At 43.9% G+C, this 144,179-nt stretch overlaps 1 protein-coding gene across 1 annotated transcript; it reads right to left on the reverse strand.

The window, feature by feature from the left end:
- Positions 1-21,850: 21,850 nt before the first annotated feature.
- Positions 21,851-105,555, reverse strand: LOC147440368 (ARM repeat superfamily protein). The gene is made up of 30 exons (XM_086530126.1): positions 105,400-105,555; positions 104,896-105,018; positions 104,667-104,824; positions 104,457-104,501; positions 104,279-104,357; positions 84,607-84,680; positions 84,387-84,493; positions 84,025-84,207; positions 83,592-83,948; positions 83,142-83,409; positions 82,975-83,049; positions 82,599-82,903; positions 82,273-82,471; positions 81,523-81,739; positions 81,116-81,449; positions 80,846-81,029; positions 80,577-80,717; positions 80,220-80,481; positions 79,289-80,142; positions 61,781-61,923; positions 61,501-61,685; positions 61,014-61,430; positions 60,721-60,846; positions 60,547-60,612; positions 58,300-60,077; positions 57,353-57,632; positions 23,774-24,007; positions 22,902-23,447; positions 22,594-22,726; positions 21,851-22,481 (listed from the first exon to the last, which is right to left on the reverse strand). The coding sequence occupies exons 1-30, from the start codon at positions 105,466-105,468 to the stop codon at positions 22,228-22,230; spliced, it is 8,196 nt and encodes a 2,731-aa protein (XP_086386252.1). The 5' UTR covers positions 105,469-105,555; the 3' UTR covers positions 21,851-22,227.
- Positions 105,556-144,179: the final 38,624 nt, after the last annotated feature.

Consider the following 144,179-nt stretch of genomic DNA (forward strand, 5'->3'; position numbering starts at 1 on the left):
TCACACATCTAAGATCCCAGGAAGAGCCCTACAACCACCTCCTCCGGTTGAGATTCAAGAACGTGACGAATATGAGGTCGAGAAAGTCCTAGAATCTCGAGTTTCGCGTGGCAAGTTACAGTACTTGGTGCATTGGAAAGGCTATGATGTTAGTGAACAAACGAGCTGGGAACCAGCACACAATCTACATCATGAATCTCTCAAAGTCCAAGAGTTCCATCAACAACATCCATGGAAGCCCAACTCAAGGAACATCACTGCTCCTCGTGGAACTCGTCACTAGAGGAGGGGGTAATGTCATGGATGATTGACAGTCAGTCACTGCCTACATCATCGCCTATGTCATCGCCTATGTCATCGCCTACATCATCGCTAGAAGGCTCTAGAAGGATTTAGAAGATTCTAGAAGTTTTAAAAGTATCAAGGAGATACTAGAAGTTTCTAGAAGCATGGAGAAGATTTCGGAAGAATCTAGAAGTTTTTGGAAAGCTCTAGAAAGTTGGAGAAGGATCTAGAAGGTTCTAGAAGAGCTAGAAGGATCAAGAAGTTTCTAGAAGCTTGGAGAAGATTTCGGAAGAATCTAGAAGTTTCTGGAAATCTCTAGAAAGTTGAAGAAGGATCCTAAGGTTCTAGAAGAACTAGAAGGATCAAGAAGGTTCTAGAAGATTCTAACCTCCTCAAGAAGAACCTAGAAAGTCCTAACCTCCTCAAGTAACCTCCTCAAGCACTAGTATAAATAGGGGTCTTGGGTCACAAGCTCCTCAGTCTTGCCAACACCAGTTGTGAGCCTCCTATGAGGAAATCCCTCTTCTAGTTCTTATGTTCAAGCCTTGTCTTGTACTCAAGTCATGTAATCCAAGTCTTGCAGTATCTAGCTCTCTTAATAAAGTATTAAGTCTTGTAATCATTATTAAGCTTATCATCAAATTCAAGTTCTTGTACATTGTGAGCACCTCCTCTTGCTCTCTTCTAGCTCTATACACGCTCATAACACATATTAGAGTTGGTCACCTTTTTTGGGTTTTATAAAGAGAAGCACCTAAAGGAGTAGATGATGATCTATTAGATGCTTACCTATTCTCTGTAGAAATGGTACCAAGCTAGCTCGAGGATATTGTGACTCTAATGACCATAGCACAATCGTTTGATTGAACCGAAGAATCATTCAGCAATTGGCAATGTACAAGTTACTTGCAAGGAGACTATATTGAAAGAGTCCCAATGAAATTATGGATTTATGTCTAAAACCTTGAGAACCAAATTTCTATTTGAGCCACACTCACAAGACAATAGTGGGTTTGCAAAATGGATGCTGATACATAATTCAATAATTGCAGACACTACCTGGAGGTATCTTCTGTTAAGTATGGAGCCTGATTTACATATTGTAATTTTTTGTGATAAAAGCGCACATTTGTAAGGCCCCCATTATGAGGAGAAGGCATCGTGCGTGAAGGAAAATCATTCGCCGGAAATAAAAATTTTCACGGCCAAGAATATTCCTTTTCGTTGGAATATTATGGCCGGACGACGACCGAAAAGTGGTCGGAAAACAACCGGTCGGTTGGCCGGTGGCCGGTAGTCAATAGCCGGTGGCCGGTGGTCGGAAGTCAATGGCCGGTGGCCGGTGGCTGAATTCAAAAGCGGACTTGTCTTCTCAAGGGCGGCCACACATGGGCAGATGGAGGGTCCAATTTGGACTTATCTACACAAGGGCGGCTACACATGGCTGCCTCTCATGAGAGAGGGCATCCCTTTTGGCCTATAAAAGGAGGCCATTTCTACACACATTTCATAGTATGAAGTTGATGCAACAAGGTGGGTGTGAGGTGGTGAGAGTGAAGCAAGGTGAGAGCTCTATTAAGGGTATAATCCCTTTGTAAACTACTTCTTGTTTTGAAGTACTAAAGCCATTGAGTGGCTGCTTTCCCGTGGACGTAGCCCACATTGGGCGAACCACATATATTGTGTGTACTCTCTCTCTCTCTCTCTCTCTCTCTCTCTACTCTATAATCTCTTGTGTGTGAAATCTATCTCTCTCCATTAAGTAATCTACTCAAGTATCTATTTAGCTACATCTTATTTCCTAACACCTTCAACCATGCTATTGCAGATAATGGTTGTATCAAAATTGGGGTAGTATTTGGTCAAGTACCTTTTGAGCAAAACCTTTCATGAAACCATGAGTAAAAGGAGACGAATGGCTATTGAGATTGAGACTCAAGGTTATGCTCTTATTGAAGAACAATTGTATTGGTGAAGTAAGGATTAAAAACTTTACTTATGTGTGTGTCAAATGAATACATTCCTTTAAAAAGCAGCAAGCAATGCATGATTAGTAGGACAAAAATTTTCAAGTGAAAATCACAGCTACATCTATTATGATGGCTAGAATTTGGTGGCCTATACTATTTTTCATTACCAGATGTGAGGAAGAGCTTTTGGCCAAATGGGGCATATATTTTGTAGGACCCATTCAGCCACCGACGTACAAGAGCAAGGCTTGATATATCATTGTAGGCATGGTTTATTTGGCAAAGTGGACTTAAAAAATGCCACTAGGAAAAATATTGCAAGAAAGATTGCTTTATTCTTGTATGAGTATGATATGCCTTGCCGATAGAGATATTCACTGAAAAAGGTACTCACTTCTTGAATAAAGTGATTGAACACTTGCTATTTGAGTTTATATCATTCATAACAAATCTCTATCCTATCATCCACAAGTCAATAAACAAGTAGAGCATACAAACAAGATATTAAGCTCAACCTCACAAAAATAGTCACCCTCTTGAAGGACATACTGATAAATGTGATTAATTTCTACATTATGGGCATATAGAGCTGCCTATAAGATTGCTTTCAACACTACTCCAATCATCTTAGTCTATGAACTAGATGCCATGCTGCCAATGGAATTCGTATTACCTACTTTAATAATGGCAAATGAGCTAGATTAGATAGTCCATGAATCATTAGAATGGCTAGAAGAATTTGATAAGATGGAGGAGCAAAGGTAATGGGATCCACAACACGCTACATCGAGTATTGGTGGATACTAGAGCTCGTGCAAATGCTACAAACTATTTTGTCTTTATCAAAATGACAATATTTTTCTATGTTCATTTGTAGATGCTTCTGGCATGGTGATGGGAGACATTCTGGCACACCCTAATGGGAAAAGGATTATCCAGTATACTTTGACAATCAAAGATTTAGTACGACATAGTAGGGTATTCCAGTACAAAAAGAGAGGCATTGGGAATGGTTTTAAGTGCAACAAAATTATGGCATTGTTTGTAGGGAAAATTGTCTCATTTTTATGCGGACCATCACATGCTACTCTTTCTTATTAACAAAGTGGTTATTTGAGGAAGATTAATCAAATAAATGATGTTTCTATTGGAATTTGAATTCAAGATTTTTCACAAACCAGAAAAGACTCACTAGGGTGTTGATTTCCTATCCAAAAGCATCAAAGTTATTTCATCAACATCATTAATAGATAAACTGGCCGACACTGAACTATTTTAAACAATGGAAGGGTGAGATCTAGAATGGCAAGATGTATATGACTTTCCACAGTATGGAGGTCTTCTAGAAGATTGGTATAATTAGAAGTATAAAATTCACTATTACAGTTAGATCTTTGTACAGATTAGGTATTGATGGGGTCTTGAGAAGGTGTGTACCAATGCAAGGAAGGATGCAAGAGATCATTGAAGCTCACAATGGCACTTCAAGGGGACACATTTTCTACTAAAATTACTTATAAGAAGATCTTGCAAGTAGGGTTATGGTGGCAGAGCATGATGTCAGATGTCAAAGCCTTTTGTAAAACATGTGATATTTGCAAAATAATGGGCAAACCCACTGCAACAAGCATGACACCTTTGACCACAATATAGCCATTAGGAATATTCATGAAATGGGGTTTGGGTTTCATGAGACCATTCAAGAAGGCGACTTCCACAAAGAATAAGTATATAGTCTTGGCTATATGTCATGTCAACAAATGGGTGGAAGTTAAAGCATTACCCAATAGCATAACCAAGTCCAAAACCTGGTTTTTATATGCACATTGTGTGTCAATATGGTTGTCAGATTAAGATAGTTGCAGACCAAGGGACCCACTTCATTAACAAAACTATTTAGATTCTAGCTGAAATTTTCTTCATCAAGCATCAAAAGTCTACATTGTACTATCCCTGGTGCAATGGATAGGCTAAAAGTAGCAACAAGACTATTAAGGCCATTATAACTGAGTTCAAAAGGAATCTCACACTTGGGATGACAAGCTTTAGACAACACTCATGCATCCTAGACATCATACAAAATTACCAATCAGAATGGTGCATGGAACTAAAGCAGTGGTCCCCATGGAATTTGTTTCTCCAATCTTAGATTGGCTATAGAACAATGGTATGGATTACAACTCAATGTTGAAGAAGAGAGTGGATGAGCTTACTCGACTTGGATGAAATCAGACAAAGAGCAATGGTGGAATAAGAAGTGGCACAACAACAAATGAAATATTGGCATGATAGTACGCTAAAAGTAAGGAGTTTAGAAAAGGAGACTTGGTTTTGTTATATCAATCAAACTTAGGCCCAAAGAAACCCAATTTGAAGATACCATGGTCAAAACCATGCGAAGTAGATTGGGTTCTCTCCAATGGCATATTTAGACTAAACAACTTGTCTAGACTGATGCTTCTTGAGGTATATAATGTAGCAAAGATTAACACATACTATTTCTTACCAACAAAATTTCCAACACTAGATCCTTAGGGCACTAACACATATGGCTCGGAAAGCCCTCCACTTGAGCTATTTTTTATCAGACTAGAAGGGGTCAGAGTAGATAATGATAGTCATCTAGTCTCAGCTACCAGCTAATAAAAAAAGATCTAAAGTCTATAATGGTCACTAGTGGTGCATTAAAACACGTATCCTTTTGGGTATCCCATAGGTAATGATTATAAGACAAAGCTAATGCATTAATGCCACATCAATAATGACTACTACAATCTTGAGGCATGCAAAGAGTGGAGCATTCATGTATTGAATTAGAATAACTATGAGGAGGGTGCGTGACCCTGTGACCATTCCTTCACCACCTACGGAGCCCTCTGCTACAGAGCCCCCTACGTCAACATCTTCTCCTACAATGGTTACACACAACCCCTGTGCATGCTTGGTTCCCATCATCCACTTCTTCTAGCGAGTTCTCCTTCTCCACTCAACCACTCACAGATCTCGAAGATGGGGAAGTGTGGTACTGTGTCTTTACATGCCATATAGGTGGTTCTCGATGAGCAACAACAGGCTATAGAAGACTTCAAGTAGGGATTAGCACTAGAGCAACCTTAGTTGATAGTCTCTTATCGACCTATGTGCAAGTACATTTTCAAGGATAGAGAAAGGGAGTTATTGTAGAACTAGGGAATGATGGTCTTTCTGGAAGCTACAAAATTACCCATTGATTCCACCATCATTGAGCAAGTGGTGCACACCTTTGATACTGATACAGGTATATTAGCGGTTAATGGTTGCAACATTTAGATAACCATTGCTACTATATCACATATATTCAAATTGCCATTTGACTAGCATGCACAACCATGGAGTGCTAACACCATTAGATGTTTTCTAAATGAAACACCTCAATCAAGGAAAAAGAGGAAGATGGGAGGGCAAGGCATTCCAGTGTCTACAGTGGAGCACAAGGTAGAATACAAATTTGCTATAATGGAGGCCATTAGCTTCAAAAAAAATCCAACATATGTTTCATAAAAACTTTTTAGCATGCTGCTGGCAAGAGCTATAAACAACAAATATCTATAAAGCTCAGTAAAATTCTATTTAAAAGTGTTGTGACTCAGAGAGCTAGAGTTAAGACACAAAATCTATCTAAAGCATGGTATGTGTGGTAGTACTTGTATTGGAAAATTAATATTTTTGAATATGTGAATGTCAAGAATGTGTTACTCAGTTTTAGTGCTAAGATATGAGATAGAAAGAACAGATGATGACACTATAAGTGATGGTTGTGTTGCCACCATCCAGACTGGTTAGAACACAATCATCAACACTCTAGGACAAATGATGGAAGCCCAGAGCCCCATCAAACAATCTGATGACTACGGTAGAGCAAAAACTGGAGCAAGAGATTGTCAAACCAAAAGCTTACAGAAAGGAAGTGCTCCAAGTTCAATATTATCTCATTGGAGAGGAATGTTAGAGGGAGTGAAAGAAAAAACCATCAAAGAGGTCCAACAACAGGCAGAGCAACAGAAAGTTCAAAAGTCAAGTTTAAATGTTGAAAAAAGGGAGCTCACAAAGGAGATGGCTACACAATAGGTCTTATTAGATCAAAAGACAAGTAGCTTTAAGCAGTCTTAAAGAAGTCCATGGTGTACTCAAACAATCAATTCTTGAAAAATACATTTATCAATCATTTGTGGGACATAACTGATTTTGATGGCAACAATAAAGGATGATTTGGAGGCCAAAAGCTCCACCTACACCAGTACTTTGGCAAATTATGAGCTCATGGAGCACTTGACCAGAAATGTACATGATGACAATGATGAATATGAAGAGGAAGATAAAGACAAAGAATAGGATGCAAAGGATGGGGGACCATCAAATACGAAGGATGATGATGATGACAATGAGCTCTCTAATGCTCTTGGATCTACTAAAAAATCAAACTAGCCAGAACCTTGATAGTTCTCAAGGTCCATCGGACCAGACACTTTACAGACCAATTGATCAAGCCAAAGTAGGGCAAGAACATGGAGCTCCAGATCAACAACCCAAAACCTAGTAGTAGAAGACATTTACAAGTAAAGACAAAAAAAAAAATTGTGCTAACAGAGCCAAACTCAAACCGTGGCTCTGAATTCTCTAATCAATGCTTGAGTTTGAGCAAGAGCCTTGGCTAGAAAGGCACTTCAAATCCAAACATTCCTATAGGATGATGATGTCTATTTGGATCTAGAGAGATACCATATGTTGTATGTTGGGGCCAAAAGAATGATCAAGAAATGGAAAGTTATCAGCTACCATGAGTGTTCTACTAGCTCATCTGAATGCCATTCAAGTTTTGAGTATAATACAAGAATTTGTTTTTAACAAAGGTGATTAACTAGTGAATACCCAAAGCAAGTAGCTCACTTCAATTTTTATCCAGAGGAATCCCTCCAGGATGAGGAGCTACCTAGGTTCTATCCAACCCTTTATCCTATCTACAACGAACCCGCTGATCAGATGGGATACATCAAAATAGCGGATCAGATTTGGAAATGGTATGAGCATAGCAAGGCACTGTGGGTGCCTTGGAAGTTTGTGCTAAATGATAAAAAACAAAAAAGCATAATATCATATTTAAAAGTTTGGTCAATTTTAGGGGCATGATGAATCAATGGTGGGGCCAAATCAATTTTCTCATCAAGTACACAAATGAATTGGTGCAGTTATTAGTAGAAGCCTCCAAAGAAAATGGATTGACAAAGGTGTAGGTGACTTGCTGCCATAGCACGATCATCAAGCTCCTCCCATTAATCATCAATGTAAACACTCTCTTTGCGCACTTACAATGGCATTGAAAGGCCCTTATTGATCAAGACATCAAGCATACATTACTTCCATATTGTGAAGTTTGTGCCATCAAACTTCTTGATATAATATTCTTCTTTCTTAGAAGATCCAACCATAATTGATTAGAGCAAATGCAAGAGAGTGAGACTAAGTGTTTATGGAAAAATTTGTGCAAACATTTTGGCAAAGTCTCTCTATACAGAGATAAAAATCTCAACCAAAAATTAGCAAAAACAATGTGTAAATCATAAAAGAATGCTAGCAGGGCATTAAATCACATATACTGCTCAAAAACACTATCAAAAGACTGACAACTTGGCATCAAAGCATCTATACCCCTCTATACATATCCTACGGTGAGGCCATGAGTAGGGTTCTCTAGAAACCTAATCCACATTACAGATAACCTGGCCCCTAGTGTTCGGCTTCAAAAAAACCTCATTCACAACCTCACAAAAGGCTATTCAAACACAACGACTTGCCACAATCTCAAAAAGGGCTCTTTTGGATTGATTCTCAAAAGTAAGTCACTGCAAGATGTAGGATACATGCATAAATAAGTGCCAACAAGTGTGCAAGCAAAGATCACGAATAACTAAACTCGACTACTTGTGGGGATTCAATTCTCTCAAGAGAGCACAAGCACTCTCAAAGTGCTAATCACGCATAAAACTATATGCATACAACTCCCAGTTGAATCGAAATTATTGGTATAATTCCTATAAACAATAGATTTGTAACATGTCAAGACCTATGATAGCCAACTAGGATAGAGAAAAGATCAAACCACAATTGCCATAGATCATAGCCAAAGACACATATGGCTAAGCAAATCTGCTCTCAAAACGCATGGAGAGCCCAAAACACTTGTGTGCATGAAATGTGCTACTGGCAAGTAAGACTCCACTTGTGAATGCATGAAAGCTATTGCTAATGGCAGGTAAGACTCCACCCATAGTGTCGGCGGTGAATCTCCAACTTTGAGCAGTGTGTTGGGGAATATCATCTGTTGATAGACCGCTACCGTAGAGAGTGTGCACTCCCTAGCTCCCACTAATAACAAAGTTTCTATCTCTCTTTGCGTGGCAAAATTGGAGTTGATATTGCCATCGTCGAATGGCCAAATTGAGGATGTTGAAGGTAAGTCGTGCAAGGCCATCGATGGCAAGGTTGCGGTGGGATGCTGATGTCGAATGGAAGTACTCCTCAATGCCGAATGTCAAAGTCAAGATAGGTTAGTGTCAAAGCCAAGAAGTGTGTGTGTATCAAGGAACACACCTCCATTAATGTCTCTTGGCCAAGCCATCAACACTCTCAATTTGTGTGTGTGTGTGTGTGTGTGTTCGCGCGGATGCGCACGCGTGTGTGTATAGCGTATACACTCTCTTGCCGATGTGTGAGCCAATGTGTGTGTGTGTGTGTGTGTGTATGCCCACACAACTGTACCATTTTTTTGTTTAATGCTACCTCATTGCCTCATTGCTACTATAAGGCTTGCCTTGTGCTTTTAATTTTCTAAACTCTTGCAGTACACCTTGCCAATTTGAAGGTTTTCTTGTGATGCTTTGTTTTCCAAAACAAAACAAACACTATCTGAAGGGGTTAGTACCCATGTTACTCCATTTGCTCACATATAAAGCCTTCAAAACTCCACTCTGCACTGAGAACTTAGCCAAGCTCAAATTTGCAACCTTAATATGTGTGCACCTACTTCAACCTTAGCCAAAACTATGAGAGCTATATCCTCGTCAAATATGGGGAGACTATCACTTGTGGAGTGTGCGTGTGTAGATGTGTGCGTGCGTGCAATGCTGTGAAGATAGAGAGGGAGAGCATTATATGGTGGAGCTACAACAAGGACAATCCCCTCACCCACTCCCTTATTCTATTGACCATAAGAAAATAAGGTTACTTATAGATGGGCTAGTAATGGGCGTCCGACCAGTTGGCCTAAACCCCAACATCCAAGTGTTCTAAAATTCACTTATTAGAAGCTCTTAACTCTTAGGTAGTTGATTTTAAAGACTTTATGTGCAAGTATTCCTCTCGTTAACTTATTTTTCACATAAGCTTTTATTGTCCATATCTTAACAAGGTACTCCATGCTCCATAAGCTGGTGCATACACCTCATGTTCAATGCTATCTGGATCAAACTCAAACCATGCTCATGGCCCTTTTAATCATGAGGCCTCTTTCTCTACGTGATCTTTTGGACTTCAGCCGAAATCAAAGTTTTGATGTTGGACCTCCTTGGAGATTACTTTCATGTGACACATAATGACCAAGAACGAGAGACCGCTTGTACCTTTCTCAAGATTCTCTACATGGGGAACAAAGTCTTTGGCAAAAGGAGCTCTCAAACGGAACTATAGCACAGGCACCCTCGAACAAGTCTTGAGTCTTTGCTATGAGAATTGCTCTTTGATACATGTTAGAGATGATGGAAATTTTCAAAAAATGTAGAATACTGCCAAAAGCGTGCAAAAATGTAGAGCAAGAGTTTAGGAGAGGAAATGTCGATGATCATGAGTGCCTAGAATGTAGTCCGATATATACACGAGGAGATATAATGTTTGATTATGCTGGCTTTCTGATATCTTCCCAACGCTTTCAACACAACATTGTTTCACTGAATCAAAATAAATTCAACAAAATAATTACAACATATAAAGAGAACAATATTAAGAAGAATCAAAACACAAGATACCATTACCAACCATTCCCCTTAATCACTGTGATTGAGTATTTGTCTTTTTCCTCTTTATTCATCTCATGGAGCATGAATTACAACAAGATAAATATATAAAAGATAAGAGAGCATAAGCTACATAATCAAGAGAATGTATGCCGTAACTTGTGGCAACATGTGGGAATGCCCTCTAGCCACCTAGGAAGAGATAAATGATGAGATGGTCCAATAGCAAGAGGATGCAACCTCTCTAACCAATGATTGTAAAGCACCAAGCCTATATTAGAGGCTATTTTCTAATGAAGAAATTGCACTTTTAAGTTTACTTCATTGTGTTTCTATTCTACCCTAATGCTTTTTCTATTGGCATAGCCTAACCTTAATCCTAACCACTCTAACCCTAACCCTTACACCATGGTTAAGCTTAGGCTACATTCACCGTAGCTTGACGCTAAACCATTGGCGCTCAGGGAGGAACGTGCTTCCCAACAAGTGGTACCAGAGCTGACGGTTCATACCTAGGCCCATTAATCTCTTCATTTGATCATCATTAGTAGCTTAATTAGTTGACTTAGCCTCTTGCATAAATAATCAAATTCACTCCCTAATCATCGCTTTGGATATGAGCATTCTCCACTATCGATGATGATTAGGTGAGAGGAAGTTATTTCCATATGTCTTTTGCACAAATTTCAATTATTCTTTGTATTATTGTATCATTTGTGTGTGTGGGAGAAGGCCTCATCGAGAGCAATCCATTGACTCCTCACTTGCTCTAATTGGGTTCCATATGAGCACCTAATTACTCGACTAAATTTACAAGGTTAACGGTTATTTTTTATGGAATCCCTGCAGATTAAGGTTCACAAAGCCAATGTATGTTGTGTGTGTGTGTGTGTGGGGGGGGGGGGGGGGGGGAGCATTTAAGGTTCCCTTGTTGAGCATGTGAGAATCCCTTTATTTAAGGAGATCTTACCCTTGTGAATGTAGGCCACACACACAATATACTCACATCTATTGCTCATCTACTGGAAGCTTGTAGGTTTTATTACCTCAAAATCTACACAAATTCCCTCATTACAATCTTCCCTTCTAAGGCAAAGTAAAACCACAAGGGAAGAGCAAGGTTCAAACAACTGCAGTGTGCGTAAATTACTTTTCCCCCATGCTCTTCCAACTTGTAGCAGAGGAATTTGTGCAACACTAAGCTCAGTTTTTTCTTTTAGAAAAATAAAAATTTCCTCCCGTTGGAGCACGTCAATATGGGACACATGTTCCTCCCATTGGCAGCAAGTCAAGTACGACACACCCTTCTCCAATACCCACATGTAATGATGCTCAAGCACACCCACTCTTCGCTCGCACGAGTCGTCTGCACAAAGTGTTTTGTTTTTCATCCCAAAGTGGAGGATCTAATAGATTAATTTTCCAAAATTGTTACCACCTACTAAAAAAAGGGGGGGGGGGGGGGGCGCTCGTTGGCATCATCAATTTATCTGCACTGTGCGCCCATGACTTTGGCATTTCTTGCATACGTCTTCATTTTTGGTTGCCTATGTCTTCATCGAATTAACCCCGAATCAACCTAAGAGCCCTCACGTGTAGCACAAGAGGCCTTGCCGTTGCTCACTTTTGTGCTGCTCTGACCGACTTAAGAGCCCTCACATGTAGCACAAGAGGCCTTGCCAATTATGCTTCGATTTGCTGCACTGGACCCACTTTGCGATTGAACCATTCCATCATTGTATCTTGTTGCTACATCATCAATGCTTGGAGCCATCAAAAGTCACAATCAATGAATCAATTTGTTTTCTACTACTGCGTCTATATCATAGTACATACCCTACATGTCCGCAGTAACATTGGTCTCGATGTTCATCACCAAAGCCCTCGCTACTGCATATGTAGAAGTTCAAAACCATTTCCCTTGCTACTGCCAGTTGCTGACGGCCATGAGCAGACTCCCAAATTTTTCGGATTCACAACACTTTTTTGTGTTGTAATTACTCTTTTCTTAAAGAGGCCATTCACACAAACCCCTGCTCTTTGGCCTTGGATTTTTTTAATTAAGAGCCTTTCCCACAACAGCCACTAAGGGCCTTATTCCCGTGGGCTTGCTCTTGGCAACACACAAAGGTCTCCGTTTTTTACCAGAGCTAGAAGACCGTGTAAAGAACTATGGTGGATGCAAGAGCTCAAGGAGGCTTGAAGGAGAAGACAACCATAGCTACACAATTAGAGAGAGAGAGAGAGAGAGAGAGAGAGAGAGAGAGAGAGAGAGAGAGAGAGAGAGAGAAGTAGACTCAATATACAAATCATAGATAATACCTTTTTTGTGGCATACTATATGTACAACATAGTCTTTATTTATAAGGCTTGAAACAGATATCTGGTTGGGGGTCTTTGACTTACACATAGCCATACAAAGAAAAAGACATGTATAAGATAATATCTAGGATATTATGCCACACAAGCGCTTATCTTCTACATAGACTAGGAGATGTTACACACCAACAATCTAGACCAGGCATAGACATTTCCACCCAACAATCCTCCACTTGGACATCGACTATACTAGAGTAATTTGGATCAAGTCTCAATGCTAGATAGGCTAGTAGTCACACAGACTAGGGTAGTCACATAGATTGTAGTCTCAACTGATATGGTGTCACACAAACCAAAGAAGGTAGAATACTATACATATCTATAGTACATCATTATACTTGCATTAGTAATGTGGGGTGGTACAAACATGGAGACAATTTTCCTCCTCTTGATCTTCATCCTCGCCTTCGTCCTCTACATGGTTAATTTTTCCTTTGCCTTTGTCTTTGCTATCGCTGTTGATATTGAGGCATTTTCTCGGTGGATGACCTTTCATGCCGCATTTGGTACAAAATCTATTCTTGTAGCAATCTTTAAAAAAATTATCCTAATATGTTGCACTCAGAGACTTTTTGTTATTTGTCCTAGTTGATGAAGATGCGGTCCTAGATGATGCAATGAAAACCCCTCCATCGGTTGAGGTCTTCTTTGCTTGATTTTCCTCCTCTTCAATTAATGTATTGGTCAAATGTTGCAAAGTGGGTGTGGGATCCTTTTGTTCTAGCACTATGACAATATTGTCAATTTTTTTGGGAACAACACTTAAGAGCACAACAACCTTATCTTCCTAACACTTGTAGGTTACTTGAATAATGATACTCATTAACCTATTTACGAGGCTCAAAGTATCCTTCCCTTGAGTCCATTGTCAGTTTGTAGAGGTTCTTTTTAACACTTATCTTGTTCATTTTCTGCTTGGCACTAAAATATTTTTCTAAAATGGTCCATGATTGGATGGTTCTTGTGCAATTATCAAAGAAGTGCACATGATTATTGTTCAATGAAGTGATAGTTATGCCAAGAGTCTGTTTATCTTTAGATTGAATTCGTGCAATCTGGGCTCTGGTGACTGTGCTTTCACTTGCGGATGGTTCAATTGCCTGTGGTTTGACAACAAACCACAATTTTTTGCACATGAGTTTACCTCGCAGCTTGTTCTGCTAGGTGTGGAAACCATCATCATTGAAATTTCAAATCCCCTTTTTACTCATTGTGCTTATAGAGGGGTCTTAACACTTGACGGGGTGCCAAGGTCAGTGTCTACCTCTTTACAAAGAAAGAGTGTATATGAAAGTGCAAGAGAGTGAGAACAAGGTAAAAAGGAACCAAATGTGAACTAATCTTCACAAATAACTTGTGAAGTACCTCTTCAAAAAAGGCAATTTTAAAACATTTAAATTTGCCTTAAATCATTTGGAGGTCATCCGCAATTTGAAGCTCTACTTAAGAACTTTCATTTGTGACAAGCCTTGGAAGCTATTAAAATTAAAAAAATTGAAATCTTTAGGTCGTCTGCTCAATGAACGGCTTGAGGATGGTCATCAACTTAAGCGAGTGTTAAGATGTAAAGATGAAGAGCCCGCCCACTTGGCCATCGCTTGATTAAATTTGTTTATATTTGTAAAGAATACTTGGAAGCTTGGGAGCAGAGCTCGGCCTTTTCAAAATCAAGGTCGACCAAATAAGTAGCTTGATGATGTTGATTCGGCCGCCTAGGCTATGGTTGTGTGAAATTTCCCTTATCTAAGGGAGATACACCAAAATCTTTGGCCGACCGCTTTTAAAACATTGCCACTTATAGTTTGAAATAGGTAACACAAAGAAACTATCAAAAAAATAGAGAAATGACACAAATCATTGAGTGAAGCAGACGTCGTCCAAATGAAGGAAATGTCGATTTGCAGCTCTATTGCAATCTGAGGGTGCAGATGGGATTTTTGTGGCCTGCATTATCATTCGTGAAGCTTGATTGTCAATACCAGCTACCAAAATCAAAGATTGCGAAAGTTGTCAAATGCCAAAAGTAAGTGTGTGTGTGTGTGTGTGGGGAAGATCAACACAAAAAATGACGTCGCTAGTATTGGTTGCCAATGGAATTCTCTACCAACTTCCCCACACACTCTCAAGTGTTTTGCTTGTTGCTCAATAGTTGTTTGGTGGCCCCTAGAATTTAGATTACTTGAGCTAAGGCTTCTCTGATCTTTTACAAGCTTCTGATGATCTTCAGGCTTTGATTTTAAAATAGACCTTGCATTAGCTATATAGTGGGTAGGCTTATGTTGAGTTTTCGTTGTCTTCGAAGCTCGATTAAGATTTGCCCCAAAGCTCAAAGTTGTTGCACAAAAAATAAAAAACAAACTTGGATTTCCTTCTTAGGCACTAAGGTTCTCCTACCTTATCTTCTTTAGAGTTTCATGCAAGCCCTTGTTGCTCTGATACCAATTGTAAAGAACTCTAGTGGATGCAAGAGCTCAAGGAGGTTTGAAGGAGAAGACAACCATAGCTACACAGCTAGAGAGAGAGAGAGAGAGAGAGAGAGAGAGAGAGAGAGAGGGGCAGAAGTAAATTGTTTCAATAAAGTAGACTCAATATTCAAAGTGCAGGAAACACAAATTTTTTTGGCATAGGATATGTACAACATAGTCTTTATCTATAAGGCTTGGAATAGATATCTGGTTGGGGGTCTTTGACTTACACATAACCATACAAATAAAAAGACATATTTAGGTAATATCTAGGATATTATGCCACACAAGCACTTATCTTCCACATAGGCTTCTACAGCTAGGAGATGTTACACACCAACAATTTAGACCACGCATAGGACGTGCCTACCTAGTAAGCTTCCTATGTGGTCACACGTAGAGAGTGAGCATAGACCTCTAGCCATGCATATCTCGTGAGATGTCACACATCGGCAGTTTTCAACATCCCACACATTGGCTATCAAATTTTTGACCTTCGGCCTCAGACATCGGTTAGTGTGCTTGCATACACACACACATACAAGTACTACGACTTTTGGCTTTGAGCATCGGCATTTTTGATACTTCTATCCGGTGGTGAAAGTCAACACCGGATTCTAGTCTATACTCAATATACATGCTTACTCACAGTAAGCTTACATGGGGGCTTTTGAGATGGCATACGTCTATTTTCTTTGTGGCCTGGCACACATTGATAGGCTTTCATGCGCATGCATCTATCTCTAGGTTTTAAACACATACAAGTACAACACCTTTACATGCATTTTTGGCAATGATTTTGGTAGTAGTTTCATTGTGGGTGAGGTTTTATTGAGCTGGGGTATTCTCAAATGTTGAGATACTTTTGGTAATACAAGTTGCTAGAGGTCCCCATTTTGGTATCCTCACCATAGGCTATGTATTTGATGGGATATTTTTCTTGATGCAAAATATGGCAATCATTTGTTAATAACTAATGATAGTTTATGCCTAGATTTACTCTCTTGAGTTGATTTTATGTATTTTATGCATCATTTGGGTCGAGTTTTCACTCCCCATACAAAGGAGACTCTACCAAAAAAAAATTGCGAGTCTATCTATGTGTTTTATGATGATTTGAGCACTGTTTTGGCTTGAGAAAGAGTGGTTCAAAACGCACTACAAACTTTTGAATCTCAAGAAGAAATCATAACTTTAGGTAAACCATGATGTGGAAAAAACAACTTCCAAATACAAGGGTGCAACTTGATCAAAGCTTGATATGCAATCACAGTTTAGATACAAAGTTAGATATGCTTGTTTACTGAAATGATCAATCACATCCAAATCATATCATGCTTATGTGTCGTAAGATGAAAACCAATACTTGTCAAGAGGTTACGCAACATCTTCATATACAAACACAACAAGTTGTCCATGTGCCACAAGGTAAGAACAGTGTCCATAGGGATGCTCCTAGTAGCCCTGCCCATGCAGAAATTAGTGGTGGTACATTGAGTAGTAATGAGATGAAAACCAATACATGTCAAGATGTTACGCAACATCTTCATATACTAGCACAACAAGTTGTTCATGTGCCACGAGGTAAGAAAAGTATGCATATGGATGCTCCTAGTAGCCCAAACCATGCAAAGATTAGTGGTAGTACATTGAGTAGTAGTGAAATGATAGTGGGACCACATATTCCTCCTGCAAAGCCTGCTACATTGAGAAGGTCAACGAGAGTTTCTAGGATGCCTAAGAGATTTGTGCCAAGCTTGGATGAAATATTGTTGACAAATTGTGGAGAGTCCTCGTGCTATGATGAGGCTATATCACAAGATGGTAAGTGGAAGAGTGCTATGAAATAAGATGTGGAAGAATCTGCCTTGGGGACTGAGTATCTTTGCCAAAAGGAAGAATGATTTGCTGTGTAAATGGGTATACAAGTTGGTCACTCCCAATGATAGGAAGCCAATGTACATGGCTAGATTTATTACCAAAGGTTTCAAGCAGCATCAAAGCTAGACTTCGATAAGGTTTTTTCTCCAATTTTCAAAATGATTACCTTGTGGACAGTACTTTCTTTGGTTGCCAAAGTGGACATGGATTTGGTCCAAGTGGATGTTAAGAACGTGTTACATGATGATATTCATGAGGACATTTATGCTCAAGAGCCATATGGGTTAAATTGATAACAACAAAGAAGTTGGTGTGTAAGCTTTAGATAAGCCTTTATGGTGTGAAACAGGCACCATGGGAATAGGCAAAGAAAAATCAATCATTGTCTCTACAAGAAGAAAGTTGTAGATGGTGGTGTTTTGATTTTGATCATGTAGTTGGATGATATGCTCATTGCTAAGAGGTCGATGCATGGAAGTCAACGTTGCATAAGAACTTTGACATGAAGGATTTGGTGAAAGTAAACCATATTCTTGGCATGCGCTTTATGCAAAACTGATCAAAGAGGATTTTTTACTTGTCACGAAAAGAGTACATTTGGCATGTACACAAGCGTTTCAATATGGAAGGGTGGAAGCCCTTATCTAATCCATTGCCTCCATATGTGAAACTAAGCTCAGAGGGTTGTCCGCAAATTTTGTGAGGAAAGGTTGAGATGGCCAAGATTCCTTATGCATCTACAGTTGGTTCTTTGATGGATGCCATGATTGAGACTCATCCAAACATTGTATTTGGAGTGGAATTTTTGAGCAAATTTTTGGAAAATCTTGGCAAGCAAGCAATGAGAGGCAGAAATGAAGAGTGTGATGAGATATTTGAATGGTTAAAAAAGAGCTGAGCATTTGCTTTGGAGGTAAAGACACATGTTTAGATGGATACACGGATGCAAATTATGCAGGGAATGTGGAAAATAAGTGGTTTACAACAAGTTATGTCTTTGCATTCATTAGTGATCAAATCTTATGGCGACCTTGTCTGCAAGTGTCTTAGTCTACTTTGGAAGAAGAGTATGCTGCAGAGTCAAATGCTAGCAAAGAAGCAAATGGCTCACTCATCGAGTGGGAGATTTGGACATCAATGTAGAGGTTCTAGTTTTGCATTGCGATTGTTGGTGGAGTGTAGTTTAGCTAGCACAAAATCCAGTGTTTCATGCAAAGACAAAAAAACATTGATATAAGGTATCATTTCATTCATGAGATGCTTAAGGACAAGTGCATAGAGTTTGTCAAGATTCACACAAGTGATAGTGTTGATCTACTACCAAAAGGTCTACCCTTTGAGAACTTTGCACAATGTTAAGTACTTATGGGCATTGGATAGAGATCCATTACATACCTTGTACATATTCCATAGCTTTCTTAAAGGAGGATTGGTTCCTCTCACTCTTCGTGCATAAGTATACACTCACCTTCAGATAGCAGGGATCCACTTATGCCTATGTGCTCTCTCTCTCTCTCTCTCTCTCTCTCTCTCTCTCTCTCTCTCTCTCTCTCTCTCTCTCTCTCACTCAAAGTGATATCATAGCCAATGATTTTCTGTATCGGCATAAGAACATATGGGAGTGGCATTGTTTGATTTGAATCTAGCAAAGAGTTGATAAACCTATGTTACAAAGCTTGAGTGTGATACACAATAGAGAGTGTTGTGAGCTCAAAATTATATGTGCACAGTAGCACTATTGTGCAAATTGAATGTCTCATTGGAAGATGTAGATGTAAGTATACTTCTAGCAGTGCTCACCCATTTGAATAAGATCTATAGCTTTGTAGAAGAAAGTATATTAGATTTTTGCATTAATTTTTAGACACAAACTATCCCATGCAAAAAATAGGTTTTCTTTTCTTTGCATTGTGTGATGTGGTGTGCTTAGGTGAAAGCAAACATAGTTCTTCATTAGAGTTACATTAAACATGTTTTAAGTATATTTTACATTAGTATAATAGTAGTTTGTATTTGCTTCTATTATTTGAGCACATTATTTGGAGACATGTTACCCTTTTTAAAATCCTTGCATATGTGTTTATATATTTATTGACCTATATGTGTGTCAATCAATATATGGCCTTGGGAGTGCAACTCACATGCACAAAAACTACAAGGCTACCCCCAAGCCAGAGCTAAAATTTCATAAAATTCTCTTTTTTATGTTTCGAGAAAAAATTACTAGCTCTTGGTGCTCAGAAGGTACGAAAAGTAGTAATTTGGTGTTTGTGTCTACCCTACATATGTTAAAAATATAAAAGGGCTTTACCTCTTTCTATTTTTTATATACATAAAATAATGTTAGATTGTGATCAAAACCATTGTGTGTCCCTACTTTTGTGTCGTGTTTAGATGTTATTAACTTGGTGTATGACCTATTGCACTGTGCTTAGATACATAGTTACGACATAGATGTTAACACTTAATTAGTGGGCCTTAGAAAAAACAAAATCAAAGATTCATAATGTAGTTCTATTTGGTTGTTTTATTTTCTTACTACCATGTAGATATAGAAGACATTGACATAAAACCTCTTGGATGTTATGAGATGACACTCTTACCTCCAAATAGGCTCAATATCAAACTTAGGGTGGTCCTAGGATCATTTAGTTGTTATCAAGCCAATGCTCTTACCTCTAAGTGAGCATAGATAGTAGATGGACTGTAGGATACACTAAGTTGCTTTTGAGCGAACGCTCTTACCTCCAAGTGATTATATGGTTTCTTTAAGGAATGCTCTTACCTCTATGTTGACATAGGAAATTGGGAGCCTCTATGGTCACTTGGTTGTGTTCAAGTCGTTGCTTTTATCTTAAAAGACATAGATAGTGGAATGATTAAAGAGCTTTCTCGGTTGGTCATGAGTAAATTCTCTTTACCTCCAAGTAACTATAAATGTCATGTTCATTTGTGATTATTTTTCACCCTTTACATTGCTCCTATAGATGACTCTTTTATTTAGTTGTCGTGACTCTCTCAGTTTTTTTGATGAAAGGCTAAAGTTATAAGTATTTATTCTTTGTAAGAAATCCATTTGTAGAACCTAGAAGTCATGGTGTGAGAAGAGTGGATGTTTTTGGACAAGCTAGAGCATGGCAAAAATGTGTCATCTCGAATGCAAGACTTGCAACCATACATTTCATGGAACTGCAACCCGCTTCAAGGAGCACTTGTTTGGTGTAGGCACCAATGAAGTGGAATACAGTACATCACCCACGAACAAATGGGTGCACAACGTGCAAATAGTTAGGTATATTCCCAAAAAGATGGAAGGGCGTGAATGAAGCAACATTGAGTTAAACTTATAAAAGCAGGGCACACAGACAAATAATGAAGGATGCAACCATAAAACTCCAACGGCTTCACTTCAACCCCGCAAGGTCTTTATTCTTTTTTGTAGCAAGTGGTTGTGGAGGAGTGAATAGGGGCCTTGGTCTATTTAACAAGGCCTACAAACTTTGCATGCAAAATTTGATGAACAAGATGTATCAAATCTATATCTAAAGTGGACACAGTTTTCATGGCCTATGGTATTCCGTTTTTTGTCCAAAACCAAAAAATAAAATTTCATGCCCAATCACAGGAAAATGCAAACTGAATATATAGATGTAATTCAAAGAAGCACGATGGCTATACTGAAGCAAAGTCCTGGCATTTGGTTGTACCATATCACTTGACAGACGGACAAGTTGCTAGAAAAACCCTCGGTCGATCATCATCATGGTAATCTACCCAAGGGTTCAATGTTCTCAAGGCTATTGATACCTCTGTCAAAGAGAAGACTTGACGAAGGTGTATAAATTGCCTTGGTGGGCCCAACAACATAAGTACTATTGTAAATAGATAACGCCTCCAACTACAAGGGTGCAAGCTCAGCTATCCTAGAAAAGTACCATTAAACAAACACATTAAACCTGCCATACTAAAGGACATTAGGAAAATGCCATTTATTAAGTGCGTGTTCCTAGATGCCAATTACCTTGTAAAGTTTATAAAAGAGCAACACAGTTTTCAGGTGCCTTGCTTCACTCCAAGACCCCCAACAAAGCACCTCAAATATTTTGTGCCACATGGTTTGCAATAGCCTATTATGTTCTGAATAATCTGGCATCTTGTCATGCTTCTTCAAGCAACCATTATACATTATACGACGCTGTTGATGGTGTTCATTAAACATGTTTCAACTACAAGCTCATGTTCTGATGCAGTTTTGAAGGAATCAGAGCTCCGGCATTGAGTCAGGCATTATAAGCACCATGTTGCAATGTTTGAGAGGCACTGTTGGGCAAGCGTGTGCAACAACAATTCTAGGGCAGGTGATCTCTTTCTTACATTGCGAGTGTTGCCAAGATGCAAGAGGACTCAAATTTAAAGTCTATAAACAAGAAGACTTGGCACGTGACGTAACTATCCTTGGAACCAATGTACTCCGTCAAGAGAGACAAAAACCTAGAATCGTATAGTTGCAAGTAGCAAAGCCAAGGGTGGGTTCAGATAAGGACAAAGGAACTCAAAATTCTCTTGTTCACATGAGACCACAGCCTTGTTAATAAAAGAATCAACAAAGTGCTTAACATCCGATCATTTGCAGCCAATAAGCGTCTCTCCACGTTTGTGGCCACGAAGATGTGCCTCTTAACATTCGAAACGGAAATGAAAGAATGAAGAAGATAGATAAATGGAGGAAGGAAAAAGCGACCTTGGTCAAAGAGTGGATGAAGGATAGAGAGGAATGCTGGTTAGCTACAGAGTTGAGGTTAAAATTAATGACACATTATGAAGCTACTCATAAGGTATTTGGTTTGGCAAGGATAAGACAGAGAATAAACATGTTAAAATCTTGTGAGCAAAACTTCCTTTGATTTACAACCAATTGAGGACACAATGCAAATGATAAAACACTTGACAAGCTATTTCTCAACTTTTATATACAGTTTCCTCATGCTGACAAAATTCTCTCTGCTTTTTGGAAACTTTTCCAATCCGAGCCGACATTGCTACAAGACCACAAGTCACACTGACTATCCTCCTACAGAGCTGGGAGATCACGTCCGCCCATGTCGAGGGATGCGTATGCTGTAAGGTTACATAGATTGAGTGTGAAGGTACGGCTCACTTACATTATACTAGTCTGCAGCTCTATAGCAATACAAAAGTCTTCTATGAACCACGCCCCTCCATTGATATTTTTCTCTTCTTCTTCTTCTGAATTTGACGTTTGGCATTAAGCTTCAGCTTTTTTCTTGCATGCCCCTCAGGGTCTACAAGCACTTGTAACTTGTTTGCACGCTTGCGCGTCTCCCTGATATTTTTTGTCATTTGCCTCGTCTCATTGTAGGCTTGCACAAACTCCTCGGTGCCAACGGTCTCTCGAATCCGGTCGAGTACGCTCTCAGCAACAGTTTTCACATCAGCTGAAGAACAACCAGATAAATTCAATTGTCTTGATCTTGACTGACGATACAGCAAGCACATGCATAACTCTGACAAACTCAAGTTTCCAAGCAGAAACATTCATCCCTTTACCTGCGACAATTTTTGCAGCCACAGACTCCGCCGTCCTGTACAAAGGAAGTAGCATGCTTGACAAATAAGGCTGAACTCCGTCTTTACCGAGTTGTGTCAAGAAAGAATCATACAGGTGGAACACCGTCTTCATCTGCTCGATCGACAAGTAATATTTCATTCCCAGCCCCAGCTTTAATTATGTGAATGTCCTTATCTAAATCTCTCTTAAAGGCCACTAAGCTCATGTGTTGTAATGAAATGCACATGCACACGGGTCAACCTTGCATTCAGCTATTTTCAAAGAACCACTCAAAACTTGCACTTACCTGCAGGTCATCTCCTTGCAACGAAACTCTCTGCAGGTACTTGAACACTGGGTAAAGCCCATAATACTTCACATCCATGGTATCGTTAACCCCCGTCTCTTTGTTTCTGCTTGTATAGCCATTAGAGCTTTGGCCTTCCTTTGACATCCAGTGCTGCACCTTCAGGATGTTCAAGGCCTCCGCAACTCTAGTTTGGATTGAAGCATCCTTCCCACTGACCACATCCAACCATGATAGCCTACCTTTCCCATCAAAGAAAGTAGAATGCAACGCCACAGATGTAAAGAGCAAATTCTTTTCGAGAAGCCCCGCCATGTCTTCATCCAGCTCTGAGCCAGCTTGTTGACAAAGAATGGCCGCAAGTTGCATAAGCCTGCTTGGTTGCAGTAGAAAAGCTTGTTTGCCATTTTTGCTAATATACACTGCTTCTGTGTTCTTATCAGCAACACAACATGCAGCAAAGTACATATATAAAAGGCGGGACGATGTTTTCCGCACCCAGACATGCTGGTGTACAAGGAAACAAATAATGATCTCCCACAGTCCCTGAAATAGCACAGACACAATAATCACCGTTAAATCAACCAAAAACACGATAATTAACCAACCCTCTTTCCTTAAATTCAACCAGTGATAAAACAAAGAAGCCCTTTCCAGGAGACACTTTGATGAAAACAATTGCTTTATTGTTTGCCATCGTTTGCTTCCTGCCCTTCCAAATTTTCAGCATTTTCTGAACTTGCAAAATCAGCTTCTATCTTCAAAAGCCAGGTGTGTGTGCGTGCGCGCGCAAGCGCATGCACAAAAGCATTTCATGCAGCTAAGACACCAATTTGGAACTGACGTAGTAGTGTGCTAGTGAAAATAAATACCTCACTGCTCCTTTGAAGGGAAAGGTCAGGAAACTGTTTTATTAGCTTCTCCAGCATGACCAAAATGTAATATGCCTCTTGCCAAAGAATAGCCCCTACAGTGGTAGAAAATGCTCTCTTATCGACCCCATTGACTTCCAGAACATGATTCAATACCCTTAAACTCAGATCAAGAGAATCTTCCAGATGCACATGAAATTTAACTTCCATAACCTCCACTGCTAATCCTAATACCTGCATAAAATAAGCCATTGGATTATTGTTGATCTGTAGCATGGAAAAAAGGTAGAGAAAGACTATACATTCAGAATGCCGCACATAATAGGTATTTTGACTACAGAAAATGTTATGAACTCCGTGCAGAGAGAACTGGTCCCAGCAATGTGGGCAGGATGAAGAAAAACAGTGACTAGGGGTGGGCAATGGTCAGCACCTTATGCAGGCATTTGAAGGGCTGATTGCAATCCACCTTCAAACACATGCCTGCAGGTGTAGTGGTAAAGGCCCATCTCCTGAGCGTGCAGGTGCCCGGTTCAAATCTCTTGGCATGTTGATTGGCAGTTGAAGGCGACTGGGAACCTGTTGGGGCTGCTCGCAATCATGGCAAGCAGCCCGATATTTAACCAAAATGGCCAGGGGTGTCATCACAAGCTCAAACAATAGACAAGAATCACGGAAAGAAGGTAAAGAAAGGCCACATTTTCAGAATGCTGCACTTAAATAGGTATATAAAGCTACAGAAAATAACACTTCTGACTGATCCCAGCAATGTCAGTCTCTGATATCTGTATAGCCGACTCAAATGCTCATCGTGTGAGTCTGTCAATCGGGAGCTCTCGCATTCTCTGGATGAAGCAGACCGCTGAAAGAGTGCCTCCACTACGGGGGGGGAGGGGGGGGGGGCAAGCTCTGCCCTGATGATGGCCGGCGGCACTATATGATTGCCTCGAAACACGTGCGAATTAATAGAGATCTGTGGTCTCTCAATCCGTGCCCATTGGCTATCTGTCAATCTGGGTGCCCACACTGCAGCTGCATATATCAGGGCTGGAGTGACTAATGTGTCGAATAGCCACCCCTTTGTGCGGGGCTCCTGAAAGTGTGCCTGATGGCATCTTCGTTCTAGCATGGCCAATGCTGCATATCCTCTGGTGAGTCTATCAGTGGCGGCCTGTGCCATGGAGAAGGGCCCTTGTCTGCTGGTGAATGTGACTCCCAGGTAGATGTAGGAGCTGACAACCTCTACTGCTCCTCCTGCTGCTGTAAATGTGACTGCTCGTCAAACTGCTTTGGAGGTGTGGTTTTCCCAAGATTCACTTTGAGTCCCCTGTCTGTACAAAACACATCCAAAGCTCTCAGATAGGCCCTCTGGTGACTCTGAAATCAATAAAATGTCATGAGCATACATAGCATAATGTGGATTGTGGTACCGACTAGGTCCGCTCCTGCCCCTCCTACTCGTAGGATGTAGTCAGAGATCTCATTGATGTAGAGTCCGAAGAGGGCTAGGGAGAGGGGGCATCCTTGCTCAACACCAATGGTGCTAGCAATAGACTCTGACATACCACCTGGGCAGCGAACTCTCCCAGTCACTCTCTCATAGAGAGCGTAGATGGCCCATATCATCTCCGAAGGTATCCCCAAACTCTGGAGTCGTCGAAAGAGCCTCTCCCGTGGGACGGTGTCAAACGCTTTGCGGAAATCCACAAAGCAGCAATAAAGCCTCTTCTTCCCCACCTTTGTCCCATCAATGACGCGACGCAGAACGAAGATGTGATCGATAGTAGAGAAGGTCCGCCTGAACCCTGCCTTGCCAAGAGCCCGTAGGCCTCAGCCTTCCCATATAGCTTGGCCATTATATGGCCGATCATGACAGTCCTGTAATTCCATGGGTCCAAAGTGTCTCCAGTCTTGTGGATCGGCACAATGGTGTGCCTGGTCCACTCCTCTGGGAAGCCCTCCCCTATAGCCCAGTTGAATGCATGCGCAATCAATGGGGCTATCACGGTGGCTGCATAAATGAGGTGCTCACTCTGTAAACCTGTATGGTCTGATGATTGGCAGTGCTATAGTCCGTGAATGGCCTTCTTGACCATCTCCGCTGTGAAGGAGGAGCTCGTGGGTCGAGGGCCGGGAGGTTGTGGAATCGGAGGCTGGTTCGCACCTCATAGAGTTTCTCTGCGTAGTCGTGCCATACCTGTGGATCCTCAATGGGGGTAGTCAGTCGTGGCTCCTAGAGGGTGCGCCATGCTGTGGCACTATCCATGCTCATGAACATGTAATATAGCTTGTAATATAGCTTGTAATATAGCTCTAGCTCCTATGCCTCCTCAAAAGCTCGCCGCTTTCGGCGTGTGAGTGTCTTCATTTGGCGTCTAGCCTCTTGATCAGTGGTCTCTCCAAGAGTCCGTAGTGCATGCAGCCGGCGGTAGAGGCTTTGCACTCATCATCGTACCAATGGTTTAGTGGCATGGTCCCAGGGTGGGTGGGCTGCATGGGTGGTGTGTGGGAAAGAGCTGATGGCTGATGTCTGAAGAACAAATGTGATGTTAGAGGCAAGCATAGGTAGTGGTGTAGAGGGGTGGAGCAGGAGGAGTCCCTTCTCGACCTCTGCCGAGTATAAGGGGGCTAGCTCATGTGTGAAATGGATCGTGGTGTGTGGGGTGCGCGTCATGGGTGTGTGGGGTGTGGCGTCGCTTGTGAAGGAGAGTACAAGATAGGTGTGGTCGGCTCCAATCAGTATGGGTGGGATGGTGAAAGAGCTAAGTAGGTGGGTGGCCTCTCTGGGTCCCATGATGTAATCCACGGTGCTTCCCCCTTCGGCTACAACTCCATGTGGTATGCATGTTAGTCCTCCTGAAGTAGGCCATTGTGCCATCCCGTTATAAACGAGGCAGTGCTGGGAGCCTAATCTGAGCAAATGATGGCCGTACTCTGTGGTGTGAGCTGTGTCTGCCGACTCTCATGGTGGCCTCCTCCTGTATGGCAAATAATGCCATCGGGTCCTCTGTGTCGTATGTCTCACACTGATTCCTACCTGTCTTGGCGTTGAATTCTCCCATAAGGAAGACTTCCCCTACTTAGAGTACTCCATAATCTCATCTGACAAGCATGTGTATGGGGATGGTCTCTCCTCCCTCTCCCCTGTTGTCTTTGTGGTAGCAAATCTGGAGCCTAAGGGGGCGAAGTAGCAGAGGGCGAGGTAGATAGTCCTAGCATGTGATAGCTCAAAACGGATCCAGAGGTAACAGGCTTGTGGGTCTCGTGCAACAATCTGAATCCTCCTCCGAAGTCCCTGTTTGAAGAGTATAGCCACCCCTCCTGACCCTCGTGTGGTGTGCTGATGTGAGGACTCCCACTGAAAGCCCTGAATCTTTGGTAGACTCCGCTCTAGACTCTCATGTGTCTCTGTCAAAAGAATGATGCCCCGTCCTCTCATCACCTCCTCAAGTCTCTCTGGGTGTGTCTATAGATCCCCATTGCAGTTCCAAACCGCGAGGTGGATCTCCTCATGTGTTCCATAGGCCGCGAGTCCCTATGCAATGGTCTTGCCATCATTGATGACCCTACCATCTTGGTATACCGCCTTCTTCCCTTCTTTATGAGCTTTCTTCACTCTAGGCATGCATGCTCGGTGGTGGTTCTATTGCATCTTGGTGAGGTCGTTGTCAAGGTAGATAGGGGCCCCTCGAGGATAACCGTCTTTCGGATGAAGGATGTTCGAGACTCCTCGGAGGTGAATTGGAGGATGAGGGCTCTTTTTTTGTGGATCTTTGCTGGCTCTCCAAGCTTTGTGGGGGGGGGGGGGGGAGAGAGAGAGAGAGAGAGAGAATGAAATGAAATGAAATGTTATATTAAACGTCTTCAAAAGGCCAAAATGACATTGAGACCAAACTGATACAATCCTTGTGGATCTAATCCAGTGTCTGGGTACAAAAATAGAATGAAGTAAAGTGAAAGACTAAACTAAAAGACTAAAATCATCATCATCATCGTCAATGCCAGGCATTGGGCGTTGTCCGAGAAAGTATTGCATCGGTTGTTGAAGAGCTTCGTCAATGTCTGCCCCTGTAAATAGCCGTATTGGGCGTCTCCCATATCGTGCTAGAATAGTCCCGATCCTCTGGTGAAGCCTCCGTCGATGTCGTGGTCGCCCTCGTAGACGAGGGTGCCTAACTCTCGCGAGTTCAGTGGCTTTGTCCACTAATATACCTTTGGTATAAGTGGGCTCTGAAGTCTGCTGTGAGGCAAGTTCATCTGGCTGCTGAGTCCCTGCTCTAATGAAGTCAATGATCTCCCTCTGTAAATGTCTCACACTACCTGGTCCCCTCAAGAGACTCTCCCTGTGTCTGCGCAACTCTAGCAAAAACAACCCGAGGCATCTCTAATCGTGATATCTCATGACTCTAGCCAACGGTCCAAAGCCCTCTTTAAACAGACAGTGAAAGCGGCCTCGTATCTCATAGTATACCGGACAATGACAAATGTGATGTAACTCTGTCTCTGGCTCTATATGACACAATTGGCATATCATGGCTTCTGCTGGTACTCTCCTAAATCTGCCAATCTCAATCTCTAGCTGATCTGATGATGTGCGTATGACCAATAGCACATCATATCTCATAGGATAAATGAGTGTCCATATAGGCCAGTCTGATCACATATCCATCTTCTGTTAGTTGGAGAAGATGCTCCCTATAGAAAGCCATCTTCATGCCCAACTCTTATACCAGCTGTATCCATGTGCTTCTGGTATCTAGTTGAATCAAATCCTCACGTATAAGTCTAATGATGTCTGTCCGTGTAAGAGAAAGGGAGGGTGCATCCAAGGAGTATTGGAATGGGGGAAGTCTATCCATGCTGAAGCCATGTGACTGAAACCATGATGTCATCTGCCCATACCAGCATGCTGTGTCCCCCTGTAGTGCTAGCTATCGGGATGACTCAAGGGCTAGCCGAGCATCTCTCTCTCGGGAGGTCCCATAAATGATGCATGAAGGGAACTAATCTAGTAAGGGGCTCAACTACGAGAGGGGGGCAGCTAGCTTGGCTCGAATAATCTCATGTGGCACTCAGACCTTAGCCCGAATCAGCCGAGAGATCATAGAGACTGAAGGCCTCTCCATAGATCTCCATCCATCAGTGCTAACCAGATCTTCCATGGTGGTCTACTGAGGGTCCCCAAATCTGAGCCCCATAAAGCATAGCTGAAGCCACTAGAGTGTCAAAAAGCCACAGCTTTGTTCAAGGTTCCTGAAACTAAACGTGCGAACACATCTTCTCCAGTCCTCCCAAGGCTGCATAAGCTCTCGTCAATCTAGTCTCTGCTACTCTCCTCAATGAAAAAACCGGTCCACTGAAGACTACCCCAAGATACGTGTATGCATCTGTATACTCCACCGTCTCCTGGCCAAATGTAAAAGTGGGTGCTGACCTCCTGGCCCACTGTGGTGTGATGTTAAACACCATAGCCTTGGGTTTCCCCAGGTTAATAGACAATACACTATCGTGGGCAAATGTGTACAAAACATCTAAATGACATTGCATTCCCTCCGGGGAGTCAAAAATCAACACAATATTATCAGCATATAACAATAGTGGGATCCATGTCCCTGCCAAGTGTGCTCCTCTATCACCAACCATCTCAATGTAGTTAGCAATCTCATCCACATACATGCCAAATAGTGTAGGCAATGGTGAGCAACCATGTTTCACCCCAATAGTGGAGTGAACCAAATCAGAATCCCCTCTGGAGTGCATACATGCACCACTACTGACTTGTATAGAGCATTGATCCCCCAGAGAAACTCTTTGAGTATCCCCATCTCCTGCAGTCTGCGCATCAAATCTAGCTCTGGGCATTGTATCGAAAGCTTTGCAGAAGTCCATAAAGCAACAATAGAGCCGTCTCCCACGTGACCTCCCCTCCTCAATAATGGCCTTAAGTGTCAGAATATGATCAAGAGTAGAGAAAGCTCTCCTGAAACCCGCCTGTCTTGTTGCCCATACACCCTCTCTCTCTGCCCATCTACTCAACTGCTGCTCAACGGTGGATGCGTACAACTGTGCCAATGTGTGTCCAATCATGATAGTGCGGTAATTCCCAGGCTCCATAGGGTCCCCTTACTTGAAGATAGGTACGATAGTGGACAAACTTCTCGTATCAGGTAGGCCCTCGCACATGGCGTGGTTGAACATCACTGCTAGAAGTTCTACAAGCAGATCTTTCACATGTATAAAATGCTCTACTACCAGGCCATCGTAATCATATGCTCTCCTAGTCTTCATCCTGTCTGAATGGCTTTCTTTACCATCTCGAGGGTAAAGAAATCATGTGTGTGGGCATGGCTCTGGCGGATCTAGAAGAGGTGGCTGCCTTGAAACTATGTAGAGAGATTATGCATACTGACCCCATACCTCCGTAGAAGTGATGACTGGTGGGGGAGAGTGCTCATGGAAGAGTCGCCGTGCCTCGCCTGAATCCTGGCTCAAAAACAACTGATATAAGTCCTGCTCTAGTCGAGCTAGAAACGCCCTCTTCTTCCATCGTACCAAACATCGAGAAGCACTCCGTGACTGCCTGTGAGTAATGATTCCTATAATTACCTCCCTCTAAAGTTGGGCTCTAGTCTCTCTGCACTCCTCGTCATACCAGCTATTTTGGGGTAAACTCCCATAACGTCGTCGCTGCCCAGGCTCAATGTGTGGGTATGCCTCTGTTGTTGCATCCTCTAGTGTCTCTGTCAGAATAAATGTGAGCTCCCCTAGAGGTCTCACCGGATTCTCTGTACATGAGCGTCTGTAGATGCCATCTATGTAGACAGAATCGGTCTCCGAAGTAAAAGTGTATCGGGTATGTGTAGATGTTTGTGCCAGTCGAGCTATGCTGAACCGGAATGAGACGGTAAACATGAGGAGGGCATGATCTACTGCTACCCCAATCGGCCAGGGCCCCACTGTAAAGTCCTGAATAGAGGCTATGAAACTGGGCTGAGCCAAAACATAATCCACTATGCTGGCCCCATGACTATAAGGAAAACAAGTAAACCCACTCAACGCTGGAAATCTCTATAGGCCATTCAAGATGGCCAGTCCATGTGCAGTCCCCAAATCTATCAAATATCCCCCATATCTAGTGTGCTCTTCATCCTGCAAACACCTGGCCAATCCCATATCACTGACATCCAATTCTCTCAACATTTCCTCTGAGGTATCGCAAAAAGTTGTTTGAGATTGGCCCGTACTGGCATTAAAGTTTTCTAGAAGAATGGCATATCCATCCCTAGATAACTCCCATATGTCCTTTGTCACAAAATGATGACGTGGCAATATTACCGGCCAGACAGTACGGACAGAAGTGCAGACAGATGATGTGGTAGGTTGTACGGCATGTTGATGTGGTGGCTGTACGGAGGCCCGTGAAATGCGTTGGCAAACTGTTGACATGGCAGCTTGTACGAAATCTCGCTTTTTACGATGATTGCTGACGTGGCAGCCTGTACGGATTTCTGCAATTTGCGCTGTGCTTTTTGCTGGCAGATTTTGGGAACAAAAGCTTTGGGACTCATTGCTTTTGAGTTTAACCGCTCTTGGGGCTCTGCTTTTGGCATCCCTTGTAAGAATAAAAAGGGCCCAAGGGCCTCACTCTTTAGGGCATCTATAGCAGAGTCTAAGAGCCGAGGACCCGCGGGGGTTGTACTCTGCTCAGTCATTAATATAAAAGAAATACCAAAAGGGGCGACGATCTTTGGGGCCAATCTCTCTCGGGCATGGAACAACGCCGAGCCGTGTCGACCAAAATTGAACTGTGATTTTAAAGTTTTGAAGTATTTTAAGTGATTCTCTCATGTGTCGTGTCTGATTCTCGACTTGGGGTGCCTAAGCCTGTGACATCCTCATCCAATATCATGTAGGGTGACTGCCCCTTGGACGATGCATAATGAGATGTGCTGGGGGCAAATTAGCATATTGCGATATAGAGTGGCCTCTTTGTCTCCGCTCTCACTCTGACCCACATATATCTGGCTTGCTCATCTCTTCAGGACTGCCACGCCTCCTAACCCCCGTCCTCTATGCGTTAATCTCACATCCTGCCTACAAGTAGTCTCCCAATGGTATCCGGTCACTCTAGGTAATGTGCCGCTAGGAGTCTGATTCGTTTCCGAGTAAAAAATAATATCCCTTCCCTTAAAGCTATCCTCAAATGCGCCTACATCAAGCTTCATTGATCCATTATAGTTCCATGCTGCCATTTTAAGGCTGGTCCCATAGGTCTCACACCGTCATGCAGTGCGTTTTTCCAGCACCACTTCTCTCCCTCCCCTGTAGAAAGCAATTTTCCCTTTTTCCCTCGTTGCCTTGATCTCTCTCATAAGCTCTTACATTTGTGCTACCAGTGTTAAGAGTAAGGTCATCACCCAAAAATATCCCAGTTTGCTTGAGTATCAGTCTCTTGTTTAGGAATTCCTTCCTAGATTCCAGCGTAGGGAAACGTATAATGGGTGCTCTTTCCTTGGGTCTTCCTTTCTCATCACTTCCCTTCTTGCCAACTCTCCAAGTCCCTGTGTGTGTAGGTTCAGAAATACCCATGCGCTTCAAGAGCTCTTGCACCTCTTCTTCTGCTTTTCCAGTGCCTTTGAGACCTATAGCACGTACATGAAGGGCTCTAGTCTTTCTCTTTTGCTCCTCCTCAATTGTCATTTTGAGGATAGTGGGTGTCGGTGTGGCTTCACGAATCTTATCTTTTCCTTTCTTTGCGTTCTCCATCCACTTTTCAGCTTTATCCACCTTCTCTTGTGTTTTGAAGAGGTGCTCCGCCCATGAAGAAGTTGTTTGTGCCTTTTTCTCTCTCTTCCTGTAAAGTTTTCACTTGCTCCTTAATGCTTTCGATCTCCTTTATCACTGAGGGTTGGTTTTCTCCCTCCTTTGTGAGGGTATCTTTGCAAGTTGTGAGGTCTCCCTTAAGTGCTTCGATCAATGCATCCTTTTCATTCATGCGTTATTCCATTTTTTATTTCGAGGATTCAAATGGAACACGTGCATCCTCTAATCTTTTTTGCATCATACATTCCATTACATTCACTTCTGCCCTCACAATCGTCTGCATTTCGGCCTTCAATGATGTGTACATCTTGTCACGCTTACGAAGCATCTCTTTGTTCATGTCTTTCCTCATATTTGCTTACATAGCCTTTTTGTAAGTCTTCGCATTTGCATACATCTCTTTTGCAATGTCACCCCTCAAAAGGCTTAGCTCCACCTTAATCATCATTTGTACGTTCCCAAACATTAAGTCATCCTTGACTCTAGAAAGTTTCTCTGCTCTCACAGAACGTGGAGACAATGCGATTTCTTGAATCCTCCACCTAAATGTTGCTTTCGATTCAGGCGGGGTTCATAGATATCATCTCCGAGGTTGGCTGGTTGGTCCATCCTCCGGCACCTCGTGAGAGGCTTCTGCCATGCTGCTGCTTTTGTTCCCTCACGTGGCCTGTTGGCAACACAGAGTGGTGTCGGGCTGCATCTTGCTCTCACCGAACCAGTTAGCTATCAAGTCTCCCCTCGTGGAAGGCTCTGCCTGCCCTCGTTTTGCTGCCTCAAAGCCTACCCAGTGTTATTGGTCCGTCACAACTTGCTTGTGCGCCGTGCCTTGAAACAGGTGAAACTCTGGCGATCAAGAAAGTTCTGGGTGGATATCCACTGTCCGAGAGAGAGAGAGAGAGAGAGAGAGAGAGAGAGAGAGAGACCTGGGGCTCTGTTTCCGGAATCTGCACTCAATGGTGGAAGTTTATTGTGGTGTATAAATGGTGGAATCACACAGTGTGCCAAGTAATCCTGCTAGCATTGCTCGGATCAGAGACAAGTATTTCTGCCCGATACGACAGAGCATGGTACACAGATCAGAGCATGGTTCCGAGCACACGGCGTTGACCTGGAGAATTTGCCACCTTTCCAGTACGACCACGATCCCCCCTCCCAGCTTCATTTCTCACATAGTGAGAGAAACATAGTGATCCGACAGAATCTCTGGCAGCTCTATATCACACAGACTTGGATCACATCCCCCCTCCAGCGGAAGATGTCACACTACAAAGACCATTTTCTTACCATACTGGAGTACAGGTTCATAAAGCGACCACGCTATATGGACACCTACATGCCACGGGCAGCCTACCTTCCAAGATATCATGCATTCCCAAGATCAAGACAACTGGGACGCTACTAGAGAGGAGCTTCACAGTATCGACGAAGACTACAACAGAGGATTTGTGCCATACTTTCTCGCCATCCACAGTACATATGAGGATGGATTTATCACCCATTGTATCTCTCTCTTGCATTGGGCACCCATTGTATCAGTGATCACACATACCCAACACAGTTCCAGCTAGTAGCACTTCTAGATTCATTTTAGTATCTCTTTTTTTGTACTCAACACGGTACCAAATTCTCAAGTTTGTAACGGAGTGGTCTCATAGATCATCTTGGCCATTTGAAGACGTTAATATATCATTTCATTTCTTTTCATCTCTCTCTCTCTCTCTCTCTCTCTCTCTCTCTCTCTCTCTCTCTCTCTCTGGGCATCCCTTGTAAGAATAAATAAGTACTTTGGGACCCACTACTCAGAGTATCAGCACGCAGAGTCTAAGAGTGAGTACTTGCGGACTCTCTTGTACTTTGCACACAGATTAATATAAAAAGAAATACCAAAAGGGGTGTATGGAGAGGCCTCTGGTCTCTGTGATTTCCCGGATGACTAGGGCCAAGGCTTCTACACCGCACGAGATTATTCGAGCAGAGCTTTCTGCTCCCCCACTGGTCATAGACAGATCCTTCTCTTTTATCCACACTATCTGGGATCTCCCCAAAGATAGATACTCTCACCTGGCCTTGGAGTCTTCTCGACAGCTGGCCTCACAAGGAAACATATCTTGTTGGTATGCACACATCAAATCATGGTTTCAGCTACATGGTTTTACTATGGACAGACTACCCCCTTTCCAATACTCGTGATGCACCCTCCTTGTCCCTCACACGAACCAAGATTACCCACCTCATCAGACGAGATTTGATTCAGCTAGACATAAGAGCTTGGTACGAACATGACTTTCTACAGAGAACATCTCACAGAGGATGGATATGTGACCGGACCTGTGTCACAGGAGCGGGCACCACGTGCCAACAAAAAAGAACAGATTGAACAACTTTAAGCACTTCAAATAACAATTGAACTGAAAGAGATGCACAACACGAGACGGGAGTGGCGGAGTTCCACCCCAAGAGAGCACTGGCCCCAAACGTTGGTGCCCCTTTCGGTATTACTTTATATTGCTTGAACTTAGTACAATGCCAGTACTTGCGCTCTGCACCTTCACCCCGAAGAGTGCCAGAGACTGAGCCCTCTGCACATTTAAAGGCCCTTGGCCTATGAAAAGCAGTTACATGAAAAGCTTCAAACTCAAAAGCATCGCAAAACCCAGAAATCCGTATTGCTGCCACGTAAGCATGTCAGCGCAAAATTCGGAAATTCCGTACAGGTTGCCACGTCATCAGCTTCTACCCTTTGTGTGTCTGTGTGTTTTGGTCCTGCTTTAGTTTTAATGTCTTTCCCCTCGGCCCCATCGGAAGGGGTTTCATAAGTTGGTAGGGTTTCTTCTTCTTCTGCTACTGCTTCTTCTTAGGGTTTAAGCCCCTCGGCCGGGATCTGTATGTTGGCTCCGTTCTTCAGTGGCTTGACACGTAAGAAATTTGTGACATCTCCCCTTCTTGAAAAAAAATAATCGTCCGTGATTACAGCATATTTACAAAACAACTCAAGTTAGCTCAAAAATTTTCAAGGGACACTCGGTTTTCTCAATCCAGATTGGAATTCTTGATATCTTGGATCGTTGGCTTCCCAAAAAAATCTCATTCAGTAAGGAGTCTCATTCCAAATTAGAGCTCTTGATATTTCCGGTCGTTGGTTTCTTAGAAGAATCTCATCCAATAAGAAGTACTTAGTCACAACGTGCCAACGGAAAAGAACGGATTGAACAACTTTAAGCACTTCAAATAACAGCTAAACTGAAAGAGATGCACAACACAAGACGGGAGTGGCAGAGTTCCACCCCGAGAGAGCACTCGCCCCAAACATTGGCACCCCTTTCGGTATTTCTTTCTATTGCTTGAACTCGGTACAATGCCGATACTCGCACTCTGCACCTTCACCCCGAAGAGTGCCAGTGACCGAGCCCTTTGCACATATTAAAAGACCCTTGACCTATGAAAAGCAGTTACATGAAAAGCTTCAAACTCAAAAGCATCTTGCCCAAAAGCTGCCAGCGCAAAACAGGGAATTCCGTACATTGCCGCATTAGCACTTGTCAGTGCAAAACACGGAAATCCTTATTGCTGCCTCGTCAGCATGTCAGCCCAAAATTCGGAAATTGTGCGTGTGTGTGTGTGTGTGTGTGTGTGTGTGTGTGTGTGTGTTGGTCCTGCTTTAGTTTTAATGTCTTTAGGTCCCCTGGGCCCCATCGGACGGGGTAAGTTGGTAGGACTTCTTCTTCTTCTGCTGCTGCTTCTTCTTAGGGTCTAGGCTCCTCAACCCGGATCTGCAGGTTGGCTCCGTTCTTCAGTGGCTTGACACATCAGCAGTTTGTGACAACCTACCTATATGGACACTCATTTATCCCATGGGATACGATGTGCTATTGGTCAAATGCACACATCATCGCAACAATTAAAGATTGAGACTAGCAGATTTAGGAGAGTACCAGCAGAGGCAAGGATTTGCCAATTGTGTTATATAGAGCCAGAGATAAAATTACATCACATATGTCATTGTCCGGTATATATGAGATACGAGGCCGCTTTCATTGTCTATTCAGAGAGGGCTTTGGACCACTAGCTAGAGTCATGAGATATCAGGATCAGAGATGAGTCGGGTTGTTTTTGCTAGAGCTGTGCAAAAAGAGTCTCTTGAGGAGATCAAGCAGTGGGAGACATTCACAGAGGGAGATCACTGACTTCTTCAGAGCAGTCAGATCGGCAAGCTTCACGGCTGACTTCAGAGCCCACCTATACCAGAGGTATATTAGTGGACAGAGCCATTGAGCTCAGGAGAGCTAGACGTCCACGTCTACGAGGGCCACCACACCATCGACGGAGGCTCCAGCAGAGGATCAGGACTATTCTAGCACGACATGGGAGACATCCAGTACGACTATTAACAAAGGCCACCATTGATGATGCTCTTCAAGGATCGAAGCAATACATTCTCGGACAACGCCCGATGCCATGCATCCTCGGAAGACGATGATGATGATCATCATCATCATCATTTTAGTTCTTACTTTACTTCATTTTTATTTTGTACCCAGACATTGTATTAGATCCACCAAGATTGTCTCAGTTTGGACTCATAGGTCATTTTGGCCTTTTGAAGACGTTTAATATAGCATTTCATTTCATTATAACATCTCTCTCTCTCTCTCTCTCTCTCTCTCTCTCTCTCTCTCTCTCTCTCTCTCTCTCTCTCTCTCTCTTTTTTTTCTTTTTTTTGGGGAAAAAATCAGGGTTGTATGTTACTGAGTACAATATAATCCCCAGCGGATGCCAAAAAAGCCTATCACGTGGGGTGTACAAGCTGAATGTAAGGGTGATAGCCACTATAGTGACAACTCTACTAGAACAATCTCATGGTGGTCTATATGATGAGTGGAGGATAAACCAATGAGGAGCTGCATAATGCCATGTAATCTGTCCACCTGTAAGTGTGAAGAAGAGTAGAGATCGAGCCCAACGCCGAAGGAAGTCAAATCGACGAGCCTCGGCTGCTCTAGATGTACCTGAGGAAGAATCCCACTGCCAAAGGAGGGTGTGAATGATGTCCAGCCAAATGGCAGTGAGGGTATCCGGAAGGAGCTGTGGAGCCGCACTGAGAATGTGAAGACAACGAGCTCTCCAAACATTCCATAGTGCAATGCTAGTGATAATTGAGAAGATTTCATCACGCGTCTGAGGATCCCCCTGCCAAGCAATCTGTGGTAACATAGCCAAAGTCCCTCGCCGATAACCAGTCGAGGTAAGCATAAGAGTTGGATCTGTGTCTAAGCCCTCGTAGAAAAGATGCGGTCCGGGCATCGGCATCAATCAGGAGACAGATCCCCAAGTGAGAAATCCATGCTGAACACCAGCTCTGCTAAGTAAAGAGCAAACTGCTAGCCACACTACATGAGAAGACGAGCATGACCAAAGACAGTGTGCAGGTGACTCAGGGAGTCGCAAAGGACAGCGAGTACATAACGGATCATGACCCATAGAAGCTAGCCAAGTCCCAACTGGAAGTCCTGCATGTGCAATCATCCACATGAAAAAAGAAATACGACGAGCCACATGTAAATCCCAGATGGCTGACCAAAACTGCTGTAGATAGGCATGGGAGAGACCTGAATGTAACCAGAAACGCATACGAGTGGGCTGCTCTGTGTGTTGTCTCATCAATGCGAATCTTCCAATTCTGACAGTGTACTCAAAGAATGATACATGTGCACCGGTGGGGTTAGGGTGAGGCCAATGCCACTCTCCTGGGTCCCAATAAAGCTGAGATAGGGCACGCCCCCCCCAAACCCAAAGCCTCCAAAGTGTAGCATCTGCGGAAGCGAAACGGGGGTCAACACAACGACGCTTCCCGCGAGACCCAACTACTCGTATGGCCTCCCATCGAGCGCCGCTGTAGAGAAGGTGCGGAGAGGTGGTAGCATATGTCAATCTAGCATGCATCCCCGGAGAGTAGTCAGTCTCAACTGTGAACAGCATGGTGTCAAAACGAACTAATAAGAGAGTGCTCTGAGCAAAGAGGCCTTCCCAGCCACAATGTGGAGGCATCTGAACCGTGCCTCGCATGACTGCGTCCCAGTGTGAAGGAATGGCGGAGTCAATCTCAAGCAGTCTGTCTGTTACCCCGCAACCAATGTCATAATGTTCTGCCACAAAATCTGCATCCAGCATACGTGTCTCACAAAACAACCGCATAGAGGCAGCAGGGCCAGTGTCCCAAGCAGCCCAATCAATGTGAGTCCTCTCTCCAAGCTGACGGGGTGGATTAACTGAAGAATCAAGAACTGCATCATTCAAAATGAGAGGTTTGCGTTCAATCTCTTCACGGCATGAGGGAGGTGAGCGTATGATAGCTCGCCGCATGGATACCCAAATCTGAAGGAGTGAGCGGATGAAGGGTGAGAGAGTGCTGGTGCACAAGGGGGCATCCGTAAAGAGAAAACGATACCCTGTTTTCCAAGTATGGCCATCTCTAGTGCCGAGACGTGGAGTCGTTGTGGAAAGAGCGGCCTGAAGAAGCATCTTCCAAGGTTCTTGGCCGGGAAAGAGACCCCGAACAATAAGCTTGGTAAGAAGGGCGCGGCTCTGTAATTCTGGATCAATAATGCCAAGGCCGCCTGCTGACCTAGGACGAATAATCGTGGACCAGCTAACTCGAGCACGAGTATCAATAGTCCCATCTGTGCCACTCCATAAAAAGTTCCGCACGAGTCTGCGTAGCTGAGCTATCACACCAGAATGTAGCATCCAACAGAAGGCAGTATACCATACTGTAGCCAGAATGACCTGGTTGGCGACCAATGCACGGCCAGCCAACGACAGATGACGTGAAGACCAATGACAAAGCTTCCTGCGAATAGACTGTAGTACGGGTGCAAACTGATGCTGTGAGGAAACGTCTAATCCAACCTGAAAGCCAAGATATCTGCATGTCTGACCCGGCTACAGCCATGTGAAACCATCAGTCACCCCCCAAGTAGGTATGTCATCACTGCCAACCAGTAACCCATAGGACTTATGCCAGTTAATGCGTGCACCACTGGCCATGCAAAAAACCTCCAGGGCCTGCCGCATGGCATCAAGAGCTGCTAGCAAATAGCGCAACATCAGCATAGTGTCATCAGCAAACTCCTGATCGATAAGGTCCGGAGCTGAAGGTACTGGCATAGTCAAGCCACGAAATGCAAGACTCTGCGCTCGAAGAAAGTCGGACATAGTCTCTCCTACAAACAGATACAGATATGCTGCTAGAGGACATCCCTGACGGACAGATCGAGAGAGCTCGAAACTGCGACTGACACGACCACCAATAGTAATAGCACTGCTGGCAGTCCTGAAGAGAGCGGAAATGCCTGAGATCCATGACGTAGGGAAACCCATCCTTGCTAATGATCCTTCAAGAAACTCCCACTCAACACGATCGTATGCTTTCTCGAAGTCAAGGATGAAAAAAGCGAGAGGTTTAGAAGATGATCTGGCCCACTCTACTGCCTCATAAAAAGTGAAGATATTATCCAGTATGCATCGATCCATGACAAAGCCTGTCTGAGAAGTATGAATAATATCTGGTAAGAACGGTCGCAGGCGATGGCTGATAAGTAACGCTAATATCTTATAGACCGAAGGGAGTAGGGTAATAGGTCTCCACTGACGGAGCTGTGGTGTCACCCCCTTTCGGAATAAGAGATATGAGACCTGAACAAAGATCCGGATGCATATATCCTGATGCAAAGATATCCTGACATCCACGAAGCAGTGGTATTTGCAATACATCCCAATAGGTCAAAAAGAAAGCGCGAGTGAGGCCATCCTCGCCTGGACAGGAAGAGGGGTCTAGACTCTCGATAGCAACATAAAGCTCTGCAAGTGTGAATGGAGCCAACAAGATCTCTGCCATAGTGTCTATACAACGACATCGGGTGTGATGCCATATCTGCTCACGGGCATGTGAAACCTCTCTCTCTCTCTCTCTCTCTCTCTCTCTCTCTCTCTCTCTCTCTCTCTCTCTCTCTCTCTCTCTCTCTCTCTCTCTCTCTCTCTCTCTCTTCGGTATGTATGTGGATGAGGTTTCCGACTACATTGAGAGCGATGGTGAAAGAGGTGCACAGCTGGCAGGGACATGGATTCCACTATTGTTATATGCTAATGATACTGTGCCGATCTCCGACTCTCAGGAGGGGATGCAACGTCACTTGGATGCTCTACATAGGTTTGCCCACGAAAGTGGTTTGTCTGCTGGCCTGCTACACCCATTCGAAATTCCAGATGCCAAGTGGCAAAGTATTTCCATGGACTTCATCGTTGGTTTGCCAAATAGCGTCGGGGCAATGACGCTATTTGGGTTGTGGTCGATAGACTCACAAAAATGGCGAAGTTTATACCAACGAAGTCGACAGTAAAAAGCCATGAGTTGGCGGTTTTATTTGTCGATCAGCTTTATAAGCTGTATGGTCTCCCAGAAGATATCGTCAGTGATCGAGATACTAAGTTCACTGGCCGATTTTGGCGAGATGTCTTTGCTCACCTTCAGACGAAGTTGAGTATGTCGTCTTCTGACCATCCTGAGTCCGACGGACAAACTGAGAGGATGAATCAGACGTTAGAGGACATGTTGAGAGCCTATGTCTCTCATAGGCAGTCTGATTGGGAAAGGTATCTTCCACAGTTAGAGTTTGCCTCTAATAGTAGCAAGCATTCTGCTACTGGATTTAGCCCGTTCATGCTGATGTATGGATTTGAGCTTAAATCCCCAATTGCTATTGGCTTAGAGAAAGTCAAGGAACGCCAAGCTCGTGATTTCCTGTATGACATGCAAGAAATGCTCGAATTGGCTAAGGATAGTATAAGAACGGCTCGTGATCGAGTCACTACTTATGCTAATCAAAAGAGGTCTCCAAGGACTCTAGATGTGGGACAATGGGTTTATCTGAAGATACCCAAGGATTCCAAGACTATGCGAACAGGAAAGCATTATAAGCTTTCAACTAGATATTGTGGTCCGTTCTTGATCACAAAGAAAATTGGCGAAGTTGCCTATAAACTGGCTCTTCCTTCGGATGTTAGTGTACATCCAGTGTTTCATGTCAGCCGCCTTAAAGCGAAATTGGGCGAAGCCAACGTTGTGGTGCCTATCGAGGAAAATGTGTGGCAAGATATGCAAACTGAGTATATTCCTCGAGAACCAGAAGCAGTTTTGGATCATAGTACCCGTCATTCGCGCCAAAAGGCTTATGACGAGTACTTAATTAAATGGAAGGGTCAATCTGAAAGGTTTGCTACTTGGGAACCTGTTAGAGCTTTGAAGGCTCAGTATCCCCACTTCATTGATGAGGACATCAATGGTTCTTAAGGGGGGAAGTATGTTATGTCCCGCTCACAGGAGAGGGGATCTAGCCCAGATGCCATCAGGATGGGCGTCCAGTGTCCGGGCGGACGTAGTGTGAACCCGGCCAGTGTGGCCGGCCATTATTATAAAAGGGAGGCCAAGGCCTCATTTTCAGTTATTTATCGACCCCACAGGTAGAGTGCCAGTGGTTAGCCCGCGAGGCTAGGAGTGTGGGAGGTCACCTCGAGGAGGTGAGGGCGGGTGGTATGGGACGCTCGGTCTTACAGGTGCACGCCTACGTCCTCGAACGCTGGCCTCAGCACGGGGGAGCTACCAGATGGTGACTATGGTCGGGTGGTTCGTTCGACGCGCATCTGTAGGCGGTCCATGTGGCCGGGAGATCCTTTCTCCTCGTTCGTTTCACTTACCTAGGGGCAGTCTTCACTGGGCCGAGATTTTCTTTGAGAAGAGCAACAGAGACTAGACTCACCAGAGCTTATGTGGCTTTGGGAGGACTAGAGAGGATGTGTTCGCAGGTTCAGTTTCAGGAACCTAGGACAAAGCTATGGCTCTTTGATACTTTGGTTGCATCTACTATGCTATATGGGGTGCAGGTTTGGGGACCTTCTGTAGGCCAGGATGGTTGGAGACATATGGAGAGGCCCTTGGTATCTATGGTCTCTTGGCTGATTAGAGCATATCATATCATTCGAGCGGAGTTAGCTGCCCCCCCCTATGGAGATTGAGGCGCTTACCAGACCAGTCTCCTTTGTACACGGCCTATGGGATACTACCAGAGACGGATATGCCAGGCTGGCCCGAGTCCTCCAGACAGCTAGCTCTACAGGGGGATACATCATGCTGGTATGCACAGATGACATCATGGTTTCAGACACATGGCTTCACCATGGACAGGATACCTCCTTTTCAGTACTCTCTACAAGCACCCTTGATGTCTCTGACACGGGTGGAGATTACTAGAGTCATTCGTCAGGATCTGATCCAGCTGGACACGAGGAGGACATGGATAGAGCCGGTACAAGAGTTGGGCACGAAGATGGCTTTCTATAGAGAGCATCTTCTCCACCTCACAAGGGATGGGTTTGTGATTCGACCTAGCTATATGGACACACATCTTTCTCATGGCTTGCGTTGTGCCATTGGCCAGATACGCACATCCTCACATCAGCTCGAGATGAGACTGGCAGATTCAGAGGGATACCAGCAGATAGTAGGATATGCCGCTTATGTCGTCTAGAGCTAGAGACAAAGTTACATTAGATATGTCATTGCACAGTGTACTATGAGATACGAGGCCGTTTTCATTGTCTATTCAGAGCGGGTTTTGGGCCTATGTCTAGAGTCATGAGCTATGAGGATCAAAGAATCAAGATGTCTTGGACTGTATCTACTTGAGTTACACAGGCACAGAGACACTTTACTGAGGAGAGCTGGAGAGAGACGGTCCCAGAGACAGATTACAGATTTCTTTACACTAGATATTGGACCCCCAGAGGAGCAGACACCATTGCAGAGCTCTGCCGGCACTCATACTACCACTACTTGCATTCTCATAGACCGAGCATTGGAGCTAGGGACATCTAGACACCCGTGATTGAGGAGAGGAGCTACACAACATCAACGGAGACTACAACAGAGGATTCGAGCCATACTCTCTCGACGTCCAGAGTGCAGATGAGGATGGATCTCCACCATATCTTCCCCCTTCTTTCAATGTACTACACATTGTATTTTGTTTCAGTTCTTTTTGATCCCAGACATGGTATCAGATTCACTATGTTGTAACGGCTTGGTCTCATAGGTCATTTTGGCCGTTTGAAGACGTTAATATATCATTTTCATTTTCAACTCTCTCTCTCTCTCTCTCTCTCTCTCTCTCTCTCTCTCTCTCTCTCTCTCTCTCTCTCTCTCTCTCTCTCTCTCTCTCTCTCTCTCTCTCTGTCACGAGGACGTGGCAGTTATTAACCATGTCACAGAGATGTGGCAACTGCTAACCTTGGTTGTTGGTTTCTTTCCAATGGGGTTTATTTTATTTGTTTGAGACCCTCTTTTTGAAGTAGCAAACGGTCGGACATTGTATAGCCAATGTGAACGGTAGATACACCCGCAGACGGGAAGTGGTCGGCACCAGAATTCGTATGGTAAGAGGATGTCTAGGCTCAGAGCAAGGTCATATAGGTACCCCGTCGCACTTAGCAAGTTGGTGGATATTAGGAAGTGAACTCAATAAAAGCCTAAAGTCAAGGTGGGACTACCAACTGAAAGTATCGAATACTTGGGCCACATTGCACTTTTGGATGCGGTCCCAATGAGGATAGATGGTCAGAAGACCACAGGGAGCCCAACGGAAGCATCTCCTAAAATTTAGGGAACTGCTATTTTGGGCCACGAAATGTGTTCGCGTCATTACCTTCGGTATGACTAGGGGAACACTTTACAACTCTGCCGCGAAGTCAACTGACGCACCAGTTGAGATATTTTTAGCAGGGAAAGCCTAAGCTCGGAAACTGGGCGACGTGTCATCCTGTGAGCGATTCTGCCACTCTGGGAGGCAAAAACGAGCTGCATATCAACAAAGGGGGCGCCATTTTCAGCCACAGGCGGATTGCAACAGGTACAAAAGCTATGGAATGCTTACCTTGCCCTCTATGCACAGTATGGTGACGGGAGTGATGCCCCGCACGCTACATACTGCTCTCTTTCTCCCCTACGTACAGTATGTTATGCCCCACTAGTGGGCTCTTCATTTGACCAATGTACAGTTGTGTGGGTTCATGCTTTTGTGCTGAGGCAAGAGCCTCCTTGAGCAGGAACAGGAGTAGCTAGCTGCTACTCCAAAGCAGGCACTGGTGAGGGTCATAACCTCACCATACAAGTGCAAAATCAGCGCTGTGTATGCGCTGTAATTTTTGTGTTTTTCAGCCATACGGACGCCAGGATCATTGGGAATCGTGCCCCACTGGCAAAGGACAGTTAGGGGACTGTTTGGGGCTGAAAACAGGGCAAAAACCAGTAAATACAGCGTGCTGAATTTACTGTTTTTGGACAGGTATCAGAGGGTATACGTCAGTGCAAGCGAGTTCCAGCAGGGGAATTGGTTTCGCGCAAGTTTTGGGGCTGTTATGCTGCCGAAATTTGGCCAAATCAAATGGTATCTAGGTGGATACACGTGAAGGATTCCCAGGACCTTACCTTGTAATTTACCCTCCTAAAGAATAAAGAAATACCGAAAGGGGCGCCAATTTTGGGGCCTACAGGTTGTCGGTGTCTGCTCGGAGCATTTTAGCTACCGAGCCGTGTGTGTGATCAAGTGTTAATTCCCGTCGCAGGTTCTCTTTGCAAAGTGCTCTGTGTGTGTGTTTAAAGTAAAGAATTTCGGGTGAAAGCCAACGCCTACCGCCCTATGGGCCGGTTTCATGGTTCCATTGCCGGGACATCAATCACTTTTTCCTCAAAGAGTGAGCCTGGATTGTTCAGGGTAAAGACGCACAGTGCAAGAACGCGGGGATTACACTATGGCCGACAAGGGGAAGGGAATTATGGAAGAGGGTTCCTCTCCAAAGGACAGGCAGGAGATTCCTATGGTTTTTGAGATTGGCGAGAGCTCACGGCCACGTCAGTCTGTACCTCCTATCAACGTGAATGTTCCTCCAGTAGTACAGGGCTTTATGACAGGGCAACTTGAGGATGATGCGTTTAAGACTCAGTTAGTTGCCGCGATGAATGTCTTTTCGCAGCTGGTGCAGAATCCGAGATTTATGGAATTCTTGCAAGCGCCACCAGTGCAACAGCAAAATAGGCAACCTACGCCGCGTACGGAGCTTGTTGAAGCTCAAGCCCAGGTACTTCATGAGGCGCAGGAGGAAAGGGAACACTCGCATGTTGCGGAGTCGGGGGCTCCAAAGCAGGTTCCTCCCGTGCTTGAACAGGTGGCTAGAACGCCTATTCCACAGGTTATGCCAATTCAGCCCGCCACCTTTCAGAGCCAGCATGCTGTCTTGAATGGACAAGGAGCTGGATACCAGGCTATGCACTCAGTTTTTCCACCACCCACGGTACATCCTGGGTATTTCGGGGGTGGATCAGTGTTCCAAAGTATGGCTGGTTATGCGTCTAGAAGTCAGCCGTACATGCCAGGAACAGTGTTTGGGGGTATGCAAGGCATCATGCCAAACCCCATGTATGGTACTATCGGCATGCAGCAAGGTTTACACGGCAACCAGGGCCAGTTTGGGGTGCCACAGGGTCATTTTGGCATGGCTGGTTTTTCTGGACAGCAGCCAGATATCGCACCTCTGACGCAAAATGTGAATGGCCAAGGCGTGCCGATCATGCCTAGTACAGTGCCCATGTTGCAGACCATTCCGTATGACAACTTGGGGGCACTAGAGAAGCCGAAGGCTTACAAAGAAGGTGGTGCAGCAGTAAAGTTCAGTATCTTCAGTGGTTTCGAGGATAAGACAAAGGCCCTCAGTTTCCTCCAGCAATTTGATACAGCTTATGCGGGAGGGAATTTACAGAGGCCTCGAAGGTCAGGAAAGCTGCCACTTTCTTAAAGGACAATGCGCTTACATGGTGGACGACATTGTTAATGCAAGGACAGCACCCGCCACTTGGGTTACTTCAAGCAAATGTTTGCATCTGCTTGGCTATCAAATGAATTTGAAGCCGATGTCCTGACAGATTGGCACCAGCTTACTTCAGGTTCGTGCAAGAGCTTGCTGGAGTACAATAGGAGGTTTTGTAAAGCGTTACTCTCAGTGACCTCCTACAGATTTGTGCCATTGACAGAGCAGATAGAGAAGTACTGTTGTGGGCTGCCTAAAGGGCTTCGTGATTACTGTACAAAGAACAGAGTGGCTACCCTTACTCAGCTTATGGAAGTTGCGAACACTGGTCTTGCCCTGTTGAAAGGAGAGGACAATGGATTTCCGAGCAGTGATAAAGAAGGGCAGCAAAAGAAAAATTCAGCGAAGAAGCCCTTTGTGAAAACGGCTCCTGATGCGTCACAGGGGTCAGAACAGGCCACCAAGGACAAGGATTCAGCCGGGACTTTTGGAGCGCAGGCAAAGAAACAGAAAAGGAAGCCTTTTGTGCGCAAGTCGCTCGAGGAAAAGAAGGTCCTAATGGCTGAGAACAAATGCTTTATATGCGAGCAGCCTGGTCACATTTCTATCAATTGTCCACAAAGGAAAAGGCCAGCTGACTCAGAGGATAAAGAAGACCAGAAAGGCAAGAAGCCTAAACCCACGGCAGGTTTAGTGCCAAACATGGTGGGTGACAGGCCCAGCACAGATGCCAGTGAGTTATGCAGGGCATGGGGTAAAGTTAGGGATCAGACGGCACTCATCTTCTTTGATCCAAGTGCCAAAGCCAACTTTATCTCACCAGAGTTAGCTATGAAGCTGGGCATCAGAGCTGAAGAGCTGGGGTACACCGCAGAGGCAGGGTTGGCATGTCCTGGCCACTCAGAGTGTGTTACTCCCATCATTGGAAAACTGCGTCTGCATATTCAGTTGTATGTGGACACTGAAGAGTTTTACATCATGCCGCTGGAAGGTTGTAACGCCTTGTTGGGGATCCCGTGGATGTTCCGAGTGCATGGAGTCTTGGATGCCTACAACAAAAAGATCACTGTACAGCATAGGGGCAAAACTCACATCTTGGATGTAAAGCTTAAAGGAGAGTCAGTCCCTATTGTATCTGCTTCTGCTATCACTTCTGTAATAAAGAATCATCTTTCTGTGTACTTGATTTTTGCACGTGATGTCTCAGATAGTGATCAGTCAAATTTATCTGTGTTAGATAAAGAAAGATCAGCATTTTTGCAAAAGTTTAGAGACTGTTTTTCTGATTCATTACCGTCGCAATTGCCACCAGAGAGACCTGAGGACCATCGGATAGATTTGGTGCCAGGGTGTAGCCCACCAAATAGACCTCCCTCCAGGGTTAGTGCGGCGCAGCAGAAAGAGATTATGGGCCAGGTTGAGGAGTTATTAGAGAAGGGGCTGATTCAGCCTAGTTCTTCACCCTTTTGCTCCCCAGTGCTCCTAGTGCAGAAGAAGGATGGCTCATGGCGCATGTGTATTGATTACCGTGCGTTGAATAAGAATACCATCAAGAATAGATTTCCTATTCCTCGCATTGATGATATTCTCGATCGTTTAGAGGGTGCTGCAATTTTCAGCAGGATAGACCTTAAGAGTGGGTACCATCAGATTCGTATAAGCCCAGAGGATGTGCACAAGACTGCGTTTAGAACGACATTTGGTCTTTATGAGTTTCTAGTGATGCCGTTTGGGCTAACAAATGCTCCTGCCACGTTCAACAGAATGATGGACCGGATTTTCCGCTCGCATCAACAGTTTGTTGGAACATTCTTCGATGACATGATTGTGTATTCGAAGAATGAAGAGGAGCATAGGCGTCACTTGACCATTGTGTTCGAAGAGCTGCGCAGTCACAGGTTACTTGTCAATCCTAAGAAAAGTGAATTCTTCCTCGAAGAGATCCACTTTCTGGGCCACATAGTCTCAAAGGATGGTGTTAGAATGGATCCCGCAAAGGTCGAAGCTATCAAGACATGGCCAGACTTGAAGACTGTGCACGATGTCAAAAGCTTCTTGGGATTGTGTTCCTACTATAGAAGGTTTATCAAAAATTTTGCAGAGATAGCATCGCCTCTTCACGCATTGCAAAAGAAAGAGGTCACTTTCAGATGGACCCAAAAAGAGATTTCAGCTTTTAGTCTCTTAAAGGAAAAGTTGACTTCAGATCCAGTTATTGTTTTGCCAGATCTCAGGAAGTCATTTGTGGTCCAGTGTGACGCGTATGGCAGTAGCATCGGAGCAGTGCTAATGCAAGATGGACGGGTAGTAGCCTATGAAAGCCGAATTTTGCAAGGGCAAGAGAGGACTATGCAAGTCTATGAGAAAGAGCTCTTGGCCGTGATTCATGCGCTTTCTAGCTGGAAGCACTACCTCTTAGGTGCTGATTTTGTTGTCCAAACAGATCATCAGACCTTGCGATACTTCTTGACACAGTCAAAGTTATCCGAAAAGCATATGCGATGGGCAAACATTCTTTCCATGTTCCACTTCCAGATTATGCATGTGGAAGGCAAGAAGAATGTTGTGGCTGATGCGTTATCAAGAAAGCCACAAATTTCAGCTGTGTCAATTCCTTATTATCATGAGTTAGATGACATCAAGGAACAGTATACTGCTGATGAAGATTTTGCAAGGATCTTTGAACAGTTACAAGAGGGGCAACATCACGAGCACTACCTCCTCAGAGATGGTTTTATGATGATGCATGGCAGACTTTGTGTCAATAGGCCACTGAGACATAAGGTCATGGAAGAGAGTCATGTCCCACCGTATGCAGGGCATCGTGGCATTGATGCAACAGTTAAAGCGGTAGAGACTTCTTCTATTGGCCTACCTTGAGGAGAGATGTGGATGCCTTTGTGCGAGCATGCATAGTTTGCCAAAAGGTCAAGTTTGACAGGCAAAAGGCACCAGCATTGTTACAACCACTGCCGATTCCGGATAAGCCATGGGAAAGCATTGCTATGGACTTTATCTTTGATCTTCCAAGGACACCAACAGGGAATGATGGTATATGGACCATTATCTGCAGGTTCAGCAAGCAGGCCCATTTTATCCCTGTCAGGAAGAAGATAAAATCTGATCAGATGGCACGCTTGTTCATGTACAATGTGTTTAAGTACCATGGTATGCCACAATCGATTATCAGTGATCGTGATCCTCGCATGACCAGTTTGTTCTGGAGAGGATTGTTTGAGAACATGGGTACTACGCTCAAGTTCTCGTCTTCGTTTCATCCACAAATTGATGGACAATCAGAAGAGGCCAATTCTACTGTCTTAGATCTGCTGAAATGCTATGTGTCAGATAATAAGGGCAAGTGGGAACAGTATTTTCCTATGCTTGAGTATGCGTACAATAATATGGTGCATTCGTCTACTGGCAAAGCACCTTTTGAAATTGTTGAAGGCGGCAAAAAGGTTCCTCCCATTTTACACACAAAGGACAAGATCTTTGACGCAGATCGATATGTTGAGAACATGGATGAGATGTATAAGAATATTAAAGTTGCCTTGGAGAAGACTCAGGCATGGATATTAGGAAGTGAACTCAATAAAAGCGTAAAGTCAAGGTAGGACTACCAACTGAAAGTATCGAATACTTGGGCCACATTGCACTTTTGGATGCGGTCCCAATGAGGATAGATGGTCAGAAGACCACAGGGAGCCCAACGGAAGCATCTCCTAAAATTTAGGGAACTGCTATTTTGGGCCACGAAATGTGTTCGCGTCATTACCTTCGGTATGACTAGGGGAACACTTTACAACTCTGCCGCGAAGTCAACTGACGCACCAGTTGACATATTTTTAGTAGGGAAAGCCCAAACTCGGAAACTGGGCGACGTGTCATCCTGTGAGCGATTATGCCACTCTGGGAGGCAAAAACGAGCTGCATATCAACAAAGGGGGCGCCATTTTCAGCCACAGGCGGATTGCAACAGGTACAGAAGCTATGGAATGCTTACCTTGCCCTCTATGCACAGTATGGTGATGGGAGTGATGCCCCGCACGCTACATACTGCTCTCTTTCTCCCCTACGTACAATATGTTATGCCCCACTAGTGGGCTCTTCATTTGACCAATGTACAGTTGTGTGGGTTCATGCTTTTGTGCTGAGGCAAGAGCCTCCTTGAATAGGAACAGGGGTAGCTAGCTGCTACTCCAAAGCAGGCACTGGTGAGGGTCATAACTTCACCATACAAGTGCAAAATTAGCGCTGTGTATGCGCTGTAATTTTTGTGTTTTTCAGCCATACGGACGACAGGATCATTGGGAATCGTGCCCCACTGGCAAAGGACAGTTAGGGGACTGTTTGGGGCTGAAAACAGGGCAAAAACCAGTAAATACAGCGTGCTGAATTTACTGTTTTTGGACAGGTATTAGAGGGTATACGTCAGTGCAAGCGAGTTCCAGCAGGGGAATTGGTTTCGCGCAAGTTTTGGGGCTGTTATGCTGCCGAAATTTGGCCAAATCAAATGGTATCTAGGTGGATACACGTGAAGGATTCCCAGGACCTTACCTTGTAATTTACCCTCCTAAAGAATAAAGAAATACCGAAAGGGGCGCCAATTTTGGGGCCTACAGGTTGTCGGTGTCTGCTCGGAGCATTTTAGCTACCGAGCCGTGTGTGTGATCAAGTGTTAATTCCCGTCGCAGGTTCTCTTTGCAAAGTGCTCTGTGTGTGTGTACAAAGTAAAGAATTTCGGGTGAAAGCCAACGCCTACCGCCCTACGGGCCGGTTTCACTCTCTCTCTCTACCCCAGCATATAGGATTGCATCTCTCCCCTGTTTTTTAGAACCCCACCCTTGTACCACCTCCCTCTTCCCTCAGTCCTTACACAGGATAGCTATTTTTGCTTTGTACCTTTTCATGCTTCACAGGATATCCAGAGGACACCCACCCCATGTACTTTGATTTGTCTCATAGGCCGATTTCGGCCTCCTATGGACGTTAAAAAAATCTTTCTTTCTTTCTTTCTTCTCTCTCTCTCTCTCTCTCTCTCTCTCTCTCTCTCTCTCTCTCTCTCTCTGTGTGTGTGTGTGTGTGTGTGTGTGTGTGTGTGTGTGTGTGTGTGTGCACGCGTGCGCGCAAATCTATCCTTGAGCAGTAGTTGAGCAGATAGGCAGAGTGAGGGCATACAAGTAGCAGGACATGCCGGTTTTAGGAGAGGCTTCTCCACTCTTGACCATATTTTTGACACACAGAGCTATCATTGAGGAGGGTTGGGCACATGGGAGACGGATTTATTGTAGCTTTGTGGATTTCCGCAAAGCATTTGACATGGTGCCCAGAGCCAAATTGATGCGCAGACTATAGGAGATGGGAGTGCCCATTGAGTTGATTTGGGGGATCATGGCTCTATACAGATCAATGGTGGGCCATGTACGCACTCTAGAGGGGATATCTAATTTAGTTCACTCCACTATTGGAGTGAAACAAGGCTGTCCATTGTCTCTTACTATATTTGGTATGTATATAGATGAGGTTTCTGATTACATTGACAGAGAGGGTGACAAAGGTGCCCAGTTGGGAGGAACATGGATTTTATTGTTGTTATATGTTGATGATAATGTGTTGATCTCTGACTCACCAGAGGGTATGCAGCAACACTTGGATGCATTAATAGCTTTGCGGAGGATAGCGGATTGTGTGTAAACCTTGGTAAAACCAAGGTTATGGTGTTTAACACCACACCGCAGTGGATCGGGAGATCAACACCTACATTCACTTATGGTCAAGAGACTGTGGAGTACACAGATGCATACACTTATCTTGGGCTAGAATTCACTGGGCCAAAGTTTTCTTTGAAGAGAGTTGCAGAGGCTAGACTGACCAGAGCGTATGCGGCCTTGGGAGGATTGGAGAGGATGTGTTCGCAGGTTCAATTCTAGAAACTGTCACGGGGACGTGGCAGTTGTTAACTATGTCACGAGGACGTGGCAACTGCTTACTTTAGTTGTTGGTTTCTTTCCAATGGGTTTTGTTTTATTTTTGAGACCCTCTTCTTGAAGTAGCAAACGGTCGGACATTGTATGGCCAATGTGAATGGTAGTTTCACCCGCAGATGGGAAGTGGTCGGCAATGGAATTCGTATAGTAAGAGGATGTCTAGGCTCAGAGCAAGATCATATAGGTCCCCCCGTCGCACTTAGCAAATTGGTGGATACTAGGGAGTGAACTCAATAAAGGCCTAAAGTCAAGGTGTGACTACCAACGGAAAGTATCCGACAGTTGGGCCACATTGCACTTTTGGATGCGGTCCCAATGAGGATAGATGGTCAGATGACCAGTGGGAGCCCAACGGAATCATTTCCTAAAATTTAGGGAACTACTATTTTGGGCCATGAAATGTGTTCGCATCATTACCTCTGGTATCACTAGGGGAACATTTTACAACTCTGTCGCGAAGTCAACTGAGTGACCAGTCGGGAGATTTTTAAGCGGCAGACCCGAAACAGGAAATGGTCTGTAAATGCGCCAAGTGGCACATTCCTGTGCACTTTCCTCATGCAAGAAGAAGTGGCGCTGAATTTTATGTTGGGAGAGGCCTCATTTGCAAATTGTCACAGGTTAAGAGCTATGGAGTTCTTCCTTTCCCCCTTATGTACAGTACGGTGCCAAGAGTGATGCCCTGCACGCTACACACTGCTCTCTCTCTCCCCTATGAGCAGTATGTTATGCCCCTCTAGTGGGCTTTTCATTTGACCAATGTACAGTTATGTGGGTTCATGCGCGATTGCCAAGGCAAGAGCCTCTTGCACAGGTACTGGATTAGCTAGCGGCTAATCCCCTGCAGGTACAGGTGAATTCGGAGAGGTTTCCGTGAGAAATCTCGTCCGATTCAAAGGGCAAGTAGCCCTACAGGTGCGGGAGCTCGAGGTCTTGCTACAGATGCGACCGGCACGCGAAACGGAGCCCAAAACAGGGAATTACAGCCTGCTGTGTATTTTTGCAGGTTTAAGGTTTCGGCCCTAAACGGACCCTAATACCCCCATGAGGTTCGGGGACGCGAGGGGACCGCTGTACAGGTGATCTAGCACATTTTCGGGGCAGAAAACAGAGAATTCAGCGTGCTGCAGATTCTCGCCAGGTTTTGCAAAGTGTCCGTATGCATCGGGAAAGTCATCTATTGAGTGGGGATACTGACTATGAAGCGTCCTAGTACAGTTATGCTGCCGAAATCGGGCCAGAACAGGTGTTTCTTAGCCTAGATTGCGCGGGGCAGCTCGTAGGAGATCACATGTTTTTTATTCCCTCTGTTAAAGAATAAAGAAATACCGAAAGGGGCGCCAATTTTGGGGCCTACAGGTTGTCGACGTCTGCTCAGAGCATTCTAGCTTCCCGGCCGTGTGTGTACTTAGTGTTAATCCCCGTTACAAGTTACCTTTGCAAAGTACTCTGAGTGTGTCTAGAGTAAAGAATTTCGGGTGAAAGCCAACGCCTACCGCCCCACGGGCCGGTTTCAAGAACCCCGAACAAAGCTCTAGCTTTTTGATACCTTGGTAGCTTCACTTATGCTCTATGGGGTTCAGGTTTGGGAACCCTGGGTCAGGATGGGCGGAGATGTATGGAGAGGCCCTTGGTATCTATGATCTCTCGGTTGATTAGAGCCAAGGCCCCCGTGCCACACAAGATCATTAGAGCGGAGTTAGCGGCCCCCCCTATGAAGATAGAGGCGCTTACCAGATCAGTCTCCTTTATGCACAGCTTATGGGATACTACCAAAGACAGATATGCCAAATTGGCCCTTGAGTCCTGCAAACAATTAGCTTTACAAGGGGACACATCATGCTAGTTTGCACAGATGTCACAATGATCACACATACCCCACACAGTTCAAGCTAGTAGCACCTCTAGATTCATTTTAGTATTTCTTTTTTTGTAGTCAGACACGGTACCAAATTCACAAATTTGTAACGAATTGGTCTCATAGGTCATTTTGGCCTTTTAAAGACGTGAATATCATCTCATTTTATCTCTGTCTCTCTCTCTCTCTCTCTAGGGGGTTCTATGTCTCTAAGAAAGTGAGGCATGAAGAGTAAATGGCCTACCCATATGAATCTCGGAAGAACCATAAGGTGCAATGAGATGTTCTTTGAATTTTTCAAAGTTGTACTTTGGCATGATTGGCTCAAACATAGCGCTGCTTTCAATTTGATTCCCATTAGGATTGCTAGATGAGGAGGATTTCTCAAGCGTTTCTTTGATTGGGAGTAGTGTTCTTTTTTTGCGCGGGGGGAGGGGGGGGGGGGGGGGGGGGGGGGGGGGGGGGGGGGGGGGGGGGCACAATGAGCCCATCCCAACAAGGGGAATGCCATCGGCCGAGAGCAAGTAACGCTGAGTGCAATTCATTTTCAATAAAATCCACCTCCATTGCTTGTGCATCTTGAGGCGAGAGGATTGGATGCACCGTAGATAACAAAAGTTTGCGTGCATGCTGTGTTACAGCATAAGCTGGAGGAGGAGCAGAATGTTGCATGGACTAAGTAAAATTTGCCATTATCTTGGAACGAAGGCTTGCTGAAATTATTACCCAAACAGGCACTTTGTGAGTAGTTTTCTCATTGGCGGCCTATCACTCTTACCAAATATTGGCTAAGATGATTGTACATCGCAACAAGGAGCCTCTTCTTGTGGGTATTCATCCGGCTCAGTATGGCTTCATCCCTCGTCGCCAAATCATGGTTAATTTGGCTAATGTCTTAATTGGTATGGAGTATGCCAAGTATACCCAGCAAGATGTACTCGTGATGCAAGTAGACATTGAAAAGGCCTTTGATACGATACAATAGGATTTCATTGCCGACACAATGGGGACCCTTGGATTCGGTCCTAAATTAGCCAATGTTGTATATTTCCTATATGTGCAAAGTACCTCTTCTGGCCTTCTTGATGGTGAGTAGACTGACCCCTGGTCACTTGGATGCTCCGTCAGGCAAGGTTGCCCCTCAACGCATTATTGCATGCCATTGTCACTCTTCCCTTGTTGTTGTACTTCAATGACTTGACTTCGCTTGGTCGTCTACATGGGCTGCAATCACCCTCTAGAAATGACTTTATTGCACAGACTTATGCCAATGACTCATTGTCCATGCCTCGCAATAACCAAGATGAATTTGCGAGAAATTATGCATGCATTGGGTACATTTGGGTTTGGGGCCCATCTTAAGATCAATTTCTGAAAATCCGAACTCCTGCCTCTTAATGCACGTGACTGGCATCATCTTTTGTGGCCCGGAGATATTCTTGATCTGCATGTGATTGTCACACACTTGGGGTATCCTATTGGTTGGAAGCTAACCAATTCTCAACAAGTGGATTGGGTTATGCAACGCTTGAATGTCAAATTGCAATACTAAAAACTGTCCACATGGGCCATTACATGTTCGGCTCCATATTGTCCAGAGTATCATGATGGCATATGTTCAATTCTACTTGCCGTTGTTGCATTGGCCTCGTCCTTGCCTCAAATCGCTTATGTTTTATATATTATCTCATTTGTGGCGCACCAATTCTCAAAAGAAAGGGCTGCGTTTGTTATCTTTGCACTCTAAAGCGCTTTAAGGGGCTGAATATTTAGGACCTTCGTCGCCGCGCTCTTGCGAGGAAGGCCATGTTATTACCTATCCTTGCACAACAGTCTCAACCATGGACATGTCACCACTTCCGTCTTTGGTCACCAGCAGACCTCCCTCTGGGAGATTGTGTTTGGCAAGATGGTTGGTCACATTCGGGTTCTCAATTGCCTCTAGTTTACTCATTGATTGGAAAAGCTTTTATGGCTCATCTTTCTTGGCATGGCAATAAACAATCAGATGGGAATTCGCTACGCTTGGAAAGCATTCACTGGAGTAGGGCTTTCTCTCTTACCCTAGCTGACCAGCCACCACGCCAGGCATATTTCCTTTCTTGCTGAGGCATACGCACGGTGGATGATGTGGTTGACTCGGGAAGTTGCACGATTTGGTTTGGGCATGCATTATCGTCAGATTTGGTGCGTGCTTGAGCACATACTGGCTGTTTTCCTGCCCATTCCGCCACTGGCCAATGGATGCTGTATATCCGTTTGGACTTTATGGGACATACCTTTTGTTGCCATTTCTGCCATGGTCTTTGCATAAATCAGATCATTGGTGGAGAAAGACTCTTGCTGCAATTTGAAAGGGCCATTTGCCGCTGAAGGAACGTCTGTTTCTGTGGTGCTGCTTGCTGGGGGTTCTCCCTGTTGGAACTCTTCTTAGTGCGCATCGCATCAGCTCACCTCGTTGTGTCAGACGTTCAGCTGGTGATGAGACACCTGCTTTGGGATTGTCGTTTCACAAGGGCCTTCCTTGACCGCATATCAGCATGTATGCGCCTCTGTTTTCCCTCAGCAGTTTTAAACAAACCGTTCTAGGTTTTTGGGATTCTCCCATCTTCCCTTCAACGATTTGTGGTCTCCTTCACATGGGTCAGATTTTGGTCTATAAGCTCTCTGTGGCGTCAACGCAATTTACGAATGTTCCATCGGCATGATGCCGATCCCTTTCCTTCGTTCAAGATTTCACTTAGGCAATCCTTACATTTTTCCCTTGATGTTGGGGACACATCCTCCGATATCCCACAGCTCTTCTATGTTTGCTTTCAGAGCCTTCACTTTACAATACACTTCGGTGTTTTGCCCTGTATCTGATTTTTCTGATGGTTTTTCCTCACACTGAGGTTTCCCATTTGTAAATTTATTCAAAAAAAAATTACAAAAAAATGTGTGTGTGTGTGTGTGGGTGGGCGGGGGGCGGGGGGGGGGCGGACTTCATCAACTTACTTGACCAGACGCTCGCCAAAGCTGCTGTTTATCTTCTCGCAACCATGAGAAACAGAACTGTAGCATCCTTTGCAGTGACCGCTGGCTTACTCTTCCCATCAAAACCTTCAAGACAGTCCCAACCATTGCCCTGAGCTGGTTTGACTCATCATTCACTAGCCTTGTTACCAAAGGAAGAAAAAAGGTCTCCAACTGCTCATCAATGGTTTGAGCTGGAAACTTGACAATAATGGCATGTAGCATTTCCAGGACAGCTTCTCTCCCAGTTGCATTCACATAGCTAAAACAATCAATAGTTTAAAAAATCAACTTAGTGAGCCAATGGTAAAGCTAAGCCATTAACGCACACAACTAAGGCGAGCAGAAAATCACAGAAAAACAGTAGAAAGCTTTTTACGTTTTGATATATTAAGGACACTAAGAAAAACTTCCACAATGATGATGAACCCATGTCTATCTAAAGAAAATATATTTGGCTGAGAATTGGTCTCAAAATACTCCGACTTTAGGAGAAGCATTCCAAGCAGCCAGCCAAACGCCTTATAAAGTCCAACTTTGCATCTACAAGAGGTTTAGAACTATCATTACCAAAACATGAAGAAAGAGGTAACATTTTCTTGGGCAGATTCATCTACCGGCATTGTACAAGCAAGAAGCACATGTCACACTGTTTTCTTTTTGGGAAAAGGATCCCCAGGCCCATTAATCAGAAAAGGATTCTAAGACCCAACCAACAGCAAGCAATTCTCTTACCTGCAAGACCTTTGTCACAGGTCTTCATGTAGCCTATCGTGTCACAAAATTCTCTTGGGACCCAACATGAAGCAAGCAATCGTCTTATTCCAGATTATCTATACTCTCTCGAAACTTTTTGACATCAAGGACTCAGAGGCACCTTAACTAACACAAAACTTAATGCTATAACAGATTGCTTGAAGCAATCTAACCTGAGGTTTGCAATGAGGAAGTCTAGATGTTGTTGAAGCCTCCTTGACCCAAGAGGGTAGTCCAGTAGAAACTGCAACATAATTTGGCTACTATGTTGCCTAACCACTGCAACATGACTTGTTACCATAAGTTGAGCAACCCTGTTGACAATGTCATACAGCTCTGGAACCAGCAACTTCCGACCAACAATGGCTTTGAGTATGACAAGCCCAGTGTTGGTTTCTGCCTTCTCCAAGTCTATGAAAACCGGAAACTGCAAGATTGTACGGAGATGATCCTCAGAAACGTGTGCACTCTTGGCATGTTTTAAGATAGCGACAAGGAGATTAAAGCAGGGTTGTGCAACTTGATTCTCAAACTTTCCAAAGCCTTGGGCCATTATAAGAAGTTTGGCAAGAAGGGCAGCACCTGAAAGTTCAACAGATGGCAGTGGCAACCTCACCAAGTGGCACAAACACTTTAATGCAAGTCCCAGGATTGTTCCATGCCTAGACTCGAAACAGCTTTGTAAAAGGACCACCATGGGGTCCAGCAGAGACAAAATAGATGAATCTTCCTTGTTTAATTTGGCCCGCTTTAAATGAGACTCAAAAAGCTGAAGTGCAAACTCTCTAATAAGATGATAATTGGGGATGTTCTCCTTAATAGTAAGACCACCTTGACTTTTGACATCTGGAAAAACCGCCTTAACTACCAAGTTTTCATCTGCAATTCCATCTTCCAACACTCCATAGATAAATATAAATAGCTCCTCCTGTTTTAATGATGAATTGAGCTGAATACCCACTGCAAGCTGCCTCAGGACCCTCTCAATCTTCCCCTTAGTCTTTGGGATTACAGCATCCTTTAACTTTTTTCTTACTGTCTGGAGAAGTGTAGAACCATGCACATGAAACGTCACGATTTGTGCAACCAGCTTCAAACTCTCATATGACCCACTCCTTCTGATCTCCTTCATTTTAAAGGCCATTTTCTCTACCTCTTTCTCATCAGCTACATCTTCAAAGATGTCATTCACAAGCAAGTTCAGAATTTTCTCAGCACAGTAGTCTATTTCTCCAACCTTCAATTTTGGGAAAATCCTTGAAATTAAAGCGTTCAAGGTAAAACCGCGCACATGCACTTCATACCCTCTCTTTAATGAATCACTGAGCTTTTCCACTACAAACCCAAAATATCCAGCCCCTAGAATGCCCACAACGGCAATGAGGCCTCCTCTTGCTTCATCCCTCACAATATGGTTACGATTCTTCAGAAGATTAACAATATTCTGTACAATTCGTGGCAGCTCAAGTTCCATCACATCAGATGGCATGAGCTGCAGTACCTTCACTACGGCCAGAGAAACAGAAACATTGATGATGTTTTCCTTGGATACCATCAATCTTGCAAATTCTGGAAGAATGTGAAGCTTTAATTGCTGCAAAATTTCCTCAGGAATTTCGGTACCGTCTGAACTTATCATCAGGCTCTTAGACCCTGCTTCCTCGAGGCAGGTATGTTCTATAGAACCTCCGTTCGTAATTGAAGCCTTGGTGAAGTGGAATTTGTCAAGCACAGAGCACAACAATTTGATTATAGTCTTTTCATTTTCCGGATGCGATGAAATCGTACGGAAAAGCCGCATCAGTAGGCTATAATAGGGATCCCACTGCAGTTGTGAGGCTATGCATGCTATTACTTCAACAGCTGCCTGAACAAGGTTCCCGTCCTTGTCACCCTTGGCCTCAAAAAGAGAATGTGTAAACAGGGGCTCAAAAATTCTTACAAGAATCCCCTGCATCGGAAAGTAACACAAATTACTAAAACAGACTAACAACACTAATTTAACGCTCTTTTTGTGCCAATTTACTGCATGTCTACTGTGAGTTTGTATAATCCCATCAGAGGCTTGCGTGTTAGCGTGCTCACAGTCAAACAGTTGCTTGCATTGAATGGTGCGCCAAAGTTAACAAGCACTAATAGCCACCAAATTGATGTATGTTACAATGGGGGCCTCAAAAGTTTAAAAGCTTATTGGAATATTTTTATGGACCTAGTAAATTAATCAAAATAGGGGTTACATACATGAACTATAAGATCAAACCATGCCTCTAAAAATCCACTTTTAATTGGACAGAATTATAAGGACCTTAGCAACCACTACAGTTCATGGATCCCGCGCTTCACATGATAAACAGGGCATTTAATAGCACTTTTCTCTTGGTGTGAACAATGAAAAAAACTAGACATATTACGCAAAATACCTGGGAAAAATTGCCTGCACAGCATAATTCCTTGAACCTTGACATAGCTCGTATTCTCCGATGAGTCTTTGAAAGAAGACAGAAACATTAGATTTAATGGTGATTCCAAATGTAGTGTCTAATGTATCTGTGTTTATTGTATTTGAAACAAGGACATGATTAACAGTAACCTACCTGTATGTGGGTGATATTATTAAAAAAGTCCACTTCAGCATCTGTACTGATGAGAGGGAGAAGCTCGCCCAATGGAGAGACACAAGGAAGATTCGAGACCATCTCTCTAAGCAAAGACACCACCTCCTGCACATTTTTTACCAGATATACAGGACAAGGAAGAACCTTAATTTTCTTAGAGTCAGATCCCAACCTACACATTCAACTTGCAGATACACTACCCTGCTACCAACTTAAAACACAGAAACAAAGCCGAGGGTACATATCGAGACAGTAAAAGGATAAAATATTACTCTTCGCACAGTAAGGGAATCTGAAGTCATTGTTTTTCGAATATTTGGAAGCAGAAATTTCTGTACAGCAACTCTAACAGCCTCAAGATCCCAACAAGCAGACAAGCTGCATTCTTCCATGTCCGTAGCCACGGCATCTTCATTGGCATAAGTGCCTTCTCCAATTTTGCTTGATTGGTATCTTGAAGCCAAAAAATGAATGAAATTAGTGAGACAATTTGATGCACTGTGTCTGATCGATATGTCATCAGACTTAACATCGTATAACCCTTGCGAGATAACTATAAGGGCCTGCTCATAAGTCAAATTTCCAAAGGAATCAGCAGTCAAGCGACCATAAGCTCCAATTCTGCACTCGTAATCATACTCTCCAACAGTGGATGGTGACAAAGAATTGAGGTCAGCGATGAGTCCTGCCTGGAAAAAGAAACAATCATTACGAGGGGATCAAGAAGCTTCACATTCTACAGAGCAGATCCAAACTTACCACAAAACTGAGGCCAGGCTTGGCCAAGGAAAAGGCAGACAAGGCTTGACATACAGCTAGGCGCACGTCCAAATCAGGACTAGAAGACAGACGTTGTCCCAAGAATGGTAACGTCTTTTGAAAGCTCTCTCCACTCAAACTGTGGGCAAGCTCTTTAAGAATACGTAAAACGTCCACTATTTCTTCTGCAAACCCAAATCCCTGAAGGCTTCAAAGGCATGCAACAAGAGAGTTTCATATGTAAATTGCAGAGAATGAAAAGTGCACACAAAAACTACACCTTGACTTGTTTTCTTCTGTCTGTGCAAGAAAGGGAGTAGCACATCAAGAAGCTGATCAGCATCTGTTGCATTACAAATGTGCCTGCCAATCTTAAGCAATACCTGTAAGCCACGCTTCACAGAAGTGGAGAACTTCCTGCCACTTTATGAGCATGACCACAAGAAGCAGAAATCAGCGACGACAATAGCTTGGGACCCCAATATCACAATAACAAAACAATGACTGCAAAAGACTCGATTTAGACAACGAAGGAAAGTTATAATAATGGACTGTTTGGGTTGGTTTTTTACTTTTTGTCGTTGTTTTGAGGGTGGGTTTGGGCCACCCGCCCGGGGGGGGGGTGGGGGTGGTTGTTGCTGGCTCTACAATAGTTTCCCTACCCACGTCAACAATGGCCTTCTAATCAAGCTTCTCTCGAGCAGGATCTATATCAGCTATTCTTGAGTCAGGACTCCCGTGAGGCGTGGCGGCTTTTTCATGAGCAGTCCCCCCCCTCTGCTATTTCCTCCGCAGAGACCTGGGGTCAGTACGCATCATCTTTGTACACAGTACCTGGACAGCCGCCCCTCCCCGACCCCCCCGATCCATGCCCACACGCATGTGTCTTTTTCACCGCTGAGATGGTGAAGAAAGCTATTGACAGGATGAAGACTGGGAGAGCATATGATCATGACCGCCTAGTCGCTGAGCATTTCATGCATGCCAAAGACCTACTAGCAGAGCTTCTAGCAGTTATGTTTAACCGTGCCATGTGTGAGGGCCTACCGGAAACTTGGAGCCTATCTACGATCGTACCTATCTTCAAATCAGGAGACCCCATGGAGCCTGGGAATTATCGCACTATTATGATTGGGCACACACTGGCACGGTTGTATGCATCCATTCTTGAGCAATAGTTGAGTAGATAGGCAAAGGGGGAGGGAATACGTGCAACTGGGCAGGCAGGATTCAGGAGAGGCTTCTCTACTCTTGACCATATCCTGACACTCAGGGCCATCATTGAGGAAGGCAGATCTCATGGGAGACGGATCTATTGTAGCTTTGTGGACTTCCGCAAAGCTTTCGACACAGTACCCAAAGCTAGACTGATGCGCAGACTACAGGAAATGGGAGTACCCACAGAACTCATTTGGGGGACCATGGCATTGTACAGATCAGTAGTAGGGTATGTACGCACCCCGGAGGCACTTTCTACACCGGTTCACTCCACTATTGGGGTGAAGCAGGGCTGCCCGCTCTCTCCTACTCTTTTCGGTATGTATGTGGATGAGATTTCTGACTACATTGACACCGATGGAGATAAAGGTGCTCAATTGGCAGGGACATGGATTCCACTTTTGTTATATGCTGATGACATAGTGTTGATCTCCGAATCCCTAGAGGGAATGCAACGTCAATTGGATGCTTTGCATACGTTTGCCCACGAAAGTGGTTTGTCTGTCAACCTGGGTAAAACCAAGGTTATGGTGTTTAATACCACCCCACAATGGATCAGGAGGTCAGCACCTACATTCACATACGGCCAGGAGACTGTGGAGTACACAGATGCTTACACTTACCTTGGAGTGGTTTTTAGCGGACCTACATTCTCACTCAGAAGAGCAGCTGAGACCACACTTACTAGAGCCCATGCAGCATTGGGTAGATTGGAAAGGATGTGTTCGCAGGTTCAGTTTCAGGAGCCCCGGACGAAGCTCTGGCTCTTTGACACCTTGGTGGCTTCAGCATTGCTTTATGGAACCAAGATATGGGGACCTTCACTAGATCACCATGGGAGGCCGGGTCGCACAGACGGTTGGGGGAACATGGAGAAATCTCTCGTCTCTATGATCTCGCGGCTCATTAGAGCCAAGGCATCAGTACCGCGAGCCATTATCCGAGCAGAGCTAGCGGCCCCCCCACTAGTGGTGGAGGCGCTCACCAGATCAATCTCCTTCATAAACCGCACATGGGAACTTCCTAGAAACAGATATGCTCGCATAGCACTTGAATCCTCTCGACAGTTAGCCATACAAGGAGATACAACATGCTGGTATGGGGAGATGACATCATGGTTTCAGGCACATGGGTTCAACATCGACAGGCTGCCACCATTCCATTACTCATTGGATGCACCATCTCTCACTCTTACAAAGTCAGAGATCACCAAGCTCATCCGCCAAGACCTGACCCAACTAGACACCAGGAGGACATGGATACAACCAGCACAGGAATTGGGCACGAAGATGGCTTTCTACAGAGACCACCTTCTCCAGCTTACGGAAGATGGTTTTGTGACGAGACCCAAATACATGGATACCCACTTGTCTCATGGGATACGATGTGCTATTGGCCAGTTACGCACATCCTCTCACCAGTTGCGGATTGAAATTGGGAGATACAGCGGCATACCAGCAGAAGACAGGACATGCCCCTTGTGTAACATGGAACCTGAGACAGAGCTACACTATACATGCCGCTGCCCTGTCTACTACAAGATACGAGGCCGATTCCACTGCTTGTTCAGAGAGGGTTTTGGACCACTCTCAAGAGTCATGGGATACGAAGATCAAAGATGTCTGGGTTTGTTCTTGCTCGAGCTGCGCAGACACAGAGATAGCCTGATGAATGGAGAGGCTAGCCAGTCTCAAAGACGGATCTCAAAGACGGATCACAGACTTTTTCAGAGTAGACACGGGACAGCCGCAAGAGCCACTCCCACAGCAGAGCTCCCCCTCGTCTCACACCAGAGGCACACTGATTGACCGAGCAATTGAATTGGGGAAATCCAGGCGCCCGCGATTGCGAAGAACTACACAGCATCGACGCAGGCTACGACAGAAAATTCGGAGCACGCTGGCCACGCATGCACGACGCCCGGTCAGACTACTAACCATGGAGGAAATTGATGAGATTTGCCAACGACCGATGATAGATCTCTTGTGATTCAGCTATCCCAACAAGCCGCCCATTTTTTGCTTAGTTTGTTGCTTGGCTCACATCGACCAACTTAGGACCCCATAGTATATATCTTTGTTTTTGTACTATTGTTAGGTTATTTTGTTACTCTAACTTTGTATCAGATCCACCACTTTGTAACTTTCGGGTCTCATAGGTCATTATGGCCTTTTGAAGACGTTAATATAACATTTCATTTCTTCTGATGATCCTTCTGCAGCCACCTTGAGCAAGTGGACTGAGCTGTTAGGAGACTTGCTTCTCTTCTGATGATCCTTCTGCAGCCACCTTGAGCAAGTAAGCTGAGCTGTTAGGAGACTTCCTCCTGGGAGAATTCTAGCCTTGTGGGTTTTGATCTCCCAAGTCTGTTTTCTCCTGCAAAGGACTTGGCTCTTTGTGTTTTCTTCTATCCCACCCTCATCTTCAGCTGTTCAGATTCGCTCCTCTCAAGTACCTCCATTTCAACTTCTTTATCTGTCCTCCTGACAAGGTGAGCAGTGCTCCTCTTGAGTTTTGCTTTGAGTTATCTATCAGAAGCTGCTGGCAGTCGTCTTCTCCCCTCGTCCACTAGGTTGCAAGGGCACTTTTCTTTCGGAGAGGTTGTTTCCCACGTATAAATGAGAGCGATGTGCATCCAAAGAGTTCCAAAAGGGTGGCAATCTATCCGTAGTCAAGCAACTGAAACCAAGTTGACATCATGGCTTTCCAACATCCGGAGATGATGAATCGAGGGATAATCTAGCATAACAATGACATGGAAGCTCCCACAAGCCATGTATGTAAGATAATGATCTAGTAAGTGCCTCAACCACAGCCGGTGTAGCTCCCAATTTTGTTCTAACAACCTCATGCAGCACTGCCCGCTTAAACAGGATCATTGTGAAAATCACAATGACTAGTAATCTCTTTTCAACTCTCCCTCCATCATACACTCAGCCAGACCGACTCCGATAGACAAGACTAGGTCCCAAATCTGCACCACCTACAATAAAATGGATGCCACCAAAGTATCAGAAAACACCCATAGCTTAGTGCGGGGCTCCTCAAATTGTATAAGTGAGCACACCCACTCCAACCCTACAATAACATGGATGCCACCAATGTATCAGAAAACACCCATAGCTTAGTGCGAGGTTCCTCAAATTGTATAAGTGAGCACACCCCCTCCAACCCTACAAGGGCTGCATATTTCCATATCCTCATGTCAGTCTTGAAGCTGCTTCCTCCCTCATAGAGAAAGACGGTTGTGTAAAAATAATTCCCAGATATGTGTAGGACTACGCACTCCACCACTTCCCGACCAAATGTAAATAATGTTGTTGATATCCATGTAATCTCACTCAAAACACCCAAATCCATGTAAATGATAATGTTGATATCCATGGAATCTCACTCAAAACACCCAAATCACACCCTATGCCTCAATTTCGCTCTCGATAATGTCTCAAAACCTTTACAAAAATCCACAATGCAACAATAGAGTCGACGTCCATGTGCTCGACCCTCCTCAATGATGGTTTGAAGTGTAATTATGATTAAGTGTAGAAATTCCTCTCCTGAATCCAGATTTGACACCCTCTCTCACCAGCCACAACAACAACTAAGTTATAAAAGTATAAGGTTGAGACCCCGGTGGGAATGGTAGGGACGGTTGAGCTAGCGTTGTTTATGGACTAACCACATGTTGTCCCCATGTGTCCGCAGAAGTAATGGGTGCAAATGCTTGCTGCTCCCAGAAGAGTCTCCGTGCCTCTCTTGAATCCTAAGTAAAGATTAGTTGGTGCACCATGCAACTCCTACTCAAGCCAAGATAATACACTCTCTTCTTTCAATCGCACAAGACGAAGGAAGGTAATCTGCATCTGCTGGAATGAGGTGTCCCCTACTACTACCTCTCTCTATAATCTGGCTCGTTTCTCGACACTTAGATTGCCACTGCCATGTCTCCCTATACCACAAGTGTAGGGAAAGCTGGTAGCTACAGCTACATAAATGGCATTTGTAAGCTATTGTAATGTAGCAGGGCTACAGTGTCACTGGCACAGGACAGGAAATTAGTTGCAGTTGGGCTAGAGTTCACACTGGACAGACTCTCGCTTGGATAGTGACATGTGGCAAGTGATACGGATGGTGGTCCTGGTGGACACCGTGGCCTGATCACCACCACCGTAGTTTGGAGATAGGCTTAGCTGGATTGGGATATTTGTTAGCCATTGGTGACTCTTAAGGAAATACACATGTGTGGTTGGTTCCAGTCGTGGAAGTCTATCGTCATCATCAGGATCATCTAATTTGTATGGTCAAGCGTCTTGAGTTCATGCACAGCGCGTCTGCACCATCCCTGCACATTTGAGCCTCGACACCCTCATTGTACCCCGTGAACTCTCGGCGTGGAGCTCTGTGCTGCCATGCCACAGTCTGTACTGGTTCCTTTGAGTTAGTCGAGTCCCTTGTTGTTCAGGCTCTCCTGTTGAGTCGCTGTGTTCGCTCTGTTATTCATTGTCTACAGTGTTTTCAGTGTTTCTATGTTGCTGGAGTGAGATTTCACGCACAATTGCACGAAGGAGCACCCACTGTCAAGAGCACGACACATTATCTCCGCTACAGGTGCTCTCATTTTTGGCACGCCCGGTGGGACCTCAACTAAAGTCTCACTCCGTTAAGAGTCATGTCAAGGAGATAGCTGGTTTAAGCTCTCACCTGTGCTAGTCTGCAGCTTAAAACCTGTTCTAGTCTGCTGGTCTCAACTAGTGTGGTCCAGCTTTCCCTCGACCAGCTTGTCTAGTTCCTTGTCCGGGTCTAGTAGTCTCTCGTCCTGGTCTAGTTCTCTCTCGTCCATGTCTAGCCAGGTGATCTAGTCACTCGCCCTGGTCTAGTAGAGTCTGGACCAGTGTTGAGTAAGTTGAAGAACTTCGTGCCCAAAGCTTGGGTGGGCTTCTGCTTACTGCATGACACATACAAGGCAGTCAAAAGAGCGACAAAGTCCACTATTGAGTCCTCTTAAGTGCTATCATCGGAAGCGCCTACCCTTTGTGCCCAATAGAAGTCCACCAGCCCCATCACCCCAACCTTCCTACACGGCTACTTCCACTCCCTCAACCAGTTCTTTCCCTCCCAGGTCACCTTCCCCAGTACAGTTCTCACCCACTGTGTTACAGCAACCTCTTGAGCAACAGGCTCGGGAGCAGATAGCCATGGAGGAGCTGACAAGCATTCTGGCTAAGGTGAACATCAAGTTTCCAACTTTCAAAGGTGTCTCCACAGAGGATGCAGACGACCATGCTAGGAGATTTGTATCCCTCTGCAAGGGTGTGGTCTCAACAAAGAAGACACCTACCTAGTACTCTTCCCATCAACCTTGGATGACTTAGCAGATAAATGGTATAGTCAATTTGCAGAGAACCACTTTACGAATTGGGCCACATTACAAAAGCAGTTCTATGAAGTTTTTAGACCAAAGGACTTCCAAGGGACTTCCAAGAGAAGGTTCTCGATGAGTTGGCCAACCTGATGCTGCAGCCAATAAAACATTTGCAGAACTCATGACCAAAACAAAGTCTCTAGTTGCCAAGCTCCCCGGCAACCAGGAGAATTTATCGTCAAGAAGTGGGTAGAGAAGGCTCTTCCTAAAACTTCTCAACAAAAACTCTCAGAGAGACTTCGACCCGAAGCCACTCTGGAGGAGTTTGTTGCTGCTGCTACTAGGATAGAGGGGGCAAGGAAGCTATTCATCGGCTCTCCGTAGGTAGAGACTGCCTCTGTACTCTTGGAAAGTCCATCTGACCCCTTGACTTCTTTGTGCAGGGAACTCGAAGCCCTGAAGTTGCAACGAGCTCTTCAAGAGGAGAGATTCTTCTCTCTTCGACAGGAGAAGCTTCCACATCAAGAGGCTTTGGAACAGATCAAGCGTGAGCTAGAAGAGCTTAAAGCTCACCAAGAGTTTGTGGTCTGGTGTAGCTCATGCCTCTCTCCAAGGCACCCTCCACATGAATGCCCCCTTCGGGCTTATTGCCGCTTCTGTGAAAAGTCTAGACATGAGGACAAGGATTGCTACTACCTCAAGGGATTGCGACAAATACAGCAAAGTCTTGGTCCTACTCTTCAACGTTAGCACCTGCATCCAACATGGTTTCCCTCTATGGCCATCCAAACCAAATGCCACCTTTGCTCATAGCCCCTCCTATGCAAGGTATGTAGAGCACTTTTCCCTCTCAAAGCTTCTATCATGCGAATGCTCCCTCAGCCCCTCAAAGCTTCTACGCCTCCAGCTCCACCTCCATGCACCAGGAGTAAGGACTACCTCGCCCAACAAATCGGAAGGGTGACTCGCCCATCGAATTAGCCCGTTTTGTGCTACAAATGTGGGGAATATGGACATTACCAAAGCAAATGCCCCCTGCCAGAAAGGTCCCCTCCCTGCCCAACAAGTTCCAAAATTCCACCCACTATCCCACCAGTGGATACCTCGCTTCCAGCTGTCGACAAGCCATTCCCTAGTGCAAAGCTGTCCGATATTGATGAAGCTTTCTTGGTAGCAGTAGCCGACCTACAACAAGTCAAGGTACCAGAGAAACCACTAGTAGCAAAAGAAAAGCTTACAACAGAGACAATCTTGAAGAACACCTTCCAACAAGTGTAGCTCTATGACATGAGAGTTTTCGAAGTGACACCCTTGCAATTATTCAGTCACTTTACCCCGGAGCAGGTCCTAGTGGCGGGCACCTCCCAGTGCAACCACCAGAGTCCTATATGATATCCCATCCCGCTGCTCCCCTCACTGATTATAGAATCCCTCGTCTCACCGTGTCCATCTTGGGGTGGCAATTCTTAGGAGTGATAGTGGATGGTGGATCTGGTATCAACCCAATGCCTGAGTTCACTATGTTGGCTTTAGGTCTGCAGCCTACACGACCTGCTCCCTTCACGGTGACGTTGGCGGACCAAAGGACAGTCTACCCGTTGGGCATAGTTGACAAGGTGCCTCTGCAGGTACAAGACTTCATCTTTAGCTTGGATATTGTTGTGGTTCGTCTTCCCCAGGTTGAGGAAGGATTTCCTTTGTTCGTTCGGTAGACCATGGGTACGACACACTACGCACTCATGATTGGAAAAATGACGCAATGTGGATACATACTCCTGGCTCCCCAATGCAACCCATTCGCCTTGAAGGAGGCATGGATCCCATAGTGCAGCATAGTTCTTTGTCAATGGAAACCAACCATGAATTAGAACAGCCTACTCCACCTGACGGGTCAAACAAAGATCTTTTGGAGTGCTTAGAAGCTACCAAGTCTATGCCTTGTTATGGAGTCTCTATTCAATCTCTGCCTAGGGATACATTCTCTTCCAACATTTCTACTGTAACTGAACCCAGTAAGCCACCTGACCTTAGCCAGCAGCAAGTGTGCCACCTGAGCCAGTAGCAACTTTGGAGGTCACAGAGGCTTTGGAAGCCTTTGGACTTGGTGATAAGCCACCTAAGCCAGCAGCCAATGTGGAGATCACAGAGGCTTTTTGGACGCCTTTGGACTTGGTGAGCCGATCCCTTGTCCCTCACCACCCCCTCCCTCCCCATTTGCCCCTACTCCCTCCCCTCACCCCTACCCACCCACCCTCCCCCTCTCGTCCCTCACCACCCCTCTCGACACTACCCTCACCCCTTTCCCCTATCCACCCTTCCCCCTCGCACCTACCCTCTCGTCCCTCGCGACCCCTCTCCTCACCCCCTTGCCCCTACCCACCCACCCTCCCCCTCTCGCCCCTACTCACCCGCCCCTACTCACCCGCCCCTACCCACTCTCTCCTCCCCCTCTCGTCCCTCGCCCCTACCCATCCCCTCCCTCTCTCCTCCCCCCTACCCACCCCCCCTAGCCCCTACCCACTCCCCTCGTCCCTCACCATCCCCTCTTGCCCCTATCCACCCTCTAATCCACCCCTTGCCCCTTACCACCTCCTTTCATCCCTACCCCGCAATTTACAGAACGGCTTTAGTGTATTTTCTAAGGACAAAAAGTTGAAAATTCCATGCCAATTGGAGGGTCGCCTAAAAGAAAATTGGCTAAATTTAAAGGGCCTTCTTCGATTTCTTCTCTCTCTCAGCCTATCTCACTGTGGCACATTGCCTACTTCTTCCTCATATTCTGCAAATACCTATATTTCATCATTTCTTCTCCACAGACCTCCAGTCGGATTGATTGCATTTCAGTGGTCTCTGCTAGTTTTAGTGTTTCCTTTAGTTTCGGTGTTCTCTCTCACTGAGACGGTGAGGTTCTTGTGGTGGACAACCTGTAGCAAGGCTACAGTGTCACTAGCACAGGACAGGCAGGCAGTTGCAGTTGGGCTGAAGTTCACACTAGACAGACTCTCGCCTAGGCAGTGACACGTGGCAAGTGATACAGATGGTGGTCCTAGTGGACACCGTGGCCTGATCACCACCACCGCAGTTTGGAGGTAGGCTTAGCTGGATTGGGATATTTGCTAGCCATTGGTGACTCTAGGAAATACATGTGTGGTTGGTTCCAGTCGTGGAAGTATATCGTCATCATCAGGATCATCTACTTTGTACGGTCGAGCGTCTTGAGTCTAGCATCTTGAGTTCATGCACAGCACGTCTGCACCATCCCTAGGGCCTTCACATTTGAGCCTCGACACTCCCATTGTACCCCGTGAGTTCTGGGCGTGGAGCTGTGTGTGCTACCATGCCAGAGTCTGTACTGGTTCCTTTGAGTTAGTCGAGTCCCATGCTGTTCAGGCTCTACTGTTGGTCACAGCGTTCCCTCTGTTATTCATTGTCTACAGTGCACGTCTTGTTATCTATCCATGGGTTGTGTAGTATAGCAATAGTCTAGCGTAAACAATAAGTATGCACCTTCTGCACCAACTCCAATAGGTCTTGCTGAAACAAAGAGCTCTATACGTGGGATAAGAGTAAGTGGGGAAAGTGCGTAATCCATTGTGTTGTATCATGCCGACGTGGATAACTTGTAAATAATCCCCAACAATGGCAATATAATAAGCCATGCTAACCCATGCAAAGCTTGTTACAAACTGCTGATGTGGCAACCACTGAAGACAAAGGGGGTTAGGACTTCAGAATTCTAACCCTAACCAACTCACAAAAGACGGCCAAGGGGGCCTAAAAACCCTAACTTAAGACAAAGGGGATAAGGACTAAAATCATAAACCTGACCAACTTGCAAATCTTGGCTGAGGGGCCTAAATCCTAAAAGCAGAGGACAATTTTCATAAAGGCTGATGTAATAATAACTACAGGACAGGCCGCGATTTGCGGAATACCACCGTGGCACTGTACAGATACCCGCATCTTACAAGACAGCCCTCTGGGCACCAAACTTTGGACCAGGAGCCTTTGGATGTGTTTTTCATAGCAGATGCTTCTGGGATCAAAGGGCCTTTAAAGAAGTGTAAGGGCCTCTCTCTCTCTCGCATCCCCAGTTGCAAGAAGCGGAGCATGGCACCCCTCAGTTGTACCTTGTTGAAGAAATATAAAGAAATACCACAAGGGACACCAAGGTTTGGGGCCAGTGCAATAAAACTCCGCCACTTTGTCTCTCTCTCTCTCTCTCTCTCTCTCTCTCTCTCTCTCTCTCTCTCTCTCTCTCTCTCTCTCTCTCTCTCTCTCTCTCTCTCTCTCTCTCTCTCTCTCTCTCTCTCTCTCTCATCGGTTTTGTTAAAGTCTGTTCCAATTTGTTCTTTTCAATCGGCACATGGTGCCGTCCCGTTAGTGGTATCAGAGCATCGGTCATTTGCTATTTTGACGTGCAAACTAGTCCTACATCAACCTACAAATGGAAGCTATGGAGTTGGATGAAGAAGAAACGACAAGAGGAGGAGGAGGAGATGAAGAAACAAGAGTTCCTTTTTGCCCTAAAAAGCTCTAAAAACATGCCTTCTGACGCTTTTCTGTGTTGTAGAGGCCTCTAAAAATCTCTTCAACGGTTGAGAATTCCGATATGCAACAAAAGCCAAAGTTGATTCTCTCAACAAGCCCTACGCATTGACACAAACAGATTTGATTCCAACAACTTTGGAAAATTAGGATTTCCAGTAGAAAATTAGGGTTCTGCAAAAAATTTCAGCATGTGTAAAATTAATGTTTTTAGAAGCTCTTGTTATTGTGTGCAAATAACAGGTGATAGGAGCGAGGAACGTGCATTTGAAAGCATTCGGGAGCATGGAGTTGGACATCCACTCTTTTGCAACAAGGAGGACCATCTGCTTGAAATTTTGCTTGAGAAATTGTTTATGAATATTGTGTCAAAATTGTTTGGACTTGCTTTGACTTGTTTGAATCGCTTTGAAGTTTAATGAGCCTATGAATGATACACGCTGCAATCACGGGGATCATTTAGTTGTATTTTGACCTGTGAATACCCCATGGCTTGAACATTGGTCTTGGAGGAGTATTCAAGAGAAAATTGTGATTGAAATTATCTAAATAACTCATAGCTCGGGTTTTGATCCTGAGAGGAGTATTCATGTGCATAATTGGAAACCTCTTAACGACGCATTTGCGATCTCGGGAGCGTTTAGTTGTAAATGGAAACGTCTGAGCAACGCAAGCTGCAGTCTAAGGGGCGTTGGTTGTATATGGCCTTTGAATTTCTCACGGCCTAGAGTTTGGTTCTCGGGGGAGTACTCATTGGGGATTCTATGTCTTCATGTCTTGTGATTGCATCTGTAATCATCTGTGTTGCATTGTGATGTGCCAACCATATATGTTCCAAATCAGGTGAGATTGTCTAGGTATGTGATCTTAGTGCATCGAGACACCCCTTTAAAGATCAACACGGTCTAGGTGTGACGGCTAACTTTGCTGTGCCAGAATATCAAGAGCTCCGATACAAAATGAGAATACTGAATGACCCTCGGATTTTTGGACTAACTTGATTGAGTTTTGCAAGTCTAGTCGCGATCGATTACTCTTCTTTCAACAGGGGGGTATGTCACAAACCACTAGGGTTATGAACCCAGACCAACTGCCAAATCTTGGTCAGAGGCCAAAACCCTAAAAGCAGAGGACAATTTGTGTAAGGCTGACGTGGCAACAACTGTACAGAAAGGCCCGCAATTCATGTAATGCTGACATGGCACTGTGCAGATGACCGTGTTTTACGGGACAACCCTATGGGAGCCACACTTTGGACCAGGAGCTTTTGGATGTGTTTTTCATAGCAGATGCTTTTGGGGGGCAACAGCCTTTAAATAAGTGTAAGGGTCTCTCTCTCAGTTGCACAAAGCATAGCAGAGCACCCCTCAGTTGTACCTTGTTGAAGCAATATAAAGAAATACTGAAAGGGACGCTAAGGTTTGGAGCCAGTGCACTCTGGGAGTGGAACTCCGCCACTCCATGTCTCTTTTGTTCAGTTGTTTTGAAGTGCTAAAAGTCTTTCCCAGTCTCTTCTTTTCAGTGGCACTTGGTGCCGTCCCGTTACATAGCTCCCATTACGAGGAGCTATTTACCATACTTTGTGCATCTACTTCAATCCTCAATAAATCTCCCAATGAAGATCTACATGGTCTACTTTGTGCATCTACTTGAACCCTTGGAAACTCTATACCGAGATCTCCATGATCATACTCATAAAAATTATTTGCTGATGTATCAAAAAAGGTAGCCTAACAAGAAGTCCTTGCATTAGATCCCCAACTCACATGATATCCCCCACTCTCGGAGCACTCCATAATCTCATTATCCAAATAATCACATAAGGTGACAACCCGTTGGGCTAGCATATTCAACTGACAATGACGCAAAGTAGCATATGGCAAATATAAAGAGGACAAGAATTCTCTATTAAAAATCTTATCGGCATGGCAATCCCTCCGAATCCTCTACTCATATCCGCACAAGCTTCTTTCCTAGCCATTGATTCCAATCTATATCCTGAGATTGTAGACAAGGTACTCGCCTTAGACCAATGAGTTTCCATTTAAAGAATAATATCTCATCCTATAAAAGCATCTACATCAAATCAGAGCGATCTGTTCCAAATCCATACTGCAAACATCAACACGATTCCACAAGTCGCACTTTGTTTCTTCATGACGATCAATCTGGCATCTCTACAAACAGCCCAACTTCTGTCACAAACTGATGACATGGCGGCCCTAACAACGTGGCGGCCCTGGCGGACTGATGACGTGGACAGCTGTACGGACGGTCGTAAATTGCGCTGACAGTGCTGACGTGGCAGTAGTAAGGATCTCCGTGTTTTGCGCTGAGCCACATGGCAGGCTATCAGATTTCCGCAAATCACGCTGGTTGCTTTTGGGCCAGTAGCTTTTCAGCTAGAAACTTTTCATGTAAAATTGCTTTTTGATTTTGAGACCAAGGGCCTTTAAATATAACCCAAGGCCCCCTATTTCCCTGTGTTTTGTGCTAACGAGCACCTGAGCAGAGAAGGCCCGCGGGAGTTGTAAATTTGCTCAAGCATTAATATAAAAATAAATATCGAAAGGGGCGCCAGATTTTGGGGCCAATACCTCTAGGCACGGAACTACGTCAGGCCGTGTGACTCTATTTTGAAAGTGTGATAAAGTTGTGAAGTATTTTAAGCGATAGTCATGCCCGATTTTCGACTTGGGGTGTCCAAGTCTGTAATAGTGGTATCAGAGCTCAATCCATTTTCCTTCTACCGGGAAATCCGATCCTTTTACCACGACACACATGGATTCAAGTGACGAATCCTGCAAGAATCATACGAACCCACCCAACAACTCCGAATCAGGTAAAAGTACGAAAAATTCAATTGAACAATTCGAACAAGAGTACGGTCCTCCACGGAGTACAAAGTATGAACGAATGAAGATGTAGCATCAATAGCAGGTTGATGCCAGTGCCAAGCAAATGCTCTAGTATTCGAAGGATCCCCAGTACGCGAAATTTTTGACCCGGCACCCGATTGATGAGATGCATTTCCGATGGCATACGGCCATCGGTTCACCACTAAAGTCCACATTGAAGAAACCTCCTGTCCCGCGGATGTACACTGAAGATGAACTTGATGATGTGATCGAACGATGAGTCAACCAAATATTGAAGACCACAAAGCCTCCAAAGAGATACAGCAAGGGAATAGATTACCCTAGTTATTTGGGTCGACTTTCTTTGTTTGCAAATGCACGAAAAGCGAAGAAGCGTGTACGCTTCGCGGGTGTGTCCAGTTCGTCCTCATCTCTTCTGATAGTTCCGACGGCTCTTCCTCTTCTGATTCCAGTGATGAGAACAGAAAGGGCGAGAAACGACGAAAGACCCAAAGACATGGAAAGAGCAAGAAGAAGGCCAAGAAAAGCAGATTCCGTCGAAGATTTTCTGGCAATTTCGAGGAGGATTTATCCTCTTCTGAGAGTTCGGACTTTGATGACCAGATGTTTTATTCTAAGAGGAAGCACTTTTATAGAGCCAATCATAAGAGCAAGAAGACCAAAGAATTCAAGGAGGGTGGACAAGCAATAAAATTTGATACCTTTTCACGTTTTCGAGATGCCCACAAGGCTCTCGCTTTTATTCAATAGTTTGACATAGCTTTTTCTGGAGGGCGCTATTCAGAGCACTCCAACATCCTACTTGAAAGGAAATGCACAGACATGGTGCTCCACTCTTTTGTTACAAAAAGAAGCACCGACTGAGTGGCTAAAGTTCAAAAGACTTTTTATTTCCTCGTGGCTCACTCAAGAGTACAAACGTGACGAGATTACCGCCTCAAATCATCTTAGGATGGCTAAGGCAGATACTTTGGATACTTATTGCGAGAGATTTTGGGATGTTTTTCTACCTGCCTCATCTTTTCAAAAGATCATTTTTAAGCAGCAAATCACGCGATTTTGTTGCGGACTACCCAAACAAAATCCGAGATTACTGCTTGTTGCAGAAATCTAAGTCCATACAGCAGTTGATGGGACATGCTACGCAAGGATTTGCTATGCATTCAGGTAACTTGACTTATCCAACAGATCAACCTTCAATAAGTGATAACAGAAGAAGAGGAAACAAAGATACACGTCCCCAACTGACAGAGGAACAGAAAGACGCATATCTCAAAGGGGGAAGTGTTGATTGTGGGAAACAAGGACATATATCTGCACGGTGCCCCAAAAAGGCACAAGAATGAGAACGACCGACACACAGAAATAGAACTGGGCGACAGGATACTCGCTCCAGAACAGATACTGGATAGAAAATTGAAAAAAAAAGATACTGCTGTGTTGATTTATATTCTTTTTATGACTTTATAAATGAATAATTTTAAAATGGGAAATTCCCGAAGATGACTTTAATTTATGTATGAATTAATGTTTTCTAGAAGATCCTGCTATTTGTGTACAAATAACAGGTGAAATCGAGAATGAGATGATAACGAATTCGGAGCAATGACAGCTCCAGAATGAACCCGATCACGATTCGAGATAAGAATCATGAATTTTGAAAGATAATGATGATTGATGATGAATGATTGAATGAAACTGTGGTGAGCGCATCAAGAATTCCCGAGGGATGAGATGGCTACACAGCAATAACTAGAACTGAATGATTGAAACACTCTGTTCAGTATGAACTCAGTGTCTGATGGATGAACTGGAATTTCCGAAAATGATTACTCACACATGTGATTGTGTTTGAGTGCAAGATTGAAAGATGGTATGATTACTGCAACACATGATCACAATAAGAATTAGCTAATCCGACACCAGTGAGGTCCGGTGTGGATCTAGATGCAATTGCTAAATACGTTGCCAGGAATCATGGTCCTAGATCTGGATGGATTCTATGTGATATGATTTGAATGTGAAGTGACTGTCATCTTTGTACAAGTGTTGGATTTGTGTCGTCTAGAACGTCGGTACTTAGAGTCAATGTCTATTGAACTAGTTTATGGCTTTTTAATGATTTTGCAGGTGTAATCGAGGGCGATTACAATTCTTTCAAGAGGAGGGGGGTATGTCACAAACTAATGATGTGGCAGCCCTGATGACGTGGCAGTTGGACGAACTGATGACGTGGACAACTGTACGGAGGCCGTACATTGTGTTGACAATGCTGACGTGGCAGTAGTACGGATTTCCACGTTTTGCGCTGAGCCACGGTGTAATCGAGGGCGATTACAATTCTTTCAAGAGGGGGTATGTCACAAACTAATGATGTGGCAGCCTTGACAACGTGGCAGTTGGACGAACTGATGACGTGGACAGTTGTACATTGCGTTGACAATGCTGACGTGCAGTAGTACGGATTTCTTCGTTTTGCGCTGAGCCACGTGGCAAGCTGTACCGATTTCCGTGAATCACGCTGGTTGCTTTTGGGCCAGTAGCTTTTTTGGGCTAGAAGCTTTTCATGTAACATTGCTTTTAATTTTGAGGCCAAGGGCCTTTCAATAAAACCCAAGGCCCCCTCTTTCCCTCAGTTTTGTGTTGACGAGCACCTGAGCAGAGAAGGCCCGGGGGAATTGTAAATTTGCTCAAGCATTAATATTAATATAAAAATAAATACCAAAAGGGGCACCAGATTTTGGGGCCAATACCTCTGGGCATGGAACTACGCCACGCCGTGTCGACTCTATTTTGAAAGTGTGATAAAGTTGTTAAGTGTTTTAAGTGATTCTCTCGTGTGTCATGCCCGATTTTCGACTTGGGCTGTCCAAGTCTGTAACAACTTCCCACCTTTCCAGGCTCGAGAATACATGGTTTTCTATGTGATACTTGAGCATGCGTGAGACATTCCTTCTTGCCTACAGTCTCACACACAAAATCAACCCATCCTCTCTTGAATTCTTGTCCTCTTTCCATCCAACAACTCATAAATTCAAAGCTCACATTTTCCTTCTCCTCTCTCTTTCAATGTATCATTTATGATACTAGTAGAAGAAAAGTAAGGTGCTAGCTTTTCGCTTTTTAGCCACTTCTATCCATTTAATGTTTTCCTCACGTTGATTTACCACATTGGACCATGCCCTCAATCCGTTCCCCCACATGAGACTTAAGCTCTTTTACTTCTGCTGGTGTTTGTGGATCATCCACGATATCGTTTTGAGCTATCCCTCTTGTATGAAACTTACTCTTACACCCACCAAGATCTCCCTTGAGATCTTCAATCGAAGCACTTTTTCACGTCTGCACTTTCCATTTTCAATTCCAAGGTCAACTTTTGTTCACTGCAGATTCCATTACATTCACCTCTGTCCTCAGTAATGGCCTGCATTTTTCCTTTTAATGATGTGTTCACCTAGCATTTCTCTTTGCAGCTTCTTCCTCGTGTGCATATATATTTTCTTGCATTCCCTCTTTCAATCTCCTCCTCATAATGCTCAATCCAGTATTATTATCACCGGCACTTTCTCGTATCAAAATAAAACCAAGAAAGTCTAGATTATTTTCATTTTTGTACTTGGACGACATGTTTTTTGTAGTCAGTCATTTTACATCATCATTGTATATTTACCTAGATCTTAGTGCACTTGAGGTGTTTTTAATGATACACAATTTCCTTTAGTTAAAGTTTACTTTGAGAGAAATGCGGCTAAAAAATGCTGAAATCAAAGACTGCACATACCTGATCCCTTTTTGCTGCAGCGACAGTAAGGCCCTCAAATTCGACAGCAGTAATGGCAAGTGAGGCAAAAGGTATCTTGTGGTTAGGCCAACTTCCCCTTCTTCAAGTGCAAGAATGTTTTCAACAAAAGTAAGCGCAGCACCCACAACAGATGGAGATGCATACTTATGAGATAGAAGAGGTAACAGATTTGGGACAATTTTATCTTCCTTCTGCAAAAATGAGACAAGAGCGAGACTTCTGCTCATGGCAAGGAAGCATGAAAACAAAGCACTTGGGCCCTCCCCACTTGCACCTTCCTCTGCAAACCTCACAATCATCGGCCTAACAGTTCCAAAAAAGCTGTCCCAATAGATGGGAGTGAACTCAAAATTGTCATACTTGCTGAAGACAATGGCAAGAACTTTAAGACAGAGTGTTCGAATGTCTTTTTTCCCAGAAAGTGCTACTGGCTTTGCAGATGTGGAAGTTGGAGCATTTGCACCACCACCAATCTCTCCCTGGCAGGTCCGTAAGATCCTGAAAGTAAAGGATAAACATGCATGCAAGTAGGGAACGATGTGATCCTTATCAAAAGTTTCCAATATGTCCTTCAGCATGTGAAGAAATCCAATCTTCTTCTTGTGTGAAAGCTTTGCTGTGCCTTCAATATCAACCCACCCAATAAAGTTATGCTGGAGTCCTTGCTTAACTGCCAATTCCCAGGCATGGTCTTCTTGATTGCACACCATGCCATCCTCAGTAAAGGCACTCTCCAGGGGCTTTAAGATGAGAACAAAGAACAAGGACAGCTCACGAACATCTAAAGAAGCCAAAAATGCAAGCACCACCTTTCGCTGAATGCCACTTGTTGTCTGATTCAAAAAAAGTAACTTAAGAATTTTCGACTTCACTAAGATGAGAAGATAGGTTTACTTGCTTGAAAGATTACCTTGTTATGCAAGCTTGTCTTTGTCTTCAAAATCTTCGGGAATAATACTCGCGATAAAATTCCAACCAAATTGTCCCGATGATTTGGTTGAACACCCTCGCTTTCTTTCCCAATGTTCCAAGTGGTCATCTCTTCCCTTGCCATCTTCGGTGTAATCAAATTCTTCAAGTGATCCTCATACGGTGTCAAATAGCTGTCTTTCCAGTTAAGGACACATTCTAAAACCTTCAACTGAATGTCAGGATCAGCATCCATTAAAAACCTGTGGAAGCGTGAAAGTTCATGTAAGCCAAAGAGCAAAGCTCATATTACAATGAAGTACCGAGCTAAGTCCCACCAAGCATTCAGAATGCAGACCTGTTAACCAAAACTTCTTTTAGAATTGAGCTTTTGAAGTACGACTGTGCATTCTTCATTGAGCTCAGCAGAACTAGCCATTCTTTCAAAACTAGTTTCCAATCTTTCCCTCCGTAAGAATATTTTGTTTGAATAGATGATCTGATGAGGTTAAAACAGTTAAAACGTTAACTCAAAACAATCACAACCACCATGCACGACAACTATGTAGAAGAACAGATTTTGACAGCTGTAATTACAGTAGGGGCAACTCAAGGATGTTTGATCACCTTTGAGTCTCAGAATCGTGCCCAATAAATGTTAAAAAGAGTGGAATTAGCTGTCGTGTACGGCCCTCTGCCACACTGGGAACTTTTTGAGCTGCTTTTAACAGTAAAGTAGCTATAGTCCCCACATCTGTACTCTCACCATCCTTGTGTAGATAGGATTCCATAAGGGAAACCAGAGACCTTTCTGGTAAAGATAACAAACAATGAGACAAATTTAAAAATTTAATTTAGCGGTATAAGAAACAATATACTGTCAGTCAACCAACTTACCTGTGTGATCATCAACCTCCTCCTTAGTAAGGACCACCTCTTTCCTGTAAAGAAACTGACTTTGACAGGAATCAAGATGCTGTGTAAATATCTCCCACACAGCCATCTTTCGGGTTTCTAACAATCCTGACAAACTATCTACTGCAGCATCCCAAAGAAGGCCAAACCGGTTGAACAATACCCCGACCATAGCATGTGTCAAAGAGGTCAAATAATGCTCTGGAAGGTTCCCAGTACAAGCCCTTACTTTCAACCGGGTAAAAACAAGACTGCTTTGGCGACCAGCATCCAGGCTAAATGGTGCTGCTTCAACAGATTGCAGTTGCTCAAAAATCTAAGCAATGAGTGACTGTGTCAGTAGGATAAAGTCTTACGAGAAAAGCAGAAAGAGGGGGTGTTCAACGTACATTGTCAGAAGTCACTGAGCCACTTTTACTAAAGCTACCATCCAGATTCTTTCTTCTCTTAGACGCAACCATGCAATCATCTAGATGAATTAACAATCGCAACGTGGACAATCGCAACAGTTTGTTGGGAGACCCCAAGTTCTTTTCTAGCAAAGATAGAGCCCCACCCTCCTGTAGCTCTGTTGGAACAAATTCCTTTCTTGTACCATCTAATTCACTGCAGCATGGGACAGAAAAAAGGTCAAGTTTTGACATCAAGGTGATGATTTTGTAAGAGTCTAATCAAGTCACCCAATGTCTTACACCAAAACCTGATAATTTTGGCACAAGAAACGTCTACTGATTTATGAAAAGAACCACTAGAACAACAAGATGTGACTTTTGAACAAACACTCTAAACACTGGGTAAACGTGTATAGTTCATAGATTACCAACAATGGCTGATTATTTTATTGAGATGAAATGTTAAAGACTGTTGAATTGGCTAGATTGATTGTTGAAACATAAGCCAACTGTATCTTCCAGTATATATGGTGTTAGGTAGAAATAGGAAATTTAATAGCCAAATTTTGAAGAATTGTACTTCAAATATGCGACATTAGCATGAGTACTACAGAGCAATCACAAACAGATGGTCAAAAAGTGATTTTACCAAATCTTAAAAGGTATTCTAAAAGCATGTGTATGCCTGTATTTGTGCCAACTGAATCAACTACATGTAATGACTAAAGACCATGACATGACGCACACCTGAAGCAAAGGTCAAGAAAATCAGCAACACACTTCAGCACAATGGCTGAATTCTTGTAGCAAACTGCTAGCTTCAAGAAGTCACCAGCCCGGGACGACAGGTCCATTACTGATGTTTGAGAAAGAACTTTGAGCTCTGTCGACAATGCTGTTGCTAAAAGAAATTCCCAGAGCTTTTGATTCTCATCACTGGATTCGTCTGCAGAATAAAGACAAAAAATTAGGCTCGAATTACATCCTAAAATGCTGGAGGTGGATCTACTTCTGCTCTTTTACACAGTCATGCACAAACATAATAGCCTTATGTGTGCATCAATGAACCTCACCTTGGGCTGTTGAGAGCCGCTGATCAAGAGCAAGGATGCAATTCCAAACTAAGAACTTTTCATGCTCACGTGACTCGACCAAATAAGGATAGCACTTCAACGCAGCCCAAATAGACCTTGGGTGCAGAGCCCTTGTACAGTCAAGTAACTCAACTGTAGCATCTTTGATCGTAGAGACGACAAAAGAAAAGAGTCTTTCACAGTGAGACTTTTGGCGATGCACTGCACCTTCCATCTTCTCGAACAATTTCACAGTGAGAGGTAAAATGTGCATAGACTGTGTATCAATAAGCCCATCAAACATCCTGTTTGAAAAAACTGTTAGCATTTAGAATACCAAGATTCAGGCTAATTGGGAAGCAGTAAAGGTGCCCACCTAAGAATGTCATCCATAAACAGCTGCAAGATTGAGCCACCATGCTTTAATAACTCTCGCACAAAGTAAAGCAAGCTGGAGAGACAAAACAGAAAGATTATATCTGTTTTTTACAGGGGTAAAGGTTACTGCAAATAAATCAAGGGCACTACATTCTGAAAACTTACCTGGAAAAGTCAAGGAATTTCCAAAGTTGATTCCAAAACGGAGCGTGAGACGCAATGGCACTTGGTCCACTACTTGCTCCCGTGCCTTCAGCATGACTCTTGATCAGGTTGAGTACAAATTTCCAAACTTGATGAGAAAATTGATTTACTTTGGCTTCTTCAGTAGTCAAAGACCGTGAAAGGTTTTGAGAGGGGATCGTTTGCTCTCCACATGTGAAAAGGGATGGTTGTAAAAGCCTATAAGAGAGGCTGAAAAGTGGCTGAAAATCTGGAAGTAAAACCGTTCCACAGAAAAATCAGCAAAAGTAAGAATTGCAAATCTGTGAATAGTTCAATAGATTGTGAGCATTGCAGAAATGCAAGATTTTGTCAATTTTCTCTCTTGATTACTTTATGTTATGGCGATTATTATACAATAAAGCTTCCAGAAGACAAGAAAAAATGGAGTACCATGCACTTGGCTGCCTTTTCTGAACTCAACCAAGTGATTGAGTAAAGCAAGCAGATTTGCCATTACAGACTTTTCTGCATCTTTTTCCTGCTGAAAAAAATCTCTCCTTCTTGGACTATCAATCTCCTCTAAATCCTTGCCACAACAATTATCGGAAGAGTTGATATCCATGGTTGCAAGGGGATCAATATTCCTTGGAGGATCATTGCTATTAGAAGATAAAACAGTCCATTCATCAAGAACAGAGCTGAGTTCATCCAGCACGCATGACCAGACAGGCATTAGTTTATTCCGATCAAGCTCTTCACATAGGCGACGAAGAACATGGGACAAAACCTCCACAATAACTTGGCCACCTGCACCATTCGATACATGAGCTGAAAAGTGTGTACCAAACTTGAAAAAATATATTTTTACTATAACACACTCTACCTGGATCCTTCTGTCTCATGCTTCTGAATGTCGATTTGTCTAGAAGCAACCTCAATACTGAATCAGATCGAGAATGTAGTGTCATGCCCGGACCTTTTAGTGTATACCAGAATAAGGAGCTGCAGCTGTTGATATTCTCCTTCGAAGGTTTTAAGTGTACTTCAACTAGCACTCTTCGAATGCCTAAAAAGACACATCAAATGTCATCATACAATGTGCCTATACAAGAGAAAAGGACAGCAGATAAAGCAACATATCTTGAAGAAAAAAGAAATATGTCCCAATGAAACTCATTTCTAGAGAAAAAGATCAATAATGCAGATGCATCAGCCAAAAAGAGTGCCAAAAGCAAGCGTGTGTACCCTTAATGAGCTGCTCGTTTGAAGTGTTCCTAAGCAAATAGGATACAGCTTCAGCTGCAAACTCTTGAATGTAAAGTCGCTTATAGTATCGCAATTGCCTTGTTGCCCTAGAAAAGCCAAACAGACAGCAAGCATGGCCTTAAATACAAGCCAGTTTAAATATACATAACCACAAAACTACATGAATCAAGGGAAAAAAAGAACTAAGATTTTGACTTACTTCAAGATGAACTTGATGTCCTTGCAAAGAGACTTTTGCAAGTATTTAAAAATGTAAGATACAGAGGTGAAAACCTGTCAATGAAGCAGAAAGAAACAAACAAGCACAATATGAATTCACAAAAGACGATTGGATCTTGTTCTCCATCCAGCTAGACCATAAAAATTTAATAACTCTACTCAACCACCTCCTCTAAAATAAGTCTAGGAACAAAAGTTGTGTCAACCAACCATTCAACAACAAAATTATAGATAGAAAGTAGGTGCAAAGCTCCTTAAGCTTGAAGGTGATCTTTCAACACATGTTTAAAGCAAGCATCGAGCCCTCGTGTATGAGGGGCATGATATGCACAAACTGATACACAGCCCTCATGAAGATATTGCTCATTACACCCTCTTACAGCCTGGGACTTCAAGAATCTGAATGCATGGAAACAGTTCCTCGCTCGCTTTTTTCCAGCCACCTTTTTCTGTTTTCTTCCTTTATTTAAGGTGCTCTTCCCAGCCCTAAGGTTTTTTAGCTTTTCTTTCACTGCCCTTGTTGTTTCTTTGTTTGTGACTTTACGTGCAAAAGTCACACAAGTCCTGCTCAATGATTTGGTCTTCATGTCTTAGAGGCATCGCAACTGTGAGTGCTTTTGTGTGTGTATATTTAGTCTGAGCTGTAACAGAATCCAAAAATCTCGACTTATGGCTTCTTCTTCCACCTATAATCAACTGGTATACAGCCGACACTCCTAAACTCTGCTATTGTGGAACCAAAGCATAGCCATACTCAGCAGCAAGTTCCCTGTCCTGAAAATGTGTCACAAACTACTGATGTGGCAAACTCCACTGTGCAACATAGCAGAGAGAGTCTCAAAATCTGACATGACCACCCGCAAATTGTGGCAAGATTTGTGCTGCAAATCCCAGGCCGTACAGTGATTACGTGGCAGCCATACGGACGAAAGGAGAAGCTAACTCCTTAACAAAAAGAGCAAATTGATTGTCTCTCGGAATGACCCCCGGAAATTTTTGAGCTAACTTGAGTTGTTTTGCAGATATGCTGTAATCGCGGACGATTACTCTCTTTCAAGAAAGGGAGATGTCACAAACTGCTGACGTGTCAAAGCCTAAAGAATGGAGCCAACTTGCAGATGTCGGCCGAGGGGCCTAAACCCTAAGAAGAACAAGTAACAGAAGAAGAAGTCCTACAAACTTATGGGGACCCCGTCCGATGGGGCCCCAGTCACATAAAGGGATTAAAATAAAGCAGGACTCACACACACCCACGCAAAGCTGATGACGTGGCAGGCTGTACGGATTTCAGTGATTTACACTGGCAGCTTTTTGGCTTTGCTTTTGGACTGGATGCTTTTGAGTTTGAAGGCTTTTTACTGTAAACTGCTTTTGGGGCCTAGGGCCTTTAAATATGAGGTTACGGCTCATTCTCTGGCATGCTTCTTGGAGAAGGTGCACAGTCTGGAGTACCGGCTTGTACTGTGTTGATGCAATATAAAGAAATATCGAAAGGGGTGCCAAGGTTTGGGGCCAATACTCTCTGGGGTGGAATTCCGCCACTCCGTGTCGCGTGTCGTCTCTCTTTCAGTTCAGTTGTTATTGAAGTGCTAAAAGTATGTTCAGTCTGTTCTTTTGTATTGGCACGTGGTGCCCGTCTTGTGACACTCTCTCCCAGACCTCAGTGATGCTACCCATAAAATGGGTCCCAACTTACAACAACAGCTCAACTATCTTTGGTTAGAAAAGAACTTAAATCTTCGACTGCAAAGAAAAAGCAAAGGTTGCACTAGTCAAGAAGGCCAAGATTCCTCCAAGCAAAGAAGTTGCACAAATGACTCTTGTTAAGATTATTTTTGAATTACTTTGATTTGGATTACGCCCAGTGTTTGTCTCATAGTGATGACGTGGCATGACCTCACGAACTGGAAGAGGGGGCCAACCTGGGTCTAAGCTGAGCCACACGATAAACACAGTAAAATTTGTGGCACCAATCCTTGCGCATGTTATGTTTGATGATGTGGCATTATGTATGAACTTGTTGATGTCACAAATGGGAGCGCATAACAATATAAAATATACATAAATAGAATTTATCACTTAAAACTGAAGGCAATTGATATAGAGAGAAATAGAGAGAGTGTGAGAAGATCAACACAGTCCCCATCTTCGGGTCCCAGAAGATGGGCTCGTCCCCAATAGAAAAGAACAAACTGAACAGACTTTTAGCACTTGAATAACAACTGAATTGAAAGAGAGACGACACGCGACATGGAGTGGCGGAATCCACCCTAGAGAGTATTGGGCCCAAACCTTGGTGCCCCTTTCGGTATTTCTTTATATTGCATCAACACAGTACAAGCCGGTACTCGAGACTCTGCACCTTCTCCAGGAAGCATGCCAAAGAATGAGCCCATGGCCTCATATTTAAAGGCCCTAGGCCCCAAAAGCAGTTTACAATAAAAAGCCTTGAAACTCAAAAGCATCTGGTCCAAAAGCAATGCCCAAAATCTGCCAGCGTAAATCACGGAAATCCGTACAATCCTGCCACGTCAACACTGTCAGCGTAAAGATCGGAAATCCGTACAATTCTGCCACGTCAGCACTGCTTGCGTGAAAACCGAAAATCCATACAGTTCTGCCACGTCAACAGTCAACGGAATTTTCGGAGCCTCCGTACAACTGCCACGTCATCAGTTCTTGGCACAAGCCTTTGTGTGTGTATGGGTCCTGCTTGATGTCTCTTGGGGTCCCATCAAACAGGGTCCCCATAAGTTGGTAGGACTTCCTCTTCTGTTACTTGTTCTTCTTAGGGTTTAGGCCCCTCGGCCGACATCTGCAAGTTGGCTCCATTCTTCAGGGCTTTGGTTTGTGACATCTCCCCTTCTTGGAAGAGAGTAATCGTCCACGATTACAGCATATCTGCAAAACAACTCAAGTTAGCTCAAAAACTTCCAAGGGTCATTCCGAGAGACAATCAGTTTGCTCTTTTTGTTAAGGAATTAGCTTCTCCTTTCGGCTCTTTTGATCAAGGAGTTTGCTTCTCCTTTCATACAGATCGGAACTCTTGATATTCTGGCGTAGTAAAATTAGCCATCACACCCAGACCACACTGAACTTCCACGGGTGTCTTGATGCACTAAAATTACATACCCAGGCAATCTCATCCAATTAGGAATATTCAATGGTTGGCACATCATAATGCAACACAAATGCTCACATATGCATGTTACAAGACATAGAAACATAAAGCCGTCGATGAACACTCCTCCCGCATAACCTAACAAGATTCGGGCCGGGAGATATTCAACGACTCCCTCATCACTCCTCCCGCATAACCTAAAAAGGTCCGGGCCGGGAGATATAGAGGCCTTTTACAACCAAACGCCCCCCCAGACTGCAGCCTACGTCGTTTGGAGGTGCTGAGAGTAACCAATGCTCAGACTTCTTAATACTCCTCCCGCATAACCATCCAGGTCCGGGCCGGGAGTCACAACAACAATACTCCCCCTGTAAATAACCACAAGGGTCTGGGCCATGAGTAAAAACAGCACTTTTCAAACATTCAATACTCCCCTCGCAAATAACCACAAGGGTCCGGGCCATGAGTATAAACAAGCATTCTCAAACATCATTTCTCACTACTCCACCCGGGAGTAAAATCACCAATCATTGAAACCAGTATTAACACCAAAATCCACACCAAGACAGGTTCAAAACAGACACCATCCATTTGAAACAAATTCAAAACAGGATCACCAAACAAGTTCTCAAACAGATCTCAAACTTAAAAAGCAATCTCGACATCAGCTGAGCTCGAAAAGTCGACTGACTTTCCATCCTGAAACCTATACCAAAAAAATTAGAATTAGGTTCCTTCCATAAGGTCGTAGCCGACCACAGCATGGTCCATCAACTACAAGATTTTCTACAAGCTCAGGCTGACTGTTTCTCTGAGGGCTTACTAGGCCAGTTGCCTCCTTCAAGTCTTGAATAGTACACCACCGAACTGGCCATCTTACACAATTAGCCGAGCCCATAATAAAGAAACAATGAACCAGAAAGATGGATCTTGGAGAATGAGCATTGAATATAGAGCTCTCAATAAAATCACTATCAAGAACGGAATCCCTATCCCACGATGATATACTCGACAGACTCCAGGGGTCTACTTACTTTAGCAAAATCGATCAAAAGAGTGGCTATCATCAGATTCGAATTGCTTCTAGGAGACGTCTACAAGACAGCTTTCAGGACGACTTTTGATTTGCATGAATATTTGGTGATGCCTTTTGGTCTTACAAATGCTCCGGATACATTCAATCGCTTGATGGATAGGGTTTTCAAAAATTTCTAGACACTGCGGAAGCATAAATTGGTTTTAAATGTGAAAAAGAGCAAGTTTTTCTTGCCTAAAATACATTTCTTGGGACACATCGTCTCAACAGAAGGAATAAATGTGGACCCCGTTATAATTCATACTATTTGGCCTTATTTGAAGAATGTTCATGAGGATCGAAGCTTGTCTGGGCTTCTGCTCCTATTATCGGTGGTTCATTTTGAAGTTTGCAGAGATAGCTTCACCTTTGACTTTGTTGACTCAGAAAGGAGTTCCTTTTACTAGGGACCGACAGAGATTGCATCCTTTGAGACTCTCAAAGAAACGTTGCCTATTGGACTCGTGTTGACCTTACCAGACTTGCAAATGCCATTCGAAGTTTACTACGATATTTATGGTCGCAATTTGGGAGCAGTCTTGATGCAAGAAGGCCATGTAATTGCTTCTGAGAGCACGATGTTTTTACGTCCTGAAATGGTTGCACAAATTTATGAAAAAAAAGAGCTATTAGCAATGATCCAGGCTCTTACTTTATGGCACTATTTACTCAGAGCTGATGTTACAGTCTTCATGGATCATCAGAGTTTACGCTACTTCTTCTTGCAGAAGCAGCTTTCGGAAAAGCAGATGCGATGGGCTAACATCTTGTCACAGTTTCACTTTCAAATAATCCATGTTCAGGGACAAAAAAACTTTGTCGCAAATGCATTGTCTCGGAAGCCCTTGATTCCGGCTATTTCCAAGATCAAAGCTTCGAGGATAGGGTAGATCAGTACGCCACAGATCTTGATTTTGCAGATATCTTTCACTGGATACAGAGTGGAGAGACAGTTGCAGGCTAACCCATACGGGACGGCTATTTGATGTGGAGAACGATGTGTGTTACTCAGCCTTTAAGGGAAAAGGTTTTGACAGAGTGCCATTGTCAAACCTTTTTCCGGCCACTGCAGCATAGATACCATCTTGAAGGGTGTTGACCGTTACTTTTACTGGCCGAGGCTCAAAAAGGATATGGACAAGTTTGTTGGTAGTTGCTTAGTATGCCAAAAGGTCGAGTTTGAAAGGCATAAGGCACCAAGTTTTCTACAGCCTTTACACATACCCTCCCATCCCTGGGAAAGCATTGCCATGGAATTTATTTTTTATCTTCCCAAGACTCAAAGTGGGCATGATGGCATTTGGACATTCATTAATAGATTCAGTAAACATGCCCACTTCATTCCAGTAAAGAACACAATTAAGTCCGATCATTTGGCGAAACTGTTTGTCTCACATATTTTTTGAATATATGACATGCCTGAATCCATTGCTTTGGATAGAGATCCCCAGTTTACTAGTTTGTTTTGGAGGGCAATCTAGGAGAACATTGGCACGTGGTTGCAGTTCTCGTCCTCATTCCACCCGCAGACTGATGGGCAATTTCAAATAGCCAATTCAATGGTTTTGGATTTATATTTCAGATCAGAAGACTTAATGGGAAAAGTATTTGCCCTTTTTGCCCTTGGTGGAGTTTGCCTACAACAATACACGCGGAAGGCGCCATTTGAAGCATTCAAGGGTGCTAAGATTCCTGAATTCTTAAGCACCAAAGCTAAGATTCTTTTTGAAGAAGATTTTTGACAAAGTCTAGAAGGCATGGAAGGCCATTTAGTAGTTCAAAGGAGGAGAGCTCGTCCTCTTCTGACAGTGACCAGATCAACAAGAAAACCAAGGAGTCCAAGGAAGGGAGTCGGGCCGCCAGGTTTGAGACATTTTCGCTACCAACACACCCATCCATCCCTTGAGTTTCTACAACAATTTGCTAGTGTCTTCATTTTGGAAGATTACTTTCATAGATCAGATTGAGAGGTTTTGTTGTGGTTTGCTAATTCGAGACTCTTGTCTAAACCAAAAGTCTGACTCTATTCAAAGACTTATGCAACATGCTAAGGAACGATTTGGAATGCATGCCGGCTCATTGACTTATCCTACGGACAGAATAGTATCCACCTCAACAGGGCAAGAGTCTGTCAGCAAAAAGAATAAATTAGGGGAACCGGATGACAACTCGTCGCAGGATTTTGGAGAATCAGATGGTAGCACATCCGAAGGTTCCGACAAACTAAGGGAACCACATGGAAGTTCATCAAAGGATTCCAGAGAAGGGACATCAGATGATAGTGCATCTCAGGGTTCCAATGATTGAGACTGATGAGTCAATGGACAGGGGAAGCTAGCAAAGCTACCCACAAGTCCCAGGGCACAAGGAAAGAAAGGAAAATGGAAATCAGCTCATAGATCACAGAATTCCCCAAACACACGATAAGATTTTTGAAGCGGATCAGTATAACCTAGATTTGGACACTACTTTTGCCAAGGTGCACGAGGCTCTTGTGAAGTCTCAAGCACAGCATAAGAAGGCAGCCGACAAGATTTGACGCGACTTGCAGCTGAAAAAAGATCAGGTGCTCTTATGGTTTGAGAAGGCACGCCTAAGAAAACGCAAGGGAAAGGAACAGCTTTTTCCAAAAGCTAAAAATGTGGCCCTTCAAGAAAAGATAAGTGATGTGTCCTTCAGACTGCAGCTGCCAGATACTTGGAAGATTCACAATGCTTTTCATGTGAGTCTCTTGAAACCTTTCAAGGATGAGGTGCCAATCGAGAAGGAGCCTGAGGAGCAACTTGAAGTAGAAGAGAGCGAGGAGATACTCGTTTCGGAACAGATACTCGCTCACAAGGAATGGAAAGTGAAAGGTAAAGTGAACGATGGTTCTTAGTCAAGAACTATCCGGCATTGGATGTGAAGTGGATGGAGGAGGAGGACCTAGCAGATACCATAGTTACCCAAAACTGAATATTCATACCTTACCACCAACATGTATGGTATAGGGAAGAGGATGTAAATCTAAGCACGCAAGTAGAAGTTTTAAACTTTTGAAACCTGATATGTAAGTAGATACAAGGGTAGAACTTCAATCATAGGAACCAAGAATTAGTTTATTGGACCTTTGTACGCATTTACGCACCTTCTACATAGTAACTTGTAACCTTTTGTTGTTTATAATTGGAAAATTTGATTTTGATATGATTCAAATTGTTTTAAGGTCATATTATTTGAGTTGTAACTTGTGTTCTATCAGATTCTATCTAACTTGAGTGATGGGAAGTGATGGGATGTGTGTGTAGATGACTGGCATTCTGCCTCAAGGGATATGGATGAATATACTCTCACAACTTATAGTCAAAGAGCATCTTCAGATGAGAGTGGAGGTACAATCGCTTATCACGACCACACGTGATGGAACGAATAAGAAGAGACTACTATCGACGCATTGTATTGTACAAAATACATTTCGCACATGGAATCATTACGCTGCAGGAAACCCAGAGTTCAGACCACTAGGACATGGGAACGGGGAGGAGGTGCCGGAATGGGAACAAAGCCGGAACGATTGACTAAAGTAAGGCTTGAATTACCTCTATTCCCCAAATCAACTCCTAAACAACCCCAAATTTGCCCTCAAACTGCCCCAAATATGTCCCCCAAACATTCCGAAATCTCCCCCGTTCCGAAACGGTGTTCCGTTCCCGACTTCGTTTTGGGAACGGGACTCGTCCGGAACGCCGTTTCAGTACGTTTGGGCTGTGTACCGCCTGTTCCCTATTACACTGGCAGATATTCCTCAAATTTGGAACTTTACCTTGGGATTTTCGGTCTAGCTTCGACTATTTAGAGAGATCCCGTGGATCAGCAGGGTTGAAACGGGACTGCACAAGAGGGAAGTCACTCCGCTCCCTTGTCACAGATTACCTAGATGGAATAAAGTCACTGATTTTCCTTTGGATGTCAGGGATACTGATGAGCCAACATTATTCTGCTAGATGACTTGATGAAAAAAGTACTTCGAAATGGGAATTCCCAAGAATGGAATTGATTTTTGTGCTCACTCATGTGATTGTATCTGAGTGCAAGTTTGCGAGACAGAATGGCCGCAGCATTTCGGTCTTGCAAGACTATGGACGATCACAATAAGGACTAGTTAATCCCACATCAGTGAGGTCTTATGTGGATCTAGATGCGATTGCTAAATACGTTGCAAGGAATCATGGTCTTGAGAATCTCTATAGACATGATCACAATAAAAATTAGTTAATCCAACATCAATGAGGTCCGGGATGGATCTAAATGCGATTACTGAATACATTGCTGGCAGTCATGGTCTGAGATTTGGAATGAGATTTTTTGTTGATTGATTTTATTTGAATGAGATGTGAATGTTCAGTGACCGTTGTCTTCGTGCAAGTGCTAGATTTGGGTCGTCTAGTGCGTCGGTCTTTAGAGTCAGTGTCTACTGAACTGGTCTTTATGGCCTCTGTCTGTTTTGCAAGCGTAATCGAGGGCGATTACAATTCTATCAAGAGGGGGGTATGTCACAAAATGATGACGTAGGCAGCACTGCCCGAACGCAGACAGCTCATGACGTGGCAGTTGTACGACAGACCCACGATTCAAGCTTACAACAATACGGAAATCCCAGAAAATGCGTTGACATGCTGACGTAGCAGGCAATACAGATTTCCGCATTTTGTGATGACAAGTGCTGACGTGGCATACTGTACGGGATTCCGCAAATTACGCTGACAACTTTTTGCCAGTTTTTGGGCCTAAAAGCTTTTGGGACAATTTGCTTTTGAGTTTAACTGTTTTTGGGACTCTGCTTTAAGGGCATCCCTTGTAAGAATAAGTAAGCCCTAAGGGGCCTCACTCTTCAGAGAGAGCAGAGGTCCCTCGGGAGTTGTATTTTCAATGATTAATGATAAAGAAATGTCGAAAGGGGCGCCAGACTTTGGGTCAATACCTCTTAGCACGGAACTACGTTGGACCTTCTCTCTCTCTCTCTCTCTCTCTCTCTCTCTCTCTCTCTCTCCCCTCATCGGCTAGATCTTTAAGGTCTCTTGGGATACTCTCTTCTTCTCCTCCTCCTCCTCCTCCTCCCCCCCCTCCCCTCTCTCTCTCTCTCTCTCTCTCTCTCTCTCTCTCTCTCTCTCTCTCTCTCTCTCTCTCTCTCTCTCTCTCTCTCTCTCTCTCTCAGTTCCGTGATTATGAAGTTTCTATTTGTGTGTTGCTATTGATTTCTTGCTTAGAATGTCCAAGCCTGGTACATCAACACATATTATCAGCATATAACAATAGTGGAATCCATGTCCCTGCCAGTTGTTCACCTCTATCACCATCTCTCTCAATATAGTCAGAAACCTCAACCACATACATACCAAATAAGAGTACGAGAAGCAGGCAGCCCTGCTTCACTCCAATAGTGGAGTGAACTAATGTCGAGAGCCCCACAAAAGTGCGTACATGCCCCCACTACTGACCTCTATAATGCCATGATCCCCCAAATTAGCCCTGTGGCTACTCCCATTTCCTGTAGTCTACGCATCAATCTAGCTCTGGGTGCTCTGTCAAATGCTTTGCGGAAGTCCACAAAGCTACAATAGATCCGTCTCCCATGTGATCTGCCCTCCTCAATAATGGCTCTGAGTGTCAGGATGTGGTCAAGAGTAGAAAAACCTCTCATGAACCCTGCCTGCCCAGCTGCGCGTATACCCTCCCTCTTTCCCATCTACTCAGCTGCTGCTCAAGAATGGATGCGTACAACCGTGCCAGTGTGTGTCCAATCCATAGTTACCCGGAACGGGAAAGGGGAACAAGAACGAGAGGGTCCGGAACGAGACGGGAACAAGAAGGAGCAGGGGGGAACCGGAATGGGAACGGGGCCGGAACGGTCGACTAAAGTGGCTTGAACTACCTTAGTCCCAAATCAACATCCTAAACAACTCCAAAATTGTAAGGTGCAGCGGAATGAAAGTTGTATTTTCTCAAGATTAGTGATCTTTATTGCTCAAGGTTCCTTTTAATTCTTAGGGAAGGAGAGAGCCTTCCGTCTTGTAAAGTGCTATGATCACGAACAAAGTGAGTGGATATTGTGCGTGCAAGTGAATGAGACTGAGAGGAGGAGAGAGAAGAGATACGACACCCGAGAGTTGTAAAACCCTCCTCCAAAGGCCCCACTCTCGTCGGCGAGAGTGGTCTAACTTTGATTGCACAAAGGTGTACAATGCGTATGCAATGGACTGATGCAACTTGGACTATGCCGATGACGACGACGGTGATGACGACGACTTGACGGCTGAAATCTGTGATCTTCTAATCGCTGAAATTCGGGACTGTTTTGGCTGCGTTTTCTTGGGCTAAAGATGGGGGGACTTCTGCAACCAATCTGGGTCGGTTCTGCTACGATTTATCTGCTGAAAACTTGCGTTTTTCCAAGGCTGAAATTCTGCTGCAAAAACGCTACCAAAGCTGATATCTGCTGGCGTTTTTGGCTGATATCGCTAGGGCTCTGCTGAGGTTGAAAAACGCTGGTTATGGCAGTTAGAAAACGCTAGGGCTGAATGGTCAAAATGCTATCCAATCTGGTGAGTCTCGGCGATGGCAACAATCTGCTAACGCTATGGTTCTGAGTGTGATGGAGATGGTATGCAATGAGGAAATGCTGGCTGATGCTGAGAATGGGAACTTGCCCGGCGAGGATGGGATCCAAAAACGCTGGGGGTGCTGGGGGGTACTGCTGAGAAGTTGCCTGTTGAGCGGGAAGCTCCTGCTGCCTCTTCTGCCAGAAAGTGCTAACTTGGGTCTGCTTATATATTAACTTAGCAAAATTGCCCTACCTACTTTTGTTGGAAAGTCACTTAAAAATAATAAGTGAAAATAACCAAAAATAGGAAAATAGGCTAAATGCACTGGAAAATTCCCCTGACTGATGCTAATGGATTCTGATGGGAATTCCGATGATCATGCTGTGTGCAACCGGAGGATATGCATCTATGCTAAGTGTCTGGGCATGCACGGTCTACGAATAGACTCATAAAAGTGCCAGATCACTGCTAATCTAGACTTGACTGGACTTACTGAACCTGCTGTGGTGTCGCTTGTCCACGGACACGTAGGGTTGGGATGTGTCACGTGACAAAAATTGCCCCCCAAACAGCCCCAAATCTGCCCCCAAATGCCTACTTTTGCCGTTCCGCCATTCTGCCTCACATTCCGTCCCATTTCCCCCCCATTCCGGAACACCGCTCCAGTTACACCCCGTTCCAGAACGATGTTTCGTTCCCGACTCCGTTTCGGAAAAGGGACTCGTCCGGAACGCCGTTCCAGAACGTTTGGGCTGTGTCCATTCCCTGTTACATTGGTCCAATCATGATAGTGCGATAATTCCCAAGCTCCATAGGGTCTCCTGACTTGAAGATAGGTACAATAGTAGATAAGCTCCAAGTATCATGCAAGCCCTCACACATGGCACGGTTGAACATAATTGCTAGAAGCTCTGCAAGTAGGTCCTTGACATGTATAAAATGCTCAGCCACTAAGCCATCATGATCATATGCTCTCCCAGTCCTCATCCTATCAATGGCCTTCACCATCTCAGCAGTGAAAAAAGCACGTGTGTGGGCATGGGTCAGGGGGTTCAGGAAGGGGCGACTGTCTAGGAACTGTGCACAAAGATGATGCGTACTGCCCCAGTCCTCTGTAGTGGTAATGGCAGGGGGTGGGGAGTGCTCATGAAAGAGTCGCCGTGCCTCACATGAGTCCTAACTCAAGAATAGTTGGTATAGATCCTGCTCTAGTTGAGCCAAAAATGCCCTCTATTTCCGCCGCACTAGGCGTCAGAAGTCAATCTGTGACTGTCTGTGAGTGATATCCCCCAAAAGCACCTCCCTCTGAAGTCTGGCTCTTGTCTCGCGGCATTCCTCATCACATCAGTTGTTCTAGGGCATGCTCCCAGAACGTCGTCTCTGCTCAGGCTGGGTATGTGGGTAAGCCTCTACTGCCGCATCGTGCAATGTCTGTGTTAGCATAGTAGTAAGCTCCTCCAGAGGTCACCTGGGCTCCTCAATGCAGGCGTCTGTAGATCCCATCTATGTGTACAGAGTTCGTCTCCCACGTGAAGGGTGTAGCGAGTAGGGGTTGCTACCCGTGGCCTGTGTGCTACATTAAACTGAAAAGAGATCGTCATCAACACAAGGGCATGGTCTACTGCCACACCAGCAGGTCTAGGTCCAACCGTGAGATCCTGGATACTAGATATGAAGCACGGTTGTGCCATGATATAATCCACTGGGCTGGCTCCGTGTCTATGTGGAAAGCATGTAAAACCTCTCAAAGAGCAGGAAATCTCTATAGGCCATTCAAGATGGCCAGTCCATGTGCAGTCCCCATGTCTATCAAGTGTCGTCTATACTCAGTATGCTCCACATCCAGTGATAGTCTAGGCAAGCCCGTCTCTACAACATCTAGCTCCCTCAGCATCTCCTCTGAAGTATCATAAAATATTGTATGGTGGTGGGCAATCCTAGCATTGAAGTCCCCTAAGGATGATAATGTCACCATCTCTAGAGAACTCCCATATGTCATCATCCAAAATAGAAAAGGGAGACTGTCCTCTGGGTGGTGCATATATTGATGAACTTGGTGGAAAGTAGCAAATAGCAACGTAGAGATATCTGTCTGTCTCTGCTCTCAATCTCACCACATGTACCTACCCTGCTCATCCCTGCGGGCTATATGTATCAATGGCTGCAACTCCTCCCTGTTATTGCAACTCCTCCCTAAATAACATTGCCACTCCCCCTGAGCTTCGCCCTCTCTGCTTTGATCGTGTCTCCTGTCTACAGGCTGTCTCCCATTTGTATCCACTGACATGAGGCATAGATTGCCCAGAGAACTGATGTGTCTCAGAGTAGAAGATGATGTCTATAACAGACTTGGACACTCCAAGTCAAGAATCAATCACGACAGCACCAAAATAACCACTTCAAACAATTCACAGATCACAATAGATTTGCACTGGCCCGGCGGAGTTCCGTGCCTAGAGATATTGGCCCCAAAGACTGGCACCCCTTTCGGTATTTCTTTTTGTATTAATCAATCATCAAAGTAAAAGAGAGCGGTTAGGGTTTCACTCTCAGACTCTGCGTCCAGATGCTCTGAGAGGTGAGGCCCTCACCACTAATTTAAAGGTTACAAGGGATGCCCAAAAGCAGAGCCCCAAAAGCTTCAAATCAAAAGCAATTGCTCTCTCTCTCTCACAGAGAGTCAAAACTTGAAAGCAAAAGCATTCTCTCTCTTTCTCATATTGTAGAGAAAAAGCAAAATTTGCGTCGCTCATCATTTTCCAAAAAATAAAAATAAAAAAAATTAATAGCCTCCGTCATTTTCGAAAATTAGGGTTTTTGGCAAAAATTAGGGTTTGCCGGAATTTTAGGGTTTTTGGCAGAAATTAGGGTTTTTGATGTCCGTAGCCACGTCATCACTTTGTGACATACCCCCCTCTTGAAAGCATTGTAATCGACCGCGATTACACCTGCAAAACCGACAAAAGCCATAAACCGTCTTAGCAGACACCGACTATTAGTACCTATGTACTAGGAACACACATCTAGCACATGTACAAAATCGACCGTCACATCACACGACATCATAGGACATCACCAGACATTCAACATTCATTCGGATCTTAGAGCATGATTTATCGGCAATGTAGCTAGCAATCACATCTAGGTCCAATCGGGACCTCATCGATGTCCGATTGACTAACCCCTATTGCAACCATGTCTATTCGAGATCAAGTAGACCAAAATGCTGCAGTCATTTCGTCTATCAGTTCCTGCACTCACAAGAAGTCAAGAACAAATCAGTATCATTATCACGAATTCCATTTCATAAAGTCATCCAGTAGAATACTGTCAGCTATCAGTATTCCTGAAGCTCAAGGTGGAAAGGTACGGAGTGTACGGTACGTAAGGTACGTACTTCTGTACGGATCGGCCTTTAAGGTACGTGACAAGTACGTAACATTTGTAACAACAAAAAGAATAGTGACTTTAGCCTTTTTCAGCCTATACATACTAGGAACTACATAGAGTCTAGACATAGATACTACTTCAAACATCCATTAGATACTGCTTCAATGTCCATTAGATACTGCTTCAAATGTTATCCGTACTTAACTCTTAGAAAAAGATTAGAAAAATGTTATCCGTCTTTTTGCTTCAAATGTTATCCGCAAAAAGATTTATCTGCTTCAAATGTTATCCGTACTTAACTCTACCATCAAAAAGACAGAAAAATGGGAATACACTATATGATACAATAAACTTTAGTCCATTGCCCAATGGCAAGATACCCCTAAAAAAACAAAAAAAAAATTTGTGAAAGAGGGGGGGAAAAAAAAAATCAAAAAATCAAAAAATCAAAAAAAAAACCCGCGTACACTACCTATCCGTACGTACGGAACCGTACCGTACGGCTGTACCGTACTGTACAGATCAGTACGTACGTACGGATGCAACCTTGCTAAAGCTCAAAGAGACATCAGTGACTTTAGTATCAAAATCGAGCCATCTATTGACAAGGGAGCGAAGTGACTCCCCTCTTGTGCATCCCACTGCCCCAGATCTCCGGCCAAGCTGAATTCTGGGTTCCGTTTGGAGTAGACTATGGTAAACCAAAACATCGAGGTAAAGTTTCACAATCCGAGGAGTATCTGCTAGGTCCTCCTCCTCCATCCACTTCGCATCAAATGCAGGAAAGTACTTGAACTTAACCAAGAACCGCCTTCGGACTTTACCTTTCTTCGTATCATTATGTGCCAAAATTTGTTCAGGAACAAGAATCTCCTCGTTTTCTTCCACTTCGGGTTGCTCATCAGGCTCCCCATCATCAAGCACATCACCCTTAACAGGTTTCAAGAGATTCACATGCAATGCATTGTGAATCCTCCAAGTATCTGGCAGTTTCAATCGGAAGGAGACATCATTTATCTTGTCAGTGATCTGGAAAGGTCCGTAGTATCGCATAGTAAGCTTTGGAAAAAGCCTCTCCTTTCCCTTTTTCTTTCGTAGGCGTGCCTTCTCAAAACGTAAGAGCACCCAATCATCCTCCTTCAATTTCAAGTCGCGACGATGGCGATCCGCTGCCTTTTTCTATCGTTCTTGAGACTCCTGCAAAGTCTCGCGAACCTTGGCAAAAGCCGTATCCAAATCTCGCGAATATTCATCCGCTTCAAATATCTAATCTTTCGTGCTCAGGAAGGATGGAACCTTCGTAGCACTTTCAACAATCTCACATGGCGTCTTCCCCGTCGAAGAGTGTATCGTGTTATTGTAGGCAAATTCCACCAAAGGTAAGTTCTTTTCCCATTGAGTCTTCTGATCCGAGATACAAGACTTCAATAAATCTAAAACCACTGAATTGGCAATCTCAGATTGCCCGTCAGTCTGCAAGTGGCACGATGACGAGAACTGCAACCGCGTGCCAATGTTCTCCCAAATTGCCTTCCAAAACAAACTCATAAATCTGGGGTCTCTGTCGGAGACAATCGTCTTAGACGTGACATGTAATCGGAAAATCGTCGTGATCATTCTGTGTAATCGGGAGATCAAAAATGAAATCCATTTCAATACTTTCCCAAGGGCAGGTGGGTATGGGTAAAGGGTGTAACAATCCCTGTGCCTTATGCCTGTCAAACTTAACCTTCTGGCATACAGCGCACAACTCTTCCACGTCCTTTTTGAGTCACGGCCAAAAGAAGTATCTCTCTACCCCTTTCATGGTGGTAGCAATGCCGCGGTGACCCGTAAAAGGTGGACAGTGGCATTCAGTCATAACCTTTTCCCTCAACGGCTGTGTAACGCACAACATAGTCTTTTTCATCATGTAGCCTTCCTGAAGGTAGTATCCAGCTATTGTCTCCCCATCCCGTATCCGTGTGAAAATATCTGCAAAATCTGTATTTGTGGCATACTGATCGACCATATCCTTGAAGCTCCTATGATGTATCGCGGAAATAGCCAAAACCAACGGTTTCCGAGACAAAGCATCTCCCACCACATTCTTCTGTCCCTGCACATGGACAATCTGAAAGTGGAACTGTGACAAGATGTTCGCCCACCACATCTGCTTTTCCAAAAGTTGCTTCTGTGACAAGAAGTAGCGCAAACTCTGATGGTCTGTAAAGACAATAAAATCCGCTCCGAGTAGGGAATGCCGCCACTGAGTAGGAGGATGGATAACCGCCAAAAGCTCTTTCTGATAAATCTGTGTTGTCATCTCCGGCCTAGAGAACAAATGGCTCTCGTAAGCAATGACATGGCCTTCTTGCATCAAGACCGCACCCAGACTACGACCACAAGCATCACAAAATACTTCAAATGACTTCTGCAAGTCCTGCAAAGTCAAATCTGGTCATGTAGTCAATTTCTCTTTCAATGTCTGAAAGGCAGTCACCTCTGTGGGTCCCCACGAGAAAGGTACTCCTTTCTGTGTCAAGATATGCAAAGGGGAAGCAACCTCTACAAACTTTCGTATGAACCGCCTGTAGTACGAACACAATCCCAAGAAGCTTCTAACTTCATGGACATTCCTCAAATCGGGCCAATCACGGATAGTCTCTATCTTGGCCGGGTCCATTGGCACTCCTGCTGCTGACACAACGTGTCTCAAAAAGTGTATCTCTGGTAGGAAAAATTCACTTTTCTTTGCATTAATCACTAACGTGTGATCTCGTAATTCCTGAAAGACTTGAAGCAAATGATCTCTGTGTTCTGCCTCATTCTTGGAGAAAACAATGATGTCGTCAAAGAAAGTGCCAACAAATAGCTTGTACTCTCGAAAAATCCTATCTATCATCCGGTTAAATGTCGCACGAGCATTGGTTAAGCCAAAAGGCATCACCAAAAACTCAAATAACCCAAAAGTCGTCCGAAAAGCTGTCTCGTAGACGTCTCCCGACGCTATTCTGATCTGATGATATCCACTCTTCAAGTCAATCCTGCTAAAGCACAAGGATCCCTGTAACCTGTCGAGTATATCATCGATCCTAGGAATCGGAAATCTGTTCTTGATGGTGATTTCGTTGAGAGTGCTATAATCGATGCACATTCTCCAAGATCCGTCTTTCTTCAAAACCAACAACACTGGAGAGCAATACGGTGAAGTATTAGGCTGGACAAGACCCTTTTCCAAGAGGTCTTTCACTGGGTTCATAATCTTTTCATTCAGTACTCGGCTCACACGGTAAGGTGGCCGATTCGGTGGCGTGCTTCCAAGTATCAGATCAATGGTTTGATCTTCAGGCCCTCTGAAAAGAAATCGGCATGAGTGTGGAGAAAAATCTTGGCGTTCTTTTGATCAGGTCAAAACATATTCAACCTTTATCCATCGTTCAATTCTCTCCCAAAAGAATGAGTAAGAAGCTGAAGTTCATCAAGTACAATTTCTAAGCCCTTCATTTATCAAAGTCGCTTTCTCGGTCCGGTAGTCAACCACAGCGTAGTTCTTGTGGTACCAAGGGATCCTGAGTAGAATGTCACTCGCGTGCCCTGAACACCCCTGTCATTGAAAACGAAGTTTGCCAATGCGACGTGTAATGGCAACATCCCATCCAAGTGCCAGTCGAACTACCTCCTCTTGTTGCGTCAGTCTGTCGGGCGTAATTCCAAATCGAGCCACCAATTCCAAGTGAAAAGAAGTTGGCCTTGGCTTCTTCAAAAGAGCTTCTTGATCCTTCACTTTGCCCCAAAAGCGGCAAAGTTTGTACTTTTATTCATTAGATTCGGTGCAGGTCCCACGCCATGTGGTACCAGTTCTGCTTTTCTATCTGCCTTTTCTGCCACGTTCCTCAGCTGCTCTCGAACTCTCAGGCCTGTCGTCGTCTTTATCATTATGTTCTTTCGGTGCCTGTTTAGGGTACTTCGTGGAGATATGTCCATGTTCCCCGCATCCAAAGCACTTCCCCTCTCTGATGAAGCGAGCTCTCTCCTCAGGAGTAAGCTTGGGTCGTGCATCCTTTTTCTCTGGGTTGCTCTTTTTCTTTCTACTTTCATTCCCAGAAGTCTGTTCGGCTCGTTGTGTCATGGCCTTATCTGTGGGGTAGGTCAAACTGCCAGAGTGAATGGCAAAGCCCCGCTTCGCATGACTCATCAACTCCTAAATAGAAGCTGACTTCTATTCCAAGCAGTGATCTCGGATCTCTGTAGGTAGACCCAAGGTAAACCGCTCAATCTGTTCTCTGAACGAGATCTTCTTGAATGAAGAGGCGGGTAGAAAAGAGCTCCAGAATCTTTCACAGTAAGCATTGATTGTATCTTTCTTGGTCATCCGAAGATGGTTCCAAGCAGCTCGTATATCTTGTTCATATTCTTGCGTCAACCAAGAAGAAATAAAAAGCTACTTCAATTTCAGCCATTTAACTGGCGCAGTCTTGTTTAAAAGAAGCGTGGACCACCAAGTACGAGCATTCCTCTTAAATAAAGTAAGAGGCAGCTCTCCGAATCTTAAAGTACTCTGAATAGCGTCCTCCCGCGAAAGCGATGTCAAACTGCTGTATAAAAGACAAAGCCTTCGAAGCATCTGAGTATCCTGAAAAAGTATCAAACTTGATCAAGTGGCCATCTTCCTTAAACTCTCGCACTTTCTTGCTTTTATCTTCGAGAAAGTCATATTGGTTGGCTTTGTAAAAATTCTTCTTGTTCGCATAAAAGTTTCCGTTGTCAGAGTCTGAACTGTCCGTAGACGGTGTATCCGTGTACACTGTTAAATCTCCACTGAGCAAGTTTCCATTGATTCAAAGCATGTATCACTAATAAAAGTTCATTCTTGTAAATTAGTGCCACGCTCCCAAAACAAACTACTTCCACAAGCATCCCAGTAACTCTCAAAAGATTTCTAGAAGTCTGGAAGAATCAACACTCACCCAGTAATTAACTTCTATTTAAGCTGCTCAAATGCCACAATCAATGCATGTGCAGGTCCCCAAGTGAATGATAACCCTTTCACAGTTAGGGTACATAAAGACGAAGCAATCTTTACAAACCGTTTGATGAACCACCTATAATAAGATCACAAGTCCAAGAAGCTTCATACATCATGTACATTCCCCAATGTAGGCCAATTGCGAATAGCTTCAACTTTCGTTGGATCCATGCTAACACCGTTGGAGGAAACAATGTGTTCCAAGTAGTGTATCTCTTGAAAAAAGAGCCCTCAAACGAAGGTGCGGGGATTCCTTTAAAACAACCCACTCGCTCTTCTTTCCGTTCATCACCAATCTATTTCCACGTAGTGCTCTAAACACTCGTGTCATATGTTCTTGATGCTGTTCTTCGGTCTTGGAGAGACCAATGTGGCAACTCCATACCAGCTTGCTTAACAGATTTGCCTGCCCACTACTCTAGGCAGACACCCATACATTATCACAAAAGTAAATTCACTTAAACGCAAAGATAATACCTGCTCAATGATCTCAGGTTCACGATCACCTCCTGATTGAAATAGGTTGGCACAAGCTCCAAGGAACTGAGGAATGAACCTGTTTTTTAGGAAAGGTCATGAGCTTTTCAGCACTCACATGCTTCAAGAACCAACAAACAGTTGTCAAATTCTTCAAGCAAGAAAAATCCATGCTTACGAAAGGAATTCTGAGCGCAGATCTCGTGATAAAATGGCAATCAGGCTGCAAGGTGAAACCAGCAATTGCTTATAAATCATAGCTGACAATTGTCACATCAGGACAACTCTTACCATTATGTGATACAGCTGATAAGTAGCATCCATGTATATTCAAACATCTCATGAAACATAAAAGTTGTGGTGCTTTCAGCAGCATGAAAGAATTTACCTCAGAATGGGTTGCAAGGAGTGAATGGCACTCAATTGCAAGTGAGAGATCAAGGTATTCATAACTAGTTCTTTATGCAGTATCAATTGTGGCAACGTCTGAATGATAGGTAGAAGTTGTTCATACACAAAGGTGAACTCCACCGCACTATTCAATTCCTGGCTTGAAACATGTCAAGAATGGTAAGAGATAGCTTAAATCTACTTCCACATAAAACGATGCTTCTTACCCTCCATGACACCAAGGACTCATGGAAGAATGATGTGCCTCCACTCGGTTCCAGTTTAAGCGGGGCTAAACTTCTAAAGACATCAAGGTCCACTTCCTCAACCCTTTGAGAAAAGCTTTTGAACTGTAGAGACAACAAGTTTAAGAAATTAGATGCTATAGCCAATTGTACATGATCTCAATTAACTGATCTGGGGACTTATAACACCCAATTTTTTAAATAAAACTTCTACATTCTCAAATGATACTTTTTTGTCTCTTTCTTTGAGCTTGCATAAGCACGGACACTGTAATCACTGAGTTTTCAAGTAATGTTTTGGCTTCATTACTGATCAATCTAGCTGAAGCTCTATATAATAATGAATTTTTATCTTCAGTTGACTCCCTTAAACATCTGTTACAAGCATAGAATAAAGCCAGCTCCAACTTCTCATCTCAAGTGTTGCACAAATACACAAGCAAGCGTGCGCGCACACACACCCCTTGACAATGAAGGAGCACTAACCACAAAGCGCTTTCGACCTGGACCCTTGTTGAGACCCTTAATTGGGCGTTGCTGCGGAAGCCCGGGCATGTTTATGTTGGGGGCGCGGGGGGGGGGGGGGGGGGGTCTCCTGCTGCAAGTCCTTCCTTATGCACGTAATTTTGAGTCAGTCGGCAGTAGTATTTGATTGAGCTCTCCTTAGCAATCTCGTTTGTTAACTCTCTCTTATGCCCGACATTTAATGATTAGCCTACACCTTGCTAAAATACATTAGAGAAAATTTTACCCCTCTAATTTGTGGAAATTCCCAAAGCCCGCTCAAATTTTAAAAATTCCCAAAATACCCTTGTATCTGTTTTGGTTGGATTGTTTGAGATTTTTTAATCCTTTTTTTTTACAATTCAGATCCATTTTTTGAGTGCTTAGCATATATTTGTCACAAATTACCTCGCAAAAAAAGGCAATTATGTCTAAAAATGATGAAGCATCATCTCCAAAGCCTACATAACCAACTCAAACTCTAGTTTTAGCATCTTGTATTGATATACAATTAGTCTCCACGTGAAAAGCTCCAAATTTTTTCATCTTTGGAGAAATTTAATCTCACAATTGGGACTATTTTGGGAATTTTTTAAATTTGAGGGATATTTTGGTAATTTTCCCAATACTTTAAAATACTAGCATTTAGAGCAGCATAGTAGGTGTGGCTAGAGGTGGGACCATGATTAATAAGTAGGAATCTCTAAAGATGGTATTCTAAGGGTGCATTCAAACTGCACGCTTCAAACTTTGCACTTTTCCACCCAAAAGCATCGCATTGTCCATTGTGGCATTCACACACATCTGCAAAAAAGCACGTTGTTGATGCAATATGTAAAGTCGTGTGATTGGTTGCAGCAGGTGAGCACAAGTTATGGGCGGAGCGGGTAGGTCGAAACATCATCGAGTGAGAACTCGTGGATGTGAGTCAGCATGCCAAGCAAGCCTAGCTGGGAGCAGCAGATGTGCAATCTAAACCGCTTCATGTTAGGTGCATTTTGTTATTGGTTGGAGAAAGTGGGCAGTGTGAACCCAACCTAGACTAGACAAGCAAAGAAGGGTATAGGTTAGGTGGAGAGTCGAGACCATGCCACTAATTGATACTCCCCGTCTAAAGGGGATTGATGGCTCATGATGTTTGATGCACGTGAGCCTTCTGTTTCGTTGGAAAGAAAAAAAAACTTGTTTGTACTCACTACGTGCAAGTAGTGAGGCAAATGCTTACCATTACACCAGTGATCGCGATATGATAGTGAGCTCGCAAGTATAAACCATACAATAAAACTGCTTTGTGTATGCGCACCCATGAGATACCTAAGATGATTGCTTCATTAAGATCAATATCTGCCATTACATGAAATTGGTGTGGGCACTGATGGCCATCTATGTTGATTGACACATTTGCTCGACCTATACTACAGCTTTGAGGTCGATTTGATTTGTCATTAATTGTATATCGACAGCTTTAGGTATGTTGAATACTTCATGGCATTGGCTCGCACTCCAGTATCAACAAGTGTTTGCTCAGTTGATCCATCTACAAGTTGTATACTGATGTGTACATTCATACCTCCAAGCCAATTCGGTTATGTTTGAATCGTGTCGATAGGAGGAGGTGGTGGTGCAAATTACTGAAATTGGACGTTGTTTTGTCGTTCCATGTGCTTTAAAATCCACAACTTCGCTTCTTTTTTAGCTCGGGCTTGATTAGCTTGAGCGTTTTGCTTCCATTCTACTGCTTTATGAATGTTTTTCAACAATTTGGTGGTTAGTGGTAGATAATATTTCTTCAACATGCAACCATTAATCCAGTTGGGCATCTCTTCTCCCTCTAATGTTGCAAGTTTTATGGTGCCACTGGATGACATGTCACTAATAACAAATGGGCCATTACCTCGCTTTTTCAACTTTTTGTAGTGTTGTTTTAAGGTGTAGACTAAGACGTGGTCACCCTCCCAAAACTCCTTGCTTATCACATGTTGATCATGGAAATCCTTCACGAGCCGTTTTTGCGCATAAATGGAATCGGTTTGCTCGTACGATGTACGCGTATTTCATCTAGCTTGTTTATCATACGTCGCATGTGCATTATAAGTTTTTGGCTATGCAAAGTGTAGGAATCGAGAATTCCATGGGTAATATGGCATTAAGCTTGAACACTTAATTGAAGGGTGTTGTTTCAATTGTTGTTTTGTAGGCAACTCAATATGCCCAAAGAGCTAAATGTAACTTTTGTTCCCATTTTTCTCTTGATTCACTCGCTATCGTTGTCAGCATCGTGCATAAAATATTTTTTGTGCTCTCTACTTGTCCATTAGCTTGTGGGTGATATGGTGCAGATCTATGATGAATTACCATGAATTCTTCCAACAAGAATTCAATCATTTTGTTTATGAAGTGGGTGCCTCTGTTGCTCACTATTTTTATCGGTAGCCCATATCTTGTAAAAAAATACTCATACAAGAATTGTGTTGTAGTTTTCGTATCGTTTTTCTATGTCGCTTTGGCTTGAACCCATTTGGTTAGATAGTATGTGGCCACAATGAAATATTGAGCATGTGTTCTATATGCGGGAGGTATGATAGGTCCAACAAAGTCAATTCCCCACTTGGCAAAAGCCCTTGCTCCCATCATAGGTTGTACCGACATTTTGTCTTGTCACATAGGTGCTTTGGTACATTGATATTCCCCACTTGGCAAAAACCCTTGCTCCCAGCCCTGGCCCTTGGCTTGCTGCCCGGTCCTACCCTTGGCCTGACCCATAGTGTCTAGGATTCAATCTTATTGCGATATACATGTTTTATATATCTTGCAACAGTCACAGAAGAGTCACATATTTCTTCCTTTTGCAGCTTGAGGAGGATCGATCAGCTGTTGAAGCAACCATTCTAGAAAGATTTCTACAAGCTTATCCACCATGAAATTCAATGCAAGGGTGGACAAGTGGATGAAGGTAAGTTTTTTTCTCATGCTCTTCTCTGGACCATAGCCAAGGACACTTGGGGTCCCTTGTTCTTTTTAGAGGACGACCCTAGATCATCTCGTGGATGATATTTTGCTCTCATCATTACGTGAACTTGTGTATGATCCTTTTGAAGAGAGGGGACTGTCAATTTCAATAGCGTCAAAGGAGGGTGATAATGCTTCACAACTTGCTATGGGAAAGTTGAAGATGGATACATGTCATTAGCATTAGAAGATTTGGAATGGCATTGATTACAAGCTCCCTGGAGACATAAGGTCACTCTCCACCAGAAGTGCTCAAGTAGACAAAGCACTGAAGTAGTTTCATCATCTCAAAATATGTTGTGTAAGAAGTGCGAAAATGAAGAGATTTAATGGATGGGAAATGAAGCCTTTTCAGGACCAAGAGAACTAGGCTCCAAGTTCTATGTAGAAAGGTGATACCTTCATGGATGAGAAGTACTAGCAAGGGATTAGCTTCAAAAATGAAAATTGTGCTCCTACCAAACAACAAAAGAGTGGAAGTGCTGCCTATGGTAGGTATCTCCACCACTTGCTAGCGCCAACTGACTACATTAGCCACATTGGGCAACCGCTTAGGAGTCTGCCTACTACTGACAACAAACAATTTTTCACATATGTTTTTTGTGTCATGTCAACCCTAGTCTATCATCTCATCCGTCCTACACAACACGCCTGCAACCCTGTGTGTTTTCGATGATGCCAAACGGCATGATAATGCATGCAAGAAAAGCAAGAAGGCAAGCCTTTTCTCAATCTCCTTCAAGGCTCGGGAGGATTAACATGAATAGCTTGACATCCTGTTGCTCTCCAAGTTGAGCACAACAAGGCAAGGCTCCAAGATGTGAGCTAGAGAGAAGATTTATAAAAACATCGAGAGTGGGAAGATAGGTGTTTTCCAAGAGGAAGGGAGATGAGAGGTCGAGAAGAAGTGAGGTAAATTCATATAAAACCTCTGTTTTCTAAGAGAGAGCATACAAAAGAGACGTCTACAATCTCTGCCCAATCTGGTAGGACAACCTAGTATCTAAGACAACGGTGCATGATGATCGTGAGCATGGTCAAGTGCAACATGTAGAGCTATTCGATGAAGTTCAAGGTTGCGATAGGGAAGCCAAGCTTGAACATGAGCCTCGCGCAATGGCGCTTACTGAACCTCTAGAAAAACTCTTCTCCGTCTGTCTACAAGCACTATGGATGAGACAGATACACTCATCGGTAAGCTCATCCAATAAGCACAAGAGATACGTAGAGTAAATCTGCATTTCCCAAGGGTGTCCAACCATATCATCTTATAGGGATAGCTATGAGATCAATGGCAGCGTAGAAGAAAATTCTATGATGCTCCCTCATCGTGTTGCAAAGCAACACTAAAGTTATCATCCATAGCCAACGAAGTTGTCCACAACTGTGTTGTAAAGTTATCCACCAACTCCACCAAACTCTGCCACATAGGCTTCATCCCATGTAACATTTAATGCACTAGTAACTTGTGTGTAGCGGAAATTGATAACATAGTGAGCATTTCATTAAGAACAAGTTCCTAATGAGCATAGAGAGAGTACTTAGTTGAGAAAGCAACATAGCAATTTACACCTAGCTAATTTGGCATTGACAATACTTGAAAAAAGAGAGAAATAGAACGATTGACAACAGTTGAGGACCGGATTTACATGGAGTCGGTGCCCCCTCCATAAAGGCTTTGTATTATAGCTTCTCCCATCAAAGGAGACTTTTGTACAATACAATTCTTGTGTTCCTTGACAAAACTCGTTGGTGCAATGAAGATGGAAGCTTCATGCACCAAATTATGCTTGAAAATCACACCTAATGTCCCAAGCCTCAGTCCCAAGACCTCACACACCTTCAAAAATGGTTGAGAGCTACCAGGGAATGAGGATAGATTGAGAGGAAAAAAAGGTATCTTACGAGAAAGAAGTATTTCTCCTCACCTAATCACTCTTAATAGCTTAGCATAGCTTAGTAATGAGCATGGTAGAGGAGATGAGCATGCATTGGATCTTGGATCTTGATTGGATTTGCATCACAAAGCTAAGAGTTGTTGGTGTAGGCCTCCCTTCTCACAAGCTTGGAGTAGATGATGAGATTTCCATTAAAGCTTGAGAAGGAGATAGTCTTCTTTACTTCACACATGAGTTTGTGTGAGTGTGTGTGCCATAATGCCTTGCAAAATCAGCACCCCCTCTCTCTTGGTCGACCCCTCTTGCTATTTCCTCCTCCTGGCCCCTCATCGGCTCATGCCAAGCTTAGCTAATAGGAAATTAGAGGTCAAATGAAGAGCCTTGTGACAGGTGTCCCTCTTTCCTCTTTAGTGAGAGTTTTAGGTATTTAAATTATTCAATTAAACTCTCATTAGACCTCTTCGTCTTTTGGCCAATACAAATCAGGCAAGTCATTGGGCTATTGAATGCTCATTGGACCCCTTGGTAGGCTGTTCAATAGTCTTCTAGGGAGCTTAATTTCTATTGGTTCTTTTATCAAGCATTTTTAGATTGATTAGACTAAATTTACTCTAGCCTAATTCTTATTGGTCCACCTCTATGGCCATCCAATAGGATTTGAGGGGAGGTTGGGGGCAGCTGGCCTAGGAGCTTGACATGTGTCCAGTATTCCCTTTGTGTAAAGGGGAAGCATTGTAGTGTGTGTGTGGGTTTCTCTCTCATCCCCTACAAAATGGGCTCGCCCCCTCCTTCCTAGGGATGTGGGAGGACTTTTTAGTATTCACCATGACCATCCAATTCCTTATGCTTTGGTCATTGGATAAAAGGTTTAATTACCTTAACCTATGGAAGTCTTAATGGAGTTGAACCTTAGGTCTTTTAAGCCCTAGTGAAACACATTGCTTTTTTGCAGGGTATCCCCCTTTGGATCCCTATATTCCCTCCTTTGGATCCTTGACAGAGACCGGTTTGCAGCCTTACCAATATTCTAGCTTTAACTCTCCTGGTACTTCCCCATATCAAATTATCAGTTTAACATGAGAAAATCATTTTGGAGTATTAGATGTTAGTTTTTATGACACCCCATGATTAAATATCACTATCGCTGGTCCTATTGAGCTAGCACCATGGTTGCCTTCACCAAAAGCTTCGGGTCCCTTCTCGCCAACTCTCCAAAATAGATGACCGCAACCCACCTCACATGCCCCACATTCATCAGCTTTTCATCCACTCTCGCCAGAAGTTCCCACGAGCGGCAGCTTCACCTCTTTTCAACTTCAACCTCAAGAGAGGATCCGCCCAAAGCTAAATATATTCATGGCTGCCTCCAGCCTTTGCAATTTTATCTCGTCCGCTTCTAGTGCTTGCTTTCTGCACATGGTCCATCCCTCTACAAGTATTTCATCAGCCCCTTGCACTTTCCCACTCTCTCCTTCAACTCTGATGGCTCACCTTCTCAGAATCTTAAATGCCACTTCGCCAAAATGATCATCATAGATCTCCCCCCCCCCCCCCCCCCCCCTCCTGTTGATAGGCATAACTCAGCTTTCCCGTCAAGACTTCCTCATAGTACTCCATGGGCTTTCTCAACTCAAAGAAGGTGATCATTGCAGAGGAAACATAGATTACATCAATGATGAGAACCATTATGTGAAAGATGAGAATGGATCAGCTCTTCAGGAGCTAGACAACTTGTCTCTCTTCTCTTTTGTTTTTGTTAAGCCTACCTTAACAAAGTCTATGAGGCCATGGAGTACGACTCTTTTCAGCAGGGCGTTTCTTTGACTCAATGGGCAGTGGGTCAGCCATCTCTCTCCCCCTCTCTCTATCTCAAATTGCGTTGTGGGATATGGCCCCTCTCCAGTCCCTCCCTCCTTGCATGTACACACAACTTCCTAGGGTTCACGAAGAGAGAGAGAGAGAGAGAGAGAGAGAGAGAGAGAGAGAGAGAGAGAGAGAGAGAGAGAGAGAGAGAGAGAGAGAGAGAGAGAGAGAGAGAGAGAGAGAGAGAGAAAGCTTTATGAACACGAATGATGATCGTGAGATATCATAATTAATATGCCAAAATACCACATTGCTAATCCAATAAAATCCCTGCACGCATATTCTCTATGGCATTCAATGCGAGTATGTGTGGGTGTTTTCAAGTCGAGGGAGCAACAAAAGAGAGATTCAGATCTGCCTCGCCAAGACCTGTGCAGATGACCTTCAAGCATTACGCTATTGATGCATGAGAGAGCGAGAGAGACAGAGTGAAACAATCTGTCCTTCCTCATATCCACCTCACGTTGTTGGGGGCTTGAAAGCCTGCCCTCGCCTTGCAATCAATCCACACATGAGCGAGAAAGAGAGAGAGAGAGAGAGAGAGAGAGAGAGAGAGAGAGTTGATGAGCTACAATAAATTAATCATACCTACTATACAAATTGATTCATGAGTCACCTTTCCCTGATTAAGGGTTGATGTGAATATATTCACTTGTCCTTGTAATGATTATCTTCCATATGTTCTAACCTCAGGACTATGTAACACCGAGCATTAAAGGGGGGCGGGGGGGGGGGGGGAAGGGATCCATGGTCGGAAAAGTTCACGCACGAAAGCCGGGGTGATCGCACTGTCCAGATTATCAAAAAACTAAACCCGGTCACGAAGTAAGCGCGGCCACAAATTAAACCCAGGTAGTGCCTATGTTTTAAAAATAAAACCTTGTAAAAACGGCTAAAGGTTACAACATGTGCGCACGGGTGAGATGGTTAGCCCAGGCGTCTCAATCTGGCAGCAAGGACCTAGGTTCAAATCGAGTCAATGACAAACACATTCTTTCGCTAAACTAGGACCCCATTTTGCCTCAATTCTCGTGCATCCGGGTTTAATCCGCCTCGACCTTCCAGTGCCCACTTTCGGGTCATTGATCCCCTTACCAACACGCCCCCCTCCCCCCCTCTCTTACATGTTGGGTGTTACTTAGTGTTGAGGATGTTCCTAAATTGTTTATTATTTTAAAAAAAATCATTTTTTTAGAAAACAACCACTCATTTTCCATCATGAAAAAGGGACCTATGGCCTTAGCGCTTTTGGCAGGCCAAAAAAAAAAGGATTTCATCTTTTATGCTAGTGCATGCGTAATTATATTGTTTTTTCTTTGTACAAATATCTATACTACAGATAATGGGGGAAGGGATTCCGGCCCCTCCCCCCAGACACGTGTCGTGAGCACCTTCAACCGGTGTGTGTCCCTTGCAGTTCCGGCGAAAACAGAGGAACAGCATGGCTGCTGCATGCGCACAACTGGGGAGAGAGAGAGAGAGAGAGAGAGAGAGAGAGAGAGAGAGAGAGAGAGAGAGAGAGAGAGAGAGAGAGAGAGAGAGAGAGAGAGAGAGAGAGAGAGAGAGAGAGAGAGAGAGAGAGAGAGAGAGAGAGAGAGAGAGAATCGGCCAGTGTTTTCTGAGCCTCATGCGAGATAGAGGGAAGACATGTGAGCCAACTCAGTGTCCAGGCGAGAGATTGTGTGGGTGTTAACCCTCACGGCTCACGGACACCCCATCACCTACGACGGACGTGTATTATGTATTTGGTAGAGTCAGGTACCGGGCTTGTCGGACCAATAGGAAAAGGGTAAGAGTGATCGCCGATGAGAGGCGCACTCTAACTGTGACATTCAAGGGATTAGTTGGCTAAGCATGGGCGCCCAAGTGTGAATGGGGTGAGCTCATATAAAAGCCAACTAAACCTAAAATTCACTCATTCTCTCATTTGTGCAATAGAAGAGTGCTCTTGCTCCATCTCCATCTCCATCTTCTTCTTCTTCACCTCCTTGTGTGTGTGTGTATGTGAGAGAGAGAGAGAGAGAGAGGGAGAGTGTGTGTGCGATCGAGCATTACGAAGGCACGACGGCGGCGAAGCGGTTGAGCGCGGCACGAGTGCAGCTTCTTCTTCATCGCGGCGAGGAATCCACCACGAAGGCGAGCGTAGAGCGGTGAGTGACACACCCTTTGCTCTCTTGAGCTTGCTAGTTTAGGCTTGTTGTGTGCTTGGAGCCATTTGTGGCTCGCACACGGTGTATCGGCAAGTCCCTTGCTTCGACAGTGCGGCAAGGAGCGCACATTTTTGGCGCTTCTGCCGGGGAATCGCCCTGCACTAAGCCCAAGAGGCACTTTGTGCTTCTCCTATGAGTTGTTTGTGGTAGGAAAGAAGAGGAAGAGGAAGAGGAATGAGTTGTTTTTCTGTAAGTTGTTAATTTCTGTGTTGTCTGCAAGTTCTGTGATTTCTGCATAATGTTGTGTTTTCTGTTTGCACACAGTCTTTGCACAATTAGTAGTCGTTAGCTTGTTTGCAGTGAATGAATAAGTAGGAAGGCAGTTAGCAATTTCTGTTTGCACACAGTCTGTACATAGTTTTTTGTCAAGGTTTGGCTGCACACAGTCTTTGCACAGTAAGGTAGTGAGAGAGGAAGTAGGTGGACAGTTAGCTCACTGTCAGTAAGCAGTTAACAGATTAGTCAGTGGTTAGCAGCACTGTTAGTAAGTAGATAAGGTAGTGAGCTGTTGGCTGGGAGGCTAGGTAGGTGACAGTGTGTGCGGCCAAGAAAGGGTCACCTAAACCGCGCGCGGTCATCGCCAAAAAAAATTTAAATAATAATAATAATAATAAAATAAAATTAAAAAAATAAAAATATTTAAGCGTGAGTTACTGGGGGGCTACACTAAAATTTTAATCGGGATCAGGATCATTTTCCCAAGCCCAAGCCCAAGCCCAAGCCCAGGCCTAGGCCTCACTCCTCATTCTTATGATATATACTAGACTCACTCTTATATATATACCCTACCCCCTCAAGAGGGAATGAGAGCATGTGGGGCAAGTCCTCCACTCCCCTCCCTTCTCTTCCCACTTGCACCCTTAGACTTTCTAATTTGGGCCTAGTTCCCTACTAGAAATTGACGGTTTTAGGGATTCTAAGGGCATAAAGTGACCAAACGGAGGGCTGTAAAGCACGGCACGTCCCTCTGACCGAGACGCTCGTTTTGAGCTATCATACGTTCTATTCTATAGCTGGGTCAGAAAAAAAGGACCAAAAAATCAAAAAATAAATAAATAAGAAAAGACTAGGGTTGCAAAACACCCAAAATTACTAGGTGAGCAGCCTTCACGGGCCCTCACTGACACTTCTAGGGGATCCAAGTCATATGAACCTACGCTCTGGACGAGTGTTAGAGAACGAGCATATTGGTAGTGCCTCCATTTACGCGGGCACCCATTATTCCTCCACCTTAGGTTCTGGACCTTCGGCCTGGACTCAAGGTAGCGCGACCCAAGATCCTCATATCGCGTCTAGTGATTCTTCCTCTGACTACGAAGTCATGGAGGGGTATCCTACACCAAACCTTGATAGTTCAAGTCAAGACATGCATGCCATGGGCCCACGGCCCGGGTCCAGCGTGTTTAGCCGCTTCAAAGAGACCCTTAGTAGAGCTACTCGCTCCGAACATGCGGTTAATGAAATAAATGAAGGGAGTGGGGAAGTAAATTCGTCATTCATACCTAAAATAGACCCTATGCTTCTTGAGAGTGTGCATGTGAATGTTCCATCCACTGCACCTCCTGATCCTTTAGGACTACTATCTCCCTCTGAGGTTTTACTACCCGATGGTAGGAGTCTTGCCGAAGTACAAGAGATCGAACGCTATATGCAAGCAACAAGGGAGAGGGAAATTGAGAACCTACGAAGGCTAGAACAAAGTCGAGCCCTGAAAGCAAAGGCTCCTATGACAACAATCATGCCAGCCGAGCAACCGAGTGCTCCCAAGGTAGCAGTCACGGAGGGGCAAGCTATGGGGAGCAATAATGCTTCCACTTCAAGGGAAACCTCCAGCACGCCAGGCCTAGATGGGATATTCCTAAACGAAAATTGGGAGTATGACCTACAAGCAGAAGCTTTAACTGATCGGTACACAGGACACACCTATCATGTGGGTTGGTTAGATGTTCTACAATCCACATCGGGTGCTACTAGCATAGATAAACAACAACAGAAAGTCTGTGATGTCCTCCATAGGATTGTCGAGTTAGAAAGACAGAACACAGGGATCAACATGCCTTCAACAGGCCTAATGAGATTCTTGGATACGGGAAAGGCCAACCAACCAACCCTATCACAAATGGAGACTCCCTCAGTGAGCCCCATTGATCCTCCATATGTTGTTTCGTCGGGAGCCTCAGTATAATCTGATCCCACAAGCGGCAGCTTTACGTTCCCAGATCTAGCTCATCTTTATCTTAATGACACTACGGCTACCATGCATATCCCAGTGGTGAGCATGACAAGAAATACACCATGGAGTTCATTTGTTAACACTGCGCCGATGCCTAGTAGCATAGTGCCCCCAACTATACCTACATTTGTCCTTGCATGCAAATTTTGAATCTGCATATCCTCGTAGATGATCCACAACAGAAGATTCCAAGCCTTTTTGCCACCATTATCACTGCTTACTGTTGTCTTCTCCTATGGCTGCTATGGTGCTCCACCTCTCATGAGTGGTGCGAGCTCACAAGTAGTTCATAATTGGTGCATAATAGTGTGTAAGAAGTGGCAAATATGTTGGGTGCCCATGTAAACTATCTTAAAGACGAGTCAAATTTCTCCACGACCTTGACCAACTTGGCATACACATGAAAGAGGGTTTTTTTAATGATTTTGTGCAACTCAACCTACCCCCCCACACCCATTGGAACTATTGGTAGGGTCTCTACTCGGGCAGTTTTCAAAGGCACTGTGAAACTTAGACAAGATACGAAAAGATATCTTCGTCATAGCATTAAAAGACAACAAGGGGACTTGATCTGTCTGCACCCAAATTGGCAGCAAGCAAAGCTCTCGGAGGCAGCCATTAACAACTCTGCAAAGAATCTAAATGGCAACAACCACATGTCTTGATCGGCATTGCATGGCGATTCAACGACCTTGAATTTCTTATTGGCTTATAGCACCACCCCAACACAATTGGATGCCAAAGTTAGTGTCAAGCTTTTGAGACACGAGCAAGGGAAGCTCTTCTACAAAGATGTCCCAAGGTAGACTGCAATACCAGAAGGCTTCAAATGACGTCCCAAGATTGACTACAATACTATAAGGCTTCAAAAGAATTAAGCTCCTTGCTCATCCTACCAAATCCATCAAAAGAGTTGATATAGGTATACATCCTACCAACTTGGCATGCATGATGGTTGCCCCCGACACCCTTTGCTTTCCACTTGTAATAGCTACATGACCTACCAGCTTTCAAAAAGACTAGGGTGTTGCTCAGAATAACAGGGTCGCCTCATAAGCTATTGGCTTCCCTTAGAATCTTCACAATTGCGTCTTTCTACAAAGAGTATCATAAGGTGTTGAGTCATGGTAGTATTCAATTTCGTAGTTGTTTGTAGCAACTAGACAAGCAGATATTTCCCTTGCACCTATAAACAAAAGTTATGGCGGTGGTTGATATCATGCAGGCGACAAGGTGGATGCAACTAGGGTTGTTTGGGACACATTGCAGAAGAGAGGACCGCAAGTGAAAAGTGAAGGTAGGGCACAAGGTATCTCACGGCTAGTGCCAGTGCAAATTCTCATGAGGAAAGTACTAAGAGGCTATGGGCATTGCCACTCATGGATAGGGCTATCATAAGCGTGCACAAAGCGACTCAAGAGCAACAGAGTTATGGAGACGAGGAGGGGTTGTGGTGCACAGAAGGGAAAAAGGGGAGTGAGGCTTGACAGCTTAAGAAAAGTGGTGGGGATATTGAGAGAAAGACGTGACATTTCCACAGGGTAGCGGTAGTGGGGAAGCTGAGGAATATTGAATCAAAAACCAGGGTGGCCATAATAAAATGATGACTTAGGGATACCTTGGAGTAGATATGGATATTCCAAAGGGGGGGGGGGGGGGGGGGGGAGGAAGGCAATTAAGATAGCTAAAATAATGTATGTTTTTTGCTATTTGAATTTCTTTTATGATTTGACTTTATATCAATCATGTTTGGCTCTGCTCGATTTTATGATTGCTTGGAGTTTGAAATTCCCCTGGGTCTCATTACATAACCATCTACAAGTTGTAGTTTCATCCGTGTTTTTTTGAGAGCTGGTCTTCCCCATTTTTCGCATATTTCTTTTGTAGCAATGGCCACTCCAGCCCCGCTATCAAGTATAGTAGTGGTTTTCACTCCCTTGTGCAAGGTGGTGTTTCCCTCTTCTCCCTCACAGTAGTCACCCACCTTGTTTATAGGCACACATTTTGCCTTTGGTTTTTCTGGTAGAGTTTTACCCATGTGTTCATCTACTGGGATGTCTTCATGAGGGACTTTTACCCCCATCTTCTCCAAGTTTTTACCCACTTCATCCTATAAATGTGGTCTAATATGCAAAAGTTGTGAAAGAGTTACTGTACACTGTATAAGAGTCGACGTTAGTTCATGGAGGCTCTTAGTGTCCATCATCTTTGGAACTGGCTTCCATTAATAGGGCACAACTTTGACTTCTGATTTCATTTCGTGTTCTCCTATAAATGATTCAAAAGTCTTCAGTGTTTTTGGTTTGTTTTCTGCAGATACTTCCATTCTTGCATCACTGCATAGAGACTGTATATCTCCAGGATAAAACTCATGATCCATATTGATCTCTGTAATAGGTGTGAGTGCATGTGTGCATGGATGCGTGCGTGCACAGTGTGTTGCATGCGGGGAATTGGAGAAGCATGAGACGGAGTGGGTGGAGCAACCTCAGGAACTGAGAGCGAGGAACTCCTTATTCTTAAGTATACAATAAATAAGGAAGTGTAAACATGGTGGGGGGCGGTCGAACATCGGACGTCTGGCCCCGAGCAAAGACGCAACACCTTTACTCCAACAAAATCCCACTTAAAGGCGATGCACTGATAAAGGAGACCTATTAGCTAAACTACTAGTATGTACAAGAAACTATGTGAGATACTCTCTCAATATATGCCAACTGGCTCACTCTATCAATCTACACGCAGTCGTATCGACTGTGGTGGTAGGCGAGCGTACGTACCCACGCTAGAGCCTGCATGTAAATCTTGCAGACTACTCTGTATGGTCTGCAAAACTCCACTATGCATCTTGCTAGTGTCAGCCATCGCACGACTAACAACCCCTGCTACAAATTCTCCCACTACAGATGCTAGATCGGGTCTCGACACTAACAAGTCGAACATGAGATGCCCAAATGCTGACGAAATTTGTGCAAACCTGGTTGTACTCGCCTCCCTTATGCTATTTGCAATCACTGCATCATCATAATTATCCATCGCGTATGGATGGACAATGAGAAAGCTACGTCCCTCTCACCCATATGCAAAATTGTGTGTTTTGGTACCAACTCATCAACCTCTAACATGAGTATATCAAAGAACTACATGCCTGTCATCTCTGTTTGTGTCTCTAGGAAGAAGACCTGCTCTACCTCTTCCTGCACAAACTCTGACAACACACGTGTTGTGTCTCACTAGAGCACTGCCGCTCTACCTCTATCTCTACAGAGTCTACTGGCACGTCCTGCACAGTTAACTGCTCTGTCTCGTGAGCATGGTGGAGCTCACCTACAAAAAAGACTTGTCTCGTCTCTCGCTCAAAGCATGCCAGCAACAAAATTGAGACTACGTCGTCTCGAACCTCAGGCACATGCATAGGATATACTAGGCAGTTGCGGGCTCCTCTGGCAATCACTAATGAACTGCAATGCATCTGGAAAGACTGCTCTCTAAGCAGTATCTGACAACCAAAGTTTGCTAACTGTCTCACTGAGATCAACCTCTATCTCAGCTTAGGAACGTAGCGCACATGTCGTAGTGTGTATGATGCACCACTGGGCAAAGACAAACAAACGTCTCATGCACCCTCTATGTCAAATGTCGAACCATCAACCACGTATAGAAACCCAAAACTCCCATTAGAGAAGGTGCTAAACTAGTCATGATGCGGTGTGACATGGAAAATTACATCCCCATCTAGCAATCAACGTGGAGAAGTGTCACTGCTCAAAGACATGTAATAAAGAGGAACGCTAAAGGCAAATGTGACATCATCGTCACTTGCATATAAATCCAATGCTCTAGCATGTGTCAAAACCTCATGTGCACCAAGCATAGATCTCCACTGCTGTCTTATACGCCTGAAACAACGGTGTCCAATGTGCCTTGTGTGACCATAATGCCAACAACGTATGTATTGGCAAGAACGAGACTGTCTTTTCTCAATGTCGCACATACCTGCTGCCATAAGTGAATGCCAAAATGGCAAAACAAGTGGGAGGTCACTCGACCACTACACAATCATGAAAACCATGACCAATCGCATCAAAACCGATGCTCACATATGCATAAAACAACTCCACAATCTGCTATCTGCAAACATAAACTGGGACAAACTGTTCAACCGAGTGTAAAGCGCATAACCATATATGCAAGTAGAAAGAAAACTAGCTCAAAACGCATTCACCGAAGTCACGGTTGTCAAAACTGCAAATCCTTGCTCTCTCTCTCTCTCTCACACAGCTCTCAAGCTCTCTCTCTCTCTCTCTCTCTCTCTCTCTCTCTCTCTCTCTCTCTCTCTCTCTCTCTATATATATATATATATATATATATATATATATATATATATATATATATATATATATATTATATCGTTCTCAGACATGTGTGTGAGCCGGGGTGTGAGAGTAGGGTTGGTAGTCGGGGCTGTTGGGGTATCAAGGGCCTTTGGCAAAATCAAGCCCTTGAATGAGAGTCAATGAAATCAAGCCCTTCAGCTTCACTGTTTCTGGAATCCTCTACTCGATTCCTTTCAATCTGCACTGTCACTGTTCGCTCAATTTTCCCACGGTCCAATTGCTCCAAGTTTGTATCTCATCTCACTGCCTCTGTCGACTGCTCGCTCTGACCGAGAAGTGCTAGTGCTGCCAAGGGCTTACTATTGAGCTCGATGTGTGATCTGCAATTTTGCCCCCAATTCACTGCTTCCTTCCAAGCTCCAAGCTTTTGCTGAGTTCGGCTGCTATTCCCAATGCTCAATCTCCTGCTTGCTTTCATGCTCTATCTCCAAGCATTACTACTCGGTGCCCGATCTACTGCCTCGACTTGGCTCACACGCTCTCTCCTATGAGCTTCCAATTGCTTGAAGCTTCAATGGCAAAGCTTCCCTTGCTTAGCAAAACTCTGTATTGCTTTTGACTGGTTGCCTGCAGAGCTTCTTTCTGGAAGGGGTCGTCACAGTCGTATGTGTTGGTATGTGCCGTCGAAGCTAAAAAAAATTGAAAAATCGTCATCGACGAGTCTTTAGCCGCCAGGCGGAAGTGTGCTAACCAAAAAGCCGCGTGATCGGTGTCGAAACCGATGTACAGAGCTAGTCAATGCGAAACAGTAGAGGAAGACACCGAAACACCGAGAAAAACCGCCAAAATCGGTGACAAAACTGATGTCGGAACGGCTAATCACCGATGCTCAAAGTTGAGGCCAAGTCGATGCAAAATGTTGAGAACAACACTAAAGCCGAGTCGCTAAATTAGTGTCAAAAATTGACGCCAATAGCCGATGCTCAAAGCCATAGAGGAGGAATGCCGAGAAAGTCATCCGTGAGAAGCGCTCTCAACCGGGCAATGGACCGTCGGTGCTAAACCGATGTGCAGATCGATGCAAATCCTTGAAGTTGGTGTAAAAAACGTCTCTAATCACCGATGTCGATTTCGCCTCCCGCCGTTGGATGGGAGTCTCCGATGCCGAGGAGAATGCCGAGAAAATTTGGCCAATGCCAGGTGATGCCCGGGCTTACTCGTTGAAGTCGCGGTTGTCAAAACCGCAAATCCCTGCTCTTGCTCTCTCTCACAGTTCTCTCTCTCTCTCTCTCTCTCTCTCTCTCTCTCTCTCTCTCTCTCTCTCTCTCTCGTTCTCGGACATGTGTGTGAGTTGAGGAGTGAGAGCAGGGTTGGTAGTCGGGGCTGTCGGGGTGTCAAGGGCCTTTCGCAGGCTCAATCCCTTGACTGCGAGCCAATGGGGGGGGGGGGGGGTGCACCCACACTTGCACACAAAGTAATGTGTAACTTTGAAATTAAAAGAAAAAATCAATTTTCTCCACACAAGTCGAACTGCAGACTGTCTACTGTCAGATGAAGTGGGAGAGTTGGCTCCTCAGTGCTGTTCAATTGCCAAGCCCTGCTCGTCAATTCACAAGCTGGCAGACCCGTTGCTTCTTGTCGCTATGCTCCCAAGCTTTGCAGACTTGCTGGTGTCGGACCTGCTCCAATTTGCTTTCCTTCGATTGCCGGTTGATTGCATATGCTTGTTAGCCCTCATGGACACCCTATCACCTTCAACGGACGCATATTATTTATTTGATTGACTCATGGACTGGGCTTGTCGGTCCAATTGGTGTGTAGGTGATTGCCGATGAGAGGCGCACCACTTATCTTACTTTTACACTAGTTTTGCAATGACCGGCCATTGTGGGCGTCCATGTGTGAATGGCCCAAACTTTTATAAAAGGTCCATTTGACCTAAAAATCCTCATTCTCTGAGGTGTAAGATACGAAGTGCTCTTGCTCCATCTCTGTCTCCTTCTCCATCGTGTGCTCACAGATGTGTGTGTGTGTGTGTGTGTGTGTGTGTGCGTATGCTTGAGAGAGAGAGAGAGAGAGAGAGAGAGAGAGAGAGAGAGAGAGAGAGAGAGAGAGAGAGAGAGAGAGTGATCGAGCATTGCGGTGGCAGTGAGGCGGTTGAGCGCGGCATCGACGGCGGCTCCTTCTTCTTCGCAGCATAGGATCCTTCACGACGGAAGCATTGAGTGGTGAGTGACACACCCCTGCCCCCTTTGAGCTTGCTAGGCTCTTCTAGTTGTGTGTTTGCAGCCTTCTAAGGCTCGCACACAGTGCACATGCAAGTTCCCACCTTCGACACGTACACTAAAGCGTACATTTTTGGCGTCGTTGCCGGGGACAGCCTTGCATTCAGCTTGAGGAGCACTCAGTGCTCTGGAAGCCTTTCTTCCATCGGTTTTTTGTTTTTTGCAGTGTTTTGTTAGCTACTGTTAAGTGATTGTAGAGTGCAGATTAGCAGGTTTTTGTCAGTTTCTGTTTAGTGGCTGTAAGCTCTGTTAGTGTTGCATTGTACTGTTTTTATTAACTTTGCAAAATCTGTAATGAGCAGGTATTAGTAGATCTATTAGTGAATGTAGACAGGGAGAAGTAGAGTAGACAGTGCGCAGTAGAGTTGACTGTCTGTGAGTGTGCAGAGTACTGTGTTTGACAATGTGTTAGCAGAGGTAGTTAGCATTAATTAGGTATAATTAGCTGTGTTAGGTGAATAGGGGTTAGACAAAGCTCGCAAGAGCTACTGTGTGCGCGTGGGAACTCGACGTCCACGTGGCCACATTATGCTCAAAAAAAGTTTTTTTTGAAAAATAAATAAATAAATTCATTTAATTTTTTTTAAAATATCTTTTAAAAAAATATTAATAAAAGACGTTCGGGATATTTGGGACTATAAAGAAAACTCAAAACAAAAATTAAAAAAACCTAATCTTAAAGAGAAGGGATTGGGATCAAACCCAAGCCGAAGCCTTAGTCCTCAGTCTTGTGATATACTATATACACCACTTTATATATAAAGACTAGGACCTCAAGTGAAGGAAGGGCATGTGGGACAAGTTCCTCAAGTCCTCCACCATCCCCTTCACACTCACCCTTTGGACTTACTAATTCCAGCCCTCTCTCCACCTAAGAAAAGACTAGTTTTAGGATTTCAAAGACTGTACATAACCAAATCGGGAGTTGTAAAGCACGGCACGTCCCCCTAGCTAAGATGCTCATTTTGAGCTATCACACGCCATATTCCATGGCTTAATTAAAAAAGGGACAAAAAAAAGGCTTATAAACACCTAAAAAACTAGGTGAGCTGCCTTCACAGGCACTCACCAACACCTCTAGAGTGTTGAGGTCACATGCACCTACGCTCTAGTAGTGTGCTAGAGGACGAGCACATCGAGAGCGTTTCTGTTTACGCGAGTACTCGTTATTCCTCTACCTTAGGCTCTAGGCCCTCAACGGGAACCCAAGGTAGTGCCACTCAGGACCCACATATTGTGTCTCAAGCCAAGACATGCATGCCATGGGCCCACGGTCCAGGCCGAGCATGCTTAGCCGCTTGAAGGAAACCTTTAGTAGAGCCACTCGCTCCGAACATGGAGCTAACGATGTAAACGAGGAGGGTGGCAAAGTAAATTCGCCATTCATGACCAACGTAGATCCCATGCTCTTGGAGAGTATGCACGTGAATACTCCATTCACTGCACCCCCTGAATCTTTACAACTATTCCCCTCTGAGGTTATATTACCTGATGGTAGAATCTTTGCGGAAGTGCAAGAGGTTGAGCGGTATATCATTGCGGCTAGGGATAAGGATATCGAGAGCTTACGTAGGACAGAGCAAAGGAGAGAGCTAAAAGTGAAAGCCCCTATGTGAACATCCATGCCAGACGAGCAATCGAGTGCTCTTGAATTAGTAACCACTAAGGGTCGACCCATACAGAGCCACATTGCATCTAGTTCAAAGGACACCCTAGCACCTCAATCCTAGATGGAGCATTCCTAAATGAGAATTGGGAGTACGAACTACAAACGAAAACTCTAACCAACCTATACACAGGTCACACCTATCACGTGGGTTGGTTAGATGTCTTACAATCCACAATGGGTGCTACTAGTATAGAGGATCAACAACAGAGTTTGTGAGGTCATCCAAAAGGTTATTAAGCTAGAGAGACAGAACAAGGGGATCCACAAGCCTTCAACGGGTCTCGTGAGATTCTTGGATACAAGGAAGGCTAAACAACCAACCTTATCACAAATGGAGACTCCCTCCGTAATTCTGATGGATCCTCCATATGTTGTTTCGCCGAGGGTCTCAGTGCAATATGAGCCCACAAGTGATAGCTTTACCTTTCCAAGTCCAGCTCATCTTTCCCTTGATGACACCACGGCTACCATGCCTACCCCAGTGATGGGCATACCAAGAAACACGCCATGGACCTCATTTGTTAGGAGGAGAACACACATACACAATATGGTATGTTTTGAGTCGATCTGATGGGGAGATGAGTAGACACAAGCATGTGATGGCGGAAAAAAGAGCAGTGCAATCGGGTGGCCTCTGTACTCGTGCACACTCCACAAACCACGCCTCATGCAAACAAGCAAAGAACAAAACAAAGGGGACACCACCCTAAATTAAGAGGTTTAGGGACCTCACACATAGTGCACATAGGCAAGTGAGACTTCTGGCATTATGATGGCATCAAAACATATGGCAAAACACATAGAAACGAAGCTTAGGGACCTTATGTAGCATATATATACACAAAACATCAGCTTAACAATACAACGGCATCTGATCATACATAACAAGGATATAGAGAAGCAAGCCAAGGATGGCATAATCCCTTGTCAAAAACAATCAACCCAGCAAGTAGGTATGATCCTACTAGCAACACATCAATACCTTAGAGAATGATGGCGAGGATGGTGGCCATGGAGCATGAGAGAAGACTCCTTATTTAGGTTTTAGGGCTAGTAATGTAGCATACTAGAGGGAGAGAGAGGGAGAGAGAGTAGAGCTCCATCCATAGCTCCTCGTTGTGAGCAATGTCGTCATAGCTTCATTGCTTGGTGAAGTGGGTGAAGTGTGTTTTGAGTGAGAGAAGGCCTCCTTATATAGGTTTCTGAGAGGGTTTAGGATTAGGGATAAACATGCTTAAATCCGCTGATTGGGGTTACTTTTTGCTTAGGGTGGTCAACAGATTGAGGTCACCTGATATGTCACCATCAAGATATTCTCTAGAGTGATGTGAGAGGGGAGGGTAAATGCTGATTTTTTTGATTGTGACACATGGGGATAAGGCCTTGACCAACATTTAAGAGCAGGTAAGGTGGCTGTTGAAACTAGAGGTTCTGCACATGTCAGGGGGGGACCTGCTGGGTTCTCCTGAATATCAAATTCTCAAAAATCCTCAACCATGGCTTCTTTTAACATGTGTTCTTTGAAAAAATCAGCATGTCTCTTTTCAACTCAAAAGTCTTTATCCCTGTTGACTCACCTTTACCATAAGATTTTCCCCTTTTCTCCTCCTGTAACGGCATTGTTGATGCCCAATCACTGCTTCTAGTAACAGTGAACTGTTACTTACCAAATACTTATGGTGCAGTAAAAAATATTTACCATGGGTTAAAAAAAGTTACTGTAGGTAAAAAGTGATTTGTATTTATCATGTAGGTGAAAAATATTTACTGCAGGTAAAAAATATTTACTGTGGTGAAAAATATTTAATGTCAGTAAAAAAGTGAAAACGGAGTATGATGTGCTGTGAGTCCACACGAGCATCCTCGTGTAAATTTCACTAGAAATTCACACCTAGAATGGGCTATTCTGTAAGATATAGGTTGTAGGCATGCATAAGAGCTCGTTCCCACGTATCTTCTGTCCATGGCACTTTTTACTCTTTGGTGCTTGTGAAGTAGATTTTTCTTCTCTTTCGAGATCCCTTGGACTAGAGTATCCTCATCTCCCCAACAACTGACTGTGCCTTTATTGCATCTTCAGAAGGGGTCCTAAAAACCATGCATCATATAGCCCTACACCTTAAGCTAGAGGTATTTGATGCCTCTAGCTGTAAGTTGTGCTACAATAGGGTTCTCTTGAATACTTACCCACATGGTACCAATTGAATTTTCCATGTTACTGCTTTCTTGGCTGATGCACCCTGTTTAGTCCTTTCTGAAGAATAATTGTATCCATCCATGACTAACAACTGGTCTCCTAGACCCTTGAAAGCCATACCCCATCCATCGTCAATATCCGCTTTCACTGGTAGCATTCTCTTTTTTTCTTTTTTTCTTCTCTTTTTTTCCTTTTTTTTTTTTTGCCCAATCCCTCGTTGAGCATTCATGCTCAACCATAGTATTATTTAGGTAAAATATGACTGTATAGAGAGAATTATATAACATAGAGCTATAGACTGCATAAGAAAAATGATAGTATAGTGGCTATATAGATAGGATAGAGATAGAGAAAAAAGCATCTGCTACTGCATCACCCTCCAGGGTCAAATGGAAAGCTCAAAGCTCCCCCACGCATGGTGTAGAATCCACCTGGATCAAAAGTAAAGCATTGCTCATTGCCATCAACCTGTAAAACATGTATATCCAAGCCTTCCTTTGCACTTGTAGGCCAATACACAGGCCACCCTTCCAGCTCTTTATAGCACGGAGCTTCGTCACCCTGCATCCATAATCCTTCGTGTCCACTATAAGCATACTTGCCATCACTTGAGAAACCTGAATCATAAGCAGCTATCCTACCATCTGCTACAGAACCCTCCATGGTATAGTCCACTTCAAAAAAACCTCGCCATTGACACAAAAATATATGTAAAGCAACCTCCAATAACACATGTATCCATAGCATCACATAACATAGCAAGACCCTGCCATTTGCCTCCACTTGCTACATAGCCAAGCAAACCTGATCGCTTTTCAAACCTGTATCCAAACCCTCTGTAAACGTCTCCACAACCATCTCTTTATACTCAGAAACATGACCTACTAGAGCTTCAACCTGTGCAAATACCTCATCACCAACAAGGTTGACGGCACCTTCCTTTAATTGGATATGGTGTTGGGTTACTGTCACTCCTTTAATGTGCTCGTAATCAGTTATAAAGAGGCCAGCATGCTTCTTTAGTACCTGCAAATAGGGTTCTCTCTCTTCTTCTAGTAGGTCCTTAGCTAGCATCTCCTCTAAGCCTGTGGCTTCTTCCTTGTTTAGAGAGTCTTGACCACCTTCTCCTTCTGGGTTTCGCAGTATTATACCCATGACTTCCAAAGAGCTAGCATCCTCCTCAGATGACTCATCCTCAGATGAAGAGCAGCTGCTTGTGCTCCATTCATCCATAGAAGTCTCCATCTCTAGGTCTTGTTGTCTACCCTGCTTCATGTCATACACAATTTTTTGTTGTTGCCACCTACCTTATGATTTGGTCACAACTCAAGGGAACCTGTCTCCCAATCTTGCCTAGCTTTCATAGCCATAAGCCAAGGTCTTCCAAGGATTAGCGGATAGCCCTCCCCCTTAGTTGGGATCACATAAGCATCAATTGAGATTGCCACACCAAAAGCTGAAACCTTCACTCCATTAACCTTTCCCACACAAGCCACCCTTACATTGTTTGCCATCTTAGCTTGTAAGGAAGTTTGCTCGTTTACTTCCAAACCCAACCTGTGCATTAATTTCTCTGTCATAACACAAATCTCGGCTCCACCATCTACGTACACATTGGAGACTCGCTGACTCTTAATCTCTGCATCAATCACTGGCATGATATCCTTCATGCCTCTTGCACTAATAGACCCAACTGACTTTGCCTTAGCCCTCCTGGTGCTGACCATCTTAGACCAGGTTCTACGCATCTTTGGGGAAAGGTGGAGGAGTTGCTGCCATGAAATCTTTGGTCCTTGCTTACTCACATCTACTACCAGGTCGTAAGGTATGGATCCTACCCCAAGTGGAAAGTCTTCTACTCCTATGTGCCTCCTTGACCTACTCTTCCTTTTCTTGTCTCCTATCACTTGGGAGGAACCCTCATTCCCTTTATCCGGCTCTGAAGCTTCCATTTCATCAGTTCTTTGTCTCCTAACTCTCTTTTATGGCATGGCAACAACTTCCTCCATTTTTGTCTTTCCCTTTATCCTTACCATTGTCAAGCTTATGACAGAGACATGCCACTGTCCACCCTCCCGATGGTAGTGGAGGATCTCCTGTTGGTTGCTCTTGGGTGGTGGAGGAGGGGTCGCAATAATTGGATTGGTGGAGCCACGTGTGCATTTTGTCCATTTAGTGGCCTAGCTCGAGGAGGAGTGACTTCTGGCAAGGAGGCCGTCTTTGATTACCATTTCCTTGATAGCGTCGTGGATGGGGGCAATAATACATGCCGTGACCTACCCTCTCCATAGTTGTAGCAAATGTACTCACGTGCTTGCCTTTGTCCCTTCTTGTCTATTTCGTTCATTTCCTGGCTGGGAGCCCTTACACCTTGAACCAGATTGATGGACAGGCTCTCTAGTTGATTGGTGATTTGTTGAAGTAATTCTTGTTGAGAGGACTCTTGGTCTATTGCTCCTGTCCCTGCTACTACCCTTGCCGTAGGTTGAGCTAGCGGTGGAGGCTCCATTCCCCCTTGTAGTTGAGCTTGGAATTTAACTTCCTATCCTTCTCCCTTGCATAAGTCATAGCTTTATCAAAGGTATCTGGGAATTTACCTTTTACCTTTTCTCAAAGGATGGGGTAAAGCCCTGCCAGGAAACAGTCCTTCTTTAGGCATTCTGGCGCCCTTTCTCCTTCACCTAGTGATGCACACCATTTCTCCCACAGGTTGGAAAACTTTTCCTTCATAGCTTCTATAGTCATTGGGTGATGTTTGCGTAGCTCTAAGAGCTGTCTCCATATCTCCTCTGGAGGCTCATGGCGGCGAAATTCTTCGATGAAGGCCATCTTTAAGGACTCCCAGTCTCTTCTTTCTTCAGGTGCCAAAGTTTGATACCATAATTTTGCACCTTCCCTCAAGACCAAAGGAAAGGCCCTTAACTTAGTAGCTTCGTCATCCCCTTCCCGATACCAGAAAGGCCATTTCCAAATTATCCAAAAAGTCTGGAGCAACCTCCCAGGCTTACCATAAAAATTAGGGAAGGCCATAAGTGAGAGAGTAAACAATTACACAAACAGCTCCAATTTATTTTAAAATAGAGTATGGTAATTACAATTTGGAGCTTTAGCACAACTTAGCTCAAAATAGGATGAAGATCGACACATCAAAGGAATGGTAATAGTCTAGTAAGGGTAGAATGACAGGATGAGGAGAGCGCAAGATTTCCCCAAGTCTCTCGGCTCCAAACAACAGGGCTATTCTTTGCTGATAAAAGATTTTTCTATCAATACAAATATTCACACGGATATGACGCACAAAATGGAAAGAAAACATGCGGGGATCATCATTCTCATTATTGGCATCCATACTTACACAAAAGAGCCTAGCTTAGTTGCACCACCTTGGGACCAATGAGCCTGATCAGCCATAGAAGGTCAGCACCTCGGATCACTTCGACTCTTCCTGATGCATCTGTGAAGACGTAAGGCGTGATGGCAACACTTTGTACAATGATGAGCCTTTTAGCAAGCAACAATTGGATGCTATTACCATAATCAGCATGACGAATGAAAGTGACACCATTAATGTGCAGCACATCATCAACTAAGATAGTTTCCTTAGATTGAGATAACTTCTTGAAAATTAGCAGCAAAGGTAGGGCAGGGAGGCTTTTCACCCGGTCTCCAAAGCACTTTGGACAATATCCAAAGTGATCTTCACGCAGACAGGAGGTTGGCTTGGGATTGGTGGTGTCTGGATTCACAAAGTGCACTGGGAGCACTCGCAGACGGGCGGCAATCTTGTAGGCAAGCCTTCGCCTCTTTGCTTCAGGAGGATTTAGGGGTGAGAGTCGTGGTTGCAAGTTGGAGGTTGAAGTTGGTTGCTCACTAGCCTTTTTCTTGCCTGTAGTGGTCATGTAATCCCTTATTAATGAAATTAAGCCAAATGTTACCTTACGCTTGAGCACGCGCTGCGGCCTTGGGCCACTTAGGTGTAGAGGTGATCTTCCTCCTCTTAGTCGGCTCCTCAGGAAAGAGAGGTCTGGTGATGCTTTCTCTTTCCTTAATGTGTGTCACAATACCTTCGTGTATGTTGATGTAGAATATTTCAAGCTCGTGTGCGTTGGAGGTTTCTGGAGCACTCATAGGTTGAGAGGAGAGGTATATCAAGCTCTTCTTCACACTCTCCTTCGTTGGCGACGATCACGAACAAGGCATGTAGAAGAACTTACTTCTTGAATTTCAATGACACTGCAACCTGGTAACAAGACCTCGATGAAAGCTTTTAAGGCCTCTAAAGCCTCCTCCTCTTCTGTTCTCCAATTTGCAAACTCCTCACGCCATTCGTCCATGTTGTAGATTGCACATCTTTATTGCTTGTGGACTGAAGGTCTGTGTAGCCCTCCTCCGTGGGGGCACCAAAATGATAGCGGAAAAAAGAGCAGTGCAATCGGGTGGCCTCTGTACTCGTGCACACTCCACAAACCACGCCTCATGCAAACAAGCAAAGAACAAAACAAAGGGGCACCACCCTAAATTAAGAGGTTTAGGGACCTCACACATAGTGCACATAGGCAAGTGAGACTTTTGGCATTATGATGGCATCAAAACATATGGCAAAACACATAGAAACGAAGCTTAGGGACCTTATGTAGCATATATATACACAAAACATCAGCTTAACAATACAACGGCATCTGATCATACATAACAAGGATATAGAGAAGCAAGCCAAGGATGGCATAATCCCTTGTCAAAAACAATCAACCCAGCAAGTAGGTATGATCCTACTAGCAACACATCAATACCTTAGAGAATGATGGCGAGGATGGTGGCCATGGAGCATGAGAGAAGACTCCTTATTTAGGTTTTAGGGCTAGTAATGTAGTATACTAGAGGGAGAGAGAGTAGAGCTCCATCCATAGCTCCTCATTGTGAGCAATGTCATCATAGCTTCATTGCTTGGTGAAGTGGGTGAAGTGTGTTTTGAGTGAGGGAAGGCCTCCTTATATAGGTTTCTGAGAGGGTTTAGGATTAGGGATAAACATGCTTAAATCCGCTGATTGGGGTTACTTTTTGCTTAGGGTGGTCAACAGATTGAGGTCACCTGATATGTCACCATCAAGATATTCTCTAGAGTGATGTGAGAGGGGAGGGTAAATGCTGATTTTTTTTATTGTGACACATGGGGATAAGGCCTTGACCAACATTTAAGAGCAGGTAAGGTGGCTGTTGAAACTGGAGGTTCTGCACATGTCAGGGGGGGACCTGTTGGGTCCTCCTGAATATCAAATTCTCAAAAATACTCAACCATGGCTTCTTTTGACATGTGTTCTTTGAAAAAATCAGCATGTCTCTTTTCAACTCAAAAGTCTTTATCCCTGTTGACTCACCTTTACCATAAGATTTTCCCCTTTTCTCCTCCTGTAACTGCATTGTTGATGCCCAATCACTACTTCTAGTAACAGTGAACTGTTACTTACCAAATACTTATGGTGCAGTAAAAAATATTTACCATGGGTAAAAAAAGTTACTGTAGGTAAAAAGTGATTTGTATTTACCATGCAGGTAAAAAATATTTACTGTGGTGAAAAATATTTACTGTCGGTAAAAAAGTGAAAACGGAGTATGCTGTTCTGTGAGTCCACACGAACATCCTCGTGTAAATTTCACTAGAAATTCACACCTAGAATGGGCTATTCTGTAAGATATAGGTTGTAGGCATGCATAAAAGCTCGTTCCCACGTATCTTCTGTCCATGGCACTTTTTACTCTTTGGTGCTTGTGAAGTAGATTTTTCTTCTCTTTCGAGATCCCTTGGACTAGAGTATCCTCATCTCCCCAACAACTGACTGTGCCTTTATTGCATCTTCAGAAGGGGTCCTAAAAACCATGCATCAACATGCTTACTTTTGGTATTACTGTCTGACAATAAATGGCCCGGCGGTCGTCATAACATCAAAAAATTTCAATACAATGCTGGAATACATAGTTAATGATAATGAATGGAATGGGGAGTGTAGAAATAGTAGATTATGGGATGAAATACTGAGGTCACATCTGGTATAATAAAGCAGAGTTTTGGATCCGAATAACCATGGATCTGGCCCTATAGGTGTGATTTCATTGGGGAACAACCACCTCTAAACATGAACATACTTGCATATTTTTGTATGTAGCCGTAATAATGATTGATTGTTGTTGTATAGTAGAGACATGAAGATCAAGTTTTGGGTTAGTATACACATAAAGGGAATGCATGCATATTGATTATGCTTTTTTTCTTGGTGGTAGAATGTGTGGGTTGATCACAGATGGCATATGGTTCTGGTTTTTTTTGTAACACATAGCTAGTAGAGGATGATTAGTGGTATGGAGAACTTTGAAACTGATGCTTATATGAGGAAACTTTGGCGGCTGTACTTCTTTATCCAAAAGGTACCTAATCTGGTTATTTTTTACCACGTTGTTGGCTTTTTAGTCTTGAAATACACCTCTAAAAGTGTACACACACATACATTGCGGTCTATAGCTGCAAGAATGATGATTAAGATGTGTGATTATTTGGATTGTTTGGTATACACAAGGGATATGTGTTTTATGCTTTACACAATCAGACATGGGTTGGGTAATATTGGCTAATGGGAGATTGCTTGATAATGCTTTGTAAAAATTATAAATGGCATGGTCTCTTCCGTAGTGCATAACTAGATAATGATTAATTTTTTTTGGAAATAACTCAGCACCAACATATTGCGTCTCAAGCCAAGACATGCATGCCATGGGCCCACGGTTTAGGCCGAGCATGCTTAGCCGCTTGAAGGAAACCTTTAGTAGAGCCACTCGCTCCGAACATGGAGCTAACGATGTAAATGAGAGGGGTGGAAAAGTAAATTCGCCATTCATGACCAACGTAGACCCCATGCTCTTGGAGAATATGCACGTGAACACTCCATTCACTGCACTCCCTGACTCTTTAGAGTTATTCCCCTCCGAGGTTATATTACTTGACGGTAGAAGCCTTGCCGAAGTGCAAGAGGTTGAGCGGTATATCATTGCGGCTAGGGACAAGGAAATCGAGAGCTTACGTAGCGCAGAGCAAAGGAGAGAGTTAAAAGCGAAAGCCTGTATGTCAACATCCATGCCAGGTGAGCAATCGTGTGCTCTTAAATTAGCAACCACTACGGGTCAACCAATAGAGAGCCACATTGCATCTAGTTCAAAGGACACCCCTAGCACCTCAATCCTAGATGGAGCGTTCCTAAATGAGAATTGGGAGTACTAACTACAAACGAAAACTCTAACCAACGTATACATAGGTCACACCTATCACATGGGTTGGTTAGATGTCCTACAATCCACAACGGGTGCTACTAGTATAGAGAATCAACAACAGAGTTTGTGAGGTCATCCATAGGGTTATTGAGCTAGAGAGACAGAACAAGGGGATCCACATGCCTTCAATGGATCTCATGAGATTCTTGAATACAGGGAAGGCTAAACAACCTACCTTATCGCAAATGGAGACTCCCTCGGTAAGTCCGATGGATCCTCCATATGTTGCTTCGGCAAGGGTCTCAATGCAATCTGAGCCCACAAGTGATAGCTTTACCTTTTCAAGTCCAGCTCATCTTTCCCTTGATGACACCACGGCTACCATGCCTACCCCAATGATGGGCATGCCAAGACACATGCCATGGACCTCATTTGTTAGTAGGAGAACACACATACACAATATGGTATGTTTTGAGTCGATTTGATTGGGAGATGAGTAAACACAAGCATGCTTACTTTTGGTATGACCATCTGACAATAAATGTCCCGGCGGTTATCATAACATCAGAAAATTTCAATACAATGCTGAAATACATAGTTAATGATAATGAATGGAATGGGGAGTGTAGAAATAGTAGATTATGGGATGAAATACTGAGGTCACATTTGGTATAATAAAGCAGAGTTCTGGATCCGAATAACCATGGATATGGCCCTATAGGTGTGATTTCATTGGGGAACAACCACCTCTAAACATGAACATACTTGCATATTTTTGTATGCCGTAATAATGATTGATTGTTGTTGTATAGTAGAGACATGAAGATCAAGTTTTGGGTTAGTATACACATAAAGGGAATGCATGCATATTGATTATGGATTTTTTTCTTGGTGGTAGAATGTGTGGGTTCATCATAGATGGCATATGGTTCTGGTTTTTTTTGTAACACATAGCTAGTAGAGGATGATTAGTGGTATGGAGAACTTTGAAACTGATGCTTATATGGGAAATTTTGGCGGCTGCTTTTTATCCAAAAGGTTCCTAATCTGGTTATTTTTTACCATGTTGTTGGCTTTTCAGTCTTGAAATGCACCTCTAAAAGTGTACACACACATACATTGCGGTCTATAGCTACAAGAATGATGATTAAGATGTGTGATTGTTTGGATTGTTGGTATAAACAAGGGATATGTGTTTTATGCTTTACACAATCAGGCATGGGTTGGGTAATATTGGCTAATGGGAGATTGCTCGATAATGCTTTGTAAAAACCATAAATGGCCTGGTCTTTTCTGTAGTGCATAACTAGATAATGATAAACTTTTTTTTGGAAATAAGAATTATTGGGAGTTCGCCTGATAAGTTATCTGATCAGCACCTGGTGGTTAGCTTGGACTCTTGAGATACACCTCTAAGAGTATACATGCACATACGAGGCAGTGAGGGATGAGTGGCATGATGGTTAGCTGGTCCGATATTTCTTATAACGGGGGCTAATTGGGTACATATATATCCTTATGCAATAATGATAAACTTATAGCTGGTCCGATATTTCTTATAACTGGGGCTGGTTGGGTGCATATATATCCTTATGCAATAATGATAAACTTATGCAAAATTGATAACCTAGTTAAGATGTTATGAAGTCTCTAAATTTGTATGTGGGGCTAATTGAGTGCATATTTAACCATATACGGGAAGGGTAACCTTATGCTATAATGATAACCTGGGTAGATGTTCCAAAATCTTTGATCCTATGTCTAGGTTTGATTGGGTGCATGCTTAACCGTAAGCAATAATAAGTTTATTTGAGGATTCTTGACTAGCCAATTTTTTTTGGGTTGGTTCTATCTGATACACACACCCACTTAAGCACACACAACATGTACATGAACGCACACTTTTTTATGTAAGCATTAAAAACTAGTTTTATGGTATTCTACAGATAATTGATGTAGGGTAGATGTTGAACACTACATTGGTTACTTTTTTTCTTTTGAAAGAGGGAAAACGCTCTCTTAATGCAATCTTGTTGTGTTCCTTGGTGGGTGAGTAAGCCTGGCCATCCCCGACATCGACACGACATCCTTCGATGGTGATTTCTTCTCGGTATCAACTTCAAGCTTCGATGGCTAGGCATTGTGCGCTTCCGTCCTGTGGTGAAAGTTGGCATTGAGCATTTTTTTCTTGGCTTCAACTTAATGAGAGTGGGAGAGAGTGGTTTTGGATCTCCTCTAACGTACCCTCACCATCGGATACCCTCCAACGCCCATTCTGGAGTAGTTTTGCTCCGACGGTTTTCCTTGACATCGTGGCTTTGACTTATCTAGAAATGTACCGAGCAAAAGCCACATTGTCTCTTGTCTAGCCCATATCCAGAATGGTGCCCCTCCATAGTGTCTCCTTATTGATCCCCCTCCCTTGACAACGTTTTGGCTTTGATGGTTTCCCACTTTCTAGCTTCAACTATAACTTTAGATGCATTGGGGCTCCGATAGACCATTACGGAGCGGTTTTCCCACAAGCAAGTATGACTTTTGGACGGCAACCACAAGTGGATGGTTATGCTATGTGTTTTCGACGAGTTTTTTGACTGACAAGGTAGTGTTCCAAGTTCTATGCATTTTGCTCACAGGTTGCGCGTTCTTTTGAGTGCAGATTGTGCGGCATAGGTGTTGTGCTCATGTATGATTGTGTGGGTTATTCTAGATAGTTTTTAGCACAATTTTATGCAATTTCATGCTATATATGCATATGTAGATACAATGTGAGCTATATACAGCTTGCCGCCTGCAAGCTATATACAGCTTGCAGGTGACATATCCACGAGTTTATAGTGTTTTCTTTTTGGACACATGTACACGTCCATAGAGCCACTTGTTCAGGAGTGAGCTAGTTTGCCATGGTGGTATGTTATGTATACCATATGTGGATTTGTTTACTAAGATACCAAGTGTCTATTCATGATTTATGAGGTTTTGGTGAATTTTTTTGAGTTTTTACTCAATTTTCAATGAAAACTCTACCATATTTTTTCCCGGATTCTTGCCATGTTTTATGTGTATTTGTAGTTTACTCTTTGATGGTTTAGTGGTTGTCTGACTCCCACTTTGATGGGTTTTGTCAATTGCATATACTCATGTGGCTACAAATTATAGGTAGTCACATGCTTTACAGGTCTTTGCAGGCAGTTTTCTTGTGGGATGCGGAGCGTGTTTGCTCACTACTTGCGTATATAGTTATATGCTTTACACTTGGTTGAGTTGTTTGTCCCATATTTGGCTTGCTTGGTTTAGTGATGCTATTTATTCTCAACATTTCTTGCCATAGTTTGGTTTCTTGGCATCCATATAGTTGACATGTGTGATGTTTTAGAGTCTATAGACACATAACTCATAAGAAAGGGAGGCCTCGGTCTCGCCGATATATGCGATGTTGGCATTGTGGTCAAACAAGGCACATTAGGTGCCACTTGATCTTAGTGAGATAGTTAGCAGATTGTGGGTGTCAAACAATGCTTAGAGAGTAGTCTTTTGAGATGCATTCCGGGTCATTAGTGCTAGGGGAGTCCAAAGTGGCTTGATATATCCTATGCATGTATCTGAGGTATGACAACATAATCTTAATTTTCTTGTTGGCTTGTGTTGAGTGAGAGATGAGATGTGTCTCCTTTGCTAGTGAGCTCCATTATGCTCAAAAGACAGAGCATTTAGGTGCATGGGACGTGCCAGTAGACTCTATAGAGTAGAATTAGAGAGACAATGTTCTAGTGAGACACATCAGGGGTTGTTACAGTCTGTGCACAGAGAGGTAGAGCGGATCTTCTCCCTAGAGCCACATGTAGAGATATGAACATGGAGTTCTTTGATATTCTCATGCTAGAGGCTAATGATTTGATGCTATGACACACAATTTTACCTATGGATGAGAGGGACGTAGCCAACTGAGTGCCGGCGATGATGCATCCATACATGATGAGTAGTCTTGATGATGTATTGCATGTAAAAGTGATTGACAGTAGCATGATGCATTGTGGAGCTCTGCAGTCTACACAATTTACATGCAGGCTCATCCTTAGATACACATGCTCGCCTAGCACTAGAGTCGATGCGGCTGTATGTAGATCAACTAACCCAGCCAATGGGGTAAAGGTGTTACACCTCTACTCGCAATCTGGTGGCCGGTTGCCTACCTTCTCTACATCCTTTTCTTGTTCTTAAGAATCCAAAACAATAAGGGGCTCCTCTTCTACTTGGAGGTTGCTCCACCCACACAACATGCTTCTCCTCTTCCCTCTCCCACATCGCACCACGCACACATGCATCCATGCACCACACACCTGTCTTCTTGTACGTACTAGTAGTTTAGCAAACTAGTAGGACCCACTTATTGGCACATTTGCCTTTAAGTGGGAGTTTTTTGGGGTAAAGGCATTGTGCCTTTTCCCGGGGTCGGACCTTTGGTGTTTGATCACCCACCATCCATACATTTTCCTTATCTTTATACATATACAAAGAATAAGGGGCTTCCCACTACTTGGAGGTTGCTCCACCCACACATCATGCTTCATCTCTTCCTCTCCTGCACTGCACTATGCACACATGCATATGTGCATCGTGCACTCTTTAAGGGGGGATCTCTCTTCACTCCTGCTTTGGACCTTGAGGCAGTGGAAAAGGGGAAAAAAGAGAGGATTTTCTCTTCTCTCACTCTCGCTGTCTTCCGACGTCATTAAAGAATAAGACAAGGGAAGCAAGAGAAGGAGCTAATGGTGGAGGTTGCAGAGGGGGGGAGAATGGGGAGACGAAAGGAGAAGAAGGGCATAAGAGGGAATTTGGGAGCTTGAGGGATCTCTCTTTGTCTCTCAGGGGTATTCAACAAAGGGTAGAGGAAGGGGGGCGGGGGGGTCCTCTAGCTCACTCTCTCTCTCTCTCTCTTGAGCATGCAGTGAAGAAGAAGGGAAGGGAGCATCTTCTCTCTCTCTCTCTCTCTCTCTCTCTCTCTCTCTCTCTCTCTCTCTCTCAAAAGGGAAAAAGAAGAAAGTTTCAACAAGCAGAGGGAGGAGAACTTATTTTTCTTCTAATGTGGATTTATTGAACTCTAAAAGGGTAGTATTCTTGATGGTGAGGAGAAAGAGAAGTTGCAAGGGGATTTTAAAGGATCCTGTATTGCCTTGCTTTCTACTTTGGACACTCATGGTCTTCTTCATCGATAACTTTAGATTTGTAATCAATTAAGCTATACAGGGTAGGATTTATGCTTGGCAATTACAGATTGCTTCCAACGGGTCTAGAATTTTTTATTAGGGGCTTGCAAATCAAAAGGTATACCGACGATGGCGCATGCAATCAACTTGTAACAGGGTTATTAGAGATAAAAAAACTAGAATCTCTTGTTGGTTGACAGTGTGACTGCGCGAATGCAGTGCATGTGCGGGCGGAGAGAGAGAGAGAGAGAGAGAGAGAGAGAGAGAGAGAGAGAGTGAGAGTGTAACAAGACTTGATTTTGAGGTGTTTTAGTAATAAATTTTGTTTTCTAGGAAGTTTTTGTCATTTTAAAGTTAGTCCACTGTGTAGAAGGATGTGTGGATTGTTTTCGTCCGATAAAATTTTTTGATCCGGAAGGCACTTTCTGGGGCATTTTTGAAGGCGTTAACGTGGGATTTTGAAAAAGTGATGTATGAAGCGATTGAAGCCTGCGTTATAAGGAACAACTTTGGTTCTTTGAGTCTTTAGAGATTTTGATGTTTTGATGCTCGTTGAAGGCCAAAGATTAAGAAAAAAGTTGGATTTGCTGTTTTTGCATCGTTTTTGTAGAAAATGTTGTTTTGCAGGTTGATTTTCAGCAAATCAGAGCAGGCTATGGAAATTTTCCATCACATAGCCGTCGAAGAGCGCAGCGAGGGCAACAAGATTGTATGAGACGGACTTGGGCTGTTTTGGCTCCGTTTGGGAGTTATGTTCAGTTGAAGACAGCTGAAAAATTGTGGACTTATTAAATAAATTAAAAAAAAAAAAAAAACCTCTACGGATCGCTTCGCAATCACGTTTTTTTACCTTGTTCTCGCAGGTATATTGGCGCGCAAGTCGAGTCGACCGAACGCCAAAAATAGAAAAGCAGCTATTTTAAGAGGTCGCAGGCTTTTGGAGGAGAATAGAAGGACGGGTGGTGCGTTTTGGGGGGATTCACCATTCTCTCTTCTGCGAGTGCGAGTGAGAGTGCGAGTGCGAGTGCGAGTGAGACGCTGCATGCAAGCGAATTGAAGCTCGGGGGTGGTCGGGAGGTTCGAGCTCCGTACAACGGAGTGCGCCCATATATATTTCTCTCCTCTGTTGTATCAAACACTATCAATACAAAGATTTCTTCCTCTGTTTTGCTGTCTATCTCTATTATTCGGTTCCCGTGAGAGAGAGAGAGAGAGAGAGAGAGAGAGAGAGAGAGAGAGAGAGAGAGAGAGAGAGAGAGAGAGAGAGAGAGAGAGAGAGAGAGAGAGAGAGAGAGAGAGAGAGAGAGAGAGAACAGGATGTGGGTGGAGCAGCTCAACACTATGTGTGTGAGAGAGCCCCTTATTCTTCTATCTAGTGAAAAATAAGGTGTGTACAAGTAATGGGGGGTCAGACATCTTTGGCATGTCCAACCGCGGTAAGAGGCTCACTGTCCTTTACCCCAACAATCTCCCACTTAAAGGCGAATGTGTCAATAAGTGGTACTACTATAGGACCTAGTAGTATGTATAGTAAATAAGGGATGAAACTCGTCTCAACCTATGCCCACTGACTCTGTCAAAGCCAATGCATGCCGACGTGTAGGCTCTAGTGGTGTGCGAAAGCATAAATCCTTGCTAGAAACAACATGCATACCCTATAGGTATCCTGTAAATGACTTGCACCACTTCGTGATGCATCATGCTAGTGTCAGTCACATCACACAACTAACAACCCCAACTGCAAACAGTCCCACTGTAGCTGCTATGTCGGGTCTCGACACTAAGAGGTCGTACATGAGGATCCCAAAGGCTGATGATAAACACGTAATCTCTACCAACATATCCATGCCAATCGCATCAACTCATGTGCAATGATCTCTGCCAATATATCTGTAGTAGGTATCTCAACCCTCATTTGCATAAAGCGCATAACCCTCTGCCAAAACCAAGAACCAATCATGCATAAATAGTGACCATATGCAATGAGAGCGCAAGCAAAATGACCATCCGCATAGGCACAAGCCAAAACTTGGCTAAAATAGCCCTCTAGCACTTGTCACAAAGCGCATAAAACCCGGCAAAAAAGCACCAGAATCTCCTCTATAACTGGAGTAAAATCTCAACTATAAAACCGCATCCAAAATGCCAAAGTGGGAGAATCTCTCAATCACTACAAATGGATCAAAATCTGTCAACAAAAGTTATGGCAAAGTGGGATTAAACCTTAACCACTATAGTTTCTGAAAGAGGACTCTAAACCATGAACCATAACACTACTCAATGCCAATGAGCAGAAAATGCCAAAATGGCTCCACAATCTCATATACAATGGAAATCCGCACTTAACATACATCCATGGAGTGACCGCGCATAAACAAGCACCAGAAGAGTCGCAATCCAGAAACCTGATCAATGTGAAAACAATGCTCTCAAGAGAGCTCATCGACATTCAAAAGTGCTCGCCAAAATGCATGTATAATGGGCATCAACCATGCGCCATAACCATATGCAAATCCATTCGCAAAGATCATAAACCGAAGCACAAATTTACTACCAAAGTATCTTCTGAAAACCTGTGAAAGAAGGTCCACATGTGTGCTCCAAAATACCTGCGTCTCTCAAGAGACCGCTTCGATGGTGTGTAAACGCCTCCATGATTCTTTGCCCAAATCTACCAAAAAATCCTCAAACCACAAGCTTGCACAAGCTACAAATTACAATTACATCTTCGTCTCAAAATTTATGCACCCAACTTCGAGCACCTGCCGTGCTTCCAAAAGTGCATCAAACTCGCACACTATGCGAAAACAAAAAACCTGAAAATTTTGTATATAGTCAATTTGAGCTAAATATCAGCAACACGGTGGGGAATTTGCAAAAAGTTTCTTTTGCAAATTTGTAGATCATGTCAAATTGGACGGGTCTGCAAGGCAAAATATTCAAATATGCATTCTACAATAAAAAAAACGAATTTGAAACAGTGCTGCTGCGCACACATTTTTAGGGTAGCACCTTCACTTACGCACAATCCTCCACACTCTTTTTGGAGCTTCCACAAGAGTATACATCACTCTCAGCTCATCTCACAAGGTTCCATTGCATTCTGATGAAGCTTCCAAGCTTTCTTGATCTCTCCACCGCCGCGAGCGAGTAAGCTACCGCCTCAAAGCTCTCAACATCGCCATGCTCTCCGTGATCACCATGCACTCTAATACCAATTGTGAGTGCGCGAATGCGGTGCGTGTGTGGAGAGAGAGAGAGAGAGAGAGAGAGAGAGAGAGAGAGAGAGAGAGAGAGAGAGAGAGAGAGAGAGAGAGAGAGAGAGAGAGAGAGAGAGAGAGAACACATGATGTGGGTGGAGCAGCTCAACACTATGTGTGTGAGAGAGCTTCTTATTCTTCTATCTAGTAAAGAATAAGGTGTGTACAAGTAATGGGCGGTCGGACGTCTCTGGCATGTCCAACCGGGGTAAGAGGCACACTGCCCTTTACCCCAACAACCAACATCAAATAAGTATCATTATCTTGTTTCAAATTGTTTTTAACCATAACTTATGTTCCAAATTGTGATTATCTCTCGCAATTGATCTCTAAGCTTCACTAAATATTCTTATAAGCACTAAAAAAGTCCCTATCTGCACTCATTTTCCTTTGTTTGAGCCCACATTGATTTCTTGTCTATAGCCAAAAGTCCGATGCTTTCCCAGTCACCCCTAGAAAATCACGCACTCCGACAAATTTGATGAACCCGATGTGAAATTGATCGGGGTGAGAGATTGAAGATGGAGCCACAATGGGGAGTGCAAGAGGTTTTACAAAAAGATCAAGAATAAGCCTGACGTACTACTCTGAAGAGGTACATAATACGTCGGATTTTACAAAGGTGATGCAGATGATTGAGGCGTTTTAGACAATGCAAGGGTACAAGAATCAAAGCAAAAGAAATTGGAAGATGTTGTGGAAGTAGCTTTGTTTGTTGTGCACATTGAGTGCAATATGTTCTAGTTGGATATCTTTCCTCTTAAAGTGGAGATGCGGGCATGAGAAGTTCCAAAGGAGCTTATGGTGAAATTGTTTGAGTGGTTGGTTATTCCAAGTTTAATTCCAGAGAATGAAGATCTTGCCAGAGAATATGCAGATTGTTGGGAGTATTTTAAGAAAGAAAATTTACATGCTAGTAATGAATATATGACAAGGGAAATGGGATACAATGATGAGCAAGCACCAAATTACGAAGAATTATGGAAACAAGTTTGTTCAAAATTAGCAGCAGAGCAAGATCCTTTGGGAGATGTTGCACAAATTGAAGGGCTAAAAATTGAAATCAATGCAAATTTTTTAGAATTACCAAAAGCTAATGGATGTGCCATTAGCAATCTAAGTACAGCTATTAAGATGTCGATTGTTCTATGATTAGATCACAAAGGGACATTATGCATGTGGACTTTGTACAGGTATGTGAAGAGTCTTTGAGTGTGAAAGAAGATGCTTGCCACCATGATGTGAAAATTATCCATGTGGACTGTGTACAGGTATGTGAAGAGTTTTTGTGTGTGAAAGAAGATGCTTGCCATAATGTGGAAACTACAAAGGATACC

This window comes from Adiantum capillus-veneris, chromosome 15 (genome assembly GCF_014529385.1).
Source record: "Adiantum capillus-veneris isolate H3 chromosome 15, ASM1452938v2, whole genome shotgun sequence".
NCBI classification, from domain to species: domain Eukaryota; kingdom Viridiplantae; phylum Streptophyta; class Polypodiopsida; order Polypodiales; family Pteridaceae; genus Adiantum; species Adiantum capillus-veneris.

Excerpts from the sequence above, each read along its gene's own strand:
- LOC147440368 (XM_086530126.1), bottom strand. The coding sequence starts at position 105,468 with ATGCCCGGGCTTCCGCAGCAACGCCCAATTAAGGGTCTCAACAAGGGT. Across the intron at positions 84,681-104,278 it reads AACCTGAGATCATTGAGCAG|GTTTTCACCTCTGTATCTTA; the intron begins GTATTATCTTTG and ends CTTCATTGACAG. Across the intron at positions 83,410-83,591 it reads AAAAGGCAGCCAAGTGCATG|ATTTTCAGCCACTTTTCAGC; the intron begins GTACTCCATTTT and ends TTTTACTTCCAG.